A 144,179-nucleotide genomic window follows, 5' to 3' on the forward strand; every position below is an offset into this window, starting at 1 on the left:
ATCTGAAATATTTTGCAATGTATCTCATCAGTACACAACATGAAAAATCTGTATACTTAATGGAGTAAAAGCTGGATAACTGTTGCCTTAAAACATCAGATGACATTGAAAAAATCCCTGAAGAGAAATGTTTATAAGGACTTAACAAGAAATTGTTGCTTACAAGATTTCTGTTTGACAAAAAACAGGCAAAATGGCAAGTAAAAGATGATGAAGGTTGAATAAAATCGGACTGCTGGGCACACTGTGTCACTTCCCAAACAGGGTGGGCTAAAACCAAATACACAATAATGTATTTGCAGATAATTTTCACAGAGCACATGTGACTATCTTGTTGGATTTTGGCGTACTCCACTGCTTCCTTCGTTGAAGTTGTGATCTGCTGGTTGCCCAGCCATAGTGCATCACGCAAGGACGTGCAGAACAATGTTGTTACGTGCTGTACCCTGTCTTCCCCGGAGCCATCACTGTGGGGCACAACATACTCAGCCGCAGCCAGGACACTTTGGATGCTTCACTATTCCTAGTCTCGAGTTTGGCTGCACTTGAAACAAATTACTCTTTACACATGGCCAGGCAATTCTTAAAAGTCATAGGAACCGTTAAAAAGACAACCTCGCATGATTGCAAAGGCTCTTGCCTGGTATCTTTTACTTCATTTCTACTTATTTGAACCAATTTATTTTTGCTGTAGAGCTGTCGACAGCTGCTTGTTCGTGCATTAGTAAGTAATACACGATGGTTACCAGGAAGAGGCCTGGAAATGCCATTTACTGATGGACAAACAAGTTTGACAGTGGACTCTATAAAAAGCCCACCCCACCGGTAACCCAAGGCATGCAAGTTTATTTCTAAAAGTGGGCTACATCCCTCAGGTGCGTAGGGATGGGAGCGAGGTCCCCTCTGCTCCCCACAGCGCCAGACACTGCTTACATGGCCTCAGGGACCAGGGACACGCGGGGAGACCTAGAGGAAGGCATGAATGGGAAGAAAGGAATCACTGGTGGCTCTTTCTGCCATATATGCTCTGTTGGAGGCGTAGCTTTTGGGTTCCTTCAACCACCTTTGGTAACGTTTAGTTCCAACTAATGAGGCTTTCTATGGTATTTGGCCTCAATTAAGTCTTTTTATGCACAGGAAGCTTTATTTCCCCCGCCCCCCATATGTATGTTAACTTTTTGTACGTATTAAACATGCTGAAATATTTATTTGCACCACTTAGAGGCAAACATCTCTAAAAGCGGATGAGGACAGGCGCAAGGACCAGACTCGAGGTCTGCTGTGCCAGCTATCACCCCACTCCTCGAGGAGAGCCGAAGGGCAGCCCCGAGGGCCGCCGAGGGCCCGCGGAAGGAGGTGCAATTGAAAGCTGTCCCCACGGGTTATTTTTCACAGGGGGAAAGGCAAGGTTTACGCTCCGTGGACCCATTCCGGACACGTCCCCACTGCCCGCTCCCCAAGCGGGACGGCCATTTTGCCGCCGGGCCCCAGGCCGGCCCTATGGGGCCCAACGCCGGCGCCGCGCGCACCGCCCGCCCGCCGGGGCCGGGCCGCCGCCATTTCCGCGCGGCGGGGGGCGGAGCTGGGCTGCGTTGGGGCAGGCCATGGCGGCGGCGGCGGTGGCGGCGGGAGCGGTGCCCGCTGCCGCGGCGCGGCTGGGGCACGCCGTGGCGGCGGTGCCGGAGGCCCGCCTGGAGAGCGTGCGAGCGCTGGCGGGCCTGTTCCGGGAGGCGCAGCCCAGGTAGCGGGGAGGAGGGACGGCCCGCGCTCACGTGGGCCGGGGGAGGGAACTCCGGCCGCGGGAAGCGGCGGTGCCGGCGGGCCTGGGTGGTCCCTGCAGCGGCGAGCCCGCCTGTGTGCCGGCGGGCAGGGCTAGCCTCTGCTCCGAGCGCGGTCTCGTCCTTCGAGGTGTCGGCTGCGGCGTCCTCTACGAAAGGGGCCCTTGGTGCTCACAGAGGAGCTGCCGGTTCCTGCTGTGAAATCTCTGTCCGCCGGGGGCTGTTCGTGTGGGACGCGGGGGTCACCTGTGGGGCTCGGGGCCAGTGGGGGTGACCTGTCCCTTCTCCCCTCCTTTCCCTTGGGTTCCCGTGGGGGGCTAGCATTTCGCTTGCATCCCTATGCCTGTGGCAGGCCCAGTGCAGGGAGGAAAGCTTTGCATCTCCCAGTCGCAGGTAACAGCAGTTGCCCTCCTAGGCAGGTACGCTCGGGTGGGTTGTAGCCGTGGAAGTAGCCGCTCTGGGGCAAAAATCCACGGTGAGCCAGAAACGGGTAGGACGTGCCTGTGTGAGGCTCTGCTGGGTGACAGTTTAAGGCCCGTGTGAGGGCAGGGCCTTGGGACAAGAGTGGTGATTGTAGGCCTTGGTGACTGAGGGTGTGCGCTGTGCAGCAGGGTGGGCTGCGGTGGCTTCAGTGGGAGGAATGGTTGGCTGTCCCTTAGTAGCATTAAGGGAGTGAGAGAAAGCATGAGGCCACTAGAGAAAGCAAGGGGCCGGTATGGAGCCTTGCTGTTCCAGTAAGGTTGGGTGGACCTCTGCAATACCGCATAACGCTGTTGGCTTTGGCAAAGGCTGGGCATGCAGAGGTTCAGCTGTGTGTCTGGGCTTATGGTAAGGGTTTCCGCTCTGCCTGGAAGGTGGGAGGTGGCATAGGTTGATGTGAAACTCGTGCTCACTCCTCCTTGCAGTAGCTGTTTGAAGGTCATAATGCCTAAGAAAGAAGAAATGAAACTTTCTAGCATAGCATAAAATGATGGTGGTGTTTTGTTTTTTTTTTTTGAATTCCCATTACTATTTTTGTTGATTAAATCCACATTTAAAAGTCAGGGGGGCAGGGGAAAATATACTTACAAGTGTTCTCTTGTGATCTTTGTGTGTACAGGAGACCTTCTCGTGTTCATCTCAATTTCTCTAGGAAGAGAGGAAGACCTGTGCAAATTCTGGGTTTACATGCTGATGCTTTGTCTACCTGTTTTGTGCCTTCCTCCCTGAAACCTCTGCCACTGTGTTTGACAGAGGAGTAGATACTCCCACAAATAGCCAAGTCTTGTGGGTGCAGATGGGCTGGAAGAGAGGCACTATAGTTGCCCTTCCAGACGGACAAGGCTGTAATGTTAGCTTACATCCTATAGGATGTGACACAATGGATCTGAGAGCAACTTTGGCAATAAATTTGCGAACTGTGGAAAATACTGTTGTTGGTGCTGTTGAACCAGAAGGCACAACCCAATGCATGTTTGGCATTTAAAGTTGTGATATTCAGTGACAATTCTCTTATTACATGATCAGTGCTTGTGGAAACAAAATAATTTAAAAATGTGAGTTCCAGTGGTCTGTAATTCAGAAGCAAATAAGGTGAGGGAAATAATGCCCCAACTATGAGACCGTGGTGTGGAATTTGGGAGACTTGAATTCACTGTGTGCTTTAAATGCAACTTCCAGTGCTTTTGAGCAAATGACCAGATTTCTTTATGCTTCCATTATTAATCTACAAAAGGAAGAAAGTGGCTTTATTACCACAAATATTGTGAAGATAAATACTGTAAAGGCTTTTTAGGGACTTCGCTTATGGGAGTGGATTGGTATAAGTACCTAAAACATGTAGTGGAAATACAGAATTGCAAACGTCTGGGTTGTTCTCATAATTCCTGACTAGTTTTGTGATTTTTGGAGCCGTAGCGTTTTGAACAGGGTTGCATTAATGTTTTAACTCTGTGTTTGCTAGCATGTTATCTTGTACAGTTTCTGTTTTTAACAGTCAAGCGCTTAGATCTTACAAGGAGTGACAGTAATCTTCCTTTTGGCATGGATACATGAATACTAACTCTTTGTTTTAACTTAACAAGAAATTGTGTGTTTCTTCCTGGACTGAGGGCTGGGCTATTGTACCCTTTGCTTCTGCTTCCTCTTGTATTCCTCAAGAACACTTGATGCTGAAGTGAAGGACAGGAGGCAGCAGCAAATTGTGAAGATCCTGTCTCAAGCAACAAAATATAGGAAACAGAAGTTTTTGGAATATCCACCAAGCAGTTCTGACTGAATATCAAGGCCTATTTACAATAGAAGGTATTTTTTCACCTAAAAGCTCTTACATAGGCTCTTTGCTAATTTTATAAATTAATATTTAAAGATTAGGGAAGAGGTTATGGAAGGAAATTTCCTCTTCTTCCTTTTCAAAATGCATTTTAAATACTTGTAGCAGCTATTTTTATCTATATGTGACTGACATACCACTGGAAAGACTATCTTTTTAAAAATGGGCTTAAGCATTGCTGTGGAACAGTTACTCGAAATCACTCTTGACAGATTTCTTAATGTTAGCTAAACACTTCATCACTGATTTGAGAATTCGGTTTTTGTGCAGAAGGATGATTTTAATTAAAATTCCTTTGTAGCACGCACTCAAATTGCAATGATGTATAAATGCTAAGTACAAGAGTTGCGTTTAAATTTTCTCTGAAGAGAATCCTGCTTTACTATACAGCCTTTAAGTCATTCCTTGTTTGTTGGAGTAACTTTTACTTTTGGGTTAGATTTTTCTTTTCTGTTATAGGAAGAAAGTTGCTGTGGGCAGAAACATCTAGCTTGAGCATATTCAGTTTCTTTCTGAAAGAAAGTGTGCAAGAGAGAGATTTGGAGATCTGTCTCTGCTGCTACATAAAAATCCACCTCTACTTCCACATTCGCAATGAGGACAGGCACTTCCTTGTGTATATGATGTTTGCTCTGTTAGGCCAGGCAAAAGTTTCATCTTCATATTTTACTGGAAACATCTATGCTCTTAGGTTTTTTTACTTTCAATCTAATATTAAGAGAAAAGTTGTCACAATGGACCGGTATGTTTGTGATTCATTATCTGACTAAAACTTCTGTTCTGCTGCATAATTCTGTAAGAGTAAAAACATTTCCAGGATCGACATTATTTAAGTTGTCCTTTTGACAGCGGAAGACACACATAAGACATAAGGAGACACACAAAGTACTTGCAGCTTTTTTCATTTCTGTTTTACCAAATTAAAATAATTTAATGTTGTACAATAGTATATGTCTTGTACTAGCCACTAATTTCTGTATTTTGAAACTGGGTCAGCAAATGACCAGTTTCATGTGATAATCCAACACGTAGGCATAGACCATGTGTTGGGTTATAAATATAAAGGAAACTGCAATTGGATTCAGAGATTTCCTATTTTAAGAATAATTTCAGTGTTTAAAAACTCAGCTGACTAACAGCTAATGGTCATCTTCACTCAACAGAGAAAACACAGCTTTTGTGTGTTTGGGATGGGGCCTGGCTGGGTGCTCCTTTACTAGACCGTAGCTCTTCTGATGTTTAGAAAAACTTGTGCCTGGATGGATTTACCATGTTTACTGTGGTACCTCAGCCACTGAATCTTCTTTGGCATGCATGCCTGTGATGAAGTGGCAGAAGCTGCGCCACTTCTTGTAAATGGAGGGTTCAAGTCCTGTGAATGTCTTTTCTTAGGTCTTAAAAACAAAACCAAATTCCAAACCTTCTTTCTGGTTACATAAGCTCCACTGTTTTATTTAAGGCTGAGGACCGGGTCTGCTTTTGGTCTTTCTTGTGCCACTTTGGTATATTCCTCCCTCAGTATTACACAACTGTAAAATGTAGCTTTTTTTTTTTTTTTTTTTGACCACCTCCCTGTCAATAATTCTCAGTGATGCTCTGGTGTTTTTTTTCTTTATGTAGTTGGAGATTGTGTAAATGTATTGGTCTTGATAACTGTGAGGCTGTAGAATAAAATACATATTTCTTGGAGATCTGATACCTAATGTTGTAGTAATTTAATGTGTACATGGCTTGGTTTATGGATGTGTGATCACTTATGATGAAGGGTAGGCAGAATTTATAATAGCGCAGATGTTTAGACATTTGAGGGAGCAGCAGAACTTGGGTATCATCCACTAATGTTTGATCAAGAAATTTTTAAGTTCTCCTTTAGGAAAAGTTTTCTGTGTGAACCTATTTTGTTTAATACTACTTTCCATTTCATCCCACTTTCTTCTGTCATGGCTTAGGAAGTATTTCTCAACCTTATGTCTCAGATCCTAACTTTCCTGTTTATTTTGAGTACATGACAAGTCTGTTTAAGGTTCAAGGAAGCTGCATCTGGTTTTCCCTTTTTTTGACTCTAATCAGAAGTACTGGATGAGCAAATTTATTTGCTTTCCTGTTGCAATGCCATAAACACTCTTTGGTGTGGCTTCTTTTCACCAGCACGTAGTATCAAAACTGAGTTAGCAATGTTTGTAATGTGTGGCCCTCATCTCCTTTCTGAAATAAAATCAGGGGAGAGAGCATGTGAATAGCTGTAGTTTGGAAACATTGTGTGTATCTGTGTGACAGATCATCTGCAGATGGTGCTACGTGGTGCAACAGCATCAGCTCTCTCATCCATTCATTTAGTGTCTGTCTAGATGCCTATGGTTTTGTAGTGTTGTTTTCCTAGGTCTTGATACTCTAAGAAGTCGCATGGTCAATTTTTTGGGGGTAGTTTTCTGCTGAAGTAGGTGGAGTTGACTTTTTCCCTTGGCTTTAATCCACACGCTTCAGAATGACCCTAGTGGAGCCATGGGCATTCTTCATGACTCTTTCTCCCTCTGGAGAAATTTGTGGCAGGCTATTTTATAACAGAGCTTCTGATACCTTCTTCTGAAACAACTAGTGCTAGACATCTAAACTGTGTTCATTAATTAAATCAATTCTGTATTCTTAAAACAATATGCAGCGTTGTGTGTAATCATGCTAGCTCTATGCATTAGGGAGACTTTTTGTTTGCTTGCTTTGTAGATTCTGAAGAGCTGTTGGAAAGCTGTAGGAATGCTAAGGCAACACAACTCCCTCGCAGCCCCTTTTCTGAAAAGGCCGGTGGGACAATTGTGCGCATGTATTTTGGTTTTTCTACTGGAAAGGCCTTGTATACTAAGAATAGTTACGGATGGATGCAGGAACATTTTTGGGTTTACAATAAGAAATGTGTCATAATATGATGCTTTTTTCAGCACTTGTTTTTTTTCCACTACAAATTTATTTCAGAGAAATGGCAGAAGAAAGTATATTTCGGAATCTCCTGGAAATTCTGATGAGTGCCTCAAGTGAAATTGAGCAGGCCTGTAAGGACTCCTGTGAATTGGTAGATCTAGACACCTGCCTGCTGCTCGTAGCAGAGTGTTTCAGATGTTTGAGGAATGCCTGTGTTGAGTGTGCCAAGAATCAACATGTCATAAGGTACAGTTATGATCCCATACAAACCCATACAAAAATATAACCTTCTGATGTTTGTGTGGTTTTATATAGAGATTCTTATTTTACACTGCTGTGTTAGTTGATTTATTAACTGATATTTCCTGCTTGATCCAATCACTTGAAATGAAGTATTCAAAGATCAAAAATAGCTGGCCTATTTGTAGGTCAGAGTTTGGGGTACTGCTGAATAATAGAACAAAGCGTTTGTGTCCTTAGTATGAGTTGATTATGCAAACGATACAAGCCTTTTGGAAGTCTGACTGTAGAACTATCCTTTTTTCTTTTTCAGTTGTTTTAAGTTTTTGGATAACATAATGAATAAATAGTCTTAATTGTCAGTTACAGGATTAGTATTTTTTTTTTTAAGGTACATTTAGATCTGTCTGGAATTCATGGCAAAGTATAGCATGTAGAATTGTGCATATAAACCCGGATACATATACAGGTAAGCTGATACTAATTGATAATAAGAAGTCAGCCTGGCTCCTTAAGTTATTTAGCCTCTCTTTTTTTTTTTTTACTTGTGTCTGTTGCAACATTGAGGGGATGCTTGAGATAGGACCAGCTGTAGTTACTGAAAACCTGGTAGTCTACCTGCTGTTTACGCCCCCCCCCCCCAACCAAACAACAACAAAACCCCCAAAAAATAACAAACACTCCTCCCCCCAAGAACCCAAACCCAACCAACCAAAAAAACCTCTCAAAAGCCTGTTACAAGTTTGTTAGATCATGAAGAATTGTTGTGGAGTACAATTTTAAAATTTGATTTCTTGGGGCTTGTCAAATTTGGTTTATTGAACTAATTATAATTTTGAAATGGAACAAAGTCACAAATTCTGTCCTGGGGCAGAATTTTGTTAAGGCCAAAGGCAGGACTTTCTATAGAAGGCATTTGTTTTAGAATAAGGTAAATCTAAGTTCAGCCTCTTACCTTTTTGTTCCTGGCAGTGCTAGCACTCATGATCATGTTGTGGGTCAAGGAACTGATCTGACAGAAAATTTACATGCTTGTTTATAAGTTTTTTGCTGGGTGCATGTTCAGCCAGACTGGGTTCCTTGCTGTAACTTACTGTAGCTCCATAGTTACTCACGTTAACAAAACGGGGGGAACAGAATTGTGTGGCTGGGAGTTTGCAGGATTGCCCTTTTTTTCAGTAGCATGACAAATGCAACCTTGTTATAGGTATCTGAATTCCATTAAAAAGCAAAAACTAAATATTTCTTTCTAATGGAATTCAAATACCCAGTCTGCTTCTGAACAAAAATGCGCTCTGCACTGGTTATACCTGTGCTGCGTAATTGCCCTCACTAGGCAGTTAGCATAACCGTGCTCATTTAGGACGCTGGATGCTAATAATGGTACTTTCCTTTTAGACTGCAGGGATGGGGGAGGCCTGTGTGTATAGAAAGTTCTGACCATGTTTGTGAGGACTCAGTGAGTCACTCACTGGACACTGTTTTGGCTCTGTAGCAGCATAACAATTTATGTTCCTTTTAATACTGCTGCGGGTGCTTTGAGACAGCTGTATATTAGCCATATATCTGTGTTGTGCATTTGCAACCGTTTCAAATCAACTTCTTTAGGAATTAAATGTCCTGAATGATCAAAAGTTGTGAATGGTTTGAAGTGTGCAGCATTCAGATATTAAAAAAAAAAACCCACCCCAAAATACAAATTGTTTGATCAAACTTGAAGCTGATTTTTTCTAGGAAAGAATGCAAAAATTGTAAACACATGGATTGTGTAACAGCTTTTAAACTATTGGGGAATATGAAGCTTTGTTCCTTCCGGACTCAGTTTTTCTGCTTTGTATGCTGTGAAGAAATTTGGTGTCTGAAGGAATGGGAAACGTTTTGGTTTTAATAGATTGTATGTATACCAGTGTGCATGTGTGTATTATATATCTATAAATGTATCTTTGGCTTCTCTTCTGTGTTAGAACTTAATGGGAAAGAGCATATGTTTGTCTAGCAAACATCTGCAGAAGACAATTATTCAGCATTCGTATGTGATGATGTATTTTCTAAGTAACTCATGCATGGGTGTGGAGGTTTGGTAGAGGTGATATTGCTGTGTTCTGAAGTTTCAGTCACTCTATCTTGGCCGATCTCTTCTTAAAAAGCTTCACTAGTACAAATGAGTTAAAAGCTGAAAAATTTATCTGTTTATACTGTATTTTTTGACTTTTTTACTCCTGTTGCGTGTGCATCCTGGCATGTATGTTGTCTACCGCCAGGACTGCTAATCTTTGTCTGTAGAATTATTTTTGCATTTTTGATTCCAAATGGCTTCGCTTCACTGGTTTATATTCACTATCACCATGTTTTTCCATGTCTGGAAGTGTTCAAGGTCAGGTTGGATGGAGCTTTCAGCTGCCTGGTCTAGTGGAAGTGCTCCCTGCCCATGGCAGGGGGTTTGGACTAGATGATCTTTAAAGGTCCCTTCCAACTCAAACCATTCTGAGATTCTACCTATGATTCCTTTTCATTGGAGAAAGGATAAATGATTGCTTGACTGTCCCTGCTTCCCTCTGAGAGTTTTGTATGTTTCCCTTTGAACTGGCCTTGTTTTTCATTTGATGGCCCTCACTAATCACTTTGTTGATATTTAAAATCCTCAAAGTTTATTACTAAAGTAATGTACATTGACACTTTCCCTGAACACTTGAACTTCAAAAAAAGCAAATTTTTTACACAAATAAACCAGTTTAAGTTACAGGAATAATCTGCTAATACTTAACATCTGATTTAGAAGAATAGCAAAAAGAGAGGAAAGGGTGCTTAGCTCTGAAGGTACTGTGTTCAAAATAGTTAAAATGCAGGCTGATGCAGTAAACCTGTTGCTTTTGGTTCTGATGATAGTAGTGTGGCTACTGGTAGTTAGGTGCAGTTAAGTAGGAGAAACGGCTTTTTATTTCAGAGTTTCTGAAGGTGTTAAAGACTTGCTGTTAACTTTAGTGAAAAACCTTTTCGCTTTATTTAAGTGAATTTCATATCAAGTGTGTTTTTTTTTTTTTTCCCCCCACCCAATTTAATAATAGGAGCTTGAATCTCATCTCTACATCTGTCCATTTGATCAAATTGCTTCATGGAATACAAATCAAAGAAGAATTGTCATTGACTGGTAAGGCTGTGGATTTTGTTAAATATATAGCCTGCTCTACACTTCTTTATTTGGGAAGTCTTGTGGTGGTATAATGTCACCTTACTGATGCATTTTTTCATAAATAAGCTTAATTGTTTCTTGAATGCAGTTAAAAATTGGGGGGGCATTCTCTTAAGCTGCTTGAGAAAAGTCTTGGCCCCAAGTCTAGTCCAATTGTATTTTCCCTCAACTGTTCCCTGTAGATTGTTAAAGGAAAGATAATGGAAACTCCTTTAAAATTAGCCAGCATATTTGAATTGCAAAAAGGAAAAGTTCCTGTAATACCTCCATTCAAAATATGATCTGCTGCTTTACTGTCTTCTCATCTGAACTGCAAACATAGTGAAATGAAGAAATATGCCTATTTTTGTTTTGATGACACTTGAAATAACTTATTCAATTCCAGGAAACAAATTTTGGCTGTGACTTTTTTAAAATTATTTTTTAATTTTTATTTCTGTACTGTGGTTGCTGGCCAGTCAGGCTAGTATCTGCCAAGAAGTAAGCACTGGTTCGAGTAGTGTTCACATTTCCTTAATGGATGAGTTTTTTCTTTTCATGCAGTGAAGAAAAAAATCTGACTATAGCATCCTTCCTCCTTAATGGTAGTTATTGCTACTGATTTCTACCAAACTCATTTCACTGGAGGCATTTTCAGTAATTCTCTTCACAATCTGTGTTTCCTTGTGTGTGCATGTGGAGCTTGATACAGGGCATTGGACCCCAGTCTTTACCATCTGTGGTTGCAGAGAGTAGGGCACATTTGGTTTCTCTTGTTACTTTTATTTATTTTCATTTCCATTACTTGGATGAGGTTTTTACTGGGTTCCTGTTGATGCTTTTCTATCACTTAGTGAAAGCAAGTGAAACTACTGTCATACAGTAACTTACCCTCAAACACCTTTATGAAGCTGGGAAAGAGCAGTGAAGTCCAGGATACTGTTTTTCCTTTTGCTGCTATACTTGGCTCAAAATGAAGCCTTTCAGGTGTGTGACAGTATTACACTTAAGCTATGTTCAATCCTTCACCAGCTGCTGGAATCCTCGTTCCAGGGAAGGATCAGTGATACTAGCACAGCCCTTTGGCATGGGAGGAACACAACTGTGGGTGGCAAAAAAGAGGGCTTGCTCAATGACCATAAAGAGGCAGAACTGATAACACATGGGAGTGACTCTCAAGCCGTGTCACAGGGTTGGACAGGGAGGACTGGGAAAAAGCATGGAGGGCAAGAATGTCCTGCCCCACAGTTGTGAACCCCTTTGTAGACCAGTAAGAGAAAAGGAAAAGCGATGGAAACTAAAATGCGGGTTTTGTCCAGTCTGACATTGTCCCAACTAGAGTCCTTGACAGCAGTAAGCTCGAAAGGCTGTCCTGGGGAAGTGGACTTCCCACCCCTTTGCCTTATTCAAAGCATCAGGAATTGCGGTGTGAGAATACCACCTTTCAATGGTGCCTCCCAGCATCTGCATGAGACTGAGCAGGATGTACCCCTTGTTGGTTACATGCATGGCCTGAAGTTTTCCCTTCAGTCTTGTGGCTGCTGACCCCTCCTTGATGGGTTATCATATGGATGTGTGCTGTTCTCCTGCTGCTGGGATCTGAGGAAGCAGCAGTGAATGTTACTCAGCAAAAAAGGAAGGAGGGGGTGGAAACCAGTAGTTTAACCGCGTCAGACTCCTTTTCCTAGTCAGAGGATGTTGTAAAATCTCTTTTTATCACCATTGAAAATCAAGGGGGAGCGACATTCACCAGAAAGTTTTTAACGGTATTTCAATAAAAAAATATTTTGTGACTGTTACTCTACATAGCTGTTCAACAAATGAGTTTGAGTTATAACCAAAATGTGATGTATTGACCCAGCATAGAGGGTTCACTTGATACTGTATGTAGTATTGATTTCATTGGGAAGCATCTGTGATGAGCATGGCTTAGGTATTCCATTTGTGTTAGTACAACAACAAAAAAAATTATAGATAAGTAAGTGTTGCTAATTCCCTGCTGAGTGATCCAATGAACTTTGTTCTAAGTGAAAATTAAGCTAGTGCCTAGAGCACCAGCTCCTTCTACAGGGTATACCTCAGAAGTTAACAGTTACATTCAGCTGTGGATTATTGTATTTTAAAAAGTGAGGCAAATTGCTAAATTGGACTTGGATAGCAGTGTTGAAACAAGAAACCCATGAAATTAGGAAATGTTACTATGTTTATTAACTATATTTCTGCTTCATGATCCTCCTCATATTTCGTGTTGGAAATTGGGTCACAAGGCTAGAGTAGCATGTGTATTTTGTTCTAGCAGATAATTAGGTGTTAAGTGGAATAATTCAAGTTGTTCATTTGGATATGTGCCCCTTTTCCTCCTTTAAATGGCTGCTTGGATTTGATGATTCCTCTCAGTGCCTGTTTATATCCTTAAGGTATTTTAAATACCTTCATGTTGCTTCCATGGAAACAAAATACAAGGATGAAGAGATAATGCTGTATTGCAGAATGAACAACATTGAATAACGTTTTGCTTCATGTCGCTGTGAGAAATTCCCAGAGCAAATCATTGTAGGCTAAAGAAATTTCAAGTTCGAACACTATAGTATTTATGAAGCAGAGAGATTGAAAAGTCTTCATGCAGACTGAAAAAATATTTTAACCTGATCTGTGGTGTGTTTTCACTCTTTTATCCATTGGTAACTGTTAAGACTGGTAAGTTTCTGAGTGTTGTGGTAATTTTTGTAGGAAAGTTTAGTGTAGTACAATTTAGAATGGATAAAACCAGAAATGAAATAAAAGTATAAAGCCACTCCTGTGACCAGTTTGGTGGCTGTAAGGGAGGGGACAAACTGCCTGTTCTAACAATACATTAGTGATCAAAGCACCGAAAAAGGAAGTGCTGTGCACAGTGTTGTGATTAAAAACTGTTGCTAAGATTCATTCAATTTACTCCAGACTCACTTTGCATCTTCTCTGCTAGGAGAAATACTCTTTTTAATAGTTTATTGTAGGCCCAACTGTTATATGCATGAGTAATTTGGCTCCTCACTTCTGTATATTTACTGAAACAAATCTACTGCAAGTTTTCAGAATATCTCTGTGTTGTTGTTTTTTTTAATGCTATAAAAAGTTAGATAAATTCCTGTGTGCTTGTAATGTACTTTTACTCAGCCAGCTGTGGAAAAAGCTGTTGTTTTGAGTACATGATATGCCACTAAGGGAATGGGCCAGAAAAGCTGAAGATGAGTTAGTATGTCTGTCCTGGAATAGCTCTTTAAGGCTTTATATAGGTTTAAAAATAACTGGTTAATTCATACATATGGTATATAAGGATTGTCCAACCCCACCTGCAAGACAGCCATTCCTGTAATAACCTTTCTTTTTAATACATATGTTAAAAGAACATCTTTAGGCCTTTCCTTGTATGGTGTTGCTACAGATAGCTGTTAGTCCCCACTCTTCCTCCCTTCTTACTTCCCAAATTAGTTGCACTCCATAGCCTAGTTTCTCTTCTTGTAACTGTTTACAATACGTTGTAGTAATTTGTCTTGAGCAATTAATATTTTGTAGTACTTAGAGCAGGGATTTGCACAGTGAAAGCCAGCAGCTAGATGAGTGAAGGGAGTTGAACAAGCGTTTAACAATTTGTAGCTCTTCTGGGCATCGTCAAGACTGATCTGTGTGAGATAAGTCTCACATACTTGTAAATGTGCTCTGTCGTCTTATTGCCCCAGCAGTCCTCCCTCCTTCTCTCTGCAAGAGAGAGAACTTCCTAGCTGAATTTTTCCTAGAGAAAAATTCAAGTGCTACGCTTCTTGGAAAATATTTGGAAACTCGACTTGTCCTCAGTGTTCTTAAAACAATGCACACTGAAAGTCTAGGAGGTGGCAGTTGTGTAAGGAGGTACTTAACCTTTTAGATTACAGAGCTTGGATATTCCTGGTGGGAAGACAAACAAGATGACATGCTGCACCCCTCTCCCCACTTCAGAATTAATTTAATAGCTATTGAAGATACAGCAATTGTACCTACTCATGCAGAAATGTTGCGTGCAAGAGGCTCCATTACATTTCCCTATTAACTGATTTGAGACAACACAGTCTTCAACAATAGGAAATAAGATACTCAAGTTTTTACTTTGAGACTTAGGAAAAAAATTAAGTCTCTGCAGAATATAGATTTAATAGAATTTTCATAGTATCCTTTCAACATCCATTTTGTTTTAGTTATTTTTTTTATTTTAAAAAAGCACCTCATCATAACATGCTCTTTTTTTTCCTGCTGTGGGTACAAAGACCAAGAACACTTGCCAGAGGAGCAGGCTGATGGAGTTGCCAGATGAACTTTAACTGAACTTAAAGCAGACTCAGATCTCTTAAGAGCTAAGAAGTAGTTCAGTATGTTAGGGATTGCAGCAGACATAGGAAATACCCTTGTCAGAAGCCCAAGGAGAAAATCTCTTTCACTTCATAGCATGTGTCTTGGTTTGGTTGGGAGGTGTTGAGTTTGGTGTTTTTTTCCTTTTTCCTATGGCAAATCTTAAGCTTTCCAGCAGAATCTAGCAGACCTTTGGGAAGGTACGTTGAGGTTTGTAAAGATGATGGATCTTTAGATTCCAGAGTGTGAGATTTGGATTTAGGATTCATCTCTGAAATCTAGAAAAAACAGACAGCGTTGTTTTTCTTTGATAAATTGCAGCAAGGGCATGCCTGTTTTGAAGTAAGCTTATGTTCAATAGGCTGTCCCCCATCTGATCCTTTCATTGATTCCAACCCCCACACCATCCTGGACAGAAGGAGCTTTAATCTTTTTGTAAGTAGATCTTCTCAAACCTTTCACCGCTTCAAAATATTGCCGATGCTGAAGAATGTGCTTTGAATTCCAACATAATTGCTTAAAAAGTATTTATCTGCCAAAATACTTTTCTCTCCTCTAGGATGAAAAGGCATTGAATGCCTGATAGGTGCCCTGCGTGGGACAATTTGTTGTGCAACTTCTCTGAATGAGTTGATTGTCCTTTCTGGGCAGAACTGAGTGTAACTGCACTGTATCAGCAGCAGAGCAATACTGTGCTATTTGTGTGTGCCTGAGAGAGGTGCTCTGAGCGTTGCACCAGCATTCCGCAGTTCCAGGCTGCTGGTGGTACTCGAACTAGCTTGAAACCACGTAGCATGGGTATTGTTATTGTTATGCTGTGCTGATGCCATGCCTGTCCAGTTTTTAGGGTTTTTAACCAACCAGGGTAAGCTGCATAAACATGCATTAATGGGAGAATATTAACAGCATATGTTAATGGGTTCTCCTGGCGATCTCAGTCAAAATCAGGGTCCAGATATGCTAGCTGTACAATACAAAGGTTTAGGTCGTTCGCTGCTCTTAATGTTATGAAGTCCAAAAACATTGGGTAAATTACAGTTCATGATAAGCTTCAATCCTTGAACAGGAATTTGAATTTGCTTCCAATTTTCTGAAAAGTGTTCAGGTGTAGTTAAACTGCTACAGATAACCCTATTCAGAACAGAACTTAAAACATTCCTTTAAAAGCAGTGATGAAAGATGACTCTATGTAGATTTTTTTAATACTGTGCTTAATATAGTAACTTGAGCATTTTCTGATAGGATATTCTGCAACATGAATATCATGTGTCTAACACCTGTTCACACCCCCTTTCTTGAGGGAGCATGTATGGGAAAATAGGGAATATCTTGTTTTAAACATTTTTAAAGTATTCCAAATGCCATGTACTTACAAGGGAGCTATCAAGAAATGTTTCTTGCTTTGAGCAGAAGAGGAGAAAGCGTGTGATGCTGTTCAGGTAAAGATGACCACAGTGAACGTGAAACTCCTTCCTCAGTGCTCTTCCCCCCCCCCCACCCTTTCCTCTGCCTGCCATCAGCATTAATAATAACTCAGGTTCAGTTTTGGTCAGTGTTCTTCAAGTAGTCAAACTGGTTTGGACTTGATCAGCTATCATGTGTATTTCCTTTTAGTTAATGAGAAAAAAATTGCTCTTGACCCATTGCTGCCGTATGGGTTGATTGTGGTCTAGGAAGAAAATGTGTTGGAAAGTACTTTTCTGCATTGACAGATTAAAGTACTCTGCAGAAGAATGGCAATAAGTAACCTTGGAATTCAGAACTCTGTAAAAATAAAAACATCACCACTCCTTCAAAGAGATTAAACAAAAAAAGGCATAAGTGTGTGTGTGCTTCCAAAATAGGAGGCAAGGAACCTAGGCTAAATATAGTTTTCAGAGATACTATTTCTTGCAAAAGCCAGATGGGTTGGAATAATTTCATCTTTGATGAAATAACAAGAGAAAACCTTTCCCTTGAGGTCTACAGGGGAGGAACATCATAAGATTGAGCGAAGAAGGAGGATACTTGATTTCTTTGTAAACTCTTGAAGGTGAAGTCACTGAATCATAAGCTGTAGGAGTTCACATAGTATTAGAAAATCATGTTGACATTTCATTATGAGAAATCCCTGAAGAGAAATGGGGAGGAGATCAGAAATGCCCAGGAGCTGCATCGGGTAGCTTATCCCTTCTAAAAAATTGTTAATTCAAAGTAATTTTCAAGGGCTTACAGAAAAGGAGATATTTAATCAAATGTTTTTGTTTCTGTGAAGAAGAATCTGACTAAAAGAGTGAGCTTTGAGTTGTTATGTTTGCAAAAGTATTTCTGAAAACAAAAATGAATGAATACCAGTTAAGTGATTCAAGTGATTTCTACTTCCTCAAGAGAGGTTAATATCCTTCCAGTTCTATCCTCACTCTGTGAAATGAAACATAAGATATTTCTTTTCTCTGATCTGTTCCTAGTTCTGCACTCAAACATTTGCAAATTGGAATTGTGCTGGAAAACAGAGACAGGCTAATTTTGAGGGTATGCGAAAGCAGGGGAAGGTGACGTTCTCAAATCTGCCAAAACCCACTAAATTGATTTTCCTTTATTCTTTTTTTAAATGGGCAGCCATATGTCCTTAACCATTTCTTGATTATTGTCAATATTTATTTATCTATCTATTAATTTTCTTCCCCAGCAGCACTGTTACTTTTGGTCCCATTTAAAAAGATTGTATCTTGGCAATAGGAAAATGAGCTAGCAGTAAATATTCAGACCTTTTCAGAACACGTCTGAGTAGTACCATTGCAGAACCAGTTAGCTTGAAAGTCAGGGCATTTATGGCTTATGTACTGGCATAAGGGGTCTAACTGTGGCCTGTTTTTGATACTTTCTTTTTTTCCTTACCTTATCATTTGGAATGGCTGGTCATTCAGTAATGTATTTTAATTTACAGGAAAGAGAAACAGAGTGGTCAGCTGTGGAACCTAAATATTCTTTAACAAATGCCAATATTGACCAAGGGAGTTGTTCTCTTTTGTGTTTCTCTCTTATTTCCTATTCAGTATCTTTCATGTTTCTGCTTTCTTCTTTAAAAAGTTTGCATTCGCTTTCACTGCTTTTTGTAGTTTTTTTATTCATGTAGCACTGAATGGTTTAGTTTCCAAATTACTGCTTGTGTTTTATGTAAGAAAAATAAACATTTTAAAATATGCCTGGAAAGTGTGATGGAACAGGAAATTTTTACTAGACAGACATCATAGCAGAGCCAATATCCAGAGCTCACCCAATGCATTTGGGGAAACCATTGCTAAGTTTTATTGCATATAAACAGAGGTCTCTTTTGCTGCTGGAACAAGTGTCTCCACACAGGCTTGGTTATATGGATTTGATTGTAATGTGACTACAGTTGGAGAAGATGTAACTTTTAAATTGTATCCTGGAGACTCTCAAGCACAATGGCTACTAAACTTAAACCAACAGGACTAAGGAAGGAAAGTTAATCCTTCCTCTCTTCCCACATCAGTGCCCTCTATATTTATCTCTGGCAGAGGAGGCAAGCTGTTTTGTTGGGGTTTTGTTTTGTTTTTATTGTTGGCTTGTTTTTGAGTTTTTTGTGAGCAAATACTGTAAATTATTACAGTGCAGATTTGTTGTGAGTCATAAGTTATGTGCCGATTTACGTGGAATGAGTAAATGGTTATAAAGCTTGAACCATTTTACTTGTCATACAGAGTCAAAACATTATGAACTGTTAATAGGTGACATTTGTCAATTTAAGTTCATGTTCATATTAGCTTTTCTTTCGGGGGGGCTGGAGGGGAAGTGGGAGAGAGCAGTTCCTGAATGGACCCACAGTTCTTGGAGTTATCTCCCAAAACGCAGTGTGAAAGGAGCATGCCTCAGTTGCTTGGAGGAAAAGAGAATTTTAAAATCTTCACCTCCATTAATTTTTGTATTTGGAGTTTCCTTTTGCTTACTGTTAGCATAATTAAACTATTTATGTTTTACAGCTTAAATAAACACACTTTTTTTAGTCATATAAATAAGGGACAGCTCTGATCTTAAGAGTTGCCACTTTCCATGTGTGATCTTTGCTTTGTCTGTCTAGGCTTTTTGTATGGAGGATTGGTGCCAGTACTTCGCTGCCACTGTTAAAGTAAAAACTATAATTACATTGTCAAAATAATATTTATAGTATTTTCAGGGAATAATTGTGGGAGTGTGACGAATATATTATACTCATCAAACTTTTATGTAGACATAAGCATGAGTTTTTTATTTGAGTTATTGGTGTTGTTTTTGGCCTTTGTGTTTTTCCAATCTGTAAAAATAATGTTGGGATTTTCATGGTCTTTGTAGCATTTGCAGAGTGTATGCCCTAACAATCAGTTGATACACTATCTGGTAGAAGTAAACTGCTATTTGCACTTGTATTGGGATTTTGGTTTCATGTTTCCATAGCTTAAGAAAATCCTGTGTTTTTTTGAGTTTTGCTATCCCCTAATTATTATAGCTCAGAGCATTTTACTACTTTGCCAAACAGGAAAGTTTCAAGTTATTGGTTTGTTCTCTTGGTACTATTTGGGGTTGTTTGGGGTTGTTTTGTTTTTTTTTTTTTTTGTGTGTTCCTTTGTGTTTAGCTTGTTAGGTTTTTTTAATTTATTTTTTTGTTCGAAAGTGAGCCTGAGTGCTTTTGAAAGGTGACTGTGAGCATCTCCCAGAAATATTTATGCATGGAAGCAAGAACTAGGTTTTCTAACAATAGACAGTTGCCCCTTTGCTTGTTAATGGTATAGACAGGACTTAGGCATTCTTGCTCCTGTGTGATGGTAAGTTGCCCGGTGGAAAAATACTTCAATCCTGCCTTATACTATACTGTGGTTTTAACTTTACAGTTGTTCTGTCTGTGCTGCTTTGATGAATATTGCCACAGCTTTTTAATGGACTGCTTGTCTTCATAACACCTACGGCAAGGATTACATCTGTGCAAGCTTCACCCTTCCAAAATATGTCAACCTGATGCCACCTTCTGTGGATAAGAAGGTTCTCTTGGTCCTCATAGTTTGGTCCAAAATCCATTGAAGGCCTTAGAAAGACTCTGATTTGGGTGGTCTTTGTTCCAGGTCTTTCTTCTTTGGCCTTTTTTCAGAAACTGCAAAATAGGGAGCCGGCTTTTATACCTCTTTCAGCTGTCTGTAGAAGGAAAAGAGATGAACCTGGACTAAGGCGAGTCAAACGATGAATTGTCCTGGGTACGCAAACACTGAATTCTCTTTAGGGGTGCTCTTTAGGGATCTTGTGTGTGTAGTATTGCCCCCGTCTGCAGTAGTTAACTTTTGCCCCATGTACTGAGACTCCCACACTTTGAACCTTGCGCAGTGCGTACAGGCACAACTAACTGTGCACTGCTGCTGTTCTGCTGGAGGGGTTGTTTTTTTAGTAACTGTGCCCAGCATGGCTAGTACAGTAAACTATGTTTACATAATACAGCAGTAGCTGTCATTTTGAGTAAATGCCAGTGTTAACTATTGTTTTCAGCCTGACACATCTGTGTTCACGCAAGTGGCTTGTCTGTGACTTCTGGTATTAATACAGAAACTTTACACATGCTTTAATTTCTCTTTCTCATTTCATAACATCCGGAGTGGAATGGGGTTTGGGGAGATAAAGTTCAGATCCATTGAAGAAGGGCAGCTTTAGGACCAGGGATGCTATTTAAATGCAACATATTTTTATGTTAATGTGGGAGAAAAAGGAGACAGAGGGGAGTAGTAGTGGGGCTTCCAACTTGAGAATAAAAGCTTGAGGAGGGCCTGCATCATCATTACTAGACCCTTGATATCACAGGCAAATGTAGGATCTTGTGTCTGAAAACAGTAAGCTCTAGCTTTCTCTGTTTACCCCTTGTTAGTTCTGTGGAAGATTGTTACACTCCCAACTTAAAAACCTTTTCCTAACTCTCGTCGAAATGTCCTACCAAGTTTGAATCCTGTGATTCTTGATAGTACTTTTTTTCCTACCTCAGGCTTTATTCCCTACTTGCATCCTATTGCCTCTGCAGTGACTGACTGCTTTAAGCTGTGCTGAGTTGAATTACTTTATTTGCCGTGAACTGTGAGTATGAAAGTGTATTATTGCAGCAGCTTGTTGAGGTACAGTTTGAACTATGCTGGATCCTGGCTAGCAAAGCTCACCTGTCTGATGCTGTTGACATGGATGGCATTGGAAGCAGACTTTGGAACAGTGACAAAAAGCTGCTGCTTTCCAGCAGTTTGGTGTTTGTTGCACTGATGGTCAAAACTGTCCTTTCCATAGTGCTCAGGGAATAATTTTTTGATTGCTGTACTGGGAGACGGAGGCGGGCGACTGTCTCGGGGTCAATGTAAATCATTCTGCTCCTTCTAGGAGAGAGACTAACCTGAGCTAATATCCTTAGGTTGTAACAATTAGTAGATCAATGGGCTGCCTTGTAGGGTTCCCTTTTCTAGTTGCTGATACTGCTGTTAGGCAGTATGTATAGCTGTTTTGGTTTTTCTTCTTTGCTCCTGCAATTTGGAGGCTTTCTAGTACAGCCTGCCAAGATGTTGCTGATTTATGACACATGCATAGTGGTTTTATAATGTGGACTGATATCCACTTGGAGCACAAAGGAAATGGGAGTTTGCTGATGTCTATTTAATTAGAATGGTTTCTGGTTACTTTGGTTGAGGCTTGAAATGAACAGTAATGCCTATATTTCTGTCGACCTTTAAATACAGTGTTCTATAAGCCCTTTCCTTCCTTCCTTCCTTGCTCTTTACTGTCCCCTGCCCTACCAGCAAATAATGTCAACAAGATTCATAATGAGGGAGGTTTCTAATCTACATAAATATATGTCAATCAAAACTTGCAGAAATATCTGTAGATTTAAGATGGTCACCATTGGTTGACTGTAAAGGGGTGTGTGTGTGAAATTCTGTTCTATTATGGATGGAAAACTTGTTGCCTGCCTTTTTCCTTTGATGTGAAGGCCAAGTTGTCTTTGCTTTGCTCTGACATTGTGTGCTGAATCAGCAGCTGCATAGGGCAGCTCTGGTGTGAGCAGGGCCGTTATAATTCTGATCATCTTACCTCACAGCAGCTACTCAATGGCTGTTTGTAGCTTCCCTCTTCATCAAAGGCAGGAAGGGAAACCAGTCTTTATCTCATAACCTGCTGCTAGACTTCGGCCAGAAAAGGGCAGGTATCCATTGGGTTTGCTAATTAGTTACTGTCCATAATAGATGCTGTGTTTATTGGCAATGATGGGTGTAGTGCAGGTCACATGCTTCTTCCCTGTCTTACGGCTGTGATACAGGAGAAGGAGGAGAAGAGATAAAGAATAAATAATTATAAAGATTACATTATATTTTTACGGTATATGACCAGACCTAGGTTGGTTTTGGTTTCCCCAGTAGGGGTGTCAGGATTATAAAATCAAGGTGGGAAGAATGGGGCAAACAAACATTTTAATACAGAAAGCTTCCTAAAGACAGGGCATCCTAAATTTAATGTAGAAAGAAGAAGCTTAGCTGTTTTCACGTGTACTGAGAGGAAATGCTTGCCCCTACGGAAGAGTCTCACACAGAGGCCCAAGGGTGCTATAGTTCTTCCTCCAGGGAAAGTGAAATTGGAAGGAGGTGGAAAGGAACTGGAGGAAGAGCCAGGCAAAGAGAATAATATGAGGCATCTGCTGATCTTTGGGTAAACTGTCGCCTCTTTGGATCAAAATCCAAGTACTTATAATTATGTAAAAGATCACCATGGCATTCTTCCAACCTTTTGATTATCATTGCCATGACACAACTTTAAGATTCTCCAGTTACATGAGCATTGTTCTGATGGAAAAAGAGAGGTCTATCTCTAATCGTGGCTTTCCAGACACAAGCTACAAGACTTTCTTTTTTTTTTTCCATTCCACAGTATCCTTTTTGCTAGCAGATTTGGGCTGGCAGAGAAATGCCTTGTGCCTGTCCTTCACTTTTCGGTGAGAATTTTAGGGAATGTTGCCAGTGCAGAAAGGAAAAGTTACAAGATTTGTGCTAGGAGACATCAAGGTGTTTCCCTTTCTTCCATCCTCTGGACATACATCAACTGTGATACAGAAGGAACCATAACAAGGCAATGAAAATAGACAAGCTGCCTTTAAAGATATGAAAAAATAAATGGTAATGCTCAAAAATGTGGATGCTAAAACTGTTGCTGTATATTAACGTGGATATGCAAGTAAATATACTAAATGTAGGTTTACTTGTTGATCTTTGTCTATTGGAGAAGGACCATGATCTATTATTAGCCAGATGGAGAATATAAATGGTCCAAGGGGAAAAAGAAAGTCTGCTATCCTTTCCACAAACTTACAGAAAAAGATCATTAGCTTTTCTATGGAAAAATATAAGCACTTCAGTGGAAATTTTGGTTTAAATGAAACAACACCCACAGTATGCCATCAAAAATAATTGGAGAAATTTCCTCATAATCTTGGTTAGTATTTTACATGTTAATTTTTTTTTTTGTAGACCTGTACAAGGTATCATGTAGTAGTGTGTCATATGGTTAGATACCACGAATAACGCATAGTGGGTGGCCAGTCCTTTTTGTTATTTTTCTTGGTTTCCTGGCATGGTTTAAGGCCAGGTTGAGACTCCCCAGTACTTCAAACTTGCTGATTTTGCTAGAGCAGGGTCTTTAAAGAGACATTGTCTGTTAGATTTAGTCTCAACTTTTAGGTTGATTCAAGAAAAAGATTTTACATCCTAACACATGCAGGAAGCTTATAAATGGAGTACCCAGGTCTGCAAGCACTTACACATGTTTTACTTCACATAGAGTAATCTCAGGCACGTGTTTTTGCTACTTGTGGGGATATAACAGGAGTGCCATTTATTATGCCTTTAAACTTTAATAGATAATTGATTAAAGAAAAGAACACATGTATGATGTTACCTTTCTAAAATTATGCAATTATTATTTTTTTATTATTATTAAAATACCAGAAGATAAAGAGAACAGTCCTATTACCATATTTAATAAGCATTGCTGCTGCTGTATGAATTGGGATCAGTATGAAACGGATCTAATGTTAGGCAGTGGGCTGTTAAACTGACTCTTTTCCTAGTAAGTGTGCAAATACTTTTTTTTTTTTAATTATCATTATGAGATCTCATGAGAACTTAATTTGCATCAGAGGTTAATTTGATGCGTGGTCTGACAGTTTCTTACAGCTCCCTTCTAATCCACTTGTAACTCCACATTTTTAATAGCGTGGTGGGGATTTTTCATGCCTTTGAGTCAAATTCTCTTTAGTAAGAACAAAGTGTTGATATTCTGCCTAGACGTTTATCTTCCAAGGGCAGAATTGTTGTCCAGTCATTGCACATAGTGTTTTTGTTAATATTAGAGTTGGCATTTCTGAAGGGAAAGAAAAAAAATTCAGAGTGTTACTTTCTTTTGGTGGTGGAGGAGACGAGGAGTGGGAACAGAAACTTATTAAACACAACATTCTTGGTATTCCACAGATGGTAAAAATGGGTTACTAGTCTCCACTGCAGCAAGTGCAGTATGATCAAGGCGGAAATATAATCGGTAGCTAGACATTAATTTTATTTACAGAAATAAAATACTAAGCGCTATTTTAATAACTTTAAATGACAGAGCCCATATATGTATTGTACATTCAATTTGAGTAGTCTAGACAGACTGTTTTCCAAGGAAAATACATTTTCATCAGTATTTGTGGTATGATTCATGGTGGTGAAGAGGCAAATAACTCTTTTTATGACTGGAAGTTGCTTTAACTTTCAGCCGCAAGGAAACAAGTCAATGGCCGGATGATAGTGGTGGAAACTAACATTTTATACTAATAGAGGTCTACACCTTATGCTGAGTTGAAGCTTTTATTTTTCCAGGGATGGCAATATATCACAAAGTATTCTGCCATTGTTTACAAACAACCGTAAGTGATCTGTGTAGTGGCTCGCAGTCCACAATTTAGATTTAAGTCACCTGTGAGCTTTGCAAAAAGTGTACAGTCTGTCGGGAGGCTGTGATTTGGTCTAAGTAGTTGTAAACCTTTGTGCATGTCCCCAGTGGAGAGGGGGCACACCAGCTGTATCTTTCATGCATAGTTAATGGTGAGCAAAGCATTACAGAGAGATATGCAAATTTGCTAGTCTTAACAGTTGCAGTCCCGCAAGTGATGTTGTACGGCTTCATACATGCTTTGATTGGATTTATTTTATATCTCTCTGTAACTGCGGTAAAGACAAAGGATTGTACTTATAACTATCTATGTGCTGTCTGCCTCAAATAAAAAGAAATATCTTCTTAGGACTGTTGTAAGCCTCTGCAGCTGAGGTCAAGGATTTTTCAAAGTGTTTGGTGAGCAAGTTCATGGGCTCCTATTCTTGACTAGAGAAATTGGAAAATTAAGACTGGTTATCCACTAGGAAAGACTCATGTTCTGAAAAATGTGTGTGAATAGAAACATGTAAATTATATACAGTACAGCAAAATATGTTGCATAATAACATAATGGTTGTGTCTAGCAATCTAATCAGGAAAGATACTGGTGAGGAGAAATTGCAGTTAACCTTGTTTGTAGAGGCTTACCAGCAATAAACTCTTCTAACTTTAGTACTGGAACTTTAATAAATTTTTTTTTAAATATTATCACCTAATCATGTGGAGCAGAGGGAAACAATGTATTGTGTTTTTAAACCATAATGCTCACAATCTTTATTCTAATAACTTCAAGGATTTAAGTTTTCATGTAATACACAGTCTGATTCTGCAAATGACACTGTGTGAAATTATTTCTTCATGAGGAGCAAGATGCAGGGTCAGGTCTGTGAAAGGTTCATGTGTGTCCTTCAGACCATCTGGGTAGTAGTGCAATATAATTGTTAAATGAAAAGTGTGTGCTAGAGCTTGGTTCAGTTACCGTGTGATCATAAGAGAAAGAGAGGAACAAATGGATCTGTGATCTTGAAGGTACTGGACTGCTGGAGTGCTTTTAAGCCATCCTTATGCAGGGCCATAAAGTAGTATCAGCTGCCTCACCTTTTGCATGGGTGGCATTGAGTGACTCAAAAAGACCAGTTTACATGTAGACAAACATTTAGGTAGCAAAATTCATTAGAAGAGTCAGTGTTTCCCCTTGTAAACGTTGCCCTATTGTATAAATAGGTTATTTTTTTTGAACCTAGAAAATTCTCCATAACCAGTTGCAGGCTGGTTGTGAAGACAACACGTAATCTGAGTGTTTGCATTTGCTAAAGAACATCATGCTTTTATAGGAACCATTGAAATCTCAAATGGGGGGGGAGGGGGAAAATCTCTTCAGCTCTAGGGTCAATCTGTGTGTCAGAAGTTACATCTTAGTACTTGTAATTTCACAGTGGTTGACCATCAAGTTAAAAATAGTCTTGTTGACCACACACAGAGTTACATCTTCTAAATTAAAATTTAACTGTGCTGATAGCTACAGAATGATTTGTTAAAGTCAGTGCTTATAGACACCAGCAGCTAGGGGGTGGACTTAAGATGTTAAATAAATCAGTCCTATGGAAAACACATACTTTTTTATAATTGTATTTCACAAATACTCACTAAAGCAGCCAGAAAGAGTGGTTGACAATTATTTTTAGCTTCATAAAGATCTGTAAATTTTCAGGGAAGAAGTGAAATAGTCTTGTTGTCATCTCTTTTTCTTTTCTTCTTTTTTCCTTCCTCTTTTCAGAAAACACATGGCTTATTGAATGGATGGCAAAATGGTTTCAGCTGGTATACTCTGCAATGAAGTCTGTCTTAATCAGCTTCTAGATTTTCTTGCTTTTGCGCTAAGGACAATGAAATTGTTGGAGAGGAGAAAGGCAGTATCTGTATTCTGCAGATTTCTAACCATAGTTGAATCATATGTTGCAGCAGTCAAGTCCAATAGAGGTAAAACAAAAAAGAGAAACATGGAAATCGAATGCTAGGAAGATGCTTCCATAGTTGGGAATGCAATGCTTCAGTTTTATTGTAGCATTTGCATTTTTAACACATACATACCTTGCTGTGGATTAACAGCTCTAGTTGGATTTTTTGAGGGTTCTCTTGTAAAGCATAAATACCAAAGTACAGATTTCCAATGTTCATATCAAAATTCACTGTCACGTGGTAGTTTGGTGCTAGGCTAGTACATGCTATCTGGAATCATGTTTGGAGAGAAACACCGCATATCACACATTTGCATACTCCAGGACCACTGGGTGCACCTGTGGGGTTTTGAGTGTGTGGAATATTTGGGTTTTTTTAAGCATAACCGTGCAGATACTATTGTGATGTGATTCAGAGAACATGCTGTGATGCACTACTCTAGTTATAGTGCAGTAATGATTTTTAATGCTGTTTGCCCCTTTTCATCATTGGCTTTCGGTCTATGACTGCTGAGCATGGCACATAGAATCATAGCATGGTATGGGTTGGAAGGGGCCTTTAAAGATCATCTAGTCCAACCTGCCTGCTATAGGCAGGGACATCTTTCACTAAATCAGGTTTCTCAAACCCTATCCAACTTGACCTTGAACACTTCTAATGATGGGGCATCCATAACTTCTCTGAGCAACCTGTTCCAGTGTTTCACCACCCTCATCATAAAAAAAAAAAAAAGAATTCTTCCTTATATCCAATCTAAACCTACTCTCTTTCAGTTTAAGACTGTTGCCCCTTGTCCTGTCACTACAGGCCCTGGTAAAAAGTCTCCTTCCATAATTTTTATACGCCCTCTTTGTATATTGCAAGGCTGCAATATTGGTCTCTCTGGAGCCTCCTTTTCTCCAAGCTTAAAAACCCCAAGTCTCTCAGCCTTTATTCACAGGAGAGTGTTCAAGCCCTTTGACCATTTTCATGGCCCTCCTCTGGACCTGCTGTAACAGGTCCATATTGTTCTTGTACTGGGAACCCAGAGTTGGATGCAGTACTCCAGGCAACATGTCACCGTATAAGTCTGTCCAGCTTGTTGGTGAAAATCCTTTTGTTCCACTTGGTCACGTGAATCTCATCAGCTCCCAGCAGACCTGGCTTCTCCAAGGTAGATCCATGATCATAGAAGCCAAAACACAAGTATTCACACTCCAGTACACTAGCAATATTTGGCATATGTCATTGACCTGGCACAATGATCACACTAAGTACTCTGAAATGAGTTACATATTTTTTGTAATATAAATTCCTTTTTTGTTGTTGTATTTTGTTAGGGAAAAGGAGTTGAGGCACTGCAGCAGCAGTGCAGCAGTTGCAGCATAGTCGTGACAGAGCACATGAATTGATTGGAGAGATTGTGAGCTAGGTCCTGTTGTGTGTAATCTGTACTTCTGGCTTATCTCAGTTACCTCAGGTGTTTGTAGAATTGTATTGTTCCTGAGTTGCTGAAATTCATCACATGAGATTACTTGCATGGGGAAATGTTGCATTATCAAGACATCCTCTTTTTCTGCTTAGCTGTGAATACATACAGTCCCTTTTGTCTCACAGATTATCTGCTTGCCCATATATTGATTTGTGTCCTCTAATTAAACAAAACAATGTTAACCTTACTAGTTAAAATAAAGAATTTACAAAGAAAACTTTTTTTTCCACGATACATTCACAGAATCATGACCTTTTCCTGGATCTTTCTTGCTTGTTCAGGACATCATGTTTGAACAAGGCCAGTGTTGGTTGCTTTCACAAATACTGAGACTCCAGTGTGTGATTAATGGAGAATTTACACTTATTACCGTCCTGCAAATGTGTTCATAGCATTTCATCATTCTTACTATAAGAATGGCAACTTTTAAAAGACCTTTTTTTTCCCCTAGTCTTTAGTATTTTTTTGACAGCTTAGTCTCTAACAACAAAAGTGTAATTGGTAGCTGGTAAGGATCAAGCAAATTTCAGGTAAAGTTTGGAGTGTAATCAACCAACCTCATGTCTCTGAGAGATCTTTCTCATAGTACAGTAGGTAAGGAGTTCACCAAGAGAAATAATAAGTTATTCCTAGGATTTACTGCCTTGTTGTTTTTTTTTCTAGCAGGGAAGTATTTCCATAAAACATCTGCTGAAAAAGCAGCATGCCCATGCTTGCTGTCCTTCAGAAAAATTCTGAGTCAGCAGGATGGGAACCAGATGGATGGGAAAAGCGGAAGCATAATGGTGGGCAGAAGATACTAAAAAAGTACAGATGTTCAAGGAATAAAAACAGAGATGTTAAGAGCTAAAGCATAAAGGAGAAGATGATTCAAAATGCATTGTGGAGACAATATATATATTTTGGACTTTAAAAACATATATGGGAAAAAAGTTACTATTCCCTAAGTCCAAGGGACCTCATTTTAGACTCGTTTTCTTTTTATTCCCGAGAGGACATATGCCCAGACCTCTGTATGAAATCTGGGTGCCAGCTGGCACAGCACCTTTCAGAGACCTAATTTTATATTTTCAGAACCTGGCAATATCAGCCACTTCCATCTGTAATAGGCTGCTGTTTGTAATATCTGTTAAACTGCATTTTAACATTTAATTTTAAGTTTCTTTGCCAACCTATTAGTAAGGGCCAGGCTATTGAGAGCTGTCAATACGGCCAAAAAAAGTGGTTTAATTTTCTGAGGTCTGTGAGTTATGCTTTTGTTTTTCATGAATTTACATCTTTTGGCAGGCTCTAGGATATTAACTTGTGTGATGAAATATCATCTTCCCATATTTTAAGTCTGTACTGACAGGAGGCTGGAATAAATCATTTATAGTAATAATAGAAATCTGCTGTACTAAATTCAGTGTTAAAATTGGAGGCAAAGTTACTTGAAGTACAAGTTTTAATTTTTTGGGGTAGAAATCAGAAAGTATTGAGCACATCTTCATATTTTATAATGATTTGTCCATCTAAACAGAATTAAATGTGGCCAGTGAGGGAACAGATTCAGTTCTCTTGCTCTGGCTCTACCTGCTGCAACAAAATTTTCAAGCCGTCTCTGGCCAGTTTAGGGAGGGTGCCTGGGGAGTTCTTCTAGTAGCAGGCAGAGCTGCTCTTGTAGGGTTCAGGTGATGATAGGTGGCCTATTTGTATTATTTTAATATGAGGAAGAAAGCCACCTCAGATCCAGAAGAGGCGAAATGGCCCCTGCTATGTGGCAGCCACTGGTTCAGCATGGTTCTGCTTCGGTTTGTGCTAACAGTAGCTCCAAGCTTTCATTGATTTCAGCCTGTCTTAAACCTTGACAGAGTCAATTAGTTCTTGTAATCACTAGTAACCAATGTTTGATATTCATTTAAGTCTAACAGAAGAAAAAAAATTGTTTTGGGTACAGTTCCAGAATACTTTGTAAAATTGTTTGTATTAGAAGAGAAAATGCAAATATTTATGTACAGTAGCAGTGAAATAATGTACCCAAAGCTTAGTGGAGATGGATTGTCTCGTGTATAGCTGTAATGTTGAAGTTTGTCATTTATATGGAATTTATTAGCGTTTCTTTGAATTCCTGTTAATATATTTTCTGGGGTTTTTTTCCAGCTCTTCGTTGTAGTCTCCAATTTCTTGGAAACATTGCAGCAGGAAATGGAGATTCCCAGAATAGCATTTGGAAGTGTGCTTTCCCAGATCTTTTCTTGTAAGCATGGATGCGGGTTTTTTTTCTAATGTAATTTCTGTGGTTATATTAAAATCTTTTGTACATGATAGTTGTGCTTCCACTAGCACCATGAAGCTTTGAAAAATAACTTTGGTGAGAATAGGATGGTTGAGACCATATCCTGTAGATGTTTTGTTTTGTTAGTTAACCGCAGGGGTCAGGGCCTTTAAAAACCTGCTTGTTCTAAACTAACAGTAAATTGATTTTGTTTAACAGAAACTGGAGAAAAACCCTCTATTTCAAGTTATGAGCTTCAAACATAAGCTTTATTTCAGAGGTGTTTTCAAGTAGTTATATTCATTTCCAAGAACATAGCTTTTTCTTTATTCACTTTGCTGCTGTGCAGACCTGTCAGTATTTGTGGATCAGATGGAATCTACAACAGTAACTTAATCTTTGTATTTTCCAATCCTTTTGCTCCCTCTCCTAACCTCACCAGAATATCTTCCTGGATGTTTGATGACATGTAATGAAATACTACGTAAATGATTTTGTGCAGACACATGACAATATTGTTGATGTGTTTGGCAAAATTTTTCATAGTGAGCTAGTAACAAAGGCACATTCATTCAATTTGATAATAATTCTGAGTGTGTTTTTGGAGCCCGCTTGGATGTAGAAAGACCTTATGATAATAGAAGCAGATGATTATTATGGCTTCACCTAATTTCTAGATTTCTGGTGAGCTCCAGTTTAGCATTAGTTTTGTAAATTGTCTGTTAAGTTTGACATTCAGTTAGAAGTTGGATGTTTTTCTTTGCAGATGAGTTCTGTCCCTCTTAGACAATGACAAATTCATGATTTTCTAAAACACAGCAAATAGTCTGCAAAGAACAACAGCTCAACAAGCTGAATGCCACTAGTCTGTTTTTCCAGGGTCAGTTTTAATGTACTCTCTTAACTCCTTATTTTCTCTTGAAGGACATGCCTAACATACAGTGATGAGAAAATTGTTGCCTATTGTTGTATGGTCCTGTTCACCTGCCTTAATTCAGAGAAAGTGAAAGAACTACTGGATCCTGGGAACTTGACTGTGGCTTGTCATGTCCTGAAAGTCTACAAAGAGCAGTTGGAGTCTGAGTGGTCGTATGTATCTTTGAATTCCTCCCCTCCTCAATTAGGTGTTTTTCTAGTGTAAATATCTGTATTAAAATGTCTAAATTTGTGACACTGCTAAGTAGTAAATGAAAATCTATTTAGAAGTTAGTGATTTTGTATAGAGATAATTTTCAAGATAGTTTCACTGACTGTTTTGATTGCTGCTAAAGTAAGACTACATTTTTGTTGAGGATATACGCAAGAATTTTAAAATCATGGTTTGTTGTTTTTAATGAAACAGGGTTCTAGAATGCAAACTAATTTATACTTATGTGCTAATTTGTGGAGATTTTTGAAATAAAGTTAACACAGTATATAGTCTTACAGACTTTGGTTATTGCGTAATGCTAGGAAGACTTCTATGACTAATGCTTGCACTACATAAAATGTGTGTTTTTTTCTTTATTTTTTAACAGATCTGTTGTGTAGTGCAAAATGCAATCAGTTTTATACCAAAACAGGGAAGATGTTTTGTTCGTGAATTTTGTGTGTTTCATTTCCATAATTTAAGAGCACCTACTCAGTGGTTTTATTCCATTGAGCTTTTATATTTTTTTGCTAATGGCCATTCTTGTAAATGTTGTTGTCAGTTATGCATTTGAGAAATGTTCTGCCCTGCATGAGCAAGGATACACATTCAGTTAATTGTTATATGATGTATTGGAAGGGCGGGGGGGGGAAAGAATAGTTTGTATGTTTTTGTACCATTCTTTTGAAAGTCATGTTTAAATTCAGAATTTAATTAGGAACGATTGTTGGAGGTTTACTAGCTATTTGGAAAGTCTCTAAACAGAATTAAGATGATTGAATGAAAAGCAAATGTCATTTAATAGTTTGCTTTTGTACTGAGAAAATGACTGGGTTTTTTTTAATCTGTTTGTGGCTGGGCGTTTATCATAACCAGGTCAATTTGCTTAGGACATAAATAGTTTTCAGAAAGCAAACTTGGTTTCAGTCAGGTGACCAGACTTCTATTTCAAAAGTGACAAACTGAGTCTTTAGTTTTGGCATCTGTCAATATAAACACATGTGTAAGATTGCTTTTCAGATAATTATCTTGATTGTCCTTAATTTTCTTTATGTATTGAAGATACGCTGAAATGTATTTTGACTGAAATATGAAAGCCAGGGAGAGCTGGAAGAGGTTGTCATGGTGTTAAATTTATATTTTGAAGGTAATTGAAGAATAAATGCAGCATCAAAATAAATGCTGCGGTATCCATTTCGCTGATCTTTCTAGTCTGAAGTGCATTCTATTAGTGTTATGATGGAAATGTCTTACCTGCACTATGAATGTTAGATGTGGGTGGGAAACAGTCTCTCTTCAGAGTAGTCTTGAAATTAAAAAGTGGCAAACTTCTATACAAGGCATAAGACCATGATGAAGGAAAAGAGGTTGGTAGAAAAGAGTAATCCTAGTCCTGCCATAAGGTAGTTACAGAATGTTTGCCCTCTTAATTCCTGTCAGAATGATGAGTTCCTCATATGAGGAATATATAAAAAAGCATTGGAATATCTTCCAGGCATTAAGAATATACTACTTTAACATTAGCTACTTAAGTCTCAAAGCTCATTATCAGTTTTCCCAACTTAAAGGAGTTTATACTATAAAGTTTCTTGGCATTTTGTACAGTTTTCTTGAACCAAAGTATAAATTGAAGTCTTTCAATAATGTTGGCACTGTTTTCAAGTCAACACAGGTAAAAGTGCATTCACAAGCGCAAAATCTAAACCAAAAAGTGTATTGCAACAGTACAGTATCAAGCATTGAATAGGTGTTCAAACAGCACTACCTTGGAAGTGAAAAAGATAATTTCTTGTTAGAAAGGGGCTAATTTTTCTGTCTCCTTGTAGCTCTGGAGCCTTTTTGTGATTCACCTTGTACCTATTTCCCCCCATTTCTTGATCCTCACTTCATTTATTCTTCTAATACTCCATTTCTTATATCTCCCATCTCAAGGAACACATTTACTCTCTGTTTCTCCCTTGTGTTCATCTGTTCTTATTGTAAGATAATATTTGTCATGGCTGAGGGTAATATAAATAGCAAAATATGTTCTTTCTTTGTACTAGATTTTTTTTTTAAAAGTTATTTCCATCCTGAAAGAAACTGTGATATTTATATATATTAGAATACATGGAGTATCTTTGGACTACTTGGTGCGAAGGGGGAGGTAAGAAAGTAACATTTTCACACCCTTTTTTATTTATTAAAAAACAAAGGTATAAGAGGTCCATTTTTCATATTTTCAGTGGAAACCTGCTAATGTGTACCATTCCTTATGCAACACTGATTTAAACAAAGTCTCTTTTTCCTGGTTTTGGTTATGATTTTTCTTTCTTTTTTTCTTTTTTCTTTTTTTTTTTTCCTTTTCTCCCCTCTTCCAGTTAGCAGTGTGTTACAGTAGTGTAGTGCTTTTATTTTAGACCATGCAGTATGCAGAGGTAGCATGGAAATACACCTAGAAGCTGTTGCATTGGGGTAGTTGTAGAGCAGCCTATTATTGGGTAGGAAAGTGGGGACGTAGAAGGGAGCAGATAGAGCATTTGAGATTGTAATAGGGGTTTCTGGCAAGGGGAAGACTTGAGATACACACAGAAAATTTTTGGTATGATAGGCCTTTGGGCATATCTCATTCCCTGAGGAAAAAGTGAGAGCTTAACCCACAGTGACAGAAGTGAAAAATTGGTCCCTGCTGTAAAGGAGCCAAGTAGTTGCAAGGAATCTTTGAAACAGGCGGGAATATAATCTCCAGTTAAATTATGCAGGAGAAGGGAACAGAAAAGAGTAAGGAACTCCTTTGTGTGAACAGTGAGTTTTATCCACTCTCCCAGTTGCTATTTAAAAAAATATGGTGGCATGACTTGCAGAAAAAAAAGTGGTAGTTCTGGAAGATTCTTCAAGGTAGAGGTTTCTTTGGTTTTTTATCTATCTATATAACTGGCTCCTTTTTATAACTTCATATATGTTCTTTCCAAAATTGTTCATGTTTAGAATATGAATGTGTTCAAATAAATTTGTTTTAGAAAATGAAATAGAAATATTCTATGTTATGCTTGCTATTTGCCATTGTTTTTGTGATGTGCTAAGATAGTGTTTACAATTCTCAGGCTGTGATTTTGCAAAACTAAAAAACAAATAATCGGGGAAAAAATTTGAACTTTCTCATTCAAGATACTGGTGTACTTTTTTTCCTTTCATGGTGGTTGTGGTGAAGTGGGTGTTGATCTCTTCTCCTGAGTAACTAGTGACAGAAGGAGAGGAAGTGTCCTAAAGTTGTGCCAGGGGAGGTTTAGACTAGATGTTAGGAAAAATTTCTTTACTGAGAGAGTGGTCAAGCATTGGCACAGGCTGCCCAGGGAAGTAGTGGAGTCACCATCACTGGAAGTGTTCAAAAAACATGTGGACATGGCACTTCGGTACATGGTTTAGTGGGCATGGTGGTCTGGGGTTGATGGTTGGACTTCATGATCTTAAAGGTCTTTTCCAACCTTAATGATTCTGTGTGTGTGTCGTGTATATGGTGTAGTTAAGTGTTTGGAAGAGCCTACAAAGTTAGTAGTCTTGGTACAAGTAGAACAATCATTGTAAAGTCTTGCAATATCTCTTTTTTTTTTTGCAAATTATTGAGAGGTTTTTTCTTGTTATCTTGGCAGTATTAATGCAGCATGTATTTCATAAGCAAGAGTTGTTCTTAGTTTAGCTTTTTACAGAGGATATTAATCCTATGAATAACCGACTACGTTTTCACAAGGTACCTGCAGGTTGTATCTTGGATTCTTTGCATTTTTCTGTCATTATTCCATTTCTAAAGCGTATACTGTAAGAGTGTTTGAGTACTACACCTGATGTCACGCAGCTGAACCTCCCAGTCCAAATAGTTTTCTCTTTTCTTTTAGAATATTAGAATTGGTTTGTTTTGAGGGTAGTCTTGAGTTGAGTCTGAAAGCCTGTTTCTTTTATTAGCACTAATCCTTCTACTGTGAGATAAATGTGGGTGGATACCATCATGTAATGTGGGGATGATACCTTCTATTGCTTGCTTGCTTGCTTTCCTTTTTTGTATGGCTGAGCAGCAGGAAGCAAGCTCGCCAGTTCATATGATGACTTTCTTGTGTCCTGCCTACTCAACCGGTTTTCTCTGCTGATTCTCTGAATTTAGGGGAAAGGTCTCCTGAATCCAGCCATGCTGCATCAATTTTCTGTAGGAAACTTGTGAACTTTTCACCACTGTCTATTTGCTAGTGTAAAGTGCTGCTCTGTTCCTGTGATCAGACAGAGCAGGCAGTGTCCGGAAATAGCTTCTTAACACATGCTTTGCTGTGAACGGAAAAGCTGAACAGTAAACAGGATTTCTTATTTTGGTAGAAGTAAAGTTATTTACTTTGGCTGATGAAAGCTGAAGAATCTTGCCTTGAATATAAGAACATTTTTTTGACAACACTAGGTGAAAAGGTAAGCTTTGTCCTTGGGTCAGTGTGGGTCCTGACATACAGTAATGCTGTCTCTTTAGGACAGCTTTTGAAATTGAGTAGGTGTGCGTGTGCCTTATGCTGATAATAGCTATTCTTTCATTAGAGCCTTCTGTTTCTAAAACATTTTTGGTATCAAATGCATTGCGGTTTTCTGCAGTTAGGTGTGTGAAAGACAGACACAATCATTGCTGCTTTGAGGATATCTTTAGAGTAAGTTTGGACTCTGGTGGATTGCTGCTTTTGCTTTGGTGTCCATTTTTATCATTGCATATAACCTTCCTGGTTTGAACTAATTCTTGGTTCATTACTAAAGCACTTCCTCTCCCCCCGCCACCCCCCCGAATCGAAGAACTATGTTACTTTCTGATATGGAAGAGTATATGTGAGATATAGTCAGGTAGAAGAGCATGGAAAGATCTGTCCCTTTTCTTACGGAGTTGAAGCTAAGCTTTGGACGCCTCTCTGAATGAACTGTAGAAAAAATATTTTGTCAGCAATTCATTGAAAATTTGGAGCTGTACTTCAGCTCTCACTGAAGTACATACCACTAGGATTACTTAAATGAATGTACATAGCTGCGGTATTTGCAACAGAGCCAGTACTCTGTTGTAAAGATTTGAGTCCCTTGCGCCACAGCTACAAAGCGCACGGCAACCATTTTTAAGTGGCTGTTATGGCATTATATGGCTGAGCCAAAATACAAACTACTCTTCTTCCAGGAGGTTATGCTTACTGCTGGACTTACAAATGACTGAAATTAAGATGTTCTTACTTTTAAAAATATTACTTAATTCCTGCCTGCCTTCTTGTCTCTCAGCTGGAGCATCTGGTTTCATATTACACTGAAAAAAAAGTGAATGCCACGTGTGTTTATTCCTCATGGCTGGACTTTCTTGCTGTCAAATGCTGCTTTTAGGAATTGAAAATCTTTCTTTGAATAACCAGGTGAGTTTTGGTTATAGGCAAACTTTTATTCACTGTTTTATTCCCTTTTCATTTATTGTGCACTGAAATTTATGACTTAATGTTCCTGTCAGTTAGTATCCAATGAACTCCACAGAAAAACACTTACGATGTTCCAGTTATTTTTGCAGTTGCTGCCATGAACCGTTAGGACAGTGAGAGGACATCCAGGACAAATATTTGGATTTAAGGCCATTGGCTGAACTGTAGTCTCTCCCATGGGGCCCTCACTGTTCCATTCGGCTAGCACATGTTGTGTTTTCTACTCTTCACCCATCACAGGAAGGCAAGCACATCTTTAAAATCTCTCTCTCTCTTTCTTTCTTTCTTTTTTTTTTTTTTTTTTTTTGTGAATTGGCAATTCCTCCTCTGTTCATGATCCCACATTCATGTTTAGAGTCCAGTTTTCCGTCTCCAAGCTGGAAAAGTCCTTAGAGAAAGTTCAGGAGGAACCTTTTTCTGAGTGTGATGCCTTTGGCTTCTCCCTCCAGTCTCACAGCAGTTCTGTAGGTAGATTTTGTCAGAGGAAATCTGAGATTGTTCTGAGCACTTCCTCAGAGCTCCTTTTTTAGAAACAGCTGTTGGTAGTGGACCTTTTGCAGTTCCTATTCTGTCCGCTATAAGCACCTCTCTCAGAGAGTGGAGGAAGCATCTTTAGAGGCAGGACGTAGCTTTCTAGAATTTTCCTGTCACATTTGCCTACTTCTTGAATCACGAGATGTTCAATAGAAGACAAGGATCTCCTGTTGGGGAAGAGGCAATGTCTGAAGTGTTGGCTATGCTTCCTGAGAGGGGTGGATTATTGGGAGATAAGGCCCCAGATTAGCAACTTCTGAATATAATCATTGGTGGAAAGCCAAGTCATTGACTTTCTAAGCAGTTTTTGAAACAAAGGAGAGCTATTTTGCACATCAGCATAGTGAAATTTTGAGACTATAAGCACTGGTGCATTTTTAAAATGTTTGTAGATTGACAGCATAACAAAGATTGCCTCAGAACTTGGAAGAAAGAGAGGTAATAGTGCTGTGATACACACCTAAGTGTGTCTTCGTGAGGGATACACTTTTTAAGTATTTTTTGTGGCATGCTATGAGCTAAGAAATAGTTAATAAATTTAAGCCAGTCAGTTCTATAAGGAATGCCCTGGTCAAATTTTGTAGTCAGTCCTTGTATGATCATGTTTATCCAGACCAGATGGTCTGAAGGCTCATTTCATTAAGCTTGTGGTTACTTGTAAGCACCAGAAATGCTTCTATCTCTGAAATCTGTGAAGTTACAGAATGTAATTCACACATTTAATAAATATTCTCTTGATTTAAGAACTGATACCTCCTCCTCTTTCTGTTTTAGAAGCCTGATCTTCTAAACAACTCCGAGATTTTTTTCATGTTGCCTTTGCCATCTTTAATACTAGATGCTGACTGGCATTTTAAAATAGTATTAATTAACATATATTAGACAATGTATTTTTAAATTGCCTCTAAACTTCTAGTCAACACAGCTGCTGAACTTGTTTCAGGCTAGCAATCCTGTAATCTTGAATACTAGGAGCTCTTCCGAGGTTGCTGCTGCTGGTCTAACTCCCAAGAGCAATGATCAGAGGAGGCAGATTGTGTATCTCCAACTGAGGTTCTTTAAAACATTGCCTGACTGGCTGTATACCCCTTTGTTTTGTAGCTTTTGGCTAAAATCTTAGAGCAAGAAGGAACTAGAAGTTTTCAGGACTGAAAGCCGTTGAAACTTACCTGTCTTGTCCTGAATGTTTGGATCTGTAGTTGGGCTTGTGAAGAGTGCCCAGAGCTTGCTGCTCTCAGAAGGTTTCAAGGAGTATGATGTTACAGAATATACTTCAAAGCATACGTCTTTGCAAAGACACTGGCTCTGCAGAAACAAGTTAGTTTGCTTTCTTTGATTTGATTTATGGCATGCACTAATTAAATGATCCTATCTCCTTGATGGTTCTTTGCTGTGCAGTTGTCTTCTAGAAAACATGTTCTTTGCAACATGCAGCTACTATCTAGGGTATTAGCTTAAGAATTAATACCCTGTAACTTTGGTGAAAAATTTCCATGCTGCTACAGCCTGGTGCATGAGTGACCCATTCCTGTCCTATCTTTAGTCCTGTAGACCTTGTCCTTTAATGTAGGCTCCCCGTTTCAGGGATTGGTTATCATCTGTTGCTTTCAGCTTGCTTTACTCATGATCACAGTTGTGGGATTAGCATTCCCTCTAAAATACTTCCTTACACATGGAAAGCTTTTAAACCTCTGAACTTCAGTGCTGTTGCTTCCACTCTCTTGTGATTTTTTTTTTCGTTTAGTATTACTTAGTTCCTTTCTGTCTGTTCCCTAACAGCAGATCTGTCTCTTAAACTGTGATCGATCTTTCTGCATTGCGCATCTTTTGGTTCTGCTTCCTCCACCCCTGTGTTCCATCTTCTGTTTCTATTCAAAGGGATGAGCATGGTTTTAAAGCCTTTGTGAGACAGTAGTTTATTTTCTGTGTATCTTCAGTCTTTCCAATATACCTTTCTAATGGTATGCTGATTTAATTCTTCTGAAGTGTTGACATACTACATTGAAAATGTCTTGAACATGTAAGCAAAGATACTTACTCCATAAGCTAATTCTCTTTTTACAGAGCTTTCTTTCAACAGCTGTTGCCTACCAAAGGATGCTGTCAGGGAATTGGACATATCCTACCTTTAGGAAACAAAACTGGAATACACTGTTCAGTAACTGAAATGTATTTCCTACTCACTCTTTTTCTATGTGATTACTACCAAGGTCTGAAGAGTCCTCTGTAACAAACTCCCTTCCAGTTCCAAAGGAAGAAGAAAGCACACACAGTATCCTGTGTCGTATGTGCAGTATGCTGAAAAGGCTTGCCAAGCACTGCCTTTTTTTTTTTTCTTTTTTTTTTTTCCTCCAGTAAAAGCTTTTTCTTAAGACATGCAGAGAGCTATGCCTTAGGCTCTGGAAAATTGTGGAGCCTTTAGAGCCTTTAAAAAGTCATTCCTCTGTGTTTCCCCACACATCCACATCCACTCCCTTTCGGGTTTGTATTAATCAACAGCAGAAAAGTGTGTCACACAGTTTAGAAGCTACTGTATTTAGAAGATAAACCAGCACAGAATGCCACGAGATCTATTTTAGAATATTGAACCTGCAACATATGTGTTTTGTAAAATAATTAGGAAAAAGTAGTACAAAATTACATTATAATTTATCCTAACCGAGACCAATGTGTATTCTAAAAGCTGTTTATTTTAAAAATACTTTGGTGGTTCCATTAGAGATGGGAGTATAGCTTGTGTCATCAGTTTTTCCAAGTGTGTGTATGGGGCAGTGTAGCTACTATGGAAAGAAAAAACAGGTTGTATTTTTGATTCCTGAAGAGCAAGGAACAAAAATCCTCCACTTTAAAATAAGAGGCGTAATATGCCTTTTGGCTTCCAGAAAAACGATATTAAGAGTGTGGTCAGCTGTTTGGCATTGGAAGTAAGATTTTTCTGAACATCCGCTTTCTCTTTTTGAAACCACAGCTCAATGATGACTGTAAAGATTAGGATGTGGGGCTCCCCCTCCCCATTTTTTGCCTTTGGTTATTTTGTCCTGGCTTATGGAAGGGAGTGTGGACAGAAACTAGTGCTCCTGTGGCAAGGAGTCTCGCCTATGGGCACAGATTTAAAGGCAAAGATGGAGCTCCTCAGTAGAGTGCTTGTAGCTTAATTGGAATGCACGTGGTGGAGAAACCAGAAAATGTTACCTTTTTTTTTTTTTTTTTTCTTTCTTCATTTTGGGCTGGCAACTCTGTCTCTTCTCTCTGATGGTTTAGGGTGTCCCCCACCCCTTTCTTCTACTCTTCAGAGAGTAATTCTTATTTTTAATTCCAGGAAAGCTGGAGTTATGTTGCAGGTTCCAAGTTCAACTGTGGTTTTAAATAGTACTGACAATTGGAAAAGTTTCCTTAATTGTGGAGATCTGAGTAGATTCTACTTTCTATTTGCAGTAGCAGTGTATTGGCACAGATTTCCTTAATCTTTCAAAGCTCAGCCTCACACATTTGTTTATCTTGTCACCTCTTTCTTCTTGTATATTTTGTGGAGAGGGGGGAGCAGGAAGTGATTGTATTGCGAATTATCTTCCATTTTTTTCTTGGTAGCTCTCCAAACAAAAACTACTCCAACTTTGCGCATAAGTAAAAATAAATCTCTTTTTAGTGCCTTTCGGATGTAGCTACCAAATTGAATGGAGTGTCTTCTGAATCAGAGAAATATTACAGATAATCTGACCTCAGTCTTCTAGACCTGAGAGTTGACTTGGTGGACAGTCTTGTGGCCTGTAAGGAGAATGTATTCATTATGGGTAATGCCTTTTTGAAAATGGAAGGGTGTTCTGCTTGATTCAGCTCAGGGGAGGAGTATTGTGATACTTGATACTTGGGATTGAGCCTTAAATATGAAAATGTGTTTTCTTATTCTTCTTTTGAGTGAGAAGTGCAGGTGTTTTAGTGGGATGAATTGTCTAGTTTCTAGAGGTCTTTGTGACAGCATATGTGTTCCATTTGTTATTAAATAGCTTTATACTTGTAATTGTTTTTTAAATAGTTTTGATAGGGCGCTTATATTCTTGTGCAAGGATGAAAAAATACTTCTGCTTCTAAAATATGTTCTGGTCCCAAACAATTCCTCGTGAGGTATATTGCTTTTTTAGCATTTAAAAAGGCGAGTGATATGGCTTTGAAACATCAGCTAAGTTGTTGACTTTTTTTTTTTTTTCTTCAAAATTTGGATGATTTGTTATATTTGTTTGTTAAACTACAGTAGAAGTAGCTACTTTGTTCTTACTAAATATTTTTGATAGAGTGGCATTATTGTAGGATGATGAAAAATGCTTTTGGTTTTGAGATTGGAAGAGAAGTTTGCTGATAAAATAGAGAATTGCCATGTCTGTCTTGTTTTTTCTAAAACATTTGTTGGGGGGGTTCTTCCTCATTTTTTGAGACCCAGGACACTGTTCTCTAAACTTGCTAATGGGATCAGATCAACTTAACATGGAGCATGACATTTGATGATAAAGTTTATTGCTTACACCCGGCTTTGATTGGAGCAAGCTTAGCGGTCATTTGGACTATACTGAGAGCTTATACCATTTCATCTTGGCTGCTTCTCAAGTTCAATTTGGTACAATGCAGCCCTTGTGCTATTGTAAAGTCTTTGAACTGAACATCAGGTCCTGTATTTATCTACTATGTAAGCACTTGATTTTTTTTAGGATTTTAGCCAAACAGTTTTTAAAAAGTCAAGAAAATTGGCATATTTAACACTGTTCATTTGTTACTGTGTTACGCTTGCATAACAACTTTAATTTTCACCATTTCCTTCAGTAAATTACAGTGGTCCTCAGTTTTATCCCAGTGGTTCTGCTGTTGGCCCCCAAAGAGAGGTTAAATCTCTTACCAAAGCCTTTTGTGTGCATCTGAAATGACATGTTCAGTCAGTAACCCAAAACTGAAGGTCTTTTTTTATTTCAGAGTTGTGGATGGTCTTACTTTTTCTCTTCTTCTCGCCTGCCCCAAATGAAAAACAGGAGAGCTGAGGACTAAAGATATTAGATTTAATTTGCTGCATCCTTGCTTAACTACTACCAAAATTTCTGGGCATGGTAGCAAGAGCTGGAAGTGCTTTACTCCACTACTATTTCTTCTGTTATCTCTTGGTGATGCTCTTGTAAAATGTATTAGTGCTCTATTCTTTATGATACAGTAATGCCGGAAGTGGATAAGGGAAAAGAGAAACTTATATACAGAAGCAGAAATTTCTGAGGTGTTGCATCACGTCACAAAATTAAAAGGGTAAGAAGCATATACAGAAGTCTATGCTCCTTTGTAAGCAGAAACTTTTCTTCTTAAATACTGCAAGCTCCTCAAGCAGTAGAGCTCTAGCCCACAGAATGTAAAAGATGTGTGTGAACAAATACCAGAGTGTAGACCCAAGTAACGACTAAAATACAGGTCTTCCACTTTGCAATAGTAATCGCTAATGTGCACCTAGTAGCATTAGATCTATTTGTAATAATTATTGATCACTTTTAACTACAAGGCAAATAGCCAAGATTTTGCCAAAGTAATGTTGCTAATTAAAATTAATATTTAAATTCATAGTCCTAACTGTAAAATCAAAAAATCAGGCTTCAGATTGTCTCCTTAAATGCACTTTTACCATTCTTCATTGTCAGCTGAAATTTGTACGTTATGAGGCTAAGTACTGTGTTCTGCACAGCTCTGATTATTATTCTTTGTTCTTCTGCAGCTCCAAATAAAAACTTTTGCTTCTACTCAAACCCGTGAAAAATAAATTCAGTTGTTACCATTCTGAAGGTTTAACTGTGGATGGCTCATATGCTGTAAATTGTTGGTTCAGGAAATGTAGAAGTGTTCCCCTTGACTGCCCTGATGATAGCTTGATTCAGTTGTTATGGCTGAGTCTACACTGCTCAGTTGGAATACATTTGTACTGTTGACTTTGGGGAAGTCTGTAGGTTCAAATTTGTCTTGAGAAACTCTTGAATCAATGCTATGCTCAGAATGCCAATTTTAAGTTGAAGATTCCCTACGCCTATACTATTTTTTTTCCTTGAATGTGTGTACAAATATCAGAAAAAAAAAAAGCACTGCACAAAATAGCTTTCCTTCTCCCTCCCCTTCTAAAAAAATGTCTAGTTTACAGTAACTGAACCAGATGCTGGCTAAGTCCATGGTTACCATTAGAAATATAATAGCTATTAATCTTTTGAACCTCTTGTTCTCCTATTTCCCCAATCATCATTGCGTATTTGTCCAAAAAATGCTTTGTTGCAGCTGGAAGGCTTCTATGTGATCTTCCTGTTAGCTGTGTAGTGGATTACAGATACACAAAATAAAAGGCTGTCAGCAAAGTGAAAAGTAGGGAGAAGGAATATTGAAATCGCTTGGTTTTCTTATTATTTTAGCTATTCTTTCTCGGTGGCTTCATGAGCTCAGAAGATGCTCTGAGATTTTACCTGTAATTATTTTATATTTAATAGGTAGACATGCTGCTTTAAAAATGCATACTTTAGTGTGCATATACCTATGCAGCATATATAACACTGTCAGTACTCCTAGGAATGTAATTTCAGGAGAAAAATATTTTTACATACTTTTGTTTTTTTCCCTGTAATGCTGAGATTACATCTCTGGGTTGGAATTAAGTGACTAGTATCTGCTATTGACAGCTGTGAATGGCGCTTGGCAAAGTGATCAGTGTAAATACTGGCATTAGGACACGGGTACACTGACCATACCTACTTGCCTCAAAGAGCAAGGAGTTAGGTCTGGTTATCAGCTTAGGTTCCTGTTACACAAGGAGGGTATTTTTGGTAAGTTGAGAACAGTATTTTGCTGTCTTGCATCTGACAGACATTTCCATCTGCTTTGACGCTTTGTTAGAATTTTTATAAAAGAGAAATTATTTGGGACTGGTGGGCTTAAAAACAGTGTTGTGATGAGTAGCATAATAGTTTTCAAGCTTTGAACTTTGCATTTTTGCTGAGATGCATAAACAATTGGATGAGTGTTTTATTATTTGAATTGTGGTGTGCCTTTTGTATAACTGGCAAAAGTCTCTAACCAGCTTTCTTTCAAGCTTTTGAGTAAAAGTGTGCTGAATTGATGGGAAATGGCCATTGCTGTATTAGGAAAAATACTGCAGAACAATGTGCAATTATTTTGTGACGATTTGTATCTATTAGCAAATAGGACCGGAAGCATGTCACATGGTCATCTAGAAGTGAAAATAACCAGCATCGTTTGGAGTAAATGTAAATGCTGGTTTTGTAGCACCAGTAACACTTCTTTTTTTCTTTAGGTTCTTGATTGTTACAGACCGTTTGCTGAAATGTCCAGAGTTGGTAAAAGCCCTCTATGCCAAACTGAGCAATCAAGAAAGGTAACCCCAAAAACCAATGTGGCTTTTAGTATTTAGCATTCCATATAGAGTATCCTGTTCACATGATTGAAAAACTGTGTGGTTTTATAGTTGGCACAAAATTTCTAAATACATGTTTCTATGTCAGTAATGGTTTTAAATTGGTTGGTTAACATTACAGCTTAGCCACAACTGGCAGTGATTTATGTAGGGTTGCAGAATCCAGGTTGGCGCCATTACTTGGTAAAGAAATACTTTAAAAAAAAAAAAAAAAAGAAAAAAGAAAAAAAGATGACAAGATTTCATGCCTGTGTCTTGATTTCATAAGAGCACCACACCCTTCAGTGTTTTACAGCTGTATTTGAAATGTCCTCAGCTGTTTATAGTCCTGTTGTAATTACAAGAAATTAAAAGGAAGCCTTTGCTAAAGTTGGAAGTGTGTCTAATACTGGTTAGCAGAACCTGAAAAATGTGGATGTGCAGATGCCCATGATTACTTCATCTTTTAGTATTTTCACTATTGACAATATAAAATGTTTCAACAAACCTTCACCTTGAAAGAAACTAGCTAGTTTTCCCTCAAGCATCTGAGTAAATGTATGCTGAATTGATGAGAAAATGCCATTACTATAATTGGGAAAATGCTTATTTACAATTGCTATAATAAAGAATTGGGGAAGATAAAAAAATATTTTGTTAGAATAATCAACTTTGGGAAATCCTATACTGTAATTCCACAGCTCCTCCAGCTGCTTGAAGATCTTATGATCTTGTTTATGTATTCAACAGGACTACTTTGTTCCCATTTGCTCAGGGAAACTGCAAGTTACCCTTACAGTTTTTGCAGGTGAAAGACAAAGCAGTAAACAAAGCAGTCCCTCAGTGGTTTTTTGCATGTGTTTTTTGCTGTGACTAAAGCCACAGTATTATTCCAGATGGGGGTACAGATGCTGATCAGTGTTTATAAAGAAACAAAAGGGATGCCAGGCAAAGAAAGAGTATATGATAGGTTGAGAACCATAGATAAAGTATCATTAATGTATAGTATGGGATGGAAAACAAGTGATAGGAATGATATGGAGGGAAATACTGTCTTCCTCCTTTATTCAGGCTGACCAAATGGAAACGAATATGAGCTGTGTGCTTACTGTGCCTGGAGATAGGGGCTCCTTAACAAGTTAGCAGAAAAGATTGTTTTAAGTGCATGAGCTAGATTTAATTACTTTGGGAGATATCATGATAGGCAGTTTGTTTGTATGTTTTCATAATCCCATTGAGGACAGCCAGGACTGGGTTAGGGTGTTCAGTTGTACTTAAAGCAATAGATATAATCAGTTTCTAGAAAGATCTCAGCTGGATTTGTTGCACACATTGTGCTACAGACAGTGCCTGGCTACCTCAGCTGAAAGGTTTTTGGTGCCAGTATCATATGGATGATCATATACAGGATGGCTAGTCACATCATATTCACTGAATTTATTATCAATCCCAAGAGTTCTGCAAATCAAGTAAACTGAAGTTTTTCAAAAACACAATCACAGTACAGTTTATTATGAATTTGATGCTGCTTAATTTACTGTCAAACATGTGGAAGTAAGTGGTGTAGCAATAGCCCTTTTGCATCTGAGCTATTGAAGAAAACCCCGCCGTGGCATTTTCCTGTATAATGTTAGCATATTTAAAAATGCATTCTTTTGAGATATACGAGGAGACGAATCCAATTTAGATAAAAACATTTTTACTGTCATTAACTGGAGAAAAAAGTAACTGCATAAACCAAAGCATAGGGATTTCATTGTTTCAAAATGAGACAAGGAGCCTTTACCGCAAAAGTTGCCGCATTGGGTGTCCAATAAGGCTGACTAAGTCATATAAATGAAGAAAGGACAGATGTGGTATTGAGGTGTCTGGGGAAAGCAGCTTGAGCTCATGAATATATGGTAACTCTCAGTTACAGTATTCTCTATCGTGCACATTAAATACACTTTAAATTTATTTACTGAAACGAAATTAACTATGCTGAGAAAGTTTGCGAATACATACGTTAGTGGTGACTCTTAAAGTTGGCAGTTGCCTTAGATAACCAAAATATATGCAGTTGCATAACCGCAGTTATTTGCACTATTCACAGTATTCGCACTATTCAAAGCATTTCCTGTAATTCATATCTAGTGCATTTGTGATACAGTGGCCATGGTGAGTGCCATGAAGTAGTTCTTGTTGTAGAAGTGAATCTGGAATCTGAATTTGCAATTAAAAGACAAATTCCTGACTTCTGGACAACTTTCTCTTTCAGTTACAAATTTAAGCATTTTGGTGTTGCACGTCTGAGTTTGCAAATGGCCTAAAATAAATACTGTGATAATATGATCAGCTTTTTTAATGGTATTCTGGCTTTGAAAAGTGTATGATGATGTGACAATGCCTGCTGTTTCTCTGCAAGTGATTATTGCAGAAACATATGGATACGGTATTGAGCCAAAAGATTGTAGATTCTTGAATTCTTTGCCATGTTTGAGATTTCCCTGCACATGCATGCAGGTGTTTGGCAGAAGTATTTAGAAAAAGCTTGCTGTGCTTTAACCCAAGTTAGCCTTGAGCATGGACAATATAAATTGATGCCTTGATAGTCTTAATTACATTGCAAAATCTTCAAAATGAGTACATCTGTGTTGTCCCCTTTAAGAAGGGGCCTTGCTTTAACAGCAATGAAAATGCAACTGAATAGCTTCAGGTGTTTTTAACACACTCAACTATTTGCACCTTTAGTTTTGATTTTTGTGTTGCTTCATGTGAAGTGTTCTCAGTGAATGATGTAGCCATTGATCAAATTACCATCTGGGAAATGGGCACTCAAGCAGTGTAAGCAGCACCACTTCTTGCTTATGTTCAGCTGCAGGGCTGGTAATGTCTATCTTGTGGTGGGTTTTTGTTCTTCATAATGCTTACAGACACAGAATAGATGAAGGTACATTGGATCGTAGTCCTTCACAAGTTTACCAATTTTCATTTAAGAGGATGCTTACACATACTGTTCAAAGATGAAAGAATGGGAAATTTTGAGGAAGGACCTAGTTTGTCTCATAGAATTGTTGCTGTCACTGAAGTGTTTCAGGGAAGAGAAGTCCCAGTCTTTCATTCCCAGAAAGAATGTCCCAAGTGTCTGGCAGTTGCTAAGAGGTGATAAACCAAGAATGCTTGATACAAAAATTGTTTGATGGTAATAAAATAGAATTTTACAATACTATTTTTAGACAGACTTAGGAGGACTTTGCTTTATTTTGTAATAATGAACTTCCAGATTTAATTAGCACTTTAATGCTGTGGTTTATTTGCAGACTATAGGGGAGAGCAATGTGTTTTACTGATGACTGCAAATACTTTTATAGTAGTTGTTGTGAGTTCTTGCCAATTTGGTCAGCTTCTGGAAGAACTGGTTTAAATTTGGATAGAGGGGAAAAAAAAAGGGGAAGAGATTGACAAAAAGTCTTCCCAAGCAGTGTCTAAAGAAAAGGAAGATGACACTTATGGCATGATCATTTCCAACCAAAAATATAATCATAAATATAATGTACAAAATTATATTTTACATATTGAACTGTTACAAAAAATCATTGAGACGTGCTAAAACTGGTACTAGCAGTTGTCATATCTGTTGAACTTGGCTATAGGCAAACAAGTAGGAACAAACTCTGTCATCTGAATGGCTAAACAGCTGTGAGATCATTTAAAAGAAAGGAGCAAATTGCATTGTGTGGGATAACTAACTTGGAAGAATGCGGGTGAGTCTTGGAAGAAAACTGAGAGAAACAATAGAAGAAAGGAATGTAAGGGAACTTGCACCAGAACAAAAAGCGTTGCTCTCAGGAAATTGTTGGCTGAATGGCAAGACTTGCTTGAAATTCAGAGGAAAGATGGGCATGTCCTGAATGACTGTGCCTGGAAGAAAACTCACGAAAGCAGTTTTGACATGAATGCCTAAAGAGAACAGAAAACTTTAAAAGAAATTACATACAGGTGGTGTTTTAATGTCACTCCTGTTTCTCTGGAAGGATTATAGTTGTCTAAAAGGGCACGCAATTCTATTGCAAGAGGAATAGTAATGCAAAAAACTTCCCCACTGGCAACAATTTCATTTCAGTACAGTTTATGGAGGTATGTGGTGACCCTCCAACTTCTTTACAGAAGGATTGCTTATTATTTTTTTTAAATGTGTATTATTTGGATTATTGGTGCAACAATAGCTGACTAGAATTCTGTTATGCAGGAGATAATACTTTATTGGGATCATTCCTGTAATCATAAAGCCTGTGAGCAGCTCATTTTCTTAGCTGAGCATGTGCTTGAAAGGCTCTAAGCTTGGTAAAACCTGGCCCTATCTTGTGAATTAATGACACGTCTGTGCACTTAACGTGATTTTTCTATAATATGCCAAATCTGAAGGCCTTCATTCAGTTAGGGATGTTGGGTAACTGGACTCTGGTAGTTTGTAGATGGCAAGCGTGTGGTACCCAGTTGTAACCTGCAGAACAAACGGAACGACTGTTCTGTGTCAGTGCTCTGTCATATACGTAAGTGAAGCCTGTGAGAGAGGTTACCAGTGTTTGACAGCCTTCTGTCTGGAGTCCACCCTTTCCCAAATGTGTTGAGCACATTTCTGTGCCACCGTGTTGAAAAAGCTTTTTGTCCTCATTGAGATAATTGTTTAATGCAGCTGTATTAATGACATTGAGGGTTGAGTTTAGCAAGAACTGAGTAGCTGTTACGTGATTAATAGGGGTGGGTTCCTGGAGGTTAATAAAGCAGTGACCGTGCTTTTTCCACAGAAAAAGACATTTCTCTTCTCCTTGTGACAACCTGCTCGGTAAAATAAAAAAAAAAAAGAAAAAGCATTCGAACTATTCCACATGTTTAAATGTCAGCCCTTCCATCTGAATTGCAAATATTTTAGTGAAAGAAAACCCTAAACCTGCTCTTGAATTCATTCAATAAATAGCGCTCTTTCAGGTTGAGAGAATTACAGAGGGACTTCACTAACCCATGTGCTCCTCTGCACTGGAGTTGAACAGGGAAGCTGTAGGAGGGCCTCTGCCATGTTCAAGTCCTGCTTCCACAAAATACTCCCAGTTTGCCCTAACAACATGAAGGGATATCGGAAATAAAACGACATTAAAGCTGTTAAAATAAATGACCCAAGTACATTTTATAGAGAGCTTTGTTATGTATCCACTTACTTGCTGGTTCAATACACTGAATAACTCTTACTGGGTATATGAGTTATTAGCTTAGATTTACTGTAGTCTATCTAGTGGCAATTATAAAACAGCTGTAAAGAACCATGTGTGCATATCAATTTTTATTTCCCCTGTTTCTGCTTAGAATTACTTTGGGCTTGGGGAGGAAAATTAGTGAAGGACTGCATGCAAAGTAGAGGCCATGAAAAGCTGGCATTTTCAAGTGGAAGCTGTCAAATAGTCTGTGTTTGTTTTGCTGAAGTTAACAACAGCTTTTAAGAGCTGTTTTGGTGGAAATTTTAGACATATGGAATATGCAATCCCAGTAATATTAAGTTAGGAAGTAAGAAATTAGAAATTGGAATAGACTTCAGAAAAATATTGACGTGGCTGTCTGGCCAGATTGTATTAATTGAATGATGAGTTAAATTAATGGTGGGCAGAAATAAACCAGCAAACAGGAACGGATTGCCAGTGTTCGTAAGACTTCTTAATTTTTAAAAGTCAGCTCTGTTACTAGCATACTAATTGTTTGTATAATTTTTAACAACTGTATCTGCTTATTCTACTGATAATTCTATATGGCTTAGTGAATTTGGCTAACAAGCTCTTTTTCTGATTCTAGAGTTATTTTGTTAGAGCTGATAATGGCAAAAGTATGTGAGAAGAACCCACTTACCAGTGAAGAAACAAATGTGTTCATGAGACATGCTGACTTCCTTGCAGGCTGTTTCCAAGAGAAATGTGAAGCTGTGCTCAAGTTAACTTCTGCAGCAGATGCAGAAGATGAGGTATGACTGATAAAAAAACATTACATTACAGTACGGGAATCTGAAGTAGTGAATCTTCATTGCCATTATTACCCAAGTGGGACTTGTGTACATTCCCAGTTTACTTTGTATTGGGAAATCAGTGACAGAGTTCACAGGAGAATCTGTAAGACAACAGCCCTATTTTGCTTTTAATTTGAGGATAACAAAGAATATGGTACTTTGAGAGCGAAATAAATCTACCACATTTTTAAAATTTTGAGAACTTTTAACAACATTCTAGTTGTCAGATGTTTGGATGTTTTATTGCATTCTTACTAAGGATCAGTTCTATAATTTATTTGGGTTGTGAATGATACTTTATTCAAATAAGAATCAAAACTTAAAATATTATTTATAGGTGGGAAGGAGCAGCTCTTTTTTTTCTGGGGGTGTGTGTCGTCCCCCCCTCCAAAATTGAGGTAAAAAAGTAGTAAATGCTTTTTTTCCTAGCAGTACTAAAGTAAGTAAATCTTGGTTTTCTTTTGGTTTTTTTTAAACTTAAATAACTGATGATAACTCGGTAATTAATACATCATTAAGGTCCTAAATACTATTTCCTTGAAAATGCATTTGGCTAGTTGTAAGACAGGTGTTCCTGATCTGTTTAGGATCTGGAACATGAAGGAGAGAGCTATGGTGTGTATGTGATTGGCTCAGTGCAGGGGAGCTGTCTGAAACGTGTAGCAATCCTCCCTGCAGTTGAGGGCTTTTCTTACTGACTCTTCCCCATTTCCCAATGATTTGGGGCTCTGTGGCGGACCTTGTACGGCTCTGGTGAGGTGGCACTCCTGAGGCCCGCTAGTGTCCACAAGCATCAAGTTGCAGGGCTTGGTGGGCTCTTAGTGGCAGACAGCTCCTGTCTCTTGAGCACACAGACACTTGCCCCAACTCCAGTCCACTTGGAAGAAATCTGTTATTGCTTCAGACTTAATGAACTGGTTGTGTTGAGGATGGCCACAATGAAGTCCCTTTGCAAGCTAAATAGGAAGGCTTTTATGGGTCATAGATGGTTTGTGGGCTGCACTTTGGGAACCTCTGATGCAGAGATGAGTCCTTATAAAGTATCCAAGAGTTGCTGGCTACTTGCCATACCATATAGTGCAGTAAGGAGGTTTAGGCCATCTAAGGGTAGAGATCTTTTCAAATAATTTGGTGTTCTGTTCTATCTCTTACTTTCAACAAGCTGCTTGAAGATGTAACACCTTTGGGAATACAGAAAGAAACCTGCACCATAACTTGCAGTGACCATATTTGTACTGTGTTAGGTCATCATATTGTGAGCAGGCAGTGCTAGGTCATATGGATCTCAGTTCTTGATCCCTCTCATGCAGATAAAATTCTAATGTTTTCAGCTGATTGGGGGGTGAGTTTGTTGGGTTTTGTTGTGTTTTTTTTCAAAACAACTGGCCAGAAAACTAAAAGCCTGAGAAATCCAATATGTTTTACTCAAACATGGAATTAGTTAGTCACCGATTCTCACTGATTAATCATGCTTAGTTTCAGAAGTGTAATTAATGTATTTTCTTAATATCTCAAAAGGGTATTTTAAAAAAGTCACATCTAGCTTTTATCTTGCCAAGTGGCCACAGTGGTACGTTGAAATTCTGTTACTCAATATATGTAGAGTCGGAAGCACTTTACTGTTAAAACAAAATTAACCTGTAATAGTTTCATTTGTAAAAACTCTTGAGAATGGCTGTCATAAATAATCTGCTATCAAAGTGAAAAAAATCTTGATCTTTAAATGGGTTTATATGATCATGTTACACAGCATTGTAGTGGGTGAATTTTTTTGGTTTTTTAAAAAGGCACTGGAATTTTAAATGTATGTTGAGAAGTGTTGTGAAAAGATATAAAAAAATCACTGTATGAGCAGATGATAGTTGGATGCGTAAAAAAAACCAACAACAAACCCAACCACACAGTGATGTCGTCTTATCTGTCCAAGAAGCACAGCTTCCCCCTCCCCCCCAACTTCTTAGGCTAAGTTATGTTAGAAAACTTAATTGACTATTACTGGAAAAGGTGTCAGCTTGGCAGTAAGAGGACATATACTGAGACAATTTCATCTTCCCCCCGCCTTCTCTCTCTGTCCTTGTCTTTTTTTACCTTTTTCTCCCCCCCTCCGCCTTTTTTTTTTCCCCCCATCCTGTGTGGTTACTTTCCAAGTATTCTGTGGTTTCAGTTCTTGGAAAAAAACATTTGTTTGCGCCTAGCAGGAGGAGGTCTCTGCCCAGCTTGAAGGTCCTGGGACAGCAGTGTTGAGAATATGACTGTATAACTTGCCCTGCTTGACACTGACTTTTTATCCTTCGCTCACATAAACACGACGTATAATAGGTTGAATATCACTATTTGGTGGGAAACATGGATTATTTAATGACCACAGCATAGAAGTCATAACAACTGAATAAATGGAGAGCGATGACAAGAATAGCTTTTTTAAAGTGTGTGTATGTGTATTGTGTGTATACATTTGTTCGTAACATATGCTTGCTATGGGAAAACAGAAATTCCAGCTTAAATTCATAAAATTGTTTCTCTTCTTACTAGAAATGATCAAAAATTGCACTAATTTCTCCTCAATTATATAAATATTTTCGTTTTTGTGTAAGACTTGCACTTAACTGAAAAAAATGCAATTGTACATGTAGAGTCTGTCATTAAAAATGCTTTAGGGAACATCTGTGATATTAAACTAAACTCTGCCTGGACTTTTCTGTGGCCCTGAAGCCAAATGCCTTGGTCAGGCTATGTCTGTACTAGTAAGCTGTCTTAGTCTCCAAAACTGGGAGGCCACATAGGAAAACTGCCTTTTGGGAACAGTCCTTGAACTGGCCTGACTCCCAAAATGTTGTCTGGGTGTCCCATCCACTGTTTAACTTATATGTAGACACTGCTTTTTTTCCCTAAGGAACCTCAGGTCTTGTAGCTTCCATCGCAAACCAATGAAAAGCTAATCATACGCTTCTGCAGTGCTTAAACCAATGTTTAAAATAGCTTTTCCATTGTAAGCCTGACTTCAGCATCAGTTTGCTTTCGCTAACTTTCAACTGTATTTACAAAATAAAACCCTTCCCTGGATTTTAAATTCTTTTTTCATCTCTTTATAAGGAAGACCTTTTCTGAATCTCTCTTGACATGTTTATTTAAAAACTCTTCAATTATTTCCTTATTTACTTTTCAGATTATACGTACATCAAGATGGCTGTCAGTTTTCAAAATATTTTGGGGTTTGAACAGTGTCTTGTTGCTGAACTTAAAAAGAAAGTATTCTGCTTTATTGCCTTTCTTTTGTACAGGTGGAGGGTGAAAAAAATAAAAATATTGGAAAGTTGCAGGGGGGCACACAACCCAAGAGATGTTTAAACAGTTTTTTGAAAGTATCAAGTTTCAAATGTAGATAAGAATTTGGGGGTTCACCTGGTGCTTTTAAAATAATCTGTTCCTCTTCTCAAATCTAGATGGAACAGTTGCTGAACTGAGCCAGATGGTGGGGTAAGAGAAAGGGAGAGATGGTAGTGCAAAGCCCTGGGAACAAATATGTAAAGGATAGTGAAGAAAGGCATTTAAATAAAAAGTGGGGACGGGGGCTGAAAAAGGCTTTGAAAGGAAAAGCCGCACCTCATGGTATCAGCTGCCACAGTGGGGCTCACGTAGGAAGCAAGGGCCTTACTGGTGTGATTTATAGTTGCCTACTGATACTTGTTCGCTTTACCATTTTAAAGCGTGTAACCTTTTCTGGTACAACAGAATGTGTTAAGTCTATAAGCTGAAGAGGCTTTTGACTAAGCTACTGTCTTGTAACGATGCAAAATGGCTTAAAAAATTGTAAATACCTGCTTACTGTCTCTGAAATATAGTTGGAGTATTCTTACTTTATAACGGACTATGAGCAATGTATTCAGAGGCTGGTTTTGTGCCATTGAAAGCAATTTATTGAATAACGTAGGGCAAGACCTACACCTTCCTACACCTGTGTGAGGAAAAAAAATGAAAATACAGCTTTAGCACCTGGACCCTATACTGATTTGTTTTCTTCAAGGAGCACAGGACGGAGCAAAGAATTGATATAATTGTAATACTTAATTACTGAACACTATTGTTGATGATTTCAATTATGTTGTATTGATTATATGGATTCAAAAATATTGTACTGTTGGTAAGTAAATGACTCTTTGTCCTGGACCAGACAAGGCAGAAATAGTTACCGTGACCTATGTCTGAGCCTTTTCAAGGCTACTTGCAGTTTACGTACCACACCTTGTGCAGTCACAGTCTGGTTCTTGAGCAATATGTGGTGTTCCAAATTATCCCATAGGCTCTTAAGGTAGTTTCTGTAAGTGGTGGATTGTCATTATAAGCATGCATCAACATCGTCTGTGAGAAAAAATAGTTCTCTGGCTGAATAAATAATAGGCAAATAAAATTGTGTGTCTCATACCTAACCAAAATGCTGCATCTATGATCCCAATCCTATTTACCCAAGAATAATGTAAATTCTCGCAGCCAAAGTTCATTTGACCACAGAACTTTACAGAATTCCTGCGGATAACAAATTGGTGTCTTGCAGGCGGTGTTTGTGTCTTTAAAGTGGGATGCTCCTACTGAATAAACTCAAAGAAAACATTTATGCAGAAATAATTCTCTCAGCTAGTAATTTTCTGCATTTCTGCTTTTGGAAGCTACTGTGTTTTTGTTAAAATTTTATCCCTTATGGCTCTGTTTTGGTTTCCCCATGATTTTTCAGGGCACATATAACACTGTTTGCCTACAGAAAAGAAATTATTGCAGTGTTACACATTATTGCTATTGTAGAAAGATGTCCTCATTTTATATAAATTTATTCTTCGCAGTTTAGAAGACCTGCAAAGAACCCGAGATGCTGAGAGTTCCTGTCCTCTGATTAGATTGTCAGTTTTATGTTCTTATGGCATCCTTCATAAGCCATTTTCAGAAACGTAATTTTCATTTACAGGAAGCACTGGTTACAATTCGTCTTCTTGATGTTCTTTGTGAAATGACATCAATCAACAGCCAGCTAGAACATCTACAGGCTTTGCCTGGGTTGCTTGAAACAGCCATAGGTGAGTGAAAAGCCACGAAGTTTATTAACTGCTGGCTTGGTCCATCTGTGAATGAAAACATGTTTTTCACAACTGGTGGTAATTATGATTCTGACCTTTTAATAAAATAAGTAAATAGGAGATTGAGTTAGTCTACATTTTCAAATATTTGATTTGTTCCTGGAATTTTTCTGCTTCTCTACTTGCTCTGTTGGATCCTATTACCCAACAGAGCCTTGATTCAACCGTCAGCAATGTGCTATTTATACAGTAGGAGTTGTGCAAAGGACAGCTGCTTCCTATGTTCTTCCACTGGCTGAATGTGAGTGGAAGAATTTCCTTCAAGAAATAGAAAAAGGATTTTTCCATGCCAGTTCCTTTCTGTTTCCCAGATTCCTGAAAACTGAAACTAAATACAGTTGGAATGTTCTTAACCAAATTCAGTGACTTCTAAAGGTCGGTTTGAAAGAAGCTTTATTCTGCTACGAAACAACAAACGAAGGGCTGTACACAAAGAAAATTTGTGGAAAAAAAGAGAGAAGCCAGGATGGTCCAGAGAGATCCCCTATACTCCGGGGAGGAAGGAGGAGGAAATATACATATACTGACCTGTGCCTTTGTAAATCTTAGCACTTTCTGAGACTGATGTATGCCACCATTTTCTCAGAAAATTGTAAATGTCTAAGGACTTCAAAGAGAAATATCTACTATTTTGGCTAAAGAAAAAAAATGCTGAAACAGCTGTTCGGAGGGGCCTTGCTGTAATAAAAAAAAACAACCCAACAAACCAAAAAAAACCCAAACCTCTATTTTTGATGACAGGTTCATAGTTTATTGCCTACAGTAAGATGGCTAACGACATTTTGTGCGTGTGTGTGTGTTTTGAGGAAACCGAGTTATGCATTGTGTCATCTGAATGCTTGTAGAAGTCTTTCAATTTAAATGAGAATTTCAAGGAGCTGCAGATCAGTTAAGTTTGGAAGCCTGTAGGCCAGTCCTGCTTTCTCTAGCTGTGCACAGACTGGCTTTTCTCCACAGCCATCTCCAGGCTAATGAAACGGGTGCAGGCTGGAACATTGCTACCATGTGCATCCTACATATTTCTGACATGCCCTCAGCCAACAGGAGTTTATCAACTCATATAGTTTCTCTTTAAGCCTACCTTTTGGCTACAAGATTCCTTTAGTCCTGGATTAGCAAAAAGGGCAAAAAAAAAAGTATTGATGTGTTGTATCACCTTCAGTATTTAGTTCTGAAGACCAGAAGAATAAGAATAGATTGTGCAAAAGATTTTCATCTAACAGATATTTTGATGAAGCACTTCCTCAGTTTATATCATGAGAAATTTCCTATTCGAAATTACTAAAAGATTGATTGAAAGATCTGAAAAATATTTGAATGATCTTTTGAGTATCAACTAAAGAGTTTGTTTGCTGTTTTCAGTAATTGTTGGATTAAGTTGGTCAGTAGTACTGCAGTGTTAATATCTTTAGCACTGTTAGCAGCTGGATTGCACAGTGTTTGGGGAATATCACCAGGAAGGTACATGGTCTTTTGGATCGAGGGGCATTTTGGAAGAGTTGCTCTTTGTGATAATGAGAGAACAGCAGACTGAGGTGTCCTTTACTTGAGAGCATGGGTGACACCCTAAGAGCAGTTTCTGTGTTGTGTTGATGTGCAGTGTTTGAGAGGAGCACTGTTCTCTCTGGGTTGGTGTCATGCATGGAAGGTGGCTGCTTTTCTTCCGCCTTTTCCTGTACCTCTCTTTCCAGGTAGGTGCATTGCTCATTGCATTTTTATCTGTACTGTAATAAAATTTGAAGAGTTTTATTTACTTTTTTGGTACGTCTTCTGTTTTATTTTTTCTTTTTAATCCTTTTGTTCAGGAGTCCTTCTTTAAGGGCAGGCAGAAGATTTGGGAAGACGGTGGACTTCCCTCTTATGTGTTTGTGTGGGGGGAAAACACTAGGACTATAAGGCAAGGAAGCACACAAAGTGAATGCCATGAGAAGGATGTGAGATACTGCTGATTTTTATGAATTTACAAAAGCAAACAAATTTCTATGAAAAAAGATTGTGTTAAAAGCTATTTTATGATGACATTTTTTAGGGGCAATCAGGAGATTGGTTGTTTTTGCCTACATCAAAACATGAACAAATACAACTGATAGCTTTCATACAGGAGGCTTCTAGGCCCTATTATAGTTTCATATTTTAAAAAAGCTACCAAAAATGTAGTTACCTCTTTATCAGCACAGAGCTTTTTTCTTCTCCTGTATCAGCTGTCTGGGAGTGAAACTCTAATATGAGGACCTATGAAGTTTCTTCTAATTTAAATCCAGGAAATGCAGTGCCCATTGCACTGTGGATGTTGTCACATCTGAGCAGAAGGAGCATAGGGCTTAATTACTGCCCTGTGCTATAACCTTGTTTTGCTATGTCTTTATTGTTCCAGTGTAAGTTGCATGAAGCATCTTGGGGACAATGGCATGCCAGGCCATTATTAGTAATGCAGGTTGCTTAGAGGAGAAATGCTTCTTAATCTTTAAATACAGGCACAGCCTTTAGTGAATTGGCTTCACAGCTCAGCTGTATGGGCTCTCAGGTGTTCACATGATTTCAGATTTTCTTCTGGGTGTGGTCTCTTTGTGGAATGTTGTTTCCACAGATTTTCGTTTCCCTTCTCCCTGATTTCTCTCTGGAGCATTGCAGAAAAAAATCCCAGTTGCTGTAGACTAGCACTTACCGTATTAGGTATGGAACATTAGTATTTCCCAGTTGACAAGTTCATGGCACTGAAGCATTTGTAAAGATGTGTCAAGATGCTAGATGTACTTGAAATCTCGCATACTACAGAGCTAGGAACAGACTGGAGAAGAGAGAAAAAAGTAATTCTCTAGTTAGTATGTGTTGCTGTGACAAGTTTGAACTAAAGGAAGTTCTCGAAAAAAATTTGTTTTAGAAATATATTTACAGTGCCAGAATCATCAACAGCCTACAAATTCTGACCCTTCAAGTAGAGTCTGATAGTACCAGCCTTCAGACTTCATGTCTGAACTATAGAAGTGTGTGTAAAAAGGATGCAAAAATACCTTCTGACCTTGGCACGGCCTTTTACGGTTATAGTAGCATGAATTAAGAAATTAAGAAAACTTTCAAAGTTCTTTTGACATATTGCTGAATATTTGGACTTATGTTGATGAACTTTGAACCTAACAATTACTAGTAAAGCTCTGTGCAAAGTGATACTAATTTTCATGTGGTAATTAATTAAAATACTCTTGTTTTCCGTAGATACCCTGAGATTAACTCATCTTGCTGGGAAACAGGCTGTAAATATTTTCACTGCCACACATGCTATGACAGGGCAGGAAGAAATTTCACATCCAGCTGTGGGTTTTAAATCTCATCTCATTCGTTTGATTGGAAATTTGTGTTACAGAAATAAGGAAAATCAAGACAAGGTAAGTTTATACATTTTTCTGGTGGAACTCTGACATGTGAGCAGATATGTATGCCTGACCATGACTTTACTGATGGAAATATATTGTTGATCTACAAATAGAGATTAGAACTGATTATGTAAAGGAGCTAAATTTTTTTTTTAGTGTCTTTGATTTACTCTAACAGGTACGCTAACTTTTTAATAAGTGATGTGTGCCTGTCTGCCTTTTACTTCAGTCCTAAAGAATGCAAGCCAGTACCTAACTCCTTTATTGTTTTCACATTTGTACTTTCTGTGAAAAGAAAATGTCTGAAACTAAACCTTAACTTCACTTTCAAGGGAAATGGATGGGAATTGTTGCATGAACTTAATTTTAAATCCCTGATTTAGTCCCTCACCCTCCTTAAATTTTTTCATGCCACTTTAAAAATGTAATTCTACTTCCCTCAAATTACTTTGAACCCTTTATCTTTAGAATTCCTCTATGGAAAATTATTTTTGTTTCCACAATGAGGAAAAAGAGTAAACGGCAGCATCTTGTTAAATATGAAACCTTTTTTCTTAGAGTAATAATAGATGTGGCTTTCCTCCAGGACTTGTTAGACTAACCTAATTTCGGCAAGAAAAGCAGTCATGAAATAATGTTGCCTTAACGGTTCATCTGAACACTTCCAAAAATCAAGTAGGTTACTTTTCTCATTTGGCCTAAGCAAACACGTAGTGTGTTACAGTAGCCTCAGCTTAATGAAACCTGTCTGTTTCTCTAGTTCTTCCTTATGAGTTTCTTGTAGAGGAAACCCTCTGCTGATTCCCATATCTTCCTTTTCTCTTAGATGTGTCTTTTCTTATGGCAACCTTGTCCTGGAAGGAAATGGTCTCGAAGTAGCCTTTGTTATTGAACAGGGAAATTTGGGGTTGTTTTCCTTTCCTTACTTCATTAATTTGAATCAAAGTTTTCACCTGCTCTCAAGGAAGCAGTTTATAGGCTGGAGAATTAAAAACATAGAAGAAAGGCTGTATCAAAGAAGGAGTAAAGGAGATAATGGAGTATTTTTACTTGTTTCATGATGTCAAATGAGGCCCATGTCTGCAAGTACCAAAAATACAGTAAATACTGGTTACTCTGCAGGAAGTTACATATGACATACTCTGAGTCTAATTGTGTGTTGCCAAGGAGCTACTGAGACATTGAGTACTGCAAATTCAATCTCTGTTAGAAGCTTGTGTTTCCTAAATATTTTTTTGTTGTTGATTACTTCATTTTACAAAGATGATAGATTCTTTTGTACCAGTGCCATCAAATCTGATTTCAACTGCTGCAGTGTCTACCAAGTTAGACTTTTATAATGGCAGCAGGGCATTTTCATAGTGTATGAGGGGAACAATCCCATTTCCTTGGGTTTTTTTTTCTGCAGGGTAGAGAAATGGAAAACCTGAGGAATGCTACCCTCTTTGTCTGACAAATGCTAATAATATGGGCATATAGATGGGAAATACGGTAATCATCCTCACTTTCCCCATTTGTATTACAGTATATAATAAAAGTTGTTCATATTTCTGAAAAATATTATTAATCCTATTAATCACTCTTGCATAGCTCTGGCTTTGTCCTGTTATGATGTAATATGTGTTTATGTAAGTGAAATACATTTTTGTGGAATACCTTATGATAGTGGAGGGGAGGGGGTTGCTTTCATTTTGAAAGGGTTGATTTACTGCTCATTGTTCATTTTCACTGGGATTTTCAAAGGCCCCTGCAGCAATTAGGCATGCAGGCTTAGTGTTTTCAATGGAAGCTGGGTATTAACTTGCCTTAAACTGCCTGCAAATATTATTGCTTTATGCTGTCTTGAAAATTACTTAGATTCTTGCGTGTGATATCATGGAACATTATTTAAGTGCCGTTGAAAACCTTAGAAATGCCAACAGTATGATATGCTGTCTGTACCTTCCGTTTATTTCATACATTTAAATTGGTTCTAATAAATGCACTTGTCATTTTTAAGGCAGTTTCCATACATAAACACATGCTTGTGAGGACAGGGCAAGCAGCCTATATCATTGCACAGCTAAGAAAACTGAAGTTTTGAAATGGGAGTGAGTTGTTCAAGTGGTGCATGTGTCAGACCTAGAATTGAATGAAAATGGGGTTAGTTCCTGGGTTCCCATGTCTCTCATCAGAGTAGTATCTCACAATATAGGTCTTATTTCATCTCCATTATTGGGTTTACACAGAGTTTGCTTTCTATATGCAATAAAAAATCATGTAATATAGGGTAGATTGTGTTTTTTATGTAACAAGCCAACTGACCAACACGTCTGAGAGACCTTGGGCTTTACCATTGGCTGTTACTGTTGTGTGACTTGCATGTGAATTGTAGGTGCAAGCTGGGGAGGTGGCATTCTTTTCAGTCAGTCTAGCTGGTTACCTGGCATACTACTAATAATAAGTAATAAAAAATATAGCCCCTATTTTTATAATATAACCTTAATGCTTGGTGTTGGTCTCCCTGACTTGTTCTGAAAACATAAGTAGTCCCCAAAGACTCGGGGCTGAAACAGTGACTTGGTCTAAAGTCCTCTAAGTGGACAGAGTTGCATCACTGTCTTCAGGAGCTTCTTCAAGAGCTGAGTGACAACCTACTTGTTCTCTGGGAGGTGGATCTTAAGCCAGTCTATACCTCATGTAGTGTGTGTCTCCTGAAGTATGATGGTGCAGTCCCACTGGAATGGGGCACTAGTGACAGAATTAAAGCAACAGAGAATGCCTAGAGTGGGAGGATAATTGCTCTGCAAAGGCTGCTTCTCCATCTCTGTTTATGGTCTCCACCTGCAATAAGAAGAATAATGCGGGGATTAGTGCACTGGTTTGTTGGCAGCGGTGAAAAATCTTGTAACGCTTTGGAAGAGAGAAGTATGTTACTAGTGCTTTACTGCTTCTTCACTTTCTATCTAAAACCATTCTTTGTTTTTAAAAAGCATTCTTTAGCTCGTACTCCTGTTAGCATTAGGAATGCATTCTTACATCTTTTCTTCCTCACAGTTTTATTTACACTATTGTGATAAGTTCTTAAGATATAAGGGAGCGGGCATACATTTAAGCCTTAAACTGAGATGCGGTTATTAAAATGGTCTTGCCAGGCTTACTGCCCACTTGCATGTTTTGCAAGGCTGGATGGGTTCGTATTTGTAAGAAAAGTGTCTGATACTGTTCATTTTGATAGTGTTCATTATGGTAGCATTCATATTGAACTGATAAGTGTTGGGTACGTGCATGTCCTGAGTTGCACACACTCTTGCATGAAGAGAAGAACAAATTAAAGTGCTGTACTTAGGACACCAAGCGCTGAGGTAGTTCTGTGCTGAACCTGCCAAGAGCCTGCAGTGGATGTGCAGATCTCGTGCTTTCTCTCACTGTAGGAGGGAGGGCTGTCAGGAGTTACTGTCATATGTGTGGGGCAGTCCTGTGGCTTGTATTTTGTTGTATCTTCTTCACAATTATATATTGCATTGTATATTTTCATTAAATGCACCGGAAGGAAGGAGGTGGGTTCTCAGGCAGAACAAGGAGTGGAGGTGTTGGCTTGTAATTGATGAATGAAGTTATCGGAAGGAAAAAGTGAGGATTTCTCTATACTCCCCTCATCCTGTTTGTCTTGCCTTCTAAACACCTTAGTCTTATCATCTGGACAGAATTTATACTGTTTTCCTGAGGGGAGGCTTTAGGCACTTATTTTTCCATTCACTTTTAAAGGTATGAAGTGATGAATTCAGTGCAGCTCTTTCTGCTGGTTTAGTATAGTAAAACTTCTAATAAAGAATAAAACTTATGAAAGAAACCTAATGAATGAAGTATAGAGGATATAATCCTTTATTGTAGAAATGAAACAAATATAAAATAGGTCACAGCAATTAATCTGCACCCCTATTTTTGTTTATTTACAAGAATCATAGAATAGTTTGGGTTGGAAGGGATCTTTTAAAGGTCATCTAGTCCAATCCGTCTGCAATGAACAGGGACATCTTCAACTAGATCAGGTTGCTCAGAGCCCCATCCAGCCTGACCTTGAATGTTGCCAGGGATGGGGCATCTACCACCTCTCTGGGCAACCTGTGCCAGTGTTTCACCACCCTTGTAGCAAAGAATTTCTTCCTTATATCTAATCTAAAGTTACCCTTTTAAAACTTAAAGCCATTACCCCTTGTCCTATTACTGCATGCCTTTGTAAAAAGTCTGTCCTCATCTTTCTTATAAGCCCCCTGTAAGTATTGAAAAGGCCACAAATAAGGTCTCCCCGGACCCTTCTCTTCTCCAGGCTGAACACCCCCAACTCTCTCAGCCTGTCCTCATCAAATAGGTGTTCTGTCCCTCTGATAATTTTTGTGGCCCTCCTCTGGACCTACTCCAACAGGTCCAGGTCTCTCCTGTGCTGAGGGCTCCAGAGCTGGATGCAGTGCTCCAGGTGGGGTCTCTCCAGAGCAGAGTAGAGGGGCAGAATCACCTTCCTGGAGCTGCTGGCCACACTTTCCTGGATACAGCCCAGGACACAGTTGGCCTTCTGGACTGCGAGCGCACATTGCCGGCTCATGTCCAGCTTTTCATCCACCAGTACCCCCAAGTCCTTCTCGGCAGGGCTGCTCTTGATCCCTTCATCCCCCAGCATAGAACTGAAGCATATTGAAGGATCCTTCAATCACATAACCCTGCTGGAGTTAGTGAAAGGAAGTAGAAAGCTTGACAAAGTTTAATTGCAGTCTTTATTCACTGTTCACTTTAGTTCAGTATTGCCTCTGAGATCAAACAGGGGAATCCGAATTGCCTGGAGGTTCTGTGCTGTGAAAACTATTCCCGAAGGATGCAACGTTGTCTGGAACAAGCTAGATGCAAGACATGAGCTGCTTTCCTTGCAACAGGGGAGCAGCCAGCTGGCAGAACATCGGTGTGCTGAGATCATGCTGTACTGTTGCCTTATGAAAGGGACCCTGAAGCGAAAAATTGTGACATTTCTGAATGCAAAGTTAAGCCTAACTTAGTAAGAACAAAGCACTTAGCTTGGGTTTGGTGCTGTAATCTGGTTGCATTGGCTTTGCTGTCTTTAACTGACTCTTGTTACTCATAGGATAGGTAGTTTAATTGCTACCTGCTTACTTTGTCTAGAAATACAGTTAGTATGCTGGGACAGTTTGATACATGCTGAGAGATCTCTATTCCCTGTAGAATGATGAATACACACAAGTGTATTTTTGAGATGTCTCTTTTTCTTAATCAGCCAGTTAAAAGCAAAACCGATCCCCTCAGGTAAAGAAAGCAATCCATATCCATATGCCAAGGATATTTTAGATACTGGGGATGCTGATGAACCCAATGATAGGATATTAATCTCAGAATGTGTGTCTTTGGTAAAGTTGTTCTGTTGCTTATGTAAGGGAAAAAAAATTTAAATACAGAGTTGTCTTTGGTACTGGCACCTGGCACCTTCTTACCTCAATGGAATCACTCTAATGAGGTGAAGAATTTATGAGGGAAATTTTTTCACATGCCTGTTTTTTATTTGAGGTGGCAGCAATGCTTCCTCTAATGCAATTATATTGGTTTTTGTCAATGCGGAGTTGAAAAAGGAAGTCTTCTGGGAGAAAAGGGGCGGGGGAGAGCTTCTACAGTTAAAATTAATCTTAATAAAAGTAGCAAGTAAAACATCTGGATACCGTTTAATGTGTTTAATATGATTTGGATTTTTTTTTATATACATCTAAGCCAAATTGTTTTATATGAGACTAGCTCCCTAATTTGACGACTGTTCTGCCTGAAACTATGAACAAGATTTGACTTGTTTGGAATTCAGTTTTCCATTCTTTTTTCCACTGGGGCAGGGTGTGCAATGAATCCAGTTAGAATACAGTTAGAAAAAGGTGCCAGCATCCATAGATGGAATTGTCACTATTCAGCTCCTTAAATTAATCTTCTTGCTTTAATGATTATAAAATAGAGGATTTCAAGCTAAAGATAAATACTGTGTTTTATTTAACAGTTGGCTTTTTCTCACCTAAGGTTTTCAGAAAGACTGTATGAACTGTTCTTTTTCTTCAGGATTAGTTTAACTTTTTTAAGTAATTACATTCTTCCTGGCATGGCAGGATTTGGAGTTACTTGCAGTGAAGAGCATCCCACATTCATCTGCAAATGCTGTTGAGAGAGGGAAGAGAGAAATAAACCACTTTGATTTCTTCATTAGAAACCTACATAATTGAGATTACTATATTTTCCTACTGTTAAAAATAACCCTAAAATGGAAGAGATTCTTGGTTTAGAGTTGAGCAAAAAAGGAGGAGCCTTTCGGATCTGGACGCTCTGAAGTGGTGAGCTCCTGCACACCTAACTGTAAAGCTCTGCATGGTTCCGCTGTTTGGATGGGGCTATTCTAATGTTGTAACTATCTGTATGTTTTAATGCTTTGCTAGATAAGGACAAAACATTCAGAGTGTTGCAGGACTGAGCCCTGTAATTGGTAAGTTTTGTCTGGGTATAGCGCTGTAAAAGTCATCAGTAAAGCTTAAAATGCACTTTCTCACTGAAATGATTTAAAAGCCTAGGTTTTGCTGTGGAAATGAGATCTCTCCCTAACTAGTATAGAGATACCCCAAGAAGAAAAGTGTCTGTGGTTCAAGAGTGTCTTTAAAAATATCTGTGGTGACATATAAGGTAACTGCCTGTAGTCCTGGTCCCATATGGATTTTATGTAGTCCTCAGCTCTGTCGCAGTCATGAGTCCTTAATGAAGTGCCAAGTTTTTCATCAAAGTGCTAGAGACTGTTAAAACAAAAAAGAATCATGAGATCTCAAAGTAGTGGGACATTATGAGTAATAAAGGGTTGGTGTGGTGTTTTTTTGCCCTGAGGCCAGAGATGGATGCCTAATGCAATCTAGTTTGTAAAGCACCAAATTATTTTTATAACAGTGTGATTCATTTGTTCTTAGAGAATAATACAAAACTTTATACTGTTGTGCTGACCCTTTATAGGCAACAAGTTAATGTTCCCTCTTGTCCTGCTCCTATTACTCCTTCCACCCCACCAATTTTTGGCAATTGATACAGTTGATCCAGTCGTTCCTTGTGACTTGTCCAGTTTGACCTATTTCACTTGAAGCCTTGATCGTACAATGCATAGAAAGTTTTCTCTTGCAAGGAACTTAGATGGATGTAGGTACAGTCAAAGTTTCGTATTAAAGGTAATTTTAATAGTGTGTAAGCTGTTTTTTTTTTAATTTTTCTTTAAGTTTTATTTTAAACAGCTTCCATTTGATATTTAAATTGCGCACTACATAGACACATCTCCACATATGTATTGTCTGGGTATCCTCAATGGTAGGTGAAGGCTGACATACATGTGGTACCATACTTCCCTTCTAGCGTATTATTGGCCTGCTTCATGTGGAGGACTGCCATAATTACTATCTAACAGATAAAGGGGTGTAAAGATCAATCTGTATACTACTATGTTCTCATGAATCATAAGCTGAGACTTTGATGAAACCCTGAGTATACATAAACGTAAACTACATTGGCTTCTGCCAATGCGAAGATGTCTGTAGAATGATTTTATGCAACGTACATTTGCCAAAAGCAAGAATAGGACTTCGGCATTTTGGAGTAAAAGAAAGATTATAGGAGGAGGATTATTCTTGTAAAGTTCATAGTGTTTTAAATTAAGATGTTGGATAGCTCTAGAAATTAATTGCTTTGATTTATAGTGGAGAGGGAAGATAGAAAAGAGTAAGATGACTAGATGTCTTCTAACATTCAAAATTAAAACAAGCTGGCTCTGCATACATTTCCAAACAGTCAATACCAACTTACAAGCTTGTTGGCCTCTTCTTGACTCTGAACGGTTTTTTGAACCCTATTTGGTGTTGAACCTTATTACCATTGCGGCGTAGCCCAGGACTTTAGCCCTTTTTAAAGGAAAGCTCAGCATGCTGTTGTCAAACAGCCATTTCCAGACCTTTTCAAGCTCACAGTAAGCACTTGTAACAAGAGTTGAAGCTGCATCTATGGCATTGATATATGCCTAAGATGAGCAGCTCATGTAAAAATACTCATTTTAAGCCAGACTGAAATCTAAAAATAAGGTATTGACCTTTATATGGAAGAATTCTCAGAGGTTTTTCCTCCGAGAATTCTCAGAGAATTTCTCCCAGGGCTCGGTTCTGGGGCCGGTCTTATTCAGTATCTTTATAGATGATCTGGATGAGGGGATCGAGTGCTCCCTCAGTAAGTTTGCAGATGACACCAAGTTGGGTGGGAGTGTTGATCTGCTGGAGGGTAGGAGGGCTCTGCAGAGGCATGTGGACAGGCTGGATCGATGGGTTGAGCTCAATTGTATGAGGTTTAATAAGGCCAAGTGCCAGGTCCTGCACTTGGGTCACAACAACCCCATGCAACGCTACAGGCTTGGGGAGGAGCGGCTGGAGAGCTGCCTGGCAGAAAAGGACGTGGGGGTGCTGGTTGACAGCCGGCTGAATACGAGCCAGCAGTGTGCCCAGGTGGCCAAGAAGGCCAACAGCATCCTGGCCTGTATCAGAAATAGTGTGGCCAGCAGGAGTAGGGAAGTGATCGTGCCCCTGTACTCGGCACTGTGTTCAGTTTTGGGCCCTTCACTACAAGAAGGATGCTCAGGTGCTTGAGCGTGTCCAGAGAAGGGCAACAAAGCTGGTGAGGGGTCTGGAGCACAAGTCTTATGAGGAGCGGCTGAGGGAACTGGGGTTGTTGAGTCTGGAGAAGAGGAGGCTGAGGGGAGACCTTGTTGCTCTCTACAACTACTTGAAAGGGCGTTGTGGCGACGAGGGCGCTGGTCTCTTCTCCCAAGTAACCGGCGATAGGACAAGAGGAAATGTCCTCAAGTTACGCCATGGGAGGTTTAGATTGGATATTAGGAAAAATTTCTTCACCGAGAGGGTGGTCACGCATTGGAACAGGCTGCCCAGGGAGGTGGTGGAGTCGCCATCTCTGGAAGTGTTCAAAAAACATGTTGATGTGGCACTTCAGGACATGGTTTAGGGGACATGGTGGTGCAGGATTAATGGTTGGACTTGATGATCTTGAAGGTCCTTTCCAACCTTAGTGATTCTGTGATTCTGTTTCTGCAACTCCTTTCCTGGTCCAATGGGCTGAGTAGTGGTTATATACATGTGGCAGTTATGAATTAAGCTTGGTGTTCACCAGAGAGTGTTTCATGCTGTTGCAGGCTTTTTAGACTTGTTGGTTTGCAGGATGGTCTGATGTAGTACTTACCTGAAAGGTGTATTTTGTGGCAGTCCTCACTGCTTGGAGTAATTTCTGTAATGAGTAGGTACCTATGTAATAAGGGGGTTACAGCTGTGCTGCAGATATTGCAGCTGGTTCTTAGTGTGTTATGTCCTTTGTAAAACACAAGAGTGTTCTCCTGGGCTTTGCAGGTACTTTCTCTCTTCAAGAATAGCCTCAGCATCTGTTGGGCAAAAGCCCTGATTTTAAGTCCACTGAAGTCAGAAGATGCCTTTTCTTTCCTCAGCCATCTCAATCGGCCTCATAATTTCGTTTTCTGGGTGTATATTTTTGAGGCCTGTAAAGATGGGAGGTGATGTGGCCTAGCTTCTAGAAGAGGGAGTCTGGGACATCTGGGAGGTCGTGACAACTTTTTATTTTGCTTTCTCTAGCTTGGATTCAGATGCTTTCATAAGACATGGGATGTTAAAGTTCTAGTAGCTTGCAAAATATTCTGAGGTATTAAGAAATTTTTTTTGTTGTTTTTCCATGTATCATCCTCAGTTAAGAACACCATATCAACCAAAAATGTTTCTTGCTTGTTTACTAGGTGGTGAAGAACTGAATTTATTTGGGCTACTCAATGTTAGGAAAACTGTTACTAAAATAGCCACCTTCTGATGTGGCTAATATAATATTTTAAAAAAGGCTCAAAAGACATACAGTACCCTGTATTGCAGGAAGGGGGGTTATCTGTGTTTCCTGCTTTTTGCCAGTGTTATTGATTGCTGGGGGCAAGACCACCATATGTGGAAGAATGTCTACTTTTTTGAATACTTTTTCTCCAGCTCAGATCTGAGCTGTTAATCCAAATTCTTCCAGCTTCTACTGGTGTCACATACAAGTGACATGTATTTTCCATTACTACAACAAGGAATTTCATTAGTTTTCTATGTTGTTTTTCATTGTTCTAACCTCAGCATGAACTTTGAATTCCCCCATCTTTTCTTAATTGCCGTCCCACATAGAGTTTTTTGGGTTTTTTTTTTCTAAAGTTGCACCAGATTTCACAATGGGATGATGTTGTTATGCTGTGAGTGTTGAACATGATCCCTTTCAGATACGTAAAACTTTCTTTTTCTTTCCACTTTACAAGAGGTTGCGTTTGCTGTTTTAATTACACTGTGAGGCACAGGAACCAGTCATCTTTTTATCTGTTTCCTGGGTAGTTACTAAGTTTTGGTTACTGTGAGATGCTGGTAATAGAAGTTTCTCAGCTTGTATTTTTATGACAATCCTAAAGTTTGTTAAACATAGGTACAAGCAAAAAAACCCAAGCATTTTCAGTTTCCTTGGGTGTTGAGATTTGACCATGACTACTTCTAATCTGTCAGGTCAGTTCAGTTCACATTTTGGAAGCGCTAGTAAAATAGTTTCATTGCAGAAATGATGAAACATGGCATATGAGATGGACTACATTTTGTGATTAATTTACTGCAGTAACTCTTGGGTTTACTGGTACTCTGTGCTACATTCAGGGTGAGGAGGACATGAAGGAGACTTTGTGAAGGCTGGTGGAAGATCCGTTACCACTGATCAGCAAGCAGGATGCTGAATGCATGCCACTGAGTCCTGGTATTAACTTTCCCACTAAAATCAGAGAAACATCAAGCTAGACAGAAGCTTACAGAAAGAAGTCCAGTTTCTGTTTCATCAAAGTTGGGTTCAATTACTTAACTCCCTCCACTCCTGTGGTGGCTCCTCATCAGGTTCGGTAGAGGTGTAATGTCTTGCAGGTTTCAGCCTGGCTTTGCCTTGTCAAAAAAGCAGCTGTGATCCTTCAGTTCTCTTTGCCTGTGTGCCTTCGAGCCAGTACAACTTCTGGTATGAGCCCTGAAAATCGTTTGGTAAAACTCCTGTTGAAGCATGTGAGGCTGTATCAGAGCACCTAGTCTTCAGATAGAGACTAAGCATTTGGTTTTCTTAGGTTTTTTTCCTCCTTTCTCCTGTTTTTCTTTGTGTCTTTGGGAAGGGAAAGGAAACTGCAGTGACTGTCATTTGCAGTTTTGAATTTCTGCCATTGGGTGATGCTGTTTGTTCTAAATTGTAGACTTGCGTTATTCTGCTCCTTGCTCTTCAGTGTGGCAATACTTGAGAGGTTTGGTGATGCCACTCCCGAAGGGAACCAGAGTACTTGAATAGTCTCATTTTTAAAGGCTGCAGAACCAGAAGGAGGGGGAGAAGGGGGTGGAAACCCCATGGATTTTTTTTCTTTTTCTTTTTTTGTCTTTTTTGATGCTCTGTTGGACAGCGAGGGTTTACCTGGTTGAGTGGTAAGCCTGTTTTTTCCGGCACGTCATGATCATGTTAGGTCATAGAGGAAATGAGTCTGGTGAAATTGTGCACCATTTCCAACTGAAACAGTTCTAGACAGGATTGTTTTCTTTTCACTTATTTATTACCAAGCTTCTAAATATGTCCCCCAAAAGGGGTACCTCACATATTGTAGAGAGTGTTGATGTTAAAATGACCAGATACTGGAGCTTGACTTATCCTGTTACTTTGGAAGTTTCAAAGTTTTCTGTAGAGCTCCTACATCGTTCAGATTTGTGAAAGGAAAAAAACTATTTCAGAACTGGAATATAGTTCCAATCCTACATAAGCAAATGAGGACATTAAATGACTCTACGGTGGCTTGATTTTTCTACATTTATTGTGTTTTGCTGATGGTAGCAGTAACGTAAGATTAAAGAATATGAAATACAATGCTAAAAAAGCCTTCTTTTTTTCTCTTAAATGGGCAATTAAACCAACAGTTCATGTGCTGTATTTGTCTTATTCTGGTAAAAATTTAATTTCTAATCTACTTTGTAAGTCAAAAATAGCAGCAAAAATTCTTCATTTTAGGCATTTGAGAAGATGAGGCACCTCAGTTCCTTTTTATATGTGTGTATTGCAGTATTTAAAATTTGAAGCTGTTGGTGTCCTGGTTTCAGCTGGGATAGAGTTAATTTTCTTCATAGAAGCTAGTGTGAGACTATGTTTTGAATTTGGGATGAAAAAATGTTGATAATGAGCTGATGTTTTGAGTTGTTGCTAACCACTCAAGGACAGTCCAGCTTTTCATGCTGGCTTGCCAGCGAGTAGGCTGGGGGTGCATGGGAAGCTGGCAGGGGACACAGCTGGGACAGCTGACCCAGCCTGGACGAAGAGATATTCCATACCATATGGCGCCATGCTTGGTATATAAAGTGGGAACGAAGACGAAGGGAGGGGTGGGGGGACATTCGGAGTTATGGCATCCATCTTCCCAAGAAACTGTTACATGTGATGGAGCCCTGCTTCCCTGGAGATGGCTGAACACCTGCCTTGCGATGGGAAGTAGTGAATGAATTCCCTGTTTTGCTCTGCTTGCATGCGTGGCTTTTGCTTAATCTATTAAACCGTCTTTATCTCAATCCATGAGTTTTCTCAGTTACCCTTCTGATTCTCCCCCCTGCCCAACGTGGGGGAGTGAGTGAGTGGTTGCATGGTACTTATTTGCTGGCTGGGGTTAAACCACAACAGTTGGCTGTGGTTTACACTTGAGAAATAGTAAAGAATGGAAAAGGGTGTTTTGTTTTGATACTTGCTGAAATGAATTGATATACTGATGTCACATTATTGTTATGGTATATTATTTCTTTAGCACATGGGCAGACAAAAGCCTAATTCTGATTTGGATTTGTCATTTCTGCAGCAAGAGGGGATGGACTATGATTAATGGCTATAAATTTACACTCCTTAGATCATGCTTATACAAGTAGGAAAAAAACCCGTACCTCACTTTTGTCTACATAGGCTTTCTGGCCCTTTGGGGGTAAGGGGACAGTGGGAATGGAAAGATAGAAAGACCTAGGACTGTGCAGGTGACACACTTACTGTTCCTCCTTTGCATCCTTGAAGAGGTTATTGGAGCTCTGATTTCTCTGTGGCAGTATAATTGCTGGAAGCAGAGAGTGGAGAGAGCTGTCCCTTGGGTGCTGAGCTCTTGGTCCTACTTGTAGACCTATTAGAGGCATATTTCTGGGGGGAGGAATGTCTTGCCTGTTGTGGAGCACAGGCTGCTCAAGCTGTCTGTCCGCTTAATGTATATTCAGCAGGACAATAGCCATTAACTAGATCTAAAAAAAAAAAAAATTACTCCATTGGAATTTATGTTAAATGTGGAATGACATTCTAGAATTTGAGATGCAGGTAGCCTGTGAAGGGTGTTCTTTAAAAGTTAAGAGAAGCATGTGCTACATGGAATCACAGAATCATAAAATCTTTGGGTTGGAAGGGACCTGTAAAGGCCATCTAGTCCAACCTCCCTGCAATGAGCAGGGACATCTTCAACTAGATCAGGTTGCTCAGAGCCCCGTCCAACCTGACCTTGAATGGTGCCAGGGATGGGGCATCTAGCACGTCTCTGGGCAACCTGTGCCAGTGTTTCACCACCCTCATTGTGAAAAATTTCTTCCTTCTATCTAGTTGAAATCTGTCCTCTTTTAGTTTAAAACCATCACCCCTTGTCCCATTGCAACAGGCCCTGCTGAAAGTCTGTCCCCATCTTCTTATAAGCCCCTTTAAGTACTAGAAGGCTGCAATAAGATCTCCCTGGAGCCTTCTCTTCTCCAGGCTGAACAACCCCGACTCTCTCAGCCTGTCTTCACAGAAGTGTTCCATCCCTCTGATCATTTTTGTGGCCCTCCTGCAACTTTGCATTAATGCTAACTGAGGAAATGCTTATGTCAACTCTGGCAAATTAATTGAGATATTTGTTAGGAATGAATAATAAACACGAATATGTGATTCTGAGGAAGCAGAATTACAAAAGAATATTATGAAAGGCAAAGTCCTTCCTTGCCTATTGCTAAAGGTTTAATAAAATACTGTTGCACTAAAGTGCATTTTAGTTAGCATTCAGTATTCACCATGTCCATATTTCGCTCTCTTGTTCTTAAGCTAGATATTTGAGAGAGATTTCCACTGCACACTGTCACAGACTACGTATTAAGTATTGTGTTCACTAGGTGAACATGTGCATATTCCTTTGCATGTGGGAAGGAAGGAAGGAGGGGTACTGGAAATGAGGAGGTATATGTCTGTGTAGGCAAAGGTTCTGCCTGTTCATTTCTTATTTGCAGGATTCCATTCTGTTATCTTTTCTGCTTGAAATGCAGTGTTCTTGGAAGAGCCCAAATATTATTAGAGGGCTGCAGTAATATAAAAATAGGTGGTGATTACTTTTGCATCCTTTTTATTAACTAGAGATTATCTAATCTCCTTGCTATCAACAGCAAATGAGTGGAAGAAACCTACCTAGCTCTTCATACCTTCCTTTACGTATGCAGTGATAGAACAGATGGAGAGAGGAAAACTTCTTGTAATCTCGATGAGATTTTAGAAAAATATCTCAGTTCTCACATTGTCTAAGGACTTCATAAATAGTGAGGATCTTCTGTCTGTGTTTTGTGGGAGAACAGACTTAAGAATATTCCCTTTACTGTCTATTGACATCTTTGTTTTGGCAATTCACATTAACTGTGTTTTTTGAAAATGTTCTATTCTTTAATCAAAAAAGCTCAGTATTTCTATAAAGAAACGACAGAGATAAAAATTGCCTCATTAGTGAGCATTTCAGTGTTTAAAACTGCGTGTCTCCAAGTTCATGCATCATAATAGCAATCAGACTTTTTCAGTTTGTTATGGTTTACTGGAAGGATTTCAAAGGGACGTTGACCAAATATCTAGTAAAGACCCTGGAAGAGCAGTTGGGTTTTAGTTTAAGTTCCTTGAATGGAGCACTGCCCGTACTTAGATATTGTAGCAGTGGGAGCAACGTCACAGTACTATGTCAAGTAATCTCTGTGATGAAAGCCAGAGCAGCAAGATGATGTTGAATTAGTCTTCTGCTGTTTGTGAAATGCAGAATGAGCTACGTTTGCAGAAGCCAAGGTGATGGCTTGATCGTATGCATTAAGCTTTACTTGATTAGAGACTACTAGCAAGATCCCTTCCATCTTCCCTCCAAGCATTTCCACTAGAAGACTGTGTTGCTTCCATCACATATCCTGATGCTAAGCTTTTCTCTAAGGAAAGAAGAAACCTGTGTCTCCAATGTGATTTTATTTCTTGCTTGTAAGGTTATCACTCAGTAGGGTAAGATTGTTTGCTAATAATCAGTGTATATTCAAGTAGAGGATCCCCATGGGTTTAGCGTGAGAGAGAGTAACTGAATAGACAACAGCATTGCACAACTGTTTATCTACCTTCCAGACACTGATACAGGCTCTGTGGACTCTAGCAGGATTGTATATACTTGGAAAAGAAAAGTGATAATACAAACATAGTATGCCCAAACAATCCTCATCTCCAAGACTGACATACTAAATTTTCAGATGCATCCTCACAGTCTGAAGTTCTGAAATGCACTTTTTTGCCACTGATTGAGGACTGAGAGAAAACAAATGTCTTGTGCAGGTTCCAAATGACTAAAATAGGTATTGAAATTGTTGGCAGTTGTGATACACAAATAAGGGATGGTTTTGACTGAAGGCATTCTTTGCTAGATAAAGGAAGATTGAAGTTCAGTATAACAGCTAATACGTAATCTTTCTGGTGGGTTATCATAAATGTCCTGTAGGTGTAAAATTTAATGATCTGAGGAGGAGGTACAGAAGAGAGCTCTACTTTGCTTTGCATGTACTTTGAGCACTAACCCACACTCTTGTAACAATTTGTTTCTGAAATTGCAAATACAGCCTTTCTGTCAAGGTGGTGTTCTTGTCTTGTTCTCATTTATGAAATAGAGTATTTTCCATAATTCTCGGGAAAAGTGAAAATGATAATTAATTGAAATTAGATATTTTCTGGTTTACTATCTGTAATCTGTATAATTTTATGTATATAGAGGCATGTGTGCCTGTGTATATTTTTTTTATATATATAGCCACCTGTGTGTGTATATAGTGTAGAAATATATACATGAAAAAGCAGCATGGTCAGCAGGTCGAGGGAGGTGATTCTGCCCCTCTACTCCACTCTGGTGAGACCCCACCTGGAGTCCTGCGTCCAGCTCTGGAGCCCTCAGCACAGGAACGACGTGGACCTGTTGGAGCGGGTCCAGAGGAGGCCACAAAAATGGTCAAAGGGATGGAACACCTCTCCTGTGAGGACAGGCTGAGAGAGGGTCTGAGGAGACATTATTGAGGCCTTTCAATACATAAAGGGGACTTATAAGAAATATGGAGAAGGACTTTTTACCAGGGCCTGTAGTGAAGGGGCAAGGGGTAACAGTTTTAAACTGAAAGACAGTAGCTATTGATTTGACATAACAAAGAAATTGTTTACTGTGAGAGTGGTAAGACACTGGAACGTGTTGCCCAGTGAAGCTGTGGATACCCTGCCATTGCAAGTGTTCGAGGTCAGGCTGGATGGTGCTTTGAGCACTGGTCTAGTGGAAGATGTCTCTGCCTGTGGCAGGGGGGTTGGGTTAGATGCATCTTTAAAAGGTCCCTTCCAACCCAAACGATGCTATGAATCTATATACATACACACACACACAAACTGATCAGTTGCCTCAATATACTACTGCGTGTGGGCTTCTTTAGAAAAAATACAGAAAAGGGGCGTTTTTTTTGCTTGAAACTAATTTAATTGTGCATCTTTGATTTACTAATCTTCCCACAAGCCGTGTTTAGATTGTATTACTCATATATACTGTGAAAGACTTTTTCAAATATGAGACTAATTAATCTCTTTGAGTAAGAAACATGACTTTTGTTCCATTCCTGGGAAAAAAAGTTGCATTGTTAAGTAAATTTTTAAAAAAAAAAGAATAGAATAGAGTAAGTTCTATGTACCTTATTAGATCTTTTTTTCATTGGTGGCAAGATGTTGTCTTTTGGCATCTCTCAATGAACTTTGTTCAAAAAAATGAGCTATGGAGCAGTCTTAATGATGTGAAAAGGAAAAAAGAAAAGCAACACTGATACTTGAAAACATGGAAAATTTTGTGTGAACATAAATTATATGAATTTACGGAGGCTGAAAAATCTTCCTTTGCAACACAGCAGTACGTTGAAAACTACAAATGCCAAAAATATGTGAATCTTGAACAATGTATATATCCCACTGTGAAATTTAGATATGATACAAACCATGGAAATTATTCTCCTGATGATGATTTCGTGAGAACAGAACACCCAGTGTAAGGGATCTGTTTGCAATATGAATGGGTATAACCAAGGCTGTTGCAATATTTTGAGCTTGAGATTCATTCAGCATGTGTAACTTCAGAAATATAATTTTATTGCTTTTAAATGTAACAAATAATTGTAGATAGTTGGCTGCCTCTAAAGTCAAAATACCCAGTGTACTTCATCAGTCTAATGATTTTTGAGATGATATGTGTAATTTTTCAGATTGCTTTAATATTTTTAAGTTATTACAATCTGACAGATATTTCAAGTGAGATATTGAAACCGGACTTAGTATGAGGGTTAGCTTCATCTTGAGAAAATAAAAGTTTTTGTCATCTTCACAAACTAAAATAATCATTGAGTTGCTTGCTTTTTTTTTTTGTTTTAGCATTACAGTCTGCTTTGGTTTGACATTAATCTTATCTATGACAAAATAAGTATTTAGATTTTGGTCTAGAAATTACTGTTCTAGAAAACACAAATTATGGAGGTCAGTGAATTCATATTGAAGTTGGCGACATTTCTGTTGAGTTTTAGTAAGAGTAAACTGCAACATTTACCTCCAAATGTATTTTTTCCTGTCCTTTTAGAAAAGGAAGGGTGCTACCCATGGAGCTGTGCAGGGCTTGGAATTTTCATAGGACAGTTGCCAATTTTCTAAAAATCCTTTCACCCTTTAGTCCAGCAAAGTTAAGGTTGTGCATTTGGCTTTGGAAATATTGAAGAATGCTATTTCAGGCAATTGTTCAGTATTGTAGTAAAAAAAACCCCCAAACCAACCAAAACAAAAAACCACCCTAAAACAAAAAAGGCATTGTTTTGCCTGCAACAAAAATGGAAACAGTTCAGTGAAAATTAATAATAAACTTGTAAGTTCCGTTGAACTTGCATCTAACTTATGTTCCTTTGAACTTAATTAGATGTCAATACCTTCATATTTTCCAACAAGGCTTATTTAGTTATCTCAGCTCTGCCTGTTCCCGACAGCTCCAGTCATGAGAAGCTGACACAATTTGAGAGGACATTCACTGCTGCCAGTTCTTCTGGAACTTGCAATCCAATTGGAATATTTGGTTGTTGGGAGTACCTGCTTTTAATCCCAGCTCTTGAGTCATTCAGTGTCATGAGCACCTCACCATTTAAAGCATTTTTTGGAAGTGCTTTTAGAATATGAAGCTGCTGAGGAAAAAAAAAAAAGATTAAAACTGCTTTCTTAATTTTAAAAGTAAAAATGTAATTTTTAATACACTACAATAGATCAATCTAGTGGCAGCTGATTGAGGTTCTGATTCAATGCTTTGTCTTCTCTCACCTTCTGACCCACCATTACTGTCAACCCTCTGCTGCAGGCTTTTCTTATAAAAGTGTCGACCTGTCCCTTTGAAAATCAACTTCAAAGAAAACAGAGTTTATTAATAAACTCTATAGAAGTTTTCTTTGTTCTTTAGAAAAGGTAATAAAAACTAGTGACTTGTCGATCTTAAGAATTTTTTTTAAATGTTTCTAATTTTATGATTGCATTTATTTTGGTACAAATTTCAGCTACTGAAATGTACCCTCCAGCTCTGTTCATGAGATTTTTTTTTTTCTTTAATGGACTTGCTAGGAAGAGTTGCTGTGCATGTATAAGTTTCCTTTAATGAAGTTTTAATAATATGTTGTGTATATATATACTTAATGTAGAGTAATGAAACTGTGTCTTGAAACAAGAAGTCTTTCTAGTTTTCAGTTAGAACCTGCAGTCTTGACTTTATGGGTACAGACCTGTAATCAAATTAATGATCTGTTGCAAGAAGGGAAATAACAGTATAAATAAAGCTAAACAGAATATTTAGAATGTTAGAATGTTAAACAGTTGGATCAGTGCCTGAGGTTATATATACAAGTCTTGTTTTGCACTATAATATATTTCATGTAAATTGACCATATGAAAGGATACGTTTATTATCGAATTTTTAAAACAGTTTGAACAACAATTTTACAAATTTAAAAACTTAGAATTCTGTTCATCGTGGATATGAGTTCAACCAGAAGCAGGGAATTTTCCTTTCATAGTACCTGCAGTTGTTATTACCAGACAGCAAGACATCTAGAGATACAAATACTCAAAAAAACCTCCGGTAGTTGTAATTTAGAGGTAAATTAAGAAACTAGCATGCAATCTCCTTATGTACAGCTTCATGTTTCATCTCGCTCAATAGCCTGAGGCATTAGCAGGCTTTCAGCATGAAATTTAGTGCTAGAGCACGCATACCTGACTTATTGTATATCATGCATACTAAATATATGGCTTTTATAGACATATAAATCACAATGTCAGGATTCTTGTGTTTTCTAAATGTAAAGTTGATCTTAATCTCAACAAGGTGGCTAAATTTATCTTAATAAGAGAATCTGATCCTGTGCATAGGATATGCTCAGTGAATCATTAAAAGAAAATGCGTGTTCCTTAGAATTTCAGGTAAATGTAGAGAATAATTGCTCAACTTTCTGTACGTCTGGATCATCAACAAAGAAACAGAGTCAATGTCGCTTGAGGACTGGGCCAGCCCCTAGTGGGTACAGCAAGTAAAATGTGTTAGGGACCATTTCTACCCTTGAGCGCAAGTTGCAGAGTTTGGCATGGTTCGCATATGCATGACAGAACTGTCCTTTATGGGCTTCTCTTCCTTCACTTTCATCTTCTCTGACCCAAATCAAATCACAGAACTGCCTTTCCCATACCTCTCTGTGGGAAGAGCCCATAGCTCTCTTATATGCTATCTGCCCAACCATTCCTGAATGTTCAGAGGATTGGTAGTTGTCACGAGCCAGCAGCCCCTCAGGAACCATCAGAAAAGTACAGCAGGAAAGTGCAGCGACAAGCCAGTGCTGAAGCCTGGCATCGTGGCTCTGCATCTCATCATCTGCCATTAGAAGCTCTGCTGAAATGTATTGGAATTACCAAAGTTTGTTGGAGACTTCAGACTTCACATGGTTCACCTAAGATGAGGTTGATGATTCTTTTCCTTCCTTCCACCCTATGTTCTGCATCTCCTGTAATGATTTCTGTGCTTCTTTTGATCACAGTGAGAGGAATTAGACCTTGGGTCCCCTTGGCTTGGGCCATGGAGACCCCCACCTCAAGATGTTCTGTGTAAGTAATCCTTGGACAACTCACTGCTAGCTCATTTGCAGATCCCTTGAATTGCAGCACATGGTTTTGAAGCTGCTATGCCCTGCTGCTTTATTAACCTCATGACATTCTCTAGTTCCTAACTTTTTTAGTAGTTTGTTTCCCTTGAAAATATTTTTCAAAACACAGGTAGCTCTCAACCTGCAGGAGAGGTTTGTTAAGTATTGTATTTACCTGTTTGTCAAAGGGTGTTCCAGGGAATAGGTATTCAGAGTCAGCAGTGGCATTTCAGAATGCAGTGGAGCTGGGTTATGAAGCAAGTGTACTATGTCATTTGATAACTGATTTCCTTAGCTGTCACGGAGCTGTAGTGTAAGGTGCAAGGATTTATTCTGCTCTTACATACTGGTATGTTTGTAGATAACTGCTGGAAGGGGACAAGTGAACTATTACACTAGCGTAAACTAGAGTATAATTTGGCTTGCTTTCTGAATACTTTTGTGGTTTGCCGTTGGCAATTTGGGACTTTCCAAAACTATGATGGGAGAGTTATGAAAACTTTATGCCACCAAAATCACACTTTGTAATGATTGTCAGTGGGAAAACTCTCTAGCATTTACTTCTAACAGCAGTTACATTGGCAAAAGGGATTGCAAGTATCAAGAATGACGAACAGTCATTAAAGGATCAACATTCAGATTTCTTTTTGAGTTAAAAATGAAACACTATTACTAGCAAAATCCTGGAATTGTTGAGGATTTGATTCTGTTTGTATAAAAGCTGTGAAAAAGACCCCAAACCAAAGTAAAACTCTTGTTGTTCTGCAATGTGAGGAGCATTAAATGCTTGAATAATATGCGTGCATAGGGATTTCCCTCATTTATTAAGCTGATAAAGAATAACACTTCAATGTAACTAATACCGATTTACAAACCTTAGGTTATTTTTCTCTTTAAATGACTGAAAAGGCTGGTTTGTTATATTCCCATACATTGATATTTCCCAAGTTTTATGTTAGTGTACGGTACTGCTAGCCACGCCATAATAGGTTGGCAGTTCAAAACACCTTCATAGTACATTCCTACTTCTCATTAAATGACTAGTTTATATAAGACACAGCTGATGAGAAATGAAAACAAATTTGATTTAAAAAAAATAAAATTTGTGAAATTACATTTGTTGAAATAGTAATTGTTTTTCACAAAAGTGAGAACAAAACATCATATTACTGATTGTTAACTTGAATAAAGCCTCTCGTAATGTATTTGAACGCTTTTTCCATAGAAAAGGGTTTCCCTCCTGCCACACCTTCTCTTGCATTAATGTTATAAAATCTTTTAAATACATCAATGAAAGTCTTCTTTTAATGTTCAGTTTCAGCATGTGAGAAACCATTTAGTTTGTCTGGGATACTCTGTTATCAAGAGAGTATCTTCTTCATGCAAAGTTCTTAGCCACAAGATTTTTTTCATTCATAAAATGTGTGACTATAGTTGTCTTTGTAAAAATGTGGCTGAAGTAGTTAGTGGCATTATTTCAGTCATGAAGAAGTAAATTCAGTCTGACTTTTAAACAATACTAAACTGACCTGAAAGTTACTCTGTTAGTTTTATAATCACTTAATTTGTGGTAATTAATTTGTGGTGAGGTGGGTGTTGCTCTCTTCTCCGAACTAACTAGCGATAGAATAATAGGAAATGCCCTCAAGTTGCACCAGGGGAGGTTTAGACCAGATAGTATGAAAAATTTCTTTACTGAATGGTCAAACACTGGCACAGGCTGCCCAGGGAGGTACTGGAGTGTCGTGGTTTAGCCCCAGCCGGCAACTAAGCACCACGCAGCCGCTCGCTCACTCCCCCTCCCACAGTGGGACGGGGGAGAGAATTAGGAAAAACCTCGTGGGTTGAGATAAACACGGTTTAATAGGACAGAAAGAAAGAAGGGAACAATAATGATAATACCAACAAAGGAATGTACAAGAACAAGTGAGGCCCAGTACAGAAATTGCTCACCACCCCGTGATCGACAGCCCGTCCCCGAGCAGCGATTTCCGCCCCCCGGCCAACTCCAGTTTATGTACTGGGCATGACGTCGGATGGTAGGGAATATCTCTTTGGCCAGTCTGGGTCAGCTGTCCCGGCTGTGTCCCCTCCCAGTTCCCCGTGCACCCCCAGCCTGCTCGCTGGCAGGCCAGCACAAGAAGCTGGACTGTCCTTGACGGCTCAGCAACAACCCAAAACATCAGCACATTATCAACAGTTCCTCATCCCAAATCCAAAACACAGTCTCACACTAGCTTCTGTGAAGAAAACCAGCTCTATCCTGGCTGAAACCAGGACATGGAGTCACCATCACTGGAATTATTCAAAAAACGTGTGGACGTGGCACTTTGGGACATGGTTTAGTGGGCACGATGGTGTGGGGTTGGTGGTTGGATTTGATGATCTTAAGGGTCTTTTCCAACCTTAATGATTCTGTGATTCTGTAATTTCTTATTTTTGACACTGCTTACAATTTCTTTTAGTTTGCAGTAGATGCTTTCTGCAAAAGCACAATAAGAAAAAGAAGCATAAGAAACTTAAATATGTGAACCCCAGAACCTGTCAGTCAGTCTGTTATTGCTACATATGGTAGGTTTTAACTGCTGTTCTTCTAGGTAATATGGGCAGAAACTAATAGCTGAGTACACAGAGCTTGTGAAAGAGGTTTGAAAGCAACTTGGTGTTTGATCATGTTTAAAAGAGGACCTAGTCCTTGTTATGAAGTTAAGCTGAATACTTCAACCTTCTCTCACCTTTCCTGAACGTTACAGTGAAAATTATTGACATTTGTGTACTGAGCATTGAATAAATAAAAATTGTACTGAATTTGGTTATAAAATTACTTGGAGGAAGAAATGAAAGGACTTTACAGGGAAGTACTTAGACCAGGATTGATATTTTGTACAGGATTAGAAAACAAAAAGGAAGCCAAGGAATTACTTTTGAAAAGTGAAAGAAAGCATACTTGCTTGGCTTTGTATTTGAAATGATGTGCCACCTCTTCTATTTTGGATGAAGAATACTCCGTAACTTGAAGATATCTTAGAGAAAAGAGTTACTCGGTTTCAGCAGCACAGTGTATGTGTAAAGCTTCTTTCCTCCCCACTCAAGACTTGATTTGCACCTGCATTTAACCTCCTTTGAAAGAGTCCTCAGTAAGCTGTACGTCTCTCAGTAAATTGAGACCATATCTGTTAGGCCTGAAACAAAACAATTATTGCAATTGTAAAATTTGTTTGGGTTTTTTTCCTTTGGAAAGGATTGTAGTTCTGTTATTTATATGTTTCTTGAAAAAGGTAACATTTCATATAAAATGGAGCGTGAAATTGGCATTGCTCAGTGAGAAGGAATATTCACTGCAGTATTAAGTGATGGAGTTGTTTGGCTGGCTGCAGACTTCTGAAGACTTCCCTGACTGGTCTGATTTAAAACACAAGCAGCAACCACCATTAAACTGTGTTCCGGCTTTAGTAGTCAGCAGGGTCCCACAGTCTACCATTTATAATTTCTGTAGAGTTCTAGAAAGGCATTTTACAATCCTTTTCTGAAACACTTGCTTTATTTTATGCTTTAACCTAATGAAAAATGTAATTATCATCAAGGATGGCTTTATACTTAACATGTAATGGAGTGCATGTCCTTTACACACATACTGGAAAATTAATGGTTTGTTCTTTGACCCGTTGCTAAAATCTTGGAAACTCTGCGTACAAGGGAATGTGGAAACAGAGAATAGTGAATGCCATTACTAATGTCTGTGTGCTGTTTTCAATCTTCAAGCCTACTAGCTTTCTCCTTATTTTTTATTTCCCCCCACCCCTCTTGGCTGTGAAGTTTGGAGTGATAAACATATACTTAACAACTTATTCTTTACAGTTCCTTAAAAAAATTTATCACTACTGAAGTCACTTCATAATTGCAATAGGAAACCCTTGGGAATTATGGGAAACTGGTACCACTTGGGTGGTTGTGGTACTTTGCTTTTAGTCTTGAGTCTGTCAGTGCACTCCAAGTGCTGCAATTCAGTGTGGCATGCTGTTTTATTTAGCTGCAGAATTTTACCATGAAATGCAGCAGTCAGCAGCACAAAATCATTTACATTTTGAAATCATCCTGGATCTTTTCTCACACATTATTTTTGTCATTGGAGTATTGTGTGTTGGTATCTTTGCCACAAGTGAATTTATATGTCTGACATAGAATTTTTTTTAAACCTTTGGTTCAGCGTGAAGTAAAAGGAGAATGCTAAGTAATGCTGGATGCAACGAAAGTCATCATTAAAGCATAGAACATCTGACTGGCATTTATTTTTGCTTGCTGAATTCAGAAGTTTCCAAGGAAGAGCTGTAATCTCTGATGTTGGGAGTAGAAGCAATTTTGGAATACAGTAGTAATGTGGGAGAGTGATGACACATGTCGCCTCAGTGAGGGTGTGTATTGATCAAAAGAGGGTATGAATTTGAATTCCTTTTTCTCCTTTTCCATTCCACCAAGCTGTGGGTTTGGGGGATATTTCAGCTGAACTGGGTTTCAAAGAGTAATTGGAATAATGAGAAAAGGTATTAGCAAAGCAGGTATGCAGGCTGTTGGGGGAGAAATGAAGTAAGTACCAAAGTTGGCATGAGTGATAGAGTGAAGAGGTTAATAAAGAGTCACAAGACTGTTGTGCTGATTTTTGGCTAGAAGAGTATGTGATCATGCATAGTATGGTAATGAAGGAATCTTCAACAGAAGTATTCTGTGGTAATCTATTTTTCTGTCACCGTCAATGATTTTCAAAATTGGTATATTTTATGGAATGCCTGGAATTTTCTTCCAGAAGGAAAGCTATTCCAACATAACATAAAATGTGAAACTGAAAAAAACCCACACCCACAAAACAAAAAAACCCCAAACACTGCCCCCCTCCAAAGCCACAAACACCCCATCCCTCCCCCGCAAAAAAACCCAACCAGTACACACGAAAAAAACCCCCTCATTTTAATTGATAGATGCTTGCTTGAAATGGTTGACATGGAAGACAAAAATACCGTAGCCACCAAAACAGTGGCAGCTTGCTAGAATGACTTGGAACTTCCTGTTGCAATGGTGTTTATAATGGCTGAAATGAATCATGTGACTTACACAACCTTTGTCTCTGGGCTTTTTTTCAGAATTTTGGAGTAATTTGAAGTCTTCGGGTTTTGTGCTGCTTTGGAACAAAATACAATTTTGAAATTTTGATGATCTTGTATAAGTTGTGTGCTCAGCCCACTTCTAGTTACATAGCTAAATCTTATATTTAATTTCCTTTAACTTTCTTTTTTTGTTCTGGTGAAAAAAGAACCTCTTTTATAACAATAATTTGAAAATCAGCAAACTAAGACTGTCTGAGTACTGGTTTTAGTGGACTGAGAATAAGATAGCGAGTGACTAGAAGTAGAGAAACATATACTCTGTTGTTCATGCAAATTTGTATGAATTCAACTGACATAAAGCACAGGGGTTTAATACTGGATGATGCTTAGCACCATTGTTTTCTCTTACTGCTGCTGCCAGGATAGGCAAAGACCGGACTAGCAAGTATTGGGTGTTTCAAGCGAAATTTGTCTTGTGCTGGACCTTACTTTATCCATGTTAAGTAGCAGATCTAAACCTAAAAAGAGCCAAGAGCCTCCTCCTCATAGCAGCATTTATTTGTTTCTGAAAAGTGGTTTCTGTTTCAGGAACTGTAAATAAGTGAATGATGAAAGCTGAATTGTTTAAAAAACAAATGAACCAATTGTGTTACTGTCTCTTGCGGGAACCTATTCTGAATTCTCAAGTGTTTATATTATCATCTCAATGGCTGGAAACTCCTGTGTTTTGCTCTTGGAAAGGCTAGTGGAAAAAATCATTCAGCAACTGAGATGCCTTGTTACCCTCTCCTAGTAGCTGGACACTCTAGCTTCTGCTTGTTTTGGCTCAGTCCTGATTGTGTGCTTGGTACCTTCGTGTTCGCTTCTCTTCCCTTCCCCCTCAGTAAGGCCAAAACCTTCATCGTCTAAGCCAGTTCTCTTCAGGGAGTTTTAGGACATCACAAAGGAATCCTGTTTTTAGATTTGAAGAATTTTCTTTTTAATTTTTTTTTTTTTTTTAACTCCCGGAAAGAGGCAAGGGTCACCTCTTTTGGGACAGTTGAAATAAACCTCATGTGTCTCTGGAAAATAGTGCTGAATGAGGTAGAATGTATTTGAAATTAATCTAGCAGGAGCAACAAATTTTGTTGCCGTGTTTTCTGTATTTCAAACATTAAAATGTTAAATACATGTTTACCTAAACAGTGTAGTAGGTGAAGAGGATTCTGGGGACACTGCCTTGACTGAAATGGACACAAAGATCTCTTTTAGCTCTCGAAGTCATTCACACTGGTGTAAGGAGCTCTCAAACTAGCTAAGCAAGTCTGCTGTGATGTCCTGGAGAAAGGAGCCTCTGTCCACAAGTATTTCAGTAGATCTGCAGGATGTGGTGAACTCCAATAATAGACTTGATTGCCGCAAGCCACAGCTGCCTCTATTCTAAGCCAAAGTGCCTGTAGTCTGCAGTAGACCTAGGAGTCCACCAGCACTAAGGGATTAAAGTGTTCTTTTGTCCTTTGAAGTAGAGTCTCCTATCTCCTGTCACTTCTGCTGCTTGGACCCAAAACTGAGACTCGCAAATTAACAAAATGAAATAGTATTTTTCAGTACAGTCATAGCTGTAGAGGAGCCAATTTGTAAACCTAAGCCAGTTGATATATTCCTATTCTTATTAAGCTCTTCTGTTACTCAAAACACATGCTGGATTCTTCCCAGATGTCTACTTACTCATTACCTCTCTTGTTGAGCAGGTCTTCAAGGAAGACTGACTCCTGTTGGTCAGCCTGTTTGGTGGCAAGGACTGAAGGATATATTTGTCATTACGTAGTCATTATGTAGTCTGTATGTGGTACATTCAGAAAGAATAAGACTTAAACATATCTTTAATGATGACCAAAGATTGGCAACAAATCTCCAATGTGTATTTCATTGGATCGCTTTTCTTTGGCATGATTTATTCTAGTATGACTTCCTGTCTGAGAAGGTCATGCAGACTTAGAGACAGAAGGGACTCAAAAGGTCATAACCATTCACCTGTCCAAGAGCAGGACTGGTTAGAGTATTCACAGTTAGATTTGTCAGGTCATTTGTGGAGACTTGCAATATTGGAGACTGCTCCAGGTGTCTTTTGAGACTCATGTTTCATTGTATTGCAGTGCTTGATTAACCGTTACTGTTAAAAATATTTTCTGAATGTGTAATGTGAATGTTCTGTGCGTTAGGCCCATTACTTCCAGTCATCCTGGATGTAGATAATATATCATACTTTATTCCTTGAAGCTGGTGGGTTTTGGTTGTTTTTTTTTTTAGAACTCCTTCTCTTTGTTATATACTCTGATAAATTGTTTCTGACAACTTTTTCCATCTTTATAACGAAGAGAAGGTCACATTAGGGTAGAAAGAATCTGGTCTTGAACTAATGTGAGGAAAAGAATGGACTTAAGCTTCTTTCCATGGTCTTAGCCCTTTTATTTTTGTTGGAGTGAGATGGAAGAGTCTTAGTCTCGCACAGTCATTCAGGCAGGAAGGGATTTCGAGAGGTCTATAGTCCAGCCTCCTGCTCAAAGCTGAATTCAGAGCAGGTTGCTCAGGGCTTTATCTAGATAAATCTTGAAGACCTCCAAGATGTCCACAGTGTCTTTGGGCCACCTGCTCCATATCCTGATAGTAAAAAATTTTTCCTTCTATCCAGTCAGAACCTTCTCAGCTTCATTTTTATGACCGTGTTTTCTCTATTTAAACTACTGTGAACCCAAGTCAGGAGAGTAGCTCTGTCTTCTTAGTAAGCTCCTTGTAGGTATGGGAAGGCTGCCATCAGGTTCTCCTGAAGCCTTCTCCACTCCAGGCTAAAAAACCCAACCTCTCTTCACATGACATAACTTCAGCCCCTTGAGTAGGTTGTCATTTAATGAACACCAAGGAGAATAATTGCTTCCCTTGATCTACTAGCTGTGCTCCTCTTGATACAGCTTAGGATGCTGTTGTTTCATGAAAGATAGATGTTATTATCTCGATGATTCAGTTCTTGAGAAGTAGTTGAAAAATAATAATTTCAGTGATCCAGGGTACTAAAAAAGCTAGAAAATATAGTCAATAGGTTTGTTTTCTGTGACCTTAATATGTTTTTTAGGTTTTCTGTGGTCATGCCATCTCAGCTGCATTACTCTTCCCCATCTCCCTTACTTTATCTCCTCCAGCTTTTATATCCATTAGCCAGTTGTATTGTTATACTCTTACTTTTTGCCTCATAAGAATCAGCAAATAAGTAAATGAGAAACCCAAAATAGTGCTCCTGAGAGGGGAAGTTGGGTAGTAGCAGCTTAATCCCTGATATGCTGCACACTAAGGTTGACATTTGGCAACTGATGAGCACACCTGTACCTATGAACCATGTGCTGCTACTTGCGTGTTTTTCAACACTTTTAGCTGTGTGATAGAACTAGGAGCATTGCAAAGAGTGTAGTGAAGGAGCCAAGTCCTTAAAAACATGAAATTTGCCAGTTTTGTTGCCCATGGAAACCTTTTTTTTTTTTTTTTCTTTTAAGTTCCATAATGTGAATTGAAATTTAATACTGTGGAGCTAAACGTGGTTGGAGAGAGACTTCTTCTCTGGTAGGAAACTGGTGATCTGTGAAGAATGTCGTATCTGGAATTTTTCCATATAAATGATTCCTGCTTGTTCCTGTTTTTTGAGTTGTTTCTGGAGTATATGTTTCCCCACCACCACCTACTTTTTAAAGTAGAAACTTGTCTTTCTGTACGTCAGTGTACTTGTCGGTAACATGTAAAAAGAGCAGCAAGTGTTAGCATGGATTACTCAAACTGTAGTCCACTCCTATTTGTGAGAATGCATTTCCTTTTGCTTATCTATAGTTACACCAAGTAAAGCTTCTAAGAAATAGAAGTATTTCTGTAGCTGAAAAAAACCCCCACATTTCTCATTCCGCATGCCTTCTGCATCGATTGGAGACTGAGAATGAGTTGCATTCTGGTAGAAGAACAATTTACATTCAAGCTGTTATTATCTAAATGCATAAATATACCTTTTGCATAACTTTATTATTTTCATTGACTAGGTAATGTTTCTAACGCCTGAAGTGTTAATGATTCTTTGAAGAGACTATTTTTGCTGGAGGTTTTGTGTTACTGTCTGTATAGTTGCTGGACCTGGAGATTGTAGTTGCATTTTACTAGATGCGTGCAGATTTATTTTTCAGCAACAAGCACTGTCATGCTTGGAGAATTTGCATTCCTACCCCTGAGCTTGGCTCCATTGCTGCTAGAGGGAAAAATGCAAGAAACCATCTACAGTTAATTTCTACTTTCTCTGGGCTCTGCTGTGAATGATTATGTTAATGATAATTTACTTCTATGAACTTCCTAAGAAAATACTGGGAAATGATTGGATGTAGTTCTATTCAGGCAGATATCCTTAATTGTGCTAGTGACCTTATTTATATATTGGTCAATAAATGTGAACTCTATAAGATAACACAAAAGCTTTACTTTTGGTCTGAATATTTTCATTGGTTATCAGGAGAAAAAACACAGGACCGACATGTCCCAAACCATCCAAATAAAACATTATATTGTTCCTTGGCCGTGAGAGCAGTGGGCATTTTCATAAGCTCTTGTTTAATATTTATATAGCATCTCTGCCTAGGTGGGCTTCTATTTAGTGTCTGGTTTAAGTAATTGAAATAGATACAGAAAGAGAAAAAACCTAGCAGTCACTTTGTCACTGGGAAAGGCATTTTCTTTTAAGTGTAATAATGTTTAAATGTCTTGCTGGAATGATACCGATCTTCATTATGTTTCAAAGGCAAGTACAGAAAACAAGTGGACAGCAATATAAAGCTGTGTTGTGAAAGATCTCTTTCTTAAGTGGCAGATGAACACCTACCTTTGAATGCTGGAAGTTCTATTTTTCCACTTTTTAGAAAACGGCTTCAGAAACTTAATAACATTAGGGCAAAATTTTTGGTACTGACTTGACTGAAGCAGTAGAGATCACTATTTTAGAGCTGTATGTTTTTAATTTTTAACTTTTCTCAAGTAGCCTTTGTAATTAACGTAAATGTGGTTGAGGTTTCAGCCTATACATAGGTTGTAGCTTCATTTATTGTTTCAGTGAAGTTCAGAATAAAGCACTGCAGTTCTTCATAATAAAATAACCTTGTAGTTTTTTCTGCAGTCCGGTGCAGTTCTGTCTTACTGGTCAGCTATGTTGTCAAGTAGTGCAAACGGAGAATAGGTTGTAGTGATCTCCTGTAACACAGGCCAATGTGAGCAACTGTGTTTTCAAGACAGACACCAGCACTGCCCTATTCCTTCTCTCTCTAATTTCTTCCAAAATACGGATGGTTTACAGCCAGTTTCACACCAGCCACTACATGTTTTCCTCCCAGGATATTTTTGCACCTTATTTAAAGCGAGATTTGAGGCTTGTGCAATATTGATTCCTTTCCCAAGCAGAAGGTCCCTGCAAAAGGTCCACTGCCTTACTCTGCCCTGACACTTCTCTTCAAAGGAAAAACTCTGAGGCCAATAATTCAATGGAAAAATTAACTAACATGTTTGTACTGGGCAGTATAGTTCAAATAAATCTGTGTAAGAGGTTGAGACCTAGAATGATGGTTTCTCAATATTTACGAAATCTGCTGATGTGGGAGATTACAGGCAGATGAGAGTGAGAAGATTTGAGAGACTCAGCATGCCAGTGGGACAGCCTGGCGGGGGACAGTGATTCCTTCCTTTGACTATCTGTGGCACTCTCGTTGCAGAATTGGCTCTGCTGTATGCAGACCAATTACTAAACTGGCTCGCTGTGCTGCCCAGATTATTACAGTACGCAGACATGAATTTCAGGTTATCATAAAATGCAGTTTTTGTGGATCGCTGGTGGTTCATGAACAGCTGGCACGGACCCAAAGTTCTCTAGCAGTGGTTGCTCAGGATTCAGAGCTCTTCGTCTCACAAGTCACTTTGAGAAATGTATGAATTTGTCTTGGGTGGGCACATCATAAGTTTTCTTTTCCTTGCTTCATGTCACTGTGTAGTAAGTCACAGGTGACGTACTAAAGCTGGCGTACTGGTAACAAAAGTTGTACCCAACTTGGTCAAATTTATATGGGCAGTTTAATTGTATGCTGTTCAAGAGACTCTCAGTGGTGCTTAAGGCAGTGGTAGTTAGCAACTGGTTTTTACGTTAAGATATCACTAAGGCTATGGTTTGGTGCTTCTATTTGCACTTAACTTTGAAGGAATCTCATTACATTCCTGCAGTAACTTTTTGAAGCATGTATGGATTGTAATTAAAATTTTACTTTCCCCAAATACTTGCTTACTCTGTTAAACTGAACATCTCGTTTGAATTGAACCGAAACATGGTTTATTTCAGTTAACAGCACTTAATCTAGATTAGTTTGTACTGTTCAGCATTTCACTGATGGAAAATAAAAGGTAACTTTGTAGGCATATCAGAGTGTGGCTGCAGCATAAAAATCAGAGCGCTAATGTTTCCCAAGCACATGCAAGTATTATATTACTGAGAGGGTCACTGTCTGTTCAAGCTTTGAAGTACGACATCATATGCGATGCATGACCTTTGAAAACACACAAAAAGTTTGCGGAAAGAAAGAATATTTTAAAACTTGCATTATTAATTATTTCATGTAGGTATAGTTATGCATGTTAGCACAGATGTGCCAGTTGAGTCTCAAGAGCTAGCAACGCTCTTTGCTTTTCTTACATGTAGCCTTGCCTATTTATATATCTGTCTCTGTTACTGTTACTTTCTCATGCTGTAGCTTGACACTCTGCAACAAGATTATCTGAGAAGGAACATGTAAGAGGGATGTGCTCAGAGTTTCACTGATCAGTAGTCTGTTTTGGATTTCACATCTAGATCTCTTTCTAACCAACTTTCCTCTCTTACTTGCATTTCAGAAAGCTGATCCATCTTTCAGTGTAATCTTTGCGATTTGTTGTTTTACGTGGTACAAAAAAATGCATCTTATTTTGTGCAAAAAAAAGGAAGAGAGAATCCCATCATCAAGCAACAACTTAACTTGACATTCTGTCTAAATTCCTTTGTCCCGCTGGCTCTTGGTTTGAAACTAAATTTTGAGGAATTAAAGAGTTTAAGATTTGGACAAGTATTGTTTGGCTATCACAGAATTACAGAATGGTTGAGGTTGGAAGAGACTTCTGGAGTAACCTCTTGTCCAACCTCCCTGCTTATATGCAGATCAGGTTGCCTAAGACCATGTCTGAATGGCTTAAAGAATATAAATAATATATGGGTATAAGAGTATAAACAATCCTCATGCTCTCGTCTTCTTAAAACTACTTTTGTAATTTAAAAAAAAATGCTTATATGTTTTAAGAAGATGTTTCCAAGGTTGAAATTTTGCAAATAATTTAGAAGAGGTTTTCATATAAATAAGTAACACTTTATAAAGCTATAAATACACATATCATAGAATCATAGACTCGTTTAGGTTGGAAAAGACCTTTAAGATCATCAAGTCCAACTGTTAACCTAGCATTGCCAAGTCCACCACTAAACCAGGTACCTAAGCACTGCATCTACACATCTTTTAAATATTTTTAGGGATGGTGACTCAACCACTTCCCTGGGCAGCCTATTTCAATGATTGATATCTCTTTTGGTAAAGAAGTTGTTCCTAATATCCAATCTAAAACTCCCCTGGCACAACTTGACACCATTTCCTCTTGATGATGATGTATAGTGTTGCAGTGAACCTTAGAATTCTAGATAAATTTCGTGTGGAATATACTTTTCTTAAGATGATTATGCTACATATTTATTGTTAACATTAGCTTGGCTTGAGTTGGTAGTCTGGGGGTGTGTGTGTATGTATGAATCTATTAGGCTTATACATTATTATCTCATCCACACACAAATGCAGGAGTGTAATTTGTGAAGTCACATGTGTATGTATATATTGAAAACAAAAAATGGCAGATCTTATCTTTGCTGGTTTGCCAATAACGTAATGAGCACCTTATCAAAGGAAAAAAGTGGCTCTTACTTGATAGAAAGAATTTGTGCTTAGGTACATACAGGTAACGCATTGCTTTTGAAGGTTGCATAGATGCAGAAGACACATGGCCCCATGCTAATTTGTGTGCATGTGTGTATGTATTTTCTGACTTTATTTTTTTTTTTCACTCAGCAGTTTTTCATGGTTCTTCCAGAAAGCAAGCATTAGCTGTCACTAAGCATAGTGTTTCTGGCTTAGTGGGAGAAGCATGACATAAAAATTCCTCAGCCAAACACATGCTAAATGAAGAAGGAATGTGAAATTAATGTCTGCTTGTGTTAATATTTTGTGATACTTACCACTAATAATACCAGATTTACTCTGCAATTTGTGTTATCATGTTTAATATTTTTGATGAAACAAATATCTTTGTTATGTTTTTACGTATTTCTTGCATGCAGCATCATTAGTATTGTTAGTGAGTGAGACATCTGTTAAATTAAGCTTTTGTTTTTATTTAGGTTTATGAGTTAGACGGCATTCCCTTGATCCTGGACAACTGCAGCATTGATGACAACAATCCTTGTATCCTTTACAAAAGAATTCTAATTATGGAATATGACTCATAAGAAAAGGTGTGGAGGTTTATTACATATTTATGCTAGCATTGCTTTCACTTGGTACCTAAGTCTAGCTGGCCTCATGAGTTTCTAGGTTGTATTTAAATGCTTGGTTCGGAAGTGAGCAAACTCATAAATCTGCTTTCATGAACTGGATTCTAAGTAAGTTGGACTGTGCTTGTATTCTGTTTCTTAAAATAGTAAATGTTACTGGTTTACTAATGTCAATTCAGAGAGATAACTGTGATGAGAAATATGAATTAAGAGTATGTTTCAGCATTGTATCAGATCTTGGAGCTTCAACTGAAGAAGAATCAAAGCAAAGAGATCTTTGCTTCAATTGAACCTTGCTCAGTAGACTGAATTAAGTATCCCATCAGTTCTGTTTGGTTATTAAATCTGCCTGGAGAACTTCTGTAAGCACAGAGACAAGGCTAGCAAGCTGTAATGAAAATGTGTATAATTGACAGAATTAATGATGCAGATTACTGAAGCGTTGGGGAGATTTTAATAAAAATGGCATTGTGCTTCATATTTGGGATTTTTTTGTCTCCTGAGGTTTAAGAGCAGATTTCCAAGACAGATGGCTGTTAGAGGGAAAAAACTTTATATTGAAGATAAACAGTCATTAAGCAGACTTACCCATCTTTTCCTGAGTAATCCTGCTGGTGCATTCAGTGGGTGAGCTATTATTTTGTGTCAGCAAATCATTAGCTGCTTTAAGTTTATGTTAAGTGCATCTGGAAATCAGATGCCTTTCCTGTCTAGAGTAATGTCAGCTTTCTTATACTGAACACATGAAACAGGTTTTTAAAATTACTTTGTCAGAAAAAGCTCACTTTTTTTGTTTTTATGATACTTGTTAAAAAAGTTGTGAAAATGTTAACTTATTCTCATAGTTGTGTGCTGTAGAACATAATCCACACATAACTATATCTTAAAATGATGAAATAATGTAGGGACAGGTAATAGCAAGATGTTAAACAGCTCGGTGTTAAGTATCCTCTGAGTTACTCACTTTGTTGCTTTATATGCAAGGTTTTTACTCATCATTATTCCTATAGTTGGAGACCTAACAGTATCTCTGTACTCTTGACAGGGCACTGAGTAGCAGAGTTGTACCTCCACAGCCCGATTGTGGTAAGGGACACTGTTGGATGTGGTGGGAAGGGCAGAGAAAGTTACTCTTCCTTTGCTGGAAAGCAGAGCTGTGCAATGACTTTTAGAATTCCTTTCTTGGATTAATCCTTCAGTTTAGCTGTTAGTAAAAGACAATAAAGTTTGAGGCCTTCAAAGGGTGTAGTTGTAATTTACAATCTCGAATGAAATGAAAATAAAATACCAAGGGAGCTTTTACTGCATTTTAGGCAATGTGGAACTTCTTACACCTTTTGACACAGGCTAACATTTAATGGTGGTACTATAAACTTCTTCCCATAAGATAAAACTTTGCTTACTTGGTTTTTAAAGACTTACTAGACATAATGAAACCTCTTAATATGAACTTTCACCACTGATCCATAGCATACAGTATTCAGTTATATGAAAAAGTAAGTAGCACTTGGGCAGAGGGGGGACTAGCCTGCTGTGACGAAGTTTGCTGCATCAGCTTTTGGAACACAGCTGCTCGCTACTACTGTTTATCATTTTGACCTAGAGCTGTTCCAGGTGCTCCTGTGCTACATGAAGTTAATGCTCCCCTGCGTCCCTCCTGCCTCTGATGTTCCTCATGTGCTGCATTGTCAGCATGATTATGCAGGGAAGCAGAAGAGGAGTTTGCAGTTTGCATCTGTCTTTACTTTCACCTGCTTTGCTGCATATTCTGCTACTTCTAGACCCCACAAACCAAGACCTTAGTAGCATGTAGGTGCCTGACTCCATTGCATAATGTTCCTCTGAAAAGATTCGACTGTTTCTTTCCTCCCGCTGTGCTCCCAGTCCTGTCTGGCACAAATCCATTTTGTGATGCTTGTAAACCAGAGCAGTGCTCTTCCTAAGATTTGAAAGGCTACTTGCTTAAAACTGAAACATCTTAAAATTGCTTGCATTGTAACTTTGTGATCCAGAGTGAATACATTTTGTCTCTTTTCTCTTTTCAGGTAAGGTTAATTAGAAGGAAATATCTAGGCAGCTCTTGAGCTGGGTGTTGAGAGAGTTGTCGAAATTCAAATATGATCACTTAGTAGTGCTGCCATTTGCCAAGGTGATGTAGAAAGCTGTGAAAGAAAGCTCAGTGTAGCTCTTCAGCCAGGGTTCCTTTGGGGAGTCATGTCCAGAAACTTCTCTTTGTGTTCTTGTTTCTAGTATCTTGTTTTAGTGCTTTCAGGCTGTGTTGCACGCATTTCTCCGTGGATAAAGCTGACTGGAAAAAGTTTCAACCAGATTCCCTTTATATAAGAACTTCTTAGATTTCTTAATAAAGTCTTCGTAGATGTACATTTTTGTTTGAGCTTTATCTGTTTTAGAGACACTCAGGCTCTACAGTTAAGATGTTGTTATGTTTTCTACTGAAAACAGAGTTGATATGCTGATTTTCTACTTTTTAGTAGTAAATTCTGCATCCAAATTACACATACAAATTTTCCAAAGAAAAATGTAACTTTTGATGTAAAATTGATAGGAATTTTTTCTAGATTAAAAAAAAAATAATTTCCCTAAAGTATGCTATTCATCAGGAGAAACTGGACTGCCATGTTACATGTTAAAAGAGCTCTTTATTAACTTTGAGAGGAGAAATCCTATGATAAATCTTTTTATTTGTAGCGTGTGGAAGCATACTGAAAGAGGAAATGGGTCTGCTCTTATCCTAAAATAAACTCCTTTGTAAACCTGTCATTACCTTAAAATTGCATCCTTTGAGATCCTGAACAGTTCTGTAATGTGTGTAGAACTATCTGGAGGTTCATCACTTTTGAGATTGCTAGCTGAAGTTCAACTGACATATTTGCATTGCTTTAGCTTTTTAGGTTTGAATTCATCTTTCAGTGCCCACTTTGAGAGAACTTATGTTGTCTAATTACATCTTAGGCAGACTTGTATCTTTTACATTTATACTAACAAACAGTACTTCCTTCAAAATATTTCATGAGTAAAAGCAACAAAAAAAAACTTGTTAGTAAAAGACATGAAGATGATTATGGACAGTTAAGAATACTTTTTTCTGTACTTCTTGCAAAGCTTTTTGAATTGGTATTTTAAATTTTCAGCTACTGTAACTTTCTGTGGTTCCAAGTAAATTCAATGGAGAAATGCTGAAAGATGCCAGATTTTCAACTGTTACCTGTCAGGCTTTTAGCACAGGGGTAAACGTCAGGCTTTTTAGCACAGGTAAATAGGGTGAGACCAGGGAGATGCAGTTCATTACAGACCTTGGGGTGTGAAGAGTTAAACTTCAGAGAAGGTTGAATGTCACTTTACCTTTTTCTGTACCCTTTAAATCTTCCATCTTGAATTGACTGTATCCTAATCATAGCTGTCCTTCCATATTCAAAACAAAAAATGGTGTTTCGAAATGCAACGGGGCTTGTTTGCCTTTAGATTAGGAAGAGGTTCTTTCATGAGATAAATTTTTGTTTTTGAAAATTCATTTTCTGGTTCTGCCTCTGAAAATTTGGGAGTCCTGTGCTTTACTTATGTAACCTGTGTTTAAAAACAAATAAATTAAACCTGCCACAAAATAGCAGAGTTGGTTGGAGATGCCTATCTGGGTAATACCAGTAAAAAATTTACTCCAGATCCCGCTTTTCAGGTTATTTGGGTTGAAAAGGTGTTCTAAGTTAAAATATCTTCTGTTTTGCTCTCTGAGCCACCATATTCCTCATCTCTGACAGGCTCTAGCGTCAGACAAGAGCCCTTCTTTTTGTTCCTGTCTCTTACCTCATCCTAAGCTCTTACTGCTCCTTCCAGCTTAATTTCTGACCTTCCACAGATTCCACTAGCTTGAGGAGGGAGACCAGCCCATTCTGATCAAAAGACTATTGACCCTAATCATACAAAAAAACAAAAAAGGTGTTTATTGAAAGACTTTAAATAAACTAACCTGTTTATTATTGAAGACTTTTCAGTTTACCTTAACTAAGTTGTCTGGTTTTTCACTCCTTCCTAACATTTTAGGCTCATGAGTAACACACAAGGATGTGCCTTCTCTTTTTCTTTTTTTTTTTTTTTTAATTTAATGGCTGTCCTTAAAAGTATTTTTTACTATTTTAGGAAAAAACATATTATCCAAAATACTACAATGTAACAGCATTAGTTAAACTGGTAAAAATTGAAAATCAGAAGTGAAAAGCAGTTTTGAAGATGGAATATTCTTGTTCTTTCAGGATGCTTGCCAATCTTACCGTTTTGAGATTTTTATAGTAGGTGTCTTGATAAATTGATTTTGTGAATGTCTGAATTTAATTGGAATGACTGTATGTAAGTGTCCATATTATATTAAACCCTACTCAGGCATGTTTTTCTGTTAGCCAAATGTGCAGTCATACTGGAAGAAAAAATATCCTGCTTTGTAGTGTGTGTATGTACACACACGTATACATTTATATATTTGAGTAAACACCCAGCTGGCTATGTACTAGGGGTAAGAATTTTCAGCGTTTGTGAAAGGAAAACCTGTGGTTGTTGTGGATATCCATACATAGGCCCCTTAGTTTGAATAATGGATGAAAATGTAGAAAATATAACTTAACTTTCAGATACTCCTACCCTAAGCTGCTTCTATTATATTCAGTCTGAAAGTCATCTGAGAGGTAGATTGAAAATACTTTTGACTTCATGGCAGCAGCGAGTATAATTGTGGTTCATGAAACTTCTGGCTAAAGCTAGAAGAAATCGAGTTGCTATCATCTACAACAATGGCAGTTTGTTTTTGTGAGATGCCAGCGAAGACTTTTGGGGGAGCTGACAGACATTTTATTTCTAAGTTACAGAGTGCAACCTAAAACAGGCCACATACTGTAAAAAAGCCTCACAACTGAATAGAAGCCAGTAGAAAGCAAAAATAGGAGTGTGAGTTAACTTTTTAGAGTAAACCATCATACAGTTGAGCATTTTCACGTAAATGTGGCTATCTCATGTATGTTGGCAAGAAAATACAACATAATAGTACGTCAATAATGGTTGCCTTTCTTTGGAAAGCTCACTTTAGGCACTGCCAGTGCATTTAGTAGTTTGAGGTGACCTTTTTGATTATGTATTTTCATAAGCATACATAAAATCATGTTATTTCAGTAGATATGCAAAGGACCTAGACTGCTGAGGAAAACAGTAATGACCTCCTCATGCCCAGTCAAGTTCTGACCACTTGGAAGAAATTACCCTCTTCCTCATCCCATTGATGCTTGCCTTGCTGCACAAGAAAGTCCAAAGTCTACCTGGACTGAATGGAAGTATATTTTTTGGTAGATGACCATAGCTTTGCATTATCACAGCTTGCTGCTGCAACGGAGCACTCTTAGAATCTTATTTTTGTAAACCAGTACTGATTGTCACTATGACTTTTACAAAAAGGTAGATAGTAAGCTTCTAGTGACCCAGCAGTGGTAGAGGTCAGCAGTGGAAGAATGGGACTTGTCAGCACAGGTGAAGAATGTTGGCCTGAACCTTTAGGTTCCTAGTGCCAAAGACAACACAAAATATCAACTGAGTGGCAGCCAACTACCACAGATGGAACTAGAATGAAAAAAATGGTCAAGCAAGAAGAAATCATGATATTGCCATACGGCGGTCCAATTCAACTCTTGCGTGCTGAGAATTTTTCTCTAAATGCCTGGAGAGAGTGGAGGATTTCTGGTTTGTGGTATATGCGCAAACCTTAGCTCCTTCTCTCTATTACAGTTATATTCAGATGAACTGGTCAGACTAGAAACTGGAACAGGTACAAGTGTGGTTATTCATTGAGCAAGAACAGTCTCTTGAGAGGAGCTTATTTCTTTCACCTCATTCAGCAGACCAAATCCTATCCTGTTCCTGCAAGTTGACGTGAATTCTTTATAGCTATATTTTGTTAGATGCTAATGGAGCCTAGGGGTCTGTGTGGCTCACAAGGGAATTCCTCAGCGTTGTATAATAAGGGTGGGGTTTTTTAGCTGCAGCGGTGGGTCAGTTTCCTAAATGATTCCAAGAAGCTTCAACCTTCTTTGTTACTTCTCATGGCAAAAGGGGAAAAACACAGCTATTCCCAAACACTGCTTTTAGTTTTATTTGGGAAGGTCATCTGCCCACCAGTGCCTCTTTCTGTCACTATGCATCAGATAGTCTTTACACTCTTGAAAGAAGCATCAGAATGGTCTTGTTCATACAGAAGCTGGATTTCATTCTAAGTAGGATTTTTCTGTACGATATTGAGTACCGTCTCCAAAGTGGGATTATTGTAAAGCTCTGAAGGGGGAGGAATTATGTGCATGGTCCCTGTTGAAAAGGGTACAGGAGGCATTTATGTAACCTAATCCTATTTAAATCACTCTTGACGTGGGCTTCACATCTGAAGAGTTGGGGTAATACAACTTCCATGTCTTAACCCATTGTTTATCTTTTCTGTATGTTGCAAACTCTTTGGAACAGAACTCACCAAAAGGTGAAGAACCAAGAAAAAAGCCTATGATGTCAGGATTAAGCATCTTTGGTAGATTTAACTTCTGACTCAAAGACTGCACTTCTGAAATGTTTGGTCTAAGAAAATATTTACTTTAGAACTAAAACAAAAATGTGAAATTTTCTTGTGAGATCTTCTACATCTACTAGCTATATCAGTAATTCACACTGTTCCCCAAGAACAAATTTTCTCTTGTCAAATGCAAAGTTCTCTTTAACATGAGAAAGACTAAGACCACAGGAGGAATTCAGTGTGAAGTACAGGAAAAGATAGTCTGGGAAATGAAAGCGCTGTCCCATTTTTTTTTCTTCCAGAAATGACCACAGATTAAATTTTGTGTTTGGACATTTAACAAAATTATTATTATAATTCCTGTGTATTTCAGGTTGCTGATTCCGTAATTTCAGGATGCAGTTTATTTAGTGCATCTACAGGATGATTAAAATACTAAAATTCAGAATTTATGATAGGGGAGGGAGTATTAATTTTCTTGGGGATATATAAATTACTGAAGCGGATTTGCAGAGATGTAAATATGAAGTCTATTCTTCAGTATCTCACTGCTACCCAGCTCCAGTAAATGACAACCACCATCATTATGAAACCTGTGTGATGTACAGGGTCCCTCTTAGAGATTGAGAAAGTTTAGCAGAGGCATACAGAATGCAGGAAGGCTCTTTCAAATGTTACATTATAATATTTCTAATCCCTTGAGAAGAGTAATCTCTGTAGGCACCAACTCATGCATGTGAAAGTGAGGAATTAAAGTTAATAACTCTATTTCTAAACCAAATATTGTCATATTTGTCCTCTGCCCTAATCCTCTTGGTGGATTTAAATCCATGACAGGCTTGAATTCTTGAAAAAAAGCAGATCTTTAGTTACCAGGAGCACCAAAAAAAAAAGAAACTGAGAAAATATAATATTTCACTGCTTTTATAGCTCAAACAGCTTGCTTGATTTTTCTGTACACTTTCTTTTGAAAAATTCCCCTCTGGGCTGAGACAGAGCACTAGAAATTTGAGACCCAAGGGGTTTTGTTTTTTTTAAATAAAGCTAGGAGTGGTTCAAAAATATTGTTGAGAATGGAATGCCTTCTACAACTGCCTTATCATATTTCAGTCTGTCTTCTTGACATTGTTTCTTGCATGCCTCCAAAGAATATTCAGATGTCATATGGCCAATGCTTTGCATAATATCTTTATTCTGACATTTTTCACTTGTCCCGTTTTCGGTCACTGCTATTAAAACAATCCCTAACTTCAGCTGGAAAATGCATTGTCCTATGTAGCTCCTTCCCAATCCTTAAATCGTTTTCCCTCACTTCCCCAGATCTTTGTTTAGACTTTGTTCTTGCTATCTCCAGAATGGTTTCCAAAATCTAACCTTTCCTTTCTCACTAAGGATATATTTGTAGTCCATTCAATTGACCTTGTTGATTTGTTCTTGTCTCTTGGTGTTCTGAGATTTCTTCAAGGAGATGCGACCATTTCCTGAAATTGTAGCAGATACAATTGTGGGTAATGGCTATTTCGCAAAACATGGGAAATAAAACCTTAGTTGGTTATAATTTAGTTGCATCTTTCAAAACGCCCATTTATTTAACCATTGTTATTTTTGGATACACACTGGACATTATCTGGTGTCTATGAGACTAGCACTGGAGTTTCATTTACCTTTATTGTTTTGATTATTTGTCATAGTGACGTTTGAAATTACCCAAAGCAGCACGGGTGGGAGTTACACCACATAAGTTATTTGGAGACCCTGAATCAATAAAATACTCAAGTACAATGCTGAAAGATAAACTGGCATACATATCCTTGTTCAATCTATATAAATAGATGAAGCTCAGAGATTATGAATAGAAAAAGAGCTTCTATCCAAATTGTGAGTCAGCTTATCTTGTCATCTGCCTTAGTGATAAATTATAATTAGCTTGACCACATCTCAAGTATTAACTAGGTTGGGTTTTTGAGTCTAGCGCCAAGTTTTTGAAAGTTTTATTTGACTTCTATAATTTGCATTTTAGAAAAGCTGTTTATTTCTATATGTATGCATATAATACATTAATAATAATAATAATGAATTATTATACATTAATATATTTCTGTGTGTAGGTGGAGCTTTTTTCTTTACATGTCCAAGGAAATTTAGAATTGCTACAGTCTGCCTGATATTTAATCAGTTTGTGAACACCGTTACCATCCCCCTATGCTTTAGTGCTTTACATCTCAATGTTTGCAGTAGGTTTTAATAGTAATTTGATACATGAGTTTCAAGTTAATGGAATCTTGCGTTTTTTTTCTATACCTGGGAAGAGAAGATAAGCTAAGGCATTTTTAACAGTTAGGTAACAGCAACTGAAGCTTTCTCTTTTTAATGTAACAACCTGGAAACTGTCTGGTACCTCTTATAGATAACTAACAGATTTGGTTGTCATGAATTCTTAGAACGGGATTAGTGTAATGGAAGGGACTGTAAGAACAGAATGTTGTAACTGTGGAGCATTAGCTTGAGACTGATCAAGAGTGTGAATTGTTCTGTTTTAAAACCAGAAAATTTATAGTTACATTTTTAATAGAAACCCATAATTTATGAGTAAGTCATAATTTAAAAAAAAAATTGGCAGCCTAAGCAGCAAAAATGAATGTGTCATATTCATGGTTTTAAGCTAGTATTACAAGTCTGAGTATAGGAAAAAGTAAAACAAACTAGACGTTATGGCTTAATTTTTTTGTAAAGTTCTGTAAGTTTTGGCATAAGAGACATTATAATAAAAATAGCTTGACATAGCTAAATAGGCACCATGGCTTTTGTAGCTCTGGAGCACTTGACCAAAATTTTGTGTTTAATTTCATAGTATGCTAAGGTGTGTTGGCACTGTGCTTTTAAGTCCCACAGAGCATGAAAGGAGGCATATAGAATATGGATTAAGTGTTGTTTAGCTGGCAGGCATTAAAGACTAATAGCAATCTGGGTATATAATACTGCTCAGTGGTGTCTTGTGTAATCTGCTAACCTAGAAATACTAGCGATCTGGGGAGAAAAATCCCCACGTTTCTCTAGGTAAGAAATGTCTCAGTAACCCAAATTGCTGAAGTAGTAAACATCATTTTAATGACCGTTAGGTACCGTTTAGCTGGACATCACTGAAGTGAGTATGTAGTTAACAGCAGTCAAGCCTTGGAACTACTAATGAGCCTCATGATTTGGGTCTGGGTGTAAGAATTGGACAGTGCTGAAAATGTGTTTCTGAATGACCTGGAGAGCTTGGAGTCTACTTGTGAGAGCGTAGTTAGGAGTAAGAGGGCAACTGAATATTGTGAGATTTTGGTTTTCACTTTTTCTGAATTATTCATGGACAGAAGGAGCAGGCAACTATGTTGCACCTGTAATCAGCTGTATAGCAAATTTTGGCAGAATTTGTTACATAGCTCTGATGCCTATGCTTCAAAAGGAATGCTGAAAAATATAAATGGAGGGACGAGGTGGAAGAATTCTGCAAAGCTTGCCATATCTCACTCTGTTTCTCTCTTTCATTCATGCAAAAGGTGCTTATCAAGTGCCTTGAATATGGTCTGTGAATTTTTATGGTTTTTTAAATCTATAATGAAAATCAACATTTGGAAACAATTCTAAACAAATCTAAACCAGAAATAAATCACAGGCTGTAATGAATGAGACATTTACCTACTGGGACAGATTATTTGGGGACACAGTGAAGTCACCTGGTCAATATTGGAAGTCTTTCAGAAAAAGGTGTGAAAATATCTTGTACATGAAACAGAATTGACAGGCTTGATTTCAAGAGTGACGAACTGACTGGTCATCTGTGTTCTGTGCAGAAGTGTTGGGCAGAAGAGGTATAATTGTCTCTTCTGGTCTGGAATTATATTTGTTGGCCACAGCTACTTAAATTGGTGAACTTTCACTGAAAGTTACACATGAACTATAACATGCCTGTCTGTTGATTATCCAGAAGGTTCCCATTTTAAAGAAATCTGTATCCCACAAGGCACACTTTAAGAAATGGATTCGTCATTACAGATGATGGGTAGGATATTCAGAGACTGGTGTAAATACAGGTAGCCAGAAAGATGGTGTTTGTCTGCTAGAGGAAGAGATAACTACTGGTGTGGGAGATTAGTTGAAGGTATGAGAACTGGAAAAAAATATTTAATGTACAATTATTTTCTGCTACAAATGTTTCCTGATTTCTGTAGGCTGTGAATTATGGAGAATGTTGCCTTATTATTGAAACTATTTTGTTTACTTTAAACTGAGTAGTTTTGCCCTTTTTGAGATTGTATAATTTGAGATTGTTCTCTGGAAAAGCAATGTTCTTCTACAGAGTGGAATTCGAGCTGCAAACCCTGGTTCAGGGTTTTGGAGATAGGCTTTTCTGCCTTTATCAAAATATTTCGTGGAGGCAAATTTGGCTGGGGAGTGCTTGCAGTATCAGCAAGCCCCAACCTTGGTCTTCCTGTCCCAGTAACGAGTAGGAAAGGGCTAGCTGCAGGCACTTATTTCATGCATGTCCAGTGAAGCTTTGCTGCCACGTAGTGGTGGAGATTGAAGCTTGTTTGGTGGTGGGTGGTCCAACCCTCCTACTGATGTCTTGGACCAGGTGAGAAAACGTCACCTGTAGCAGAAATGAACCTCTGCTTTAGGTTCCCCAGCATTACAAATCTTATCCCTAAAAAGTGTGATCAGGAATAAATGCCTCTTCCAGCATCCAATGGTGTCTCTCGACCTTGGAGGCTTCTAGGTTAGATGAGTTGTGCTGTGTCTGCTCTAGAAAAGCCAGGTCAAGCAGGGGAAGGAAGAACGTTCCTGGCTGATACGACACTGTCTCTTTCTAGCCTTTAAACCCAGAATGTGGTGACTGCAATAATAGGTGATAATAACCGATACAGAATAAATAAAAATACAGGAAACTGAAATATTTTAGACCTCTTTATTCTAACTTCTAGGCAGAGTATTTTAAGTTTGTGTAGGCTAAATCTCTGAAGTTTTATGATGCTGATAATTTAATGTTGGGAATAAATAGAATCCAAAATACTAATTCTAAAAATGTGAAATTAGCTTCTTTAAAATAAGTAAATAAAATAAGATAATACCTTGAGCTCTTTACGTTTTCTGTGATTACTTTTTTGGTAACATCTTAAACAGAAGTAAAAGTTATGTAAAAAAGGTAAGGAGTTGTAAGAAATTGCTACCATTTTATACAGCTTCTAGGACTTCATAAAACTACTAAAACCCCCAACAGGAAGAAACTTGTAGAACTTTGTAAGCAATTTAGCTGACTATGAGGGACCAAAATCCTGACTGTCTCCTATGTGTGGTCAGTCACGACACATTGATCTGAACTGTGATTAACAGTTGTGGTAACTGTCTAGGGACTTCTTTTAATGGTGAGAAGAATTATCTTCAAGTTGCTGTGAAACAAAAGTACTTAAAAGAACTGAAAGACTAGAAGGGGAAAAGGTTTATGTCTGTAAGTGGAAATGATTCTTCTAACATGACGCTTTAGTATTTCATTCCTGTCTACAGAAGTTTTGGTGATAATTGGATTACTTGTTGAAGACCAGAAAGAAATATAATTAACAGGAATTGTATTTTCATTATCTCTGGTTTTTAGCCACCTCTTTTTCTCATTAGGTCAAATGACTCTTAAGGGAGAGAGTTTCCTAAGTAATCGTTTAATTATTGAAAATCAACTGTAGTGCAGGAAATGGTCTAACTGGAAAAAAAAAGTATCTACACTCTGTAATGTCAAACTTTCTGCCAAGGATGTTATATTTAGAAATTCCGCAGTATTAAGAAATATCAAAGGCACTTCGGAAAACAGATATATGTATTTCATTCCCCTTGTCATCACTTTTCAGTATCCTATGTTATTTAATGATAATACTTAACTTTTAAAACTTATTACTTGCCTTTTTCAAGGAACATGCTTTCAACATTACTTATGCATTGCTGTATATTTACCTCGTCAGATTCAAACGCTGTTAATAATTATGTCTACTATCTCTCATAGAGTCCAAATTGTTTTACAGAACAATTCATAGAGGTCCTGACGACTGCAATAGACTTGCCAATAACATTTAGTCCAAGTTTGACCTCCTCATATGAGAATGAAAAGCTGGAATACTCTCTTTGGGAAATGGTTTGTAAGTCCTCCTTTCCAGTAATGCATCGTAATAGGATATTGGTTAGCGACTCCTGACAGTATGCGGTTGTATTTTCACACACCATTAAATTTATAAAACAGGCACTGTGCTATTGCTAGCATTGACTCTAGCAACCTCTTGTAGCAGAATCCATATGAAAAGAAACAAGAGAATTGTGAAAAGTTCCCTTTGCAGTCAATAGCAACACTTCCACAGGATTTAGTGGCATAAATTTTCACGGTTTATGTTGATTCCAGATAGTAAAATTTTCCATACTTTAGGGCAGATTGTGAGCACATTTTCTCCACCTCTCTTCCTTTCTCCCTGTATTCCCCCTCTCCCTGACGATTGAAATTATAACCCAGAGGAGTTTAGATGATAAATTTTAAATTGCTGTATGAAGATGTTAGACAAGTATGGAACACAGGGCAAGTTGATTCAGTTTTGTTACTTTTTGTAGAAGTCAAAATACCATAGGTATCCTATAGCATACAGTACTGATGGATTTTGAAAAAGAGTTGCTATAAATGCGTACAAATGTTTGCTTTCATTCCCTAAACACAGATAGTCTAGTAATGCAGCAAAATAAAATGAAATTTTTTTCTTTCTTTTGTATGCCCTCTGCACTGTGACAGAGATATTGTAGTCTTCACTTGTCTAGAATATTAATTAATTTGAGAGTGCAATATGTCCTGTTGGAAAAATCTAGACAGACTATGTGATCAGATCTACTGTGCTTGCTGCATTTCTTTCCTTTTATGCAGTTTCACAACAAACAGGCTCATGCTCCTATTTGTAGTAACTATGGAAACTTTAGAAGCTCTCTTTCTAAAGCTGAGCGTACAATAAAGTGCTTAAAGTGTTGGTAGGATTAGAGACTCTAGAATATGTTTAATTTTCTCTCTGTGTGTCTATCTTTGGAGAGGAGCAAGAGGGTAATGTGAATATTAGCTGGGGACTAGCTTTAATCTCTGCTGACACTTAAGTCTGTCTAGGTCTGCACACAGCCATCCAAAGGTCTTAGCCTCACACAGCATGCGAACAAGGGAAATCATGCATATTCATGACTGAATTTACAATGGAAAACCTACATACAGAAAAGCGTTTTTGAATGAGTGAAAACGTTATTGAAACCATTTTGCAGCTTCAGCTACAGTAGTCAATAATGATAAATGCCATAATGATGATAGAGTTCATAAGATAATGGGGATGTCTTAGATATTATGTAAGCATGAATGGATATGATAATAGGAAAACATCGTTTGCTATGGGGTTTAGCAGTGTTTTTGTGCTGAAGGACATAAAGATGATGGTAGCAGGATTATTCCCAAGGCTAATACACAATAAAAAAATTTTTGAGGTTGCTTTTTTTTCTCTGTGTGGCACTATGCGTGATAGAGAACTGTCAGTCTTTGGAAATTACTTTTATTTTTTTAGGAGGTATTGTTTATACAAGTGCTGTAGTTTATGCAGAGCTGTATTTTAGGAACACAACAAGAGAAGCCTGCGCCTCATCCCAGGAGCAGAACCAGGGAGGGTGGTAACATGTTTCTCACAGTCCACTGGGAGAACTTCATGGTACTTTTTGGCACTCGTGAAATGCCCTAAATCAGACCTCTGAAAGACCTGCTAGGTATCAGCTTTTGTTCAACTGCATTCATCAGCTTGCATGCTTTACTATTCTGAAATTTATTCTCACCATTGGAGCTGATGAGTGAGATTCTGCTCATACATGATTTTATTTCTTTGGTATTTTATCATTGTTTTATATACTCAAATGTAATCTTCAGTGGAAATACTCAATTTATGTAACAAACGTAGCTTGGCACTTGTCTTTTCATTTAACTATAGTAATGATGCACTGACAGGAAGAAAATACATTGATATTCTCTGTCATGTTCACCTATTCAGGCTTTGATGTGATACATAATTATGTTTTTCTTAATTTCTCTCCTCTGTCATTACCTCACGGCACAGTTTTTTAAATGAAGGTGGTGTGCAGCATGTTTCCTGACAAAGTCTGAAGAACTCTCTCAGAAAAAAGCCCTATAGTTGTTACTGCTTTGCCATTTTTGATTTTCAGTTCTCTCTCGGCTGTTTGAATGTGAAAATTAATATAAACTGATATTAAAAGGTAGGGGGCTGTTTCACTGATGCATTCCAATGCAGGATTGTTCTCTAGCATGTATGCTTCCTGTGATGTTTGTCCAAGCTACTCTTCATCTAGACCCTTCTGTTAAGGATTCCTCATGTGCTTTTTATTTCAGTCTCTTCTCTATTCTCTTTTGGAATCTAAGTAGCACTGTGGTTAGGTATGGTCATAAATTTTTTTTTTTTTCTCCTGTATTCTCAGTTTATTACTTCCCCTCTTAAAATGTAAGCTTGTGAAGGCAGGACCTGGTCTTATATCAAGAAAGCTGCTTCTGCTATGTGCTGTTGTTCATCCACATTGCCAACAACCTACATGAAAGACTGCCTCTGCTGAAAGTGTGTAACCCTAAGGGGTAATGGAGGTGGCAGCAAGGTAGGCACAACAGTGAGTGCAAGGTGCACAGAGAAAATGGCAAGACTGCTACTGTAAGAATGTGCATGCAGTGGTACTGGATTTTCCAAATGTTGTCATCGTAGATGGTGTAAGAAAGTCCAGTTCCTGTATTTTATTGTTTTGGCTGAAGTTCCCGTCTTCCACAACTGAGGAGTTTTCCCCTCCATTCACCCCCTGGCAAATGCCCATAAGAACTCTGTCTTATCTCTGTGCTTAGACACTGTCCAACCCAAAAGACGTCAAGGAGATGAGTAAAATATGCATATTCTTCTACTGGATGTGAAGCTACATGTAGTAAATAATTGGTGCCCTGCAGGCAAACCACTTCTGTGTGATTCAGAATGGCTTGCCTCCCATATGGGTAACTTGGGAAAGATTATATCGTAACATAGCTTTTCAGCTGCAGAATTGGGGCTAACATCTCTGACACTTCATAAAATGAACACTGTAGTTCACTTGGAAGATGCCTGACTGATAATCCTGGGAATTTAAATCCTTTGTCTATGGCCCTGACATGTGCCTCAATCCTGGCCTCAAGGGACCACCTTAGAAGGGGAATGAGTTGCAGCTTGTGCCCATTTAAACATGAGCAGGAGCTACCTGCTGGTGATGTTAGTGTCTGTTCTGTTGGCAAGTTTGTAACAGGCACAAAGAACCGGGTTCAGATAACATTAGAAGTTACATAGTTTTAAGTGTCTTTCCCGTTATTTGTGCTATTTTCCGTTGTTAATCTGGATGTGTTTCTATTTTTCTACATTTCTTCAACTTGTACAGTGAAAATAATAGTTGTCTTCTTTCTTGTACCTGATCTAGAGCCCATTTTGTTTGCCAGTTCTTGGAAGTGCAATGTCAAAGTGTTCAGATCATAAACACAGTGACTGAATTTTTTTTTTTTTTTTTAAATCTCACTAGGAAAATTATTGGAGTGTTTCAATTAACTGTAATTTTGGTTTAAAACAATATGTCCTTTTAATTCCCGCAGTTCATTTGTGCTTTGTTTTGGTTTGGGTTTTTTTAATTCAAGATAAAACCTAGTAAACTTGCCTGAAGTTAATGGACATACTCATTTAAACTTAAATTACCTCATATGCAAGTATTTGCAGGTTCAGAGACATTGCCTGTAAATGTCTTATTTTTTTCTAACCCTTGATTTCTACTGCTTTTCTGGGTTTGAAGGATTGGGGAGGAGGGTGGCAGGGAGAGGGGAATGCAGCATAATAAATTAAAGTAAGCATTGTTTCATCTTTAAATAAATAAATGTTCCTTAACTTTGTCCAACAGTTCTGAACCAGTGGGCAGTATATGCTATCCGAAATCTCACTGAACAGAATGAGAGAAACCAAGAGCTTATTGCGCAGATGGAGGAGAAGGGGCTGGCAGACAATTCTGCCCTTGAGAGTATGGGTTTAGAGATAGAGAAACGAGATGACAAGTTAATTCTGAGATCTGTCAGGAAAAAGCCCTCATGAACAAAAAATGAAGAACAGTCAAATCATTAAAAGAGGATTTCTCTTTTAAAATATTTTTTCCCTGCTCAGGCAATCAAGATTTCTTTAGTTTTAGTTCCAGTCTGCTGGAAGTGTTACGTTCATTCTCAGAAAAACTGCCAAAGGATACTTCTGCCTCACTGTTGTAAACAAAAGGACACCTACACATTTTCTAAATACCTAGGTAAATTAACCTATGGAACAAGATCCTTCTTTTCAGATGGTTGAAATTTTATTACTTTCTTGTTTCATTCGTAGAAAGATGTCATGCATGCAGCATTGGGTTGTTATAATTTCCGTTGCTGAACCTGGAGATAACTATCATTAAAAACTCAACAAAGAAATAACTGCTTTGCGGTCTGCCTTCTGCATTTAAAAGACCTATGCTGAGTCAGAGCTAAACAATGAAAGTTATTCATTTTCAGTCATAGTGCTTAAATATCTCTGCTTATATAAGGATCAGTGGAACATTTGATGTACGTAAATATTTAGTGAATCAAACACAACATGCCTTCTGTGTATTTAAATTATTAATTGTCCTTTCTACCTTGTTACCTTTCAGTCTTCATGACAAGTATATTAAAAACAAAGCTGAAGCTGTTGTGGCAACAGATGCTACATTCCTTTGCACTGGGGCATGTCTCTGTTTTGGAGACTTGGGTGTTTGTTTGAATTTTATTTGTTCCTTTGGATGGTAAGTCAGCCCACTTTCCTTTTATTTTGCACTTCTCATGGGTTTTCTGAACTCTGGCAGAATGCTGAAGAGGTAGTTTCTCACTGTGATTAATTCTAGCAGTTTCTTTTCACCCCTCTGCCTTTCCAAAACATTGACAAAACTCATTTCCAGTTAATTAATTCAAGAGAGGCAGAAGAATGGAAGGCCCTGCCTCTTCATTTTGGGTACCCTCCTATATTGTTGTTGGACCCTGCCACTGTGGAATGTGGCATGAATGAGATGGGGGGAGAAGGGGGGTGAAGAATGGGCAGGGTGCACAGTTAACTCTCTGTGTGCCATAGCTTTGCCCTGGTAGTCAGGATGTGTAATCTTCCATGCATAAGCAAAATAAGAGTTACAGCTTAGTATTACTAGTGCTTGTATATCATTGCTGTCATTTGGTTATCCTCAGTTGTGTCTAACAGGAAGGTCCCAGAAAAATTAAATTATTCATGTTGCTGTCATCATTTAATGCCATTTTTAAATGGAAAGGCAGGATTACATCCTAAAACTATATGTACATGTAACAGATGCTTAGCCGTGTGCATCAGCTTTTTTTATTTAAATACGGAAAAAAACACATGGTACTTTGAACTATGAGGAATATATAGTAATACTTAAAACTGATGGTGAGTATAGCCAGACTACTAAGATCTTTTCAAGTTAACCATAAGATTTCGGTGTCTACCATGCTTCCCAGGTGGGACCATGGAACTGATCTAATGGGATTTTTGTCACCTGTTGGTTTTAAAGGCAATGATATAAAACTGCTGTCTTTAGCTGTAAAGGATGTATATAAAGGCAATAGGAATAAAGATTATAACTTTTGTTGCTTTTAGTGACTTCTTACTTTAAAAACAAATGGTTGTGTTCTTTGTTTTAGCAAAGAATAAATACGAATGTAAGCAAAGTGCTTTATTTGCTTTTTAAAAATAATTTGACAGGAACATTTCAGTGGATATTAAAAACTGTTGTGTTTAGATGCTCATTTATAAAGTAATTTCTGATACAAGTAGGTGCCTTTTGCTAGATGAATGGAAAAGGATATATGTTTTTGGTTCTTCTTAAGCACATGGTCTGTCAAATTGTGGTTTCTCAATGATTTCCGTAAGCTTTAATTCTTGTGTTTAGGCCAGAATTCATTTAGCAGTTTAATTACTGTGTCACGTAAGATTTACAGATGGTTTTGTTTGGGTTTTTTAATCTTTATCTCCATAACACAAGTAGCACCTCAATGGAAAAAGAAGAAAATTCTACTCTTAAAAAAAGAAGTTTTATTCAGAAAGATACATCATTCAGCTTTAAAAGGAAAGAATTAAACTTTTACTAACAATGGAGCATCAAATATAATAGAAATTCTCCTAGAAATAATGTGGTTGTTTTCAACTGAGTAATTATAAAACTTAAAACATTTTTATTTTAGCACCACTACTTATGAAGCCCATGTTAGATAATTTAACAAAGTGAGAAAAAAACCCAGCATTATCCTGAACAGAAAATGAACTTTCTGTGTAAGGAAAAAAATGCAAAGAATTTCATTTTATTTAGGGTAATAAAGAGTTAAAATCCTGTTCACAAAGCAAATCAGAAGGAACTTTGGTTGTGGAGAAAGCAGTGGGAGTCCCTTTTTCCTTTTAAGCAGTTAGGAATAGACGGTTTTGGGTTTTTTTTTTTAACTTGGTGGTTGTGTACCCACCAATGGAGTAGCACGAACCCATAAATATAAGCCAAATAATAACACACACAAATAAATAAAAGGGTTTAGTGTGTTTCAGTACATAATGTGTAATACATACAGTTGTGTTTTCTAAATGGGAAATGTAGGGCTTTCACAGTAGAGAACATGCTGATTACTGTATTGTGAGTGGCTGGCTTTTGATTTTCCTAGATGGATTAATTCTCAGAACACAACAGCTTCCCTGTCCTCCCCCAGTGGAGTCCCAGTCTCCAATAGGCTTGTTTTATATGCTAGGGGATTAATACAGCACAGCAATCAGTCATAAAAAGCAAGCTTTATTAGAGTTTGTAAAGGGCCAGAACAGTCAGATCAAGTCTTGTGACCATCTTATTGCTTTTGAGTGCTTTCAAACAATAGTGATCAGATTTTTTTTTTAAAGGTCTGTTTTTTATTAGAAGCAAATAGGGAGTTAGTTTTTCATAATGAGTGGATAGATTTTTAAAAAGCTTCCTTGCAAATTGTGAGAAATAAGTTCAAATGTTTGCAAAGTTCAGAATTTTTACTGCTTCTAATAATTTAGGTTTGTTTTGCCTAAAGTGCTTGTAAAACACGTCTGAAAATGCAACCAACAAAAAATAAAATCCCAGGCAGTTAATGCCATTCTCACGATCTTTATTTGGCGGGTAATTTTTATATTTTGAGGTTGATGTGAGTGTTTGCATAGCAAGACTCCAAAAAAACACCGCTTTATTTGCAAATGAAAAAGGATTAACGGTGTGAGGCTGTACCCAAAATGACCTTACATCCTTGTTTGTACCTAGCCTTATCTACATCATTGTTTTATGTTGACTTAGAATTTGCTGCCATCTTACAGTACTCTAAGTAGACTTCTTCATATTAAGAGTTGGGGGTGGGGGGGGGAGGGGGGTCCGGGGAGGGAGAAATTTCGTAAGTAATGCAGAACAACCCAATTTCCCTTCCCTTTTCTCTGCCTTCGTAAAACCCCTGAGGCTTCCTTATGCGAGATACACCACCATGGTATCTGAAGGTGGCCGTGGGGTGGGGTGGGGAGGGAGCGGCGCGAGTGGCCGGAGCCAGCCGGGGCGCCGGCTGAGCGCCACCTTGGCGGAGTCCTTTCGGTGCTGTCCGAGGTGCTGATACCGCTGCCCATCGCTCTGCGGAAGGGGAGGGCTGCAAACCTCCCCCGTCCTTCGCGTGGAAAGCAATGCCGTCGTGTCGTTGCCACTCTTTCCCTCATTTTCCTTGAGAGTGTGTCTGCAGTGTGCTGAGGACACAGCTGGGTAATAGCGTGCGTGCTGGTTTTCAAGTATTATTCGAAGACAAATGTTTCTTACTGTGTGACATGTGGAAGATATTTATGTCTTTGTTGTTTATGGGCAGACCTGTTAGAGCAGTGTCTCTGTTTAGGGTTAAATGATGCTTTCCATGTTAAGATCCGGTTCCAGTTGCTTGTAGCTTGGCCAAATCATAACCATTCAAGTGGAAATTTTCTATGCTGCTTTAGGCTTAATTGGTTTCTTTACGGGAATTTTCTCTCTCAGTGGTTCCTGGTAAGAGCTTGTAATTTATGAAGCTGAGAAACTGGCATTGTTTTTTGTATATGTTAATAGTATCCCTAAAATCTTTTTTTTTTTTTTAAGACTAATTATTCCCAATATAAATGAGGGTTATGCATTCTCCTCTGTCATAATCCAGTCCAAATTTGGCCACGTTGTAAGCTCTGGAAATTCTTAGTTTATACATTGTAAGTAGAGACTTGTGAAAGCTGAGCTACTAAATTTGCTGAATTTGCTTTTGCATTGTCTTTGTTCCAGTCATGAATCTGGGGTCTGTACAGGACGTTTTCAACAGCTATTGCACCTCGCTAGTGTGGTGCTCAGAAAAGAAATCAAGAACTGAGAGAATCTCTGCACTTCTCTGTGAGCTGGCTGCTGATGTCGATCTAACATGGAGTAAGGAAGTGCTTAGACTGGAGATGGCAGCAACAAATAAAAATGGTTCTCAGATGGTGAGAGAGGGAGTAGTTCATGTCCAAGAGAGAACTTCTAGATGATGGAGGACACATTATCAGTCTGTTTGTAAAACAAACAAGGCAGTATGAATATTTTGTATCATTCCTCCTAGACTCTGACAGTTGCAGAAGTTTGCTATCCAGAAAGTATCCTTTAGGAAGAGCCTCCCCTCTCCATACTAAGATCAAAACAATGTCTACTTTCACCCCAATTTTATTTTGGGCAGGATTGGCTCTCTGCTGCTTTTAATTGCCTTATCAGAAGCAAGGATGCTTTACTATATGGCTCAGCATTTTCTGTGGCCTGTTTAAAAGTAGGATATAATTTGGAAAATACTTCAATACTTGAAATATTTAAGTCAAAAACAGAAAATATATAAACAGAGAGTTCTAATTTTTCATGTCTTTTCATAGGAAAGGAAAAAGCAGCTGGAGGTGGAGACAAGTAGAAGTCCAGAGCATTTAAAATTGACCTTGTCCTCTTTTTGCTGCATGGCATTTCACCTCAGTTCAGAAGTACAGCTAACAGCTCACCAACAGTGATGTAGAGACACCACTGAAGCTTCGTTAGTAAGATGCACTATAATTTGCATTTGGTCTTATTTAAACTTAATGGTGACTTCATATTTATGCTAAACTTGAAAGTTTTCCTATCATTTCTGAGTACAGGCAAACATAAGTTTAGCAACACAGTAGCACAAAAGGAATTTCTGTTTGAATTTTTACTTTGTCATTCAAGAAGTATTTCAACCTGTCTGTCCACTTATGGAGTTGTTATGCAATGGATTAGCTTTCGTGGAGTGTTTTGTAATAATTCAAGAGTGCTGAACATCTTAACACCTTCTGACATACATTCATAGTCAGTATTTGTTAGATGATGTCAAATCTCCAACTTGATTTTTGGTGGGGTTATTTTTAAGAGGTCATCTTCTCATGGGGTTTGAAAATGTGATCAAAGTAGGCACAAAAGGTGTTGCCTAGGAAAAAAAATCTCAGAAATACATCTGAAATGTGTGAACTGAACAGGCCTCTCAACATTGGTGTTAACTCTAAAATGTAAGCATAGCAAATGTTCTGTTGTTGACCTCTTTTTCAGAAATACATGTTTATATTGTATTCACAGCACAATAATAAGGAAAAAATATGCATTATGTAATTTATCTTAAATATCAAGTCCTAACTCTGGGTATAGAGGGGATTTTCAGCTGTTAGCTGGGGGTATCTGGGTTTTGAAACTGTGTTTAATGAAAGTTATTTTAAAGCGGACTCTTTCTATTATTACATAGCTTTTAAAACCTATTCTTTGTGAGAGTTTAATGAATGCTTATAAAAGCATTTTCTTGGTTTTTCATGATAAATCCTTTATATATTGCTTGTTTTAAATATATTTAAACAACTTTAATGAGAAATCAGTTTAAAACTGAGCATTAGCATGTAATGTGTTGTTTGACACATTTCTCACAGAACAGATCATGGAACTAGTGTATTTGGGCTTTTGTAAGGTAAGTCGCTTATGGGCAAATTGGGGAAAATTTAGGGAACTAAGCATTCATGACAAAGGACTTTCTTGTGGCTAATTACTTATATAATTCACAGCTTGACTAGCTAAACAGTAAGTGATGATTCCTTGCCAGTAATTTCTGAAAATATTTTGTTATTGGAAATGTCAGGAAGTGATACTGAATTTGGGTAGAGCAGTGCCTAGGAAGAACAGTGGAAAGAACGATAAGAACCTGTCACATTCTTTTTTGGAGTGCCTGGACTTACGGTCTCACGTTGCAAAGTCAGTGTCTTGTGCTGGGCTTTGCAATGTATTTTTTTTTATTTGTGGGTTAGGGGTTTTGGGGGAGGGGTGGAAGAATCCATTTGCTGCTTCAGGTTAGCATTCATTAACTGTGCATGGAGTTGCCTACATTTGCTACAGAACTTTTTCAGCTGTTAATGTTATTATGTAAGAATTAAAGTGGAGGAGGGGAAGAGCGTGCTGGAAGAATATATAAGACAGGCTGACTGAAAAAGGTAAGACTATTTAGGTCTGTATTTCTAGGTCTAAAGTTGTCTGTTTAAAAAAAAAAAAAGATAAGCCTTGTAGATCAAAGCCCTCTGGCAGGGCAAAAGTAGCTTATTACTTTGGGGGCAACTTTAAACAAAAAAACCATAAATTGTTGATAAACCAGTTAAAAAATTTTGTTTTCCCAGACATAGGCTGTAGAGTGGGTGCTATTTCTGTTCGGTTCCTTACCCTCTTTATTCTGCACCATGCTTTCCTTTTTTTCTGCACGTCATAGACTGTTCCTACTTCTGATTAAAAGTGAGGTTCAGCAGGCTGATTTCTAGGGGAGGGCGGGGGAATGTAGTATTGTGTGTGTACTAATAAATGGGAAAATGCTGGGCCAACAATATTAATGAAAAGAAACATACAACTGTCTTGTATCACCCCATGTTCCCCTTCAAGCTTCTGGGGCAGGCCTCCTGTTCTGCTTTTTGTAGGCCCATCATGATAGGTTCTGCCAGAAGTGTTAGTCTGTCAACAAGACTGAGCACTCTGTATCAAAGGCAGCATTCCAGCCTTGCCCAGAATATTTAAGATAAAAGATTTAAACCCAGCTTCTCTGAGATATGTGTATTCCCCCTACCTGTGGATTCTCATCCTTAATGTCAGGTCTTCTCAGCTGGACCAACAGACTGGAGTATGTCATTTTTACCACTCACTGAGGGCAAAGTGCATGCATAACACTTACAAATCACCAAAGGATTTTACTTATAGTATCATTAAAATTACAGCACATTCTTTGTCATTCTAAACACTTGTGTGTTATCAAAGTCTTTGCAGGGTGGCTTCACTCTTTTCCTTGCCTTGTAAATTCTTTGTTTCGGAGTTGTTCATTACTGAATTTAGACAGACCTTGGCACCTACTCTCTATTCTCAGCTGCTCTCTGGGCCAACATTACATAGTTTTTAATAACCAGGGTCTTTTTAGCCACATACTTTATAAAAGTGGTACATCTTCCAATCTTTGACGCAAGCCTATGTCAATTTAATGATATCAAGATGTGTCTGAAGAGCGTCCTCCTCAATTTGGTCGATTTTGCATTGTCAGTGCTTTATTCTAAACTGCAGCCATCCATTGTGAGCTTGCACTCCATGGGTTAAAGTGTATTTAGATATTAGAACAAGCTTTCATTATGTTTTCCCTCTTCCCCCCCTTCTGCCCCCCCCCCCCCCCCAATTTGGAACTTTAAGCTTTCTAGTTAAGCTATTATGGTGGCCATAAACAGGTGCGTGCTTTACAGAGGGTCTCATTCTGTGGTTTCCACTGGCATCCCTGGCCTTCTGAACTCCCCTTTGCTACCTCCTTCCCCCTCAATAATTTTTTATGAATGATAGCTTTTCAACACCCTGGGAACAGCTTGTTGGGAAAAACACTCTTCATGGGGTGCAGTCAAATCCTACACATTTCTTCAAGAGAGCTGTATGAAAGGAATAGTACTGTGCTGCAGGTATGACGTATGTGTGGACACCCCCCCCCCCACTCCCCTACCCCCTGCCTCTATGATTCACTGTGATAAGTTTGCTTTTTAATAATGCCAGTAGACTCTCTCACCACAGGTGCTTCTCAATTAAAATCCACTTTGTTTAAAAACTGGAGGCTTGTTTAACTGAGCCCCTGGTGAGAGTTGTCAGATCCCAGGATAGGTGACAAAAATAGATTGGTGGACCTCTGGAGTTGCATTGAAAAATACCATATCCCGGGGTACCAGAGGGCAGTGCCACTCTTAAAACAAATCTAGAAGTTTGAGAAGCCCTGGGTGGAGTCCCTGGGAGATGTCGTTTTCAGCGTGGGGCTTTTTCTCTATCTTTCAGCATTTTGTTTTGTTCCTGCTGCCCTTCTTACACCCCCACCTCAAGTGCTTTCCCTTTCTTTCTACTATTGATTTGGCTATTGAGAAAATACAAAGGTAAAAGGAATATTACTATTTTTTCCAAGAACAGTCTCTCTTTCTTTAGTATTCTAATGGTATTTGCAAGAAATTAATTGAAATGGCAATGCAGGGCAGGGAGGAGGCTTTTTTTTTTAAAAAAACCCACAAGCTGAAAGTATTAGAATCGTGATTTTTTATTTTTCCTTTTTCAACAGAAAGGAGAATTTACTTTTGGGTGATCTGATCTTTTCCCTGCCCTCTTAGACATGTATTTTTAGCATTTTGAACACATGTAATGTCCTCAGATATTGCTTACCAAAGCACTTTGAAATAACTATAGAGGGTGGATGGGATGACTCAGGGGACTGGTAATTGAATATGGAGCCTTTTCACCTCGAAGTCACTAGTTTGAATCTAACCCAAGTTGCTAGCGACCTCGTGGTTACCCTCAGATGGCTGTTTAGTGGCCTGTCTGAAGTGAGTTGGTGGTCTCAGTCCATCTTTTTGCGAACAGCTGTCCACATCACAGAAACCACCATCACAGTTAGTACTAATTAGCAGCCTTGTTGGCAGTATTGGTAAGTGAGGCGAAGGACTGAATTAGCCATCGAGCTGTCTTGTGCTGTTAGAGGTGGTCTCTTCGAAAGAGAGCCGAGGCACCCTGCTCTTGGAGTCTTGCAGCAGCAGCTGGGTTTTGACACCGTCTGGATTGTGTGTGCGTGTATATTTTCTCCCTCTGGGGAGACTGCAACTTCTTCGCAATACCAGGCTGCGAGCCGTGTCCCCATTTTGGTTTGCTTTTGCTTTGCCCTCTGCAGTTTATCAATTCCTGGGTTCAGGAGCATCTCCATGCCTGGCAGTTGGACTTCCCCTCGTACCCTTCATCCATCAGGTTAGTCCCCTAACATCTCTGCTAACTCTACCACAAATAAGATTTTTGACATTTCACTCCGTTTATTTCATAACGGCAATTGCACCAATGGTAGCTGTCAGTTGCTAAAGTTTCCATACTACCCCCATCGTTTTGCAGTCTTCTTTCCGAAGCGTTTTTACATTTTATGTCTGCAAGAAGTTTTGTTCTTTCTGAAGCTAAACCAAAATGTAGCCATTTTGAAGGTGTGAGGATAAAATAGATAATTGTGAACTTTTAAAAAATCTGATAGCTGAAAAAAAGAATCTTGCAATAAATACCTTGGATTTTAGAGTACAACCCTCCTGTGTACTCTGAATGGTGCATTTATGAATTCCAAGGCTCACAGAAGATCCCTCTGCTGGTAGTAAGATTTTGGGTCGATGCATAAGTCTATCTGTGGTAATCCATTTGCAAGATCGTGAATATTTCCACATTTAAAACAAGTTGAAGTAAACATGGTTTACAGCATTTTAAACTGTAGGCAATTCTTTCTGAAAATGGGGAATTCAGTCTGCGTACTCTGAATTCCATGCAGGGGAACAATAGTAACACAATTCTAATGAAAATAACAGTGGTTTTCTTCCCAGGTACTAAACTAAGCCCTGTAGGAACCCATTTCTGATTTTTTTTTTCCCCTAAGCTTTAATGTTAACAGTGGTTTCTGCAAAAATAAACATTCCCTCAAAGTATTGGCAGCCCAAATACGAAAGCCGAAACTGAAGGTAACAATAGTGACCTTATTAGTTTTTTGTCTCTAACTTGAAAGAAATGGCTAAAGTGAAGAGCACAAATAGAAACAAGTAATGTAGATTTTTAAATTTTTGATTCCTGATGGTGATAAAAAGGGTAAGGAAGAGTGTATAACGGGATTTGTGTATTGCCTTTTGAGGAGGAGAACAGGGTCACAGCTTTTGGAATCTGTGGTTTAGTTTAGGGGTATCATCATGTTACACACTTCCAAGTAACTAGTTAGGCTGACTGCCATTTCATGGTTTCTATTTTTGCACTGCTAGATGATTAGGTCAGACTTCACTGGAACTGGATCTCTGTTGTGTATCTTTCTGGAATATGGGGGGTTTTTTAGCCAGCAGGAGGATACAAGAGGGCTGGTGGGAGAGCAGTGCTCTAGCTGGGAACAGCACAACTGGAGGCGACGGGAAGCATAGCTCAGGGCTTTCTCTTACATTTTGGAAAAACTTGGGAAATTAACTCTCTTGAGCTGATTGGAAGGGTCTACAAGGAGAATTCCACACTGGCTGGTATCTTGTGCAGTCCAGAAAGAGGCAAAAATGGTTGCTGTTTACAAGTTGGAAAAAGTGAATTAAGCCAACAAAGTGTTTGAAGTGATTTGCCTCAGTTGTGGAACAGATGTATCACTAATCACGAGCTGACGGTGGTAGAGCATTCTCTCTTTAAAGCTCAGGCAGGAAGGAGGACTGTACAAAACACTGCCCTGAAAACGTGTCTTCGAATAAGTTTTCATAGTAGAAGTCCTGCAAGTCTGGAGGAGATGAAGTCTTCTAAATAATGATGGTTTTATGGAGGAGGTCATGCTCTCTTCTCACAAAGGAAGGAGATGGAAAGAACTGAAGTGGAAATAGTTGGCAAGGCCAGTCTGTCTTCTTGTCACAAGAGTGGCAGGAAGGAGGCCTCCAAACAAACCGAAGCCCTGGGAGTGAGGCAATTACCATTTCTTCCTGCTCACATTGAATTCTTGTTCAAGGCATTTCCAAATAAGGGTTAGGAACTGAGCGCTGCAACCGCAAGATGACAGTGCAATGCTGTTAAAACCAAGGCTCCTTTTTCCTTCTACTTAAAATAATCTATGTCCAGCCATGAATCAAAGCGCCTCTGTAACCTGCCATGCTCTAAAATAGACTGACAGAAACCTATACAAATCCTCCTGAAAAAATAAATTATGAAAAAGCTTTAGCTGGCAGTTCCAGAGTAAGAATGATTAGCAAGTTGCACTGTTGAGTTAACATTATTTTAATCATGTGCATCTTAATCCGAAAGGGAAAAAGGCCGCGATGTGTCTGCTGTGTGAGCACAAGGCACACAAAAATCACATGACAAAAGTCATTTTTGCACAATGGTACCAGTGAAAACAAAAAAGAAAAAGAGAACAAGGAGCAAAATTTCCTGGCTAATATGAGTTAGCCTGAGATCAGTGGAGCTTTACTCATCTATGCTAGCAGAAGTCTGCCTTGCCACCCATACCGTCAAAGCCTTCCTCTTTAGCTTGCCAACTTTACAGCAGCAAAGAGCCATGGGAGAGTTGTTGAGATGCCTCACTGAAGTAAAAAACAAACCAATATGATACTGAGGAAAAGAAGGAAAGAACAATTTTAGTGTTTAAGACTAGAGCAGTGCTGTCAGGGTGGGAGCAGCTTTGACTTTTCAGTACTTGAGCCCACTTTGTGTGAACTTTCAAATATTTGAGAAACCTTTCAGTGATGTTTTGATTTCAAAAGCTGTCTGGTGGCCTAAATGTCCATACCCAACAATTACACCAATAAATTCAGAGGCCAGTCTTTAAAGTTCTGAGCTTCAAACGCTGCCACTAGTGCATTATTCATGGATTTTTTTCCTTTGATATCTCTCTATGGTGTGATCTATATAGCAGAAAAGAACCCACATCTGTCTGTTTACACCACCCTGGAAATTCCTGTGGGCAACCAAAAAAGTCAACCACAAATAACTGCTGGGCTACCAACAAACAGAGTATCTGGAGCGCCTCCACCCACCTGCCATTGGGCAGATTTCTAAATCTTATTTGAAAATAGGAAAAATCAGATCAGTGTGGTGGGAGGAATAGAGATAGGGCTGGGGGAAAGAACCCATTTGAAAAACTAACCTGAAATAAGCTGAACTAGTATAATTGTTGTTTTTCTGGTTTGGGTTTGTTTTGGTTTTTTTTAAGTTACATATGGGCCCTGAGCTGAGCATCACATCGTGACAGAGTGCATCTCATTGAATCAGATCATTTGATTCATGCAGTTTCACATTGAACTCTTTTGTGCTAAGAGCGGGCAGGTTCTTCTGAGCTGCGTCTTGAGGAACAGTGGAAAGAAACCATCCCATAAACTATTTCAAAAACTCTGGGAAAATTCTTCAGTTGGATACTGGGACAGGCTTTACATTCCTGTTCTGCCCTGGCTAGTGGGGACTGTCTGGTCATTCTTGTTTTAACTATGGGGACTCTTTATATTATTATGGGTCTCACTGAAGTTACAATTTCCATTGGTTTGAAAAGCTTCTCAACACATCCAAAGGTGAATTCCTAATCAAGACTTTCATTCACCTAGGTTTTTTTTATCCATGTACCCAAACTAAAGCAGTTGGGTAGCCTTCTCAAAATCAAGGAAAGGAGTTGAGGACTTAACAGTAGGCATCCAACAAGCTGAATTTCATCCTATGACTCCTTGCATCCTTGCATACTTGAGAAGTATGGAAAATATTCCTATTTATTGTGCTACTTGATTTGAAATAATCAGTGAGGTCTTAGCTCTGCTTTGACTATTTTTTTTATGTCATACTATTATTCAATCAGTCAGATGTTCCACTTTAACTTGATGATTAAAAAAATAACGCCATAATGTGGATGGTACAAAGATTTCATTGTCTGTAAATAGTTTTTCAGTCAGGTGTTGTATCTATTTTTGAGCCTTTAGTTGTCTGTGAGGTAATTTCTGCCTGATCATCTTACGTACTGGAGTATACTGCACTTATGTTGACTTGTTAGCCTTTGGAAGTTTGTTACTCTTACAGCTTTTATTTCCTGCATCTGGGTAACAGCTTTTCCCTTCTAGTTGTGCTCAATTTTCTGAGAAATACTTTTTTCTCCTTTTTAAAGTAGCATGTCATAATCATTTTTTATGAGGAGACATTTATATTTGCTAGGATCTTATGGCTAGGTGGCAATAATCTCCACATCCTGGACCCCCTAAAAAAAATACTTTTTTTTCCAAAAGCTTTTTTTAATCTAATGTTTTTTCGTCGTCTTTCTCTTAAAGCAGAAACTTAAAAACTTGGTTTTATTTTTTTAAAATCACTAGGTCTCCAATTTATTCATGTCAACTGAAAGCTTAACCAGTTGTTGGATTTGGGGTGCCTTTTTGGCTCTTCCTGACTTTCTCCTTCGTTCTGTTCATCCTTATTGTGGAAGATGGCCACAATTGCTCCATTTCGTGCAAATTAGAGGTAGTGCTGGGGTCCCTGGCAAGTTCCCAATACAGGTCTCAGATGACTTAAATCCTTCCCATGGGTACATCGACATATTATTGAGCAATTACATTCTCTTGTGGCAGTCATCTGTGGAATAAGTAAACTCCCTCTATTAGCCACACAATGATATCATACACCATAAATGCATGCTTGGCCTCCATTGTGTCAACAATCAGTTACATTCTCAAAGGAAGAAATGCGAATATAATTCTAAAACTACACAGAATAATAAACAGGTTGATTTTATTACTTGTTTCTACCTTGAATGGCAAGATTAAGTTTAATTTAAAAGATTACCGTAAAAGGAGAAAGCATACAGGTAAGCATAAAGTTATTCTTTAATCAATGTAAATATATTATTAATTTTTGGGCTGAGCGGTGGAAAGGGAGGCCAAAAGAAGAGAGTGACTTACATTTAGATCTTTTTTGTTCCACTGACTAAATGAAAGCTAGTCGTAAAGATAATTTTCTCATCAATAGCTTTTGCAAGACTATGACGTACATTACTGATCATTCATGGATAAGCTTGCACAAGCAGACTATACAACAAGATGTCAAGTAACACTCTTGAAAATTAGGAGATCTCTGATTATGCAGTATAGTATACAGTTAATATTGTAACAAGTCTTTCTTTTTTTTCCTCCCTTTTAAAAACATGTATTCAAATATTTTGTAAAGCTTTGAAAACTTCCAAGGGCAGTTGGTGACCTAACTTTCTGGGTACCCTTTAACAGCATACACTAGCTATCATTAATCAGATAGCCTGTGCTTGGATGCTTTCTTCAGCCTTCATGTGTCTGTTTGCCATTCAGTGATGTAGTTGAGGCTAATCACTGTCACTGATACAGTATTTTAATTTGCTACCCTGTGAAACTACGTCCAGTGATGCCTACATAATGTAAAAACTGGCTTCCTATACACTTTTGAGATGGGATGAGGCTAGCAAGCAAAAAAACCTCAGAAAATATATTTACAAGGGAGCGAGTTAGGAAGGTTTTAAAGCTTCATACTTTCCTTAGATAAATTTAATGGCCACCAGCTGGGTTGGGACCTCTGAAAGGGAGAAGCCAAACACTCCTTCCTGCTCGGATCACCTGGAGGTGGGCAGTGTTGGGTGTTGTACACACAAGGCCAATCAGGTCTTGTTTCCCATGGATCTTACGTGCTGGCTGGGGACAGAGCACAGATCCCAATATGCTTTTCAAGGTTTTAAAGTATTATTCAGTCTGGATGAATGACTACCCTTTGCTTTGTCATCAGAGAATATTTATGACCATCGAAGCAAGGCTGAGTTCCTGGAGACGGGATAACGCGTGGCTTTATGCTGCCAGACAGAGAGTTCCTTTTGGTGGTCACACCAATGTTTTTTCATACTCCCACGGACACCACAACTTTTTTGGATAAGGAAGAAGATGATGGAACACAGATGAGGGAAAGAAATGGCCTCAGAGAACTTGGATACGTGGGGGTATTTTTACCCTTTGGGGTTTTTTCTTCCTGAATTTCAATGAGTGACTTATTGGAAACTTCTTTGGGTTTGAAGTGTTTTGTTCTTGTTCCACACACACAAAACTGTTTTGGGTTGTTTTGTTTGTTTATAATGTAGCTGAGATAGAGTGACTTGATATTTTTAAAATAGAAAACTGATGCCTTCTGAGGGAATCAGGGGAACAGACGAGGACTTTACTAGCTGGAAATGTGGGTCATGCCAAGGACAACTTGTTGCTGTGAAGGATGTGTTGGAGGTGGGGGGAGGATTGTGTGGAAGCTGGTATGGAGGGAAGAGTAGTGATGCCTCTCCTTGAGTGCCCAATCCAGTGGCCATTCTCCAAATGCTGGACCCCAAGAGTTCCTCCAGCACTGTCACATCTCCTTTTATTTATTACCCTTTTATTTCTCTCTTTTAAGGCAAATCCTAAATTAAACTGTTCCAATCGAGGACTTTAGCAACTATCAGGCACTGAATGGCAAACAGATACCTTCTACTTCATTCACTGCTGTCCTGCTATCTCCTATCACTCCCTAAAAAAAAAAAAAAAAAAAAAAAACCACAACACACAACCATATCCAGTCTTACTGTTGAGGTAACAAAGTTAATGGATTACGAATCCAACTGTGTGAATTGCTATGTAGGAGAACCCCCACAGAAAATGTTCAGCAGCTTGTACCTTCTCATTTTAATCATTACTGGAGCCAATGAGGCACTGTGAATTTAGGAGCGTGCTGTTTTGGAGCCTGCTACAGACTGGAGGCTGCCCAATGCACCCAGGTGTAATAGCAAATTCTGAGAGAAATAAATTGTCAATAAGTTGTCAGACGTGTTGTGGAACAGGAGGATAATATGCCAATGGCAGAGAGTCTTCCAGGGATTACTGATCAAATTAATGGCATGAGTCTCCACACAAGACCTGTTTGTTTCCACTTGATGCTTGTTAGGAAGAGTGCAGTCTTGTTTTCCATGTTGTGCAACTAAATGAGTAGCAAGAGTAAGGTATTCTATTTTTTAAAAATTGTCACCCGTGGAATAACTTAATAATTATATAGTTTGAAATTAATATTTCTTCAACATTTCTATGTCTATAATATAAAGAATATGGCAAATGTTATGGTACTGGAAGGCGTAACTAAAATATTGACTATAAGGTAAGTCTCTTTGATGATAATCCTCTTTTCCTTATCTGCTGTCATTGTCGTTCCACAGCTTCCTCACTTTTCTGGGAGAAATGGTCAAACTGGAGACAGGGACCAGAAATTAGTGATAGTATTGAAATAAACTCCATTGTTCTGAAATTTCTGAATAGCATATTCCCACTGGTGCTGGTGGAGTTCAAATACAAATTCGGACAGGCTTTGCTAGCCCCTGCTAGTGGACTAAGAGAGAGAGAGAGAAGGTGGCATTGGTTTTGCATATCCAGTATCACCTAATTTTGATTTTGTTGTTCAGAAATAGTTGAGATTTCACATATTTTGAGAAGTTTAGCAAAGGTACACTTTGTGCAGATTCACTTCAAACATCAGCAGATGCTGGGAGAGCCAGGAAATAATGTTGGACAGGGCAGTATTACAGTCATTCTTTCTACCACTTCCTTTCTAACTGATGTAAACAAATGCACTTTTTTATGTTCTTTCCCTTGGGAAAGGGAGAACGCTGAACTCAAATGATCAATATGTGGTTTTTCCACGATTACTCGGGAAACTTCATCCCAAAAATCTTTTTTAATCACAAGTTGTCTGGCATCCATTGACAGAATCAAGGTTTTCATTTTTGGTCCACTGTAGGAACAAATCCGGATGAACTGGTTTATGGAACAATAAACCCAGGTATGTGTGTTTGTGAAAATTAAGATATTTTTAAAAGGGAAATAATTTTTAAATGGCTATTAACTTTAAATTTTATATGCACCGTGGACTTCCATATTGATTTATTGCTCTATACAAACATTTTTCATGTTTGTTCCATTTTTTCCTTCACCATTTTGAGGAGATTTGTGGAAGCTGGATTTGATGGCTTCTGAACCACGGCAATTTCTTTTCACTTAGCAAGAACCTGAAGCACTCCACGTGTGAACGCGAGGTGCAGTGAGCCGTTTTGTGGTGATCAGTGCCAGGACATAATGGTATGCAATTCCCGGACTGTATTTCTGGTGTGTACTTCACAGCTCTAGAAAAATCACATCAGGGAGGCTTTCAAAGACACACGTCTGGTATTTATTTCCCATTGACATGCAATAACATGAAGCGGTTAACAGCCGATTGTATTTTTCTGAATCCCTCACATACAGTTTTTCAGTTTCCATGTTCTCAGTTATCCCAAATAAAAGGTGAAAGCTTTGGGGTTTTCCTCCCTGGAATTTAAGTTCTGCAAAAAAGTGTTTGCAGAGGTGACATTTACTGCATGGTCCCTCCAAGAGTACTGGCAGCTCACTCCTGCACCTGGAGCTGGCTGGATGAAGCTGCTGGGCACCAGGGTGAGTGTGGACCTCCCAGAACAGATAGGAAAGGGGTTTCTGAACCACAAGTACCTTTAAGACACTGATGGACAGAGAAGACTCACATACCATGCTTAGTCTGGCAGCTATGCTGCCAGATTTGCAGGTTTAGCAAACAGATTGCGAGGCAGATTGTGTTCAGGAGGTTGGGAGGAGGTGGGAGGTCTGTGGGGATGTGTTTATAGGACTGGTGAGAGGTGAGCTGTCAGTGCTGTGTGTCTGGGAACAGTGGTGGAAAGGGCTCCTGGACCTCCATCCAGGTTTGAAGGCAGGGTTAGGGCTTGTGAGGCTGAACACGGGGGTTAGCAGAGATAGAACTGGTGTTTTCTAGTGGTATCGGGAGTTCTTTCAACAGACCATGGTGAGGGCAAACAATATATACAGGTACAAAATAATAGTACAAGTTAGAAGACACAGTAGTCTTGTGGTTCAGACACTGGATAGGAATCAGGAGTTCTTGGATCAGTTTTTGACTTTGCCACAGACTTCCTGTGTTCCTTTCAGCCAGTCACTTAATCTCTGCATCCACCATCTGTGAAACAGCAAGGCTTGGAACAGTTTGTGTCTCTGAAAGCATGCATCTAATTTAGCTGTTATTATAAAAGTTAGATATTAAGGAACTGTTACATTATCATAGGATAAAACTGTGCCACGTCTCTTTTCACTGTGAAATTTGTTCTTTTGCTATTATATTGTTTTTCAGGAAAAACAATGTTTTCACTACATAAAAATAAGTTAAGCAGAAATTCATTGTACATGCTGCGAGAGCCGTACTCGTAGATCTGATGTCTGATACTAAAATAAGAGATGCACATTAAATGCCACTGGAAAGACATGAGAACTGATTGTTCAATAAAATGAAGCACAGGTCTGGACATTGAAAGCAAACAAGTAACATCAGGCTCTGTAGAGGTCAGTCTCCCAAAGCTGTTCAAAAAGGTCAGTCACTCGTGCCTAAATGTAGACACTCCTCATCCACTTGTCGGCAGGCATGCTGCCCTGAATTCTTTGTTCAAATTTCCATTAATATTCTGTGTCAGAGAAGGGAAATAACTTAGATAAGATCAATTTTCAAACATGTTTCTTCAGGAAGGAACTAAAGAGCGATCCTGAAAACTACCACCTGGAATGTAAAAATTCTGATCTTTGGTAAAATAAAGGAACTGCTGTGTGAGATGAAAAATGTCAATATATTTTGAGGGCAGGTGAGTTTGCCAAACTTGACTTATTTGCAAACTTCAAGTCTGTCTTTTAATGTGTGTAGTCAGTTTGTGAGGAGGTGCTTCCACATGTAGGAAACACTGACTGAAGTCAAAGCAACATACACTATTCACATTATGAACCATAGAAGCTTCCTGTCATGGCTGGCAATGTGTCTGTGTAGGAGAGATAATGATGGAGACTTTTGAAAAGGTCATTATGGGTTTAATTCTATTTTTCAGTATTCATTAATACTATGGGAGGAGGTAATTACCTAGTAGAAGACTGGACTACTGTATCAACCCAGCAGAGCTGAGTGTATCCGTAGTATGATTACACATGCCTAAACTGGCAGAAAGCAAGCAAAATATGGCTGTACATGCACCGTTCAAAACCAGCAGTCTGACCAAGCCAGCTCTAGCGGTGTTTTTGTTCTGATAAGAATTTTCACAGCATAAAGGCAGCTTCTAAGGGATGTAACCCTGAAAGGCATGAGAAAATCACCTCCCCCTTCCAGCCCCAACCTAGCAGTGCAAGCTAGTAATAATGACCCTTAGCGTTTTACAGAATTTCAAATATTTTACCTGTGTTGTGTCTACATTGTCACATGCACTGATGTCTCATGCCTGAAGCATTCATATTGCTGTATTAAGTACCTCGTCTCAGCTATCTCAGCTTGCTCTCTGGATTTTTTTTGGTGTGAAATACTCTTTGGAGAAAGACCCCACCTTTTTTCTCAGCTGAGTATTTAATATGGTCCACAGACTATTCCAGACTGGTTACAACCAACTTCAGAGCAATGTTTTTGAGAGCTTTTACTCTGCAATCTATAAGGTAGTTGTCTTTCCAAAAACTCTGGAAAGCATGCCTAGAACCATCAAACCAGGGAGGTATTCAGTTGGAAAATTATTCACCTTTACTGGAAAAAAAGTCATCCGTATTCTTTGGATGGCCTTTTGTAGTACAGGGACTGTTACAAACCTCAAAACCAGAGAGCTCCTTCAGCTCCTGAAACTGCTGCAGATTTGCACAGTTGTGTTCTCGGAGGGTTTGGCACAGCTTTAGCAATGCAGAGCCTTGCTCCAAGGCGTCTTTGTATGCCTGCCTTGACTGCTGGGACAGATGTGTTTGGTGATGTCTTGAACATACCGTGAATTACTTGTGTGCCTTGCTGCAGTAGCATCTTCCACAGCATATGTTACGTTACTTCTGCTAATAGAGATTGTATTTTTTTGTCACTGGACTTAAGTCATAGCAGATCTGGCTGCTGCTTCTATCACTCTGTGCAAACTGAGTCTCCAGAATCTAAAATGCTTGGGATTTTTTTTCTTTCTTTCTGTGAAAATGTCAGGAAAGGAGCATAGTTTGAAGCTAATTGAATTAAAATTTCAGGTGGAGGTCTGCTACATCTCATGACTCCACTTGGAGTTGCACAGTTGGAGCCTTTTAGCTGCCCAAAGCCCTGCAACAGTAGACAAGGGGCACAGAGGTCCCCCCTGCAGAAATCCCATTGCCAGTAACAGCTTGATTCATGCAATAACCTTCCAAAGAAGTAGCAGAAGTCACTGCTTGGAAGGGCCGATTAGACTTTATACAGTAGTAGTGTAATATACTTCAGAAAAACATGTTATAATGGATCATGTATGATCTAATAGATCCTTTCTACCTGTTTTCTCTGATACATGTGCTGAACCTTAAATACCACGTGACACTAAATCCACACTATAAAGCAAAAGGCTGTATTTTACATTACTCATTCAAAGATCAAACAAATTCTGTGCCTGGTGGTGTCTCTAACAGTGGAAGGCAACAGAATATTTTAATTAAAAAGCTAAAGCAAAGCACTAATAATACATGTTATCTCACCAAAACCACAGTCGTCTCCCCTGCAGCTACAGGATTTGCCAAAAAAATAAAAAGCCATAGAATAATGGATTAAAGATGCTTTCCAGCCTGAAAGCTTTAGACAATACGTTACCATACTATGATTCTCAATGGGAATATTGTGAGGAGCATCATCATTTAGAAACCTAGCCAGCAGGCATCAGATTAATCTTTTTTTTTCCTTTTTTTTTTTTTTTTTTATCGTTGCAGGCTGGCAGTACTTGTCTCCAGATGTACCATTTGGCACATTAAGCAATTCTTTTCTTAGAAGGGGAACCTATGGTTTTGCCATGTAATGCAAAACACCAATGGAATCACTACATAAGCAAAATGCCAGTAATGGTATAGTGGTCCAGCCACAAACATTGGTATGTTAATTTTGTTTTATTTTTCCCAGTGTGTCATCTGTAGTACTGTATTTTGTATCAGGACTATGGCTGGGCTGTTTAGTATCAGATTTTAAAGTGCATTTCCAGCGAGAGATTTAAGCTAGGAAACTAATGGTTTTGATGCTACCAAAAAAAAAAGGGGGGGGGGGGCGGGAAGAAACTGTACTTAATATGGATCTAACTATCATTTTAGCCTGATTTTTAGAGACGAGGCCAAATTTTCCCCTCAATTATAGCTGTTCAGTCTTTCAGCTGCATGCATGCACTTTTGATAATGGTATCCAAATACATTGGAAAGCAAGTAGTTTACGCTAAGGCTGTGGCTTATACTTGCCATTGCTTCCTAAGACTAATTATGCCTTCAAATAAAATTTTGATTTATTTTTAAGTAAGAATATGAAAATAATTACAGCATAGTCAGTTTGCATATGGAAGGCAGTGACTGGCCTCTCAATCTGCTTAGTTCTTTAATGGGTCATCAGATTGTTTAGTTCTTGCAAATGCAGCAGTAGTAGCTCTTATGTTGTTTCTGCTGTATTTTAGCTTACTTTCTGAATTTGTTCTATGCTGTTGATGTATGGAAAGGAAAAAAGTTGCAAAAAAATTGTTTTCAGTTCCTTTGTTTTTCTGGCAGTAGAAAACGTGGGGAGGGATTACACAGTGAGGCATTTTATCTATCATCTCTCTGGTTTTGCATCCTGAAGAACATGAGTTGTTCTCTTTTTCATTTGGCTTTTCTAGATGAAGATGGGATTTAACCTATGATTTCTTCTGCAGATCTTTTTGAGGGCCACCCAAGATGAGGGCTTGTTTGTATTAAGTGCTGGTCATATGCACTGCAAGGCAGCCCTTACCAAGGTGTGCTTCAGTCTAAAGAGCAGGAAGAAGAGTTGGGGGAAGGAGGGCAAGCCAGGGTAGGCACAGAAGGATGATGATTTGCACAGGTCCATGAAGAACATCTGCCGGAATATTATCTGTTGGGTTTTTTCTACATCCCTCCCCCGCCCCCCGTAATACTCAGGATTGCTGGAAGCTGAGAAGCAATATCTCAAGGAGGATTGTTTTATTCTTGCTATGTTTCTCATACACCTACCCTAGGCGTCTTCTGCTGGATACCGTCAAGAGGCAGGATATTGGGTTAGACAGTGGTTTGGTCTAACCTGGCGTGCTCTTATATAGTAATTTTGTAAGCTGGGAAAATTTTCTCACCCATCGTATGACAAGTAATCACAGAGCTTCTTCCTTTTTCCTACTGCCTTTGCCCTGCTGCCGTACTTCTGATGCTGTTAGTCTCGTTTCTGGTTTATGTGTTGTAAGAGAATTGTGGCCGTAATTTCTCATCAGCTAGCCACAAAACACAGCAGGCGATAGGCTGAATTCCAAGGAGTGAGCGTGTGCCCTGCACTCCTGTGGCAATCCTGTTTCTTGCTGCGTTCGACCAGTCCTGGGTGCGCTTGAGGTCCTGAGTTCCCCAGCTTCAGTAAGGGGAACTAAGGGAAAGTAAGGACTTCCGTGTTGGTCATTGGGAAGCATTCTCTGGATGATCAGAGACTCAGGACGGTAAGAAATGCTTTTTCACCTTGCACAAATGGTGACAACTTTACCAGAATTTTTTTCTTGCAAGTGAAGGACAGTAGAGGAGCAGGGACATTCCCCACTTCCCTCTGTCCCTACACACTGACTCTTTATGTGTATTACAGGGTCTTTCTTCCCATCGATAGGCCTGCCCTTTCCCCTGTCTGCAGCTTTTGGAAGGATCTCTGCACTTCACGCAAAACGTTTTACTTTCAGTTCCCTATATGAGGAGGGGGCAGCACTTCCCATGGGACCACAGCCATGAACAGCAGGACAACTACCTTCTTCCTAGCCTTGGGGCCAAGGGAGGAAAAGGAGGTTGGCTACATAAATAACAAATTCTTCCGTGGCAGGGCTGCTCTTTGCACTGGGGGAAAGGTTGTCACCTCTGGGAGAGAGCAGCAACGTACTGCCCAGCCTGACTCCTGGCTTGGGTTCCCTAGTATTTTTCTGTTTGTTATAACAAATATCCTGTAATTCAGGCTCTCTGTAGGTGGGGTCAGACTCTGCTCGGTAGAGTTTCGGTAGATAGCAGGTTTCTTTCTATTTAATATGACAGGTGTTTAGTTTTTAACTGGCTCCTGCCATTCACCATAAATCTCACCTTTCCTCCTCCCAAGTTAAATATGTCAGTTCTGGCTTTTGTTCATCTGCACAGTCTGAAAACGACAGCTTCTGATTACCCATACGTACAAAGCGGTGGAAGATCAACAGTAAAAAAAAGTGGTTCTGTCCAAGTTTCTGCTTAAATTAGGTTGTGTGGCCTTTCCAGTTTGATTAACTATGTAATTAATAATGACCAGATGTGGCAGGGTAGAGACTTTTTTCTGGCTTTTTTTTCTGTCCCATGAATGCTGGGAAAGAATGCAAGGAAGGCACTTAGTTGTGAGAACACTTTCCCTCTCCTGCTGGTTCAATTCCTAAAAGCTGGTCATGTTTTAAACCCTGAGGAAGAGGAACAAGCAAAATTTCATTATTTCTCTTTGGGCCTGTAAAGGCTAAAGGCTAGAGGATTTCTGAAAGGAAGCTAATCCTCACTCCTGGTCAGCTGCAGGAGTGAAAAGGACAGTGCTAATGCTGTGCCCTCTTTTTCTTTTTTCCTTTTTTTCTTTTCTCTTTGAAGCGAACGACCCAGGGCAAAACATGGTTGTGAAGGTTTACAACTACCCTTGGAGCTGGAGTGGAGGGAATCACCACCATGTTGCTGTCAGCTCTGCCATGCTGATAGAGCATGGTGGGGAAAAGGGATGCGTATTCAAGGTAAACCGCTTTTTTAAAAGTTACTAGCAAAATGTTTCAAATCATATTTAAGCTTTTCTCACTCCCATTTATGTTGCAGAAAGTGATCTCCTCCCATTTATAAGGGTGTCTGGGGTGGGGGGATTGAGGTAGACTGCGAGATTACTATGGGACTGTTTCTTCTTTGAGGTAAATACATTAAATACAGTTAAAGTTTAAATTGGCATGTGAATGTAACTCAAAGCACTGGCACTGCTTTACTCACCAGTACGCTATGAGTGAGAGGGCATCCATGAAAGAAATGTTGATTAGGCTGTCAACCTGTGTAAGGCTTTTTCCTGTGGCTCACCACCTAATCTTCATGTTTGCTATGTTTTCATAAGACTTAAATAACTGAACTTACATATTCTCCATTCCAAAGTCCATTCCATTTTTTAATACTTTTCAGTTAGAAGTGGCTTTTCATGCCTGACTGTCATCAAAATTGCATGTTGAAGGCATTTCTGAGGAAACTTAAGTTTTAGAGTGTTAATAAAGTGTTGCCTGCTAAAATAAAGCCAGATTGGTTTAACATTAATGCTAAAGAGTATGTAAGTGGTAAAGGATGAAATGTCAAAACAAATAAAGATAATTTTAAAATATCACCCTGTGTTCAGGGTATGTTGATGACGTTTCATGGGTATTTTAATGAAGACTATTAAAAATTATGCATTGCCTGAGTATGTCAAGATCCCCTTCTGCGGCTATTCCTATGTCAGAGGGTTCTTCTATAATCACACAATCACATATTATGTTATTTTCCCTCAAAATATTCCTTGAGATTTTGCTCTGCAAGAATGCCTACAAAGAAAGTTTTGTCTACAGCTTGTTGCAGGTACTTCCACAAGGCTGTTCGCCTCCTTTGTCCCTGTGCATCTTTTGTCCTTTACCTGTCTGCCTGGACCTCTTGACCTCTTTAATTGGAAGGTCCATGATGCAAGAACCAAATTTACATTGTATGTGCATACAGCACCTAGATCCTTGTCCATAATTAATGCTCACTATCCATACATCAAACAGCATATGCTAATTCCTAAGAAGAATGAGGCCTTTCCTCAAGAGGGGAGTTAGGTTAGTCTTTTAGGTTAGTCATTTATTTTGTATGTTACTACAGCTTTGGCACAAAAGCAGTGGTCTCTTCACATGAGGTTTCACCTGTAAGCAGAGACGGCGAGCTCATAGATAGGACATACTCTGTGGGCTTTTCCCCTTTACCTCTGACCCACACTCTTCTACAGCGTATGCTGCTTTTGCCCAAAAACCTCGGGGCTGTGGGTGTAACATGCAAAATGAGGTTGTTGGTTCTTTGTCCTCCTGAGTTCTTCAGGATTATAATAGGCCATTTCATGGAGATTAGCAGAGAGATCAACAGGGGAATGATTCTGGTGCCAATTCCTGACCCACTGAGATCCAGTGCGTACATTTTCATTTGGTTTACATGGTTCACTGGCAAGTGTTATGCTGATATCTTATTGCTTTCCAGATGAATGAGACTTTTAAAGGCCTTTCATGTATTAGCAAAGAAACTGGGTTCCAATAACATCAAGACAACCTTTACCACTTTTTAAAGTTGCCTTGAAGACCATGTAAAATTAAATTTTATATCAGTTTTAATACTCTTTCATACTACTAGGCTCCACTTTAATATCAAAAGCAACTACTGAGTGAGGTTGGATTTGATGTAAAGAATACAAAAAATTTGGTGGAAATTTGGTTTCTCCGTCATCATAACTTACATGTCTAATATTTCGCACTGAGCTGTGGAGTGCAGCTGAAGTGCAACTCTCCCTGGAAATTTCTTTTTAATATAATCCCATTTTCTAGTTAAACATTTCAAATGAAGTATACTGAGCAAGAAAAAGAGGACTACTTTGTTTGGAGTACTCTATAGGCAGAGGATTGCCTGAGGACTTCCTTATTGAATGTACCTTATCTTGCTGTGTATCCAGTAACAGATCAAGTTGGAGTGTAAGGTACCTCAAGCTCTGTTTGGTTTTCTTTTTTTTTTCTTTTTTTTTCTTTTGTCCCCAACTACATGGATTAGAGCTATTAATGTGTTGGTCTAAGTCACAAGAGTTTTGGAGAGCGGAAATACTTGATTTCAGTAGTTGAATTTAAAGTTATCTGAAGGTAAATATCGCTTATCTAGACGGTGTGTAAATTGTGTGTTCATCTGATTTCCTTTCTTTATTGGATATTGTTTTGCCTTCGTCAGTGGTTCATTTGGCTTCCTAAGCAGAACTACACAAACTCCCAAATTACTCCATGCTTTCAGTGATCTGTGTCACCTTTCTCTTTTTTATTTTCTTTAATCATTCTCTTCATGCTTCCAGAAAGATTGAGCTGCAAGCTGCAATACTGCAAAAGTTTTGTTATCATCTGTGTGCTTGTATCATACTTTATACCTTAAAATTACCATGTTTGATATTCAGCTACCACCTCTCCAACAATGGACACTTCGGGGTTTGTGATTTCTAATGTAACTGCAAACATTACCTTTGTAATGATACCTTGTGTTGGATTAAAGGATGCAAACATTACAATTGTGAATACTAGAGTTATGTACCCTTACCAGTCTGGGGAGCTGTAACCTACTGCTGTAAATTCTTATTCAGGTTTCCCAAAGACAACACCTTGCCCAAAATCTTTATTAAATGGCTGTTGTCTATTGCTAGTTTGTGTAGAGCCTAAAGCTGACTAAATTCCAGCAATAGTCCAAGTTTTCAAAAAGGATGTGTGTGATGGATACTACACTTCTTGTATGGGTATCTTTACAAGCACTGTGTGTGGATACATGTGCCTATTTGTTCTAATAACAACTAATTATCAGTAATACATTAGTTAACCCAGTGCTTTCCAGAGGACATTTCTACTCTGAAAAGTCATTCTGAAAAAATTTCACCTTTCCTCCATACCGTTATTGCTCCATAACATACCATTATCGCTCCATAACACACCATTATCAGCAAATACCTGATAACATATCCCTATATGCTTGCTGTTGTGAAAGAAATTAATATTTACTACTTTTATTGCAGCAAGCATTGCCAAAGTGTGCACTTATCTCAGTTTTGGAATAAGTCTTGGCATTGTTAACTGTTTTGCTACTGTCGTTGCAAATCCTGCCTTTAATTTACCCTTGTTCTACCTTACTGGGAAGAGAGAGTTGTCCACACTGAGTTGAGGGCAGAGTTTGGCTCCAGGTATCTCTGGTGCTGGTGGTGCGATGTAGGCCAAATGAAAACCAGTTTGGCTTCAGTCAGACTCCAGGCTAACTTTTCTCAGCTTGACGGCCATAAGTACCATCCTGCTCAATAAATTGGTATGATGAAGGATTGATGCACTGATGTTGCTAGGTTGACTGTATACTTTATGGTCATACAATTGAAACTGGGGGGGAAGGGTTCTCCCAGCAGCACTAGCTGGATCTTCTTGCAATCCCTACCCGTTCTCTGCATGTGCAAGGCTGCTGGTTCTGCATTTACTAGGATAAGGGGCATAGTAAGTACTGCATGGAGACACTTGTTCTCATTACAATTCTTGATGCTCTTTCAGAACTATGAAATTAAGAGGCTGCTGCATCCTCCTGTGAAATCCCAGATGGAGGTTGGAGGTAGGAGTTCAGTACCACCCACATACTTCTCAAACAGTTAATTTAAAAGCAGCAGGAATTTGGAGGGATTGTAGCAGCAAAGAACATCGGAGTAGTCTCAAAATCACATGAAACTACCACTGCTTTAAAGACCTGTCTTAAAACTCTCACTACACTGATTTATTAATTTACCTGGTGTTGGACTTTGAAAAGCCTCATTTTCAATGTCGGTCATACAGGAAAAATGGGGTCAATACTCCAGTTCTGTGGCCTTTTGTACTATTATTTCTACGTGACATAAGGGACGGTCTCCGTTGCTGCGCGGCCTTCCTGAATAGGAATACAATTCCAATGAGACTGAGACAATGATTCACTTTTTGGTGGCATTTGTGCAGTTTCCCCTGCCAAAGTTGTGCAGCTGCTTTGTATTTCATCTTGGGAGTAGCATTTCCTTGAAACCAGTCTTCAGGAATCCAGTGTGTAACGTGGAGGGGGGAGGGTATCCTCAATTTCATTAAAATCGTATCCAGGACTTTTGTGGAGGATAAGACTTGGAGAAAGGGAAGAAGCCAGCATGCTATTAATGAAAACATTAGATTCCTTGCAGAACGCCACTTTCCTCACAAGGCAAACACCAAAAAGAGGAAGAAGTGATTCCTGGGTTTCTGATTTCTGTGGCCCTTTGAGCTGATTTGCAGCCGTGAGAAAGGTGCCAATATCTTTGTATTGTTTGGCAGGGAAAAGATTACCTTGTAACTCATCTTGTCTGGCTATGGCCTGGCACTGGATCATGACCAGGTTGATGGCAGCCTGACAGTTCTAAAAGAATATGTTGGCATTTTATGAAAAGGGAAGTTATTACACTTGAAAGGAAGTAAAAACAAAAACAGAAAACCTACGCTTGTCAGTTTTATGGCAGAGAGGCAGTAAAAACTCTGGCATGTTACTTCAGCTAATCCCTGCAACAAATTAGTGAACTAAATTGATTACAAAATCAAAGATGAATTTACATAAGCATTTGTGTTTTAGTTACCCTGCTCCTACAGCGTGTCAGACACTCAAAAGACTCAACCCCCTGCCCCTTACAGTTAAAATTAGTTTACAGCCTAAATTTAGATGTGTGGCAGCAAGAGGGGAGCATGGAAAGAAAAGAAGAGCATGGGAAGGGATGGGACCTCCTGGGTCATTGGCTCCAGTCCCTCCCAGTCTCAGGAAACCACATTGTGTTACCCTCTTTCAGACTCTGTTACGATCTTCTGACATACCATTAGATGATACAAAAGATGGAGGTTTAAATTTACAGATTCGTCCCAGTCCAGTATGGTTTTCCTCTGTCTCCGTTACCCATTGGATTGGACCCACGCTGAGGCTTATCACAAGTTTCTGCTGGTGGCTATGTTTTACAATGAGGAGATGTGCCAGGGAGCTGGGGACTGTGAGGGCAAAGGCAGCATGCTAGTGAGCAGAGCTTGAAAAATGAGGAGGGTTCAGGGTAGCTCATCCAGCAGCCAGGCGGAGCATGAAGTCAGAAAATAAGGTTTTGAAACGTTATTTCTCTTTCTGTTCCCAACCTGCTGTCAGAGGAGTGAAAGCAGATCGCTTCCCCGAGGTACGCCTACCCTGCAGTGCAGCCCAGGGTGAGCCAAGGAGGCTTGGGTGCTGGGGACAGGGTGAACTGGTGCTTGGGGAGCCCCATGCTGCACCCAGCTGGGTTGCTTTCCATTCCCACACTACCTCAAGTATCCCCATGCTGTGCGCTATGCCGTCCTTGGAAACCCTTTCTCATGCTATCCTTGAAAACCCTTCAACAAGTTATCTTCACCTTCATGCTTGTGTGGGAGTTTGGTATATGAACAAGGCGTACAAAGAAGGGTTCCTTGGCGACTGCCACAGCCTCAAAAGTGGTTGTGAATTATTTTGCTTTGTCAGTCAGAACTGTAAACTGCAACCGTATGGCTTTAGCTCCGGAGAGGGCTGAGTGGAGTTCCTAGCATTATAGCATGTTTTTACTCAGGCGACGTAGCCAAAGCAAACGATGAAACCAGACTTCTTCTTGTGGTCAGAAAGAAACAAACAATTTGTTTTGATTGAAGGCTCGGTGCTGTAGAGAGGCCTAGAGTTATGAGCAGCTGCATGGGAAGCACAATGACATGGGCTGGTGGTTGCCCATACGAGTTACATCCGTCGCAACTGAACCTACGGCACGATGAGTGGCTGGAGTGCTGAGCACAAGGCGTGCAGCTGAGAGAGTGAGCTCTGTCACTTCTGGCAAGAGGGAGGACTTGGCTGAAGTGATCTGCTTTTCTTAATGCCAATCGAGATTTTTGAATATTGGGTGTAATTGACTGAGTAGATGCATATAATCTTCAGAGTAGCAGTAATTTTCTACAAGAGTTATGTTTCCTGTTTTGGGAAGGAACAGCACGATGGCGAGTACGTTGGGTCAGTAACACATGCTGTTACACCTTCCTGTGGCCAGAGAATTGGTATTGCTTAGGCCTCCATCCCTACAGTGCCGTGTCCTCTGGATAACGCAGCCTTGTGCTGTCTGAGGCTGGCAGCTTTTTATTATTTTTTTTTTTTATTCTTCTCTGGGTCAGGACTTTCTCTCTGCCTGAAGCTGCAGCTCAAAGCAGTCATTGCCCCATCTCAGTTCTGCCCAAATGGCACTGGTGCCTCCTATTCAGCTAAAACTATGGAAGGTGCAACATATGTTTGCATTTAAGAATAACTTTGGCTCAATTTAGATTTAGGTAAGGCAAAGGTCTTAGTGAAGGAGTTCCTCACTTTGCGTTTCAGTTGCTTTCTACTCTCCTGTAATAACGCTGTTGGACAAAAGTGGGGACGTTTGTCCAACTTCTGTGAACTCACTTTGCAAAGTTTTGCATGATAATATAAATTGCAGTGAGATAGGCAAACAGAGCTGAATACAATGCCACAGTAGCAGTTGGGCCTCCAACATCGGGAATGCACTTCAGCGTATCTTTTAATGCTGTAGTTCTCCATTTACTTGTTCATCATGATCTCCTTTGCAATATGAGCTTGAAATAGAAATGCTCTTGCGGTGGATTTCTATTGCACTTGACAAGGGCGATACTGAGCATACAAGTTCCTTAATGGCTAATGGTGTAGGTGGAACCTGAAGCACGTCAAGTGAATACTCTTTATTTATGGCATGTGTGCAGAAAACAGAGCTGTGATTTTAACACTTTCTATTGCAAAATTCACTGGGAATTTCCCCCAGAAATAGTTGTGAGCTCAGAGCATGTAGATATGTCCTTGTGTACTGGCAACGTTCTGTGGGAAGGTCACCATTGTTCCTCTCTGAATTTTTGAGATTGGATTTTGTTGGGTTTATGCTGTAATTTACTCTGAATCCTGTCACATTTAGAAATCATCTCTTTTACTTGTTTTGAGAATGGATTTCATCTAAAGCTTTGTTCAGATTCAAACTTGCTAATTTACCTATGCATTCATTTTGCAGGGTTTACCAAATGTGAATATGTTTTCCTTAGATACTAAAAACAAAGTCTGTTGTGTTTGATATTGAACTCAATATAGGAAGCATGTTTTGAGTATGCTCAGGTTCCTTAAGGGATTTTAAGATCTAAGTTTGTAATTCCCAAACAAGCTTTTCCATGAGATGAGAATAAAGATTCCCTTTTCTGGCGAGAAGGCTTCAGTCCTGTGCAAGCACAGTGGAAAGACTTTAGGTACATAATTTTTTTTACTGACAAATTTTTTTCCTAGGCAGTGTGTTTGTGAAAGATGTGCTCAGATCTTGAGAGTCCAAATTTCACCTCAAGAACATTAGATGCTTATGTGCAGACTTTGCCATTTATCATGGAGTTGGCAGGGAAGGAGGGGAGTATCTGGTCCTTAATGTCTCTGTGCCTAATCCCTATTTTCCAAATGGGAGATTAATAATGCTTATTAACCATTCAGGGCTATTGTTAAGATAAATATTTGAGCAAACAAATAGCACGGTAATATAGAGTTCATATACATGCTGAAATATGGTGAGCACCCAAGCTTCTGTCCGTCAGAATTTCTAGTTGTAGAGTTGTAGTAGCCTGAAAGCACAGGTGAGTAGAAGAAACAGAGCTGCCATTTAAAAATGAGATTTGTATAAAAGCTGTGTTGAAATTGCATCCTGGGAATTTCTACAGAGCTTGTCGTTAAGAAAATCATGTTATAAAAAGCGTTAATTTTTGCTTTGAAGCCCTTAATAAGAACTAAAACACAAATAAATGAAGTTTAGAGTCTGAATTTACCTGTAGAGCACTACCGTCCACCAATTATCTGTCTCTAAGTCAGCTGTTTGTCTGTCGCTGTAAATCTGCTGATGAAATACGGCCGAGACTGGCAAAAGCTGTGTATCAGGATGGGAATTGCCTTGTGGGCCGCCTTGCTGCTCCAGAATACCATCAAGCTGTTCAAATAAAGATGAGCTGGGACAATGCAACAGCTGGCTGAGATGAGCATGGGAAAGAAAAATATGGTGACAGGAGATGCAGAAGTGACTTGGTGTGTTGGCATTCCTTTCTTTCAGTGCAAGGACATGTGAAAGGGCTTGTCACTGACAGAAAGACCCTCTCACGTTCTATTGTGGTGAAACCTTCAGCCTCCAAATAATACCACAAGTTGTGTGTTTCCAGATGTAATTGGCATACATACATTCTCACACCACGGGAATTTGACTTCATCTTCTCACCCCACAACCTTGGCGACTCAGAGATCTGCTGTTTTACTCTGTCAGAGGGTTGGGGGTTTATTTTGTTTTCAAATGAGTGTTTCTGGTAAGTTGCTTTTCCTTTTAACATTAAATTATATGCAGGCTGAGATCCTTCTTTTGTGATTAACAGAAACTCATTGATAAATCTTTAAAATGAGAAGGTTTTCTAATTTCCATAGATTGACTGCACTATGGGATTAGGAGACTCACCTTGCACCTCTAAGTGTCTGAGCTCAAACTTTTAGTTCAGTGTAAGCAAAGCTAATTCCAGGGAAAAAGTGGAACAAAGGAATAATATAATAGTATTTCTAAGGAAAAAAGTGTAATATACAATACGGGGTTTTATCCATCTGTATTTAACATGAAAGCCTGTGTTGATTAGGGGCTTTGTGAAAAGTTGATTTTCCAGTTCAGCAAAACTTTTTGAAAAAACACTTGCTTCAGGTCAACTGCAGCTAGTTTCCGTCCCTCTCACTCATTAAAATGAAAAGCAAGTGTTCCCACTTCATTCAGCCTTGAATGACCTGTTTGATCTAAAGCAGAGCTTCTCCCAGAGCTAGGTCCTGGTCGCCAGACTCAGGAGGAGTCTTAATTTCTGTGGTTGCAATGGCTCGTTAGGTCACACATAATTAGGCCCCAAAACAAGGAACACAATCCAGGGTCCCACGCCTAGATGGATGTATAACCACTGGGATGTCAGGGCTTGTGGGATAACTTTTTATCAGCTTCTCCTGAGGAGCAGCTTCACTTTGTGTCAGGTATCTGTTGAGCCAGAGAGTGAGACAGGATGCTGATAGGTAGCTGATGGAAAGAGAAGGTCAAGAAAACAAATCCTTCAACAATTTTATAAAGCAGAACATTGCCAAGTAGCATTAAGATGCTTTCTTAGAGCATAGAGCGATGTTAGCACCTGAATGGGTAGAAAGGATCACTAGACTATATTCACTGTTTGTGGAACAACTTTTCCAGATGGCCATAAATTGACTGTTTAATCACAGTGTTAAGGAGGGTTTATTTTTTCAGTAATAATTTTGGTTGATTTCATTACAACGTGTTTCACTTTTCAGTCTAGTGATCTTCAGTGCTAATAGAGTGGCTTCAAAAATGGAAGGGAGAAGTGGCACTGTATCAAGGAGTGTGTCCAACTCATAGCCTTGGGGATAGTGTCACGGAGTCTCAGAGCTTACAGAGCAGGCAAGACAACATTTTTATGGTCTTTTTCTAAAAACCTGCCTTCTGCAAGTTTGGAAAAGAGAGCTCTGCTCATCTTCATGATGAAGCAATGATGCTGAGGTGGTCTTGTCACATCCAGATCCTTTGCTGTAGATGCTTTGGGTGTGATCACATGGATTTGATATTGTGCCCAAGAAGGTATGAGATCATACCCTGATCTCATACCATCTGTTTAACAGATGGATTTGTATGGTAAGGCTAACGGTTAAAAA

At 38.8% G+C, this 144,179-nt stretch overlaps 1 protein-coding gene across 1 annotated transcript; it reads left to right on the forward strand.

The window, feature by feature from the left end:
* Positions 1-1,604: 1,604 nt before the first annotated feature.
* ATXN10 (ataxin 10) lies at positions 1,605-110,585 on the forward strand (the record flags this gene model as incomplete). The annotated part of the gene is made up of 11 exons (XM_082000118.1): positions 1,605-1,741; positions 7,057-7,248; positions 10,308-10,390; positions 30,297-30,393; positions 31,336-31,500; positions 44,840-44,920; positions 50,759-50,924; positions 55,924-56,032; positions 59,306-59,475; positions 93,705-93,768; positions 110,398-110,585. The coding sequence occupies 11 exons, from the start codon at positions 1,605-1,607 to the stop codon at positions 110,583-110,585; spliced, it is 1,452 nt and encodes a 483-aa protein (XP_081856244.1).
* Positions 110,586-144,179: the final 33,594 nt, after the last annotated feature.

Source organism: Phaethon aethereus, assembly GCF_964289735.1.
Source record: "Phaethon aethereus genome assembly, chromosome: 1".
Taxonomy (NCBI): Eukaryota; Metazoa; Chordata; class Aves; order Phaethontiformes; family Phaethontidae; genus Phaethon; species Phaethon aethereus.